Source organism: Bubalus kerabau, chromosome 1 (assembly GCF_029407905.1).
Source record: "Bubalus kerabau isolate K-KA32 ecotype Philippines breed swamp buffalo chromosome 1, PCC_UOA_SB_1v2, whole genome shotgun sequence".
Lineage (NCBI taxonomy): Eukaryota > Metazoa > Chordata > Mammalia > Artiodactyla > Bovidae > Bubalus > Bubalus kerabau.
In genome coordinates, this window is record NC_073624.1 from 238675697 (window position 1) to 238805457 (window position 129761).

The 129761-nt window shown below is 40.1% G+C and overlaps 3 protein-coding genes across 8 annotated transcripts; 2 read left to right on the forward strand and 1 right to left on the reverse strand.

Moving 5' to 3' along the window:
- Positions 1-5407: 5407 nt before the first annotated feature.
- SOX30 (SRY-box transcription factor 30) lies at positions 5408-48676 on the reverse strand. 3 transcript variants are annotated; one of them, XM_055560662.1, is made up of 5 exons: positions 47555-48676; positions 45716-45955; positions 44274-44450; positions 31429-31921; positions 5408-6460 (listed from the first exon to the last, which is right to left on the reverse strand). In XM_055560662.1, the coding sequence occupies exons 1-5, from the start codon at positions 48561-48563 to the stop codon at positions 6079-6081; spliced, it is 2301 nt and encodes a 766-aa protein (XP_055416637.1). In that variant the 5' UTR covers positions 48564-48676; the 3' UTR covers positions 5408-6078. The 3 variants fall into 3 exon arrangements, with proteins under 3 accessions (XP_055416637.1, XP_055416639.1, XP_055416640.1); XM_055560665.1 differs by lacking the exon at positions 31429-31921 and having other exon boundaries at positions 6199-6460; XM_055560664.1 differs by lacking the exons at positions 44274-44450; positions 45716-45955.
- A 22751-nt stretch (positions 48677-71427) lies between these two features.
- On the forward strand, positions 71428-78720 carry THG1L (tRNA-histidine guanylyltransferase 1 like). Of its 4 annotated transcripts, XM_055560669.1 has the most exons (6): positions 71436-71894; positions 72718-72894; positions 73790-73959; positions 74875-74963; positions 76129-76236; positions 77254-78720. In XM_055560669.1, exons 1-6 carry the CDS (start codon positions 71494-71496, stop codon positions 77413-77415), a joined length of 1107 nt encoding a protein of 368 aa, XP_055416644.1. In that variant the 5' UTR covers positions 71436-71493; the 3' UTR covers positions 77416-78720. The 4 variants fall into 4 exon arrangements, with proteins under 4 accessions (XP_055416649.1, XP_055416644.1, XP_055416656.1 ...); XM_055560674.1 differs by lacking the exon at positions 76129-76236 and having other exon boundaries at positions 71428-71894; XM_055560681.1 differs by lacking the exon at positions 71436-71894 and having other exon boundaries at positions 72756-72894; positions 73794-73959.
- Positions 78721-78851: 131 nt separating this feature from the next.
- On the forward strand, positions 78852-91284 carry LSM11 (LSM11, U7 small nuclear RNA associated). The gene is made up of 4 exons (XM_055560683.1): positions 78852-80755; positions 86029-86168; positions 88113-88196; positions 88661-91284. Exons 1-4 carry the CDS (start codon positions 80311-80313, stop codon positions 89069-89071), a joined length of 1080 nt encoding a protein of 359 aa, XP_055416658.1. The 5' UTR covers positions 78852-80310; the 3' UTR covers positions 89072-91284.
- Positions 91285-129761: the final 38477 nt, after the last annotated feature.

The following is a 129761-nucleotide window of genomic DNA, read 5'->3' on the forward strand; positions in this document are numbered from 1 at the left end:
ATACCTTGCAAACTTTACATGGTGTAAATGATAAGACTGCTTAAGAATAACTTGAAGAGCTTATTAAAAATGAATATTCCCAGGTTCCAGCCAGAGAAATTCTGATTCTATAGATATAGGGAATGGCTGTATTTTTAACAAGGATCCCAGATTATTTTGTTGGAAGCAGTGTACTGACCACATCTGTAACATAGCTAGTATCTCAGAGATACTTTAAAAAACTATAGAGTTAGAATATTAGGTGTGCCCAAACAGCGCAGATTTGCATTGTACTAAAGACTCTGGCGGGTGCTTCCCTGGTGGTTTAGATGGTAAAGAATCTGCATGCAATGCAGGAGACACGGCTTCAATCCCTGGGTCGGAAGATCCCCCTGGAGAAAGGAATGGCTACTCACTCCAGTATTCTTGTCTGGAGAATTTCACGGACAGAGGAGCAAAAGGCCCTTATGTTAGGAAAGACTGAAGGCAGGAGGAGAAGGGAACGACAGAGGATGAGACGGTTGGATGGCATCACCGACTCAATGGACATGAGTTTGAGCAAGCTCCAGGAGATGGTGAAGGACACAGAAGCCTGGCGTGCTGCAGTCCATGGGATCACCAAGAGTTATACACAACTGAGCAACTGAACAACAACATAAGACTCTGGCCAATATCCCACCATCATTCTTGCGGAAACGGTAAAAAAGTTTAAAACAAAGACTCCATATTCACAAAAATGCTTTCACTCTGGTTTATAAAGTGAAATATCACTAAAAGGTACAGCTTTGATCATTTTTGTCTTCCAAGTAAGGTTGAAGCGGTCTGATAAAAGCACCCCATACTAATAGCTATGTGTCTCCAGTTCTCTTACAGGCTCTATGCATCCTGGCACTTACCCCATGCCTTTCGAATAGGCCTGACACAAGTTCAGCTATAATCTGCTTTTGTGAGTGAAGTTCAGTGATTTAAAACTCTACAACTGCATAGCACAACATGAGTAAGTATAGATCTACACAGATCCAGATGATCCAATATTAATTTTAATCATTAGAATGATCAGCTTATCTCAATTTGCCCAGGAATTTCCTGGTTTTAGCACTGGTCCTAGATCCTCCCCTCCCCCCCAACCTCGCCCCTCAGTTCTGAGCACACCAGGACCATTGGTCATCCTATACATTTCCACTACTGTGATCCAAGTGATTATGCACAGCTTAAAAGAAAAGATCCTTTCCAGGAGGGGTTATCAGCCTCCACAGACCATGTCCAATATAATACAGGCGAAAACATAGCTTTTGGAAGCTCTTCCTTTGAAAAAGCAATACATATAAAATGCTGTTCATTATTTTTTAGAAACAAAATATTTCCTGAAGTGGTTTCAGAGGAGCCGGAGGTATAAAAGTATACCAAACAGTTCTCCACCTACATCTCCATCTCCCCGCTTTTTCTGCAAGCATTCATCATTTAGTGAAAAGTTAACTAAGATTCCAATGTGTTGCTGCTAAGTCACTTCGGTCGTGTCCGACTCTGTGCGACCCCATAGACGGGAGCCCACCAGGCTTCCCCGTCCCTGGGATTCTCCAGGCAAGAACACCGGAGTGGGTTGCCATTTCCTTCACCAATGCAGGAAAGTGAAAAGTGAAAGTGAAGTCGCTCAGTCGTGTCCAACCCTCAGTGACCCCATGGACTGCAGCCTACCAGGCTCCTCCGTCCAAGGGATTTTCCAGGCAAGAGTACTGGAGTGGAGCGCCATTGCCTTCTCCGTCCTATGTGTTACATATCAGAAAGAAGACATGTAGGGTTAGGTCAGGCAGTTAGAAGGAAGAAGGTAGAGATAAAGGGTAAATCTGTCTAGAGGATGTGGAACTTCTCATCAAGTAGAATTAGAAAATAACTTGCTTACAGAAAAGTAGTTTTATACTTGAAGCCCTTGGAATCTCTCTAAAATCCTAAAAAGATGATTCAGAACGCTGGAAAAGGATGTTCCTCAGTAGAATCTATCGTAACACATAGGCTAGATTTTTTCAGACTAACACTGTTCACCTCAAAATTATATCTCTTTAAGATACTGCAAGTTGTGCATAGAATCCCCAGAACTTTATTTTGACATCAAATGATAAAAGTTCCAAACTAGTACTTTCAAAAGTACTTGCATTTTTGGCTCAGAAATAATCCATCTGACAGCTGGTTTTCACTGTGAAAAATATACTTTTATGGGAATTTAATACATTTGTCCACTTGAAGCTTTGGATGCAGTATCAACTTTCATTAAAAAGCAAGTTTAGTGGACAATCAAAATTTATAACAACTCTAAGTTTCAGCTCTTCAATCTTTTAAGACCATCAGATACATAATGCAGAAAACAGTTTAATGAGCCACCACCTTCTTTCAGTAAAGGATTTAAGGATTTTTCCAGTTAATGCAGAAAACCAAATTGGAAGCCAGCAATTGAAAACTGAAGCAACCAACTATAAGTAGCATTTTCCAGAGTAGATTCTGTTAGTAGACATTATGTTAAAACAAACAAATAGAAAAAAGTATACTCAAGCTAAGGTAGAAAAGCACAAGATAAACTGAGGTCAACATAGTTCTTCATGGCAAGATTTTTGAGAAGCAAGCAGGGGCTACTCTCTAGTTGTGATGCATGGGCTCTCACTGCAGTGGCTTCTCAGTGGCAGAGAATGAGCTCTAGGTGTGCAGGCTTCAGTAGCTTGGTGCATGGGCTTGGTTGCTCCATGGCATGTGGGATCCTCCTGCACCAGGATTGAACCAGTGCCCCTTGCATTGCAAGGTGGATTCTTAACCATTCGAACACCAGAGAAGCGCCTCCAGTTTATAATAGGAATGAACAAGGCATCGAAACCTATTAGAATGCACTTGTGGTTTCCAGCTTGGAGAATTTCACTCTGACAACTTGCAGAGGCAAATGAATTCATTCCTAGGGCAGCACTCTGTTTGTCGATAGAGTCTCTAGTCAGAGCTAACAACGGTTTGAAGAGCTATAAATGAGCAGATATGGGCATTTGTATCTAGGCATGCTTAACTGCTACTGGATATTGTTTCACCTAAGAGATACCCATATTTCCCAGCCCAAATTATACTGTAGATCTATAAACCATCTAACTGACTTCCGTTCCTAGCATTAAGGAAGAGGAGGGAGAAGATTAAAAAAGGGTTGCCCTGACTCAACAGTCATTAAAATGAAGATGGAGGGGTTAGAATTTGCAGTGCAGGACTAGCCTAAAGACAGATAGTTTGGAAATACTGAACCATGCTCTATATTATTCCACTGCCTTACAAAGGCATTCCCCCAACCAATTTGTAAGAACAAATTCTGTTGGAAATACTGTCCCACACCTCTCAGGATGGCTATCACCAAAAAGTCTACAAATAACCAATGTTAGCACAGATGTGCAGAAAAGGAAACCCTAGTCAGGTGGCGCTAGTGGTAAAGAACCCGCCTACCAATGCAGGAGACATAAGCAATGCGGGTTCGATCCCTGGGTCAGGGAGATCCCCTGGAGAAGGAAATGGCAACCTACTCCAGTATTCTTGCCTGGAGAATCCCATGGACAGAGAAGCCTGGTGGGCTACAATCCATGGGGTCAAAAAGAGTCAGATATAACTGAAAGCAGCTTAGCACATACTATACTATTGGTAGAAATGTAAACTGGTAAAGCCACTGTGGAAAACAACATGAAGGTTCCTCAAAAAACTAAATATAGAGGCGCCGTATGACCCAGCAATTCTACTCCTGGGTATGTACCTAAAGAGACTGAAAACATTAATTTGAAAAGAAACATGTACCCCAATGTTCACAGCAACATTATTTACAATAGCCAAGATACGGATGCAACCTAAATGTCAATACATGAATGGATAAGGATACACAAGCACACACATACACACACAAAATAGAATATTATGCAGTCATAAAAAGGAATGAAATTTAGCCATTTGCAACAACATAGATGGAATTGGAGAGTATTATGCTTTTTTTTTTTTTTTTTTGACTGTGCCATGCAGCATGCAGGATCTTAGTTCCCTGATCAGGGATCAAATCCATGCCCCCTGGAGTGGAAGCCCACAGTCCTAACTACTGGACTGTCAAGTAATTCCTTATTATGCTTAATGAAATTAGTCAAATAGAGAAAGACAAATACTGTATGTTTTCACTTACATGAGGAATCTAAAATATAAAACAAATGAATATAGCAAAACAGAAACAAATTCACAGATACTGAGAACAAACTAGTGGTTACCAGTGAGGAGAAGAATTGGCAGAGGGGCAAAATAGGGATGGGGGTTAAGAGGTACAAACTACCATGTATAAAATAAGCTACTGGATATAGTGTGCAGAACAAATATACCCAGTATTTTATAATAACTTTAAATAGAGTATAATCTATAAAAACACTGAATCACTATGTTGTACATCTAATACTAATTAGTATAATATTGTAAATGAGCTATACTTCAGTAAAAAAGAGTAAGTTACTCTAAACCCAGTTTAGTCACTAAGGTGTTATTAAAATGAGATGGGATAAAATGGCTCAAACTCACATACAATGGTGTAGACATGTGTCAGGTGTAGACATTAAATGTGCTGTAGTTCCAACATGAAGTTACATGTTCATTCTCTACCAAGAAATTCAAGTTTTGGTCCTTAACCACATTCACATAACACTGCACAGAGTAATAATATATAAAATATGAAAATAAAAATTTTATTGGGAAAAGGAAATGCTACATACAATAAGTCTATGGTTGATGAAATATATTACATTAACAGCCTTTGCTTAAGGGACAAATACAGGTTTAGCAAAGGAAGAAGTTGGAAGCTTAAAACAGGTATCCATACACAACTTCCAAGCAGTTTTAAGTAAAAAAAAAAAAAATCTCAATTTGCATAAATTATACAGATCATTGAGGGAAAGGTATATTGGTTTGTGGTTACTTCTAATCATCAATTCACTTTGTGTCTTGTATTAATAGATCTCTTCTACCCTGATCCCAGCTCTGGTCATTCTGATCCACTTCTAATATGGCTCTCTCTGTTCATAAGTGGGTATTTACCAAGAGGTCACACTGCAAACAGAATTCTTTCACTCATTGTGAATTAAACAAATCCCACGTGCTCTTAAATAAACTCTATGGTTTTAAAGACAACTGCCTGAACCAAATTTGGAAGAGCTCTTCCACTGAGGCGAGTGCTTAAGTCATAGGTACAATCTGTAAAGAGTTTGGAAATGGCACCAGAATATGTGCATACCATCTTCATTGATACAACTTCAAGTAAGCTAATAGGATCTGTACAATTCAACAGACTATTAAGTAAAAGTAAATTCTGCATGTGGTATGGACACCATTCTCATTTGAAAAATACTCATTTGACTTACTTCTATCCCCTCAACAGAAAACATCCAACAAGAACAATTTTCTCTATGTTTATTTAATTATAACAAAAGTAGAACAATGCACACCAAATGGAAATATATCCAAAAAAGATGATAAAAATGTTTAGGAACAGAAATGACTAATTTAGCTGAAGGAATTACTCAGGTTCCATTAAAACACATTTGCAACTTATAATTGGTTATTAGTGTAAACTAAATTTAGTAACTGAGTCCCAATTTACTACTAAAAGTTATCAAAATATTTTCAAAATGTTACATAAAAACTGAAATATCCATAAGTATTACATAAACACCAAACAAAAAAATCATATAAAGAAAAATAAATGCATCCTGAGATAAAATACAAATCACACTTAAGACAAATTATACACTCCTTTTCCTCTCACATATAATTGTGAGGATTCGGTATTTTGCACATTCCAAGATAAAGTAATGATAATATATGCTGATGCAAATTTCAGCCATAAAAATAAACTACTTCATATCTTAAATATTCCTATGATGAAACATCAGACTCCAGTTTCACTAATCAAAACTTTATGAAGGCATAAATTGCATTTGCTTTTGACTCCTCAAATCATGGCTGAAAACTCTCAGCAAAGCATTCTAGGCTTTTTTTTTTCACACCAAGTGACCCAGAATATATTTAAGAAATGTTTATTTTCTGTGCATATTTGTTTTAAAATTATAAATTCCTGAGCACTTTTTCTTCTTCCTCCTCATCACTGTCAGTGACATTGACTTGCTGGATACTAGAAGGAGTTGATGTCGGGGCTGTGAAGACATTCTCCAAGGCTCCAATGTCCAGCTGAGGCATGGGATTTAAGTATTCTTCCCCACTGTGGCAATGACTGTTATAGTAAGAAGTCCCATCCATGTTCTCACAACTTCGAGAATCATCATTGTGAGCACGTTCATCTGGGTAGTCTCTAAAAGGATAGTCTCTATTTAAAGCTGAAAACATAGCCTCATGTTTTTGGTACCTGTCTTCATAATAACCGAGGCATTCTGGCATTGAACTTGGAAAATTTCCATAGCCAAAAGGCGGCCGACTATAAGGGCACGTGCTGTAGCAGAAAGACAAAAAAGGAATTATATCATACATTGCCCACATGTTGTCTTGTGTGCAGATTAACTGAGCAAGTTTAACTACACCATCTTTGGAGCCTACAGAGCTCCCAAGATAACTTTTTGTAACCACTTCATGTATTCATCCACATGTTGCCTAGTCCTAACAGGAAATAAGTGGCAAAGTAAGCCTGTAACTATTATCTCTCATCAGCCTCAGACTTCGTATCTTTTGGTAGCCTTGATAAAAGAAAAATTATTAAGAGTTATTTGGTCCTTTATCTCACAACGCTTTATGCCATGTAAGGTTTTAGAAATGCAGGCACCTGTTGTGCTTGCTTAAAAACTGACACTTGGTAAGCAGTGTAACAATTGTTCTTACTACTAATGAAACAAACCTTATGGTGCAGGAAATGTGAAACTGGTTGAAACCAAGAATTCTTGGGGGTGGAGGGAGGGCACTCAGAGGATAGCAATTTAACTTTTAAATTCACATTCAGTAATGAATTATATTAAAAACACTCAATACTAGAATGACTTGAACTGATATTCAACTGTAATTTTTCAGACTTTCTCAAAAAAGAAAAAAATTTGGAGAATGGGGATATGAAGAATTGAAAAGATTATTTTGCAGTTTTACAAACCAATGGTTATTCTTTTAAGGCAAATCTAAAGTTCTGCCATTCAAGCTTACTTACTTTACTTACTTTTTACGTAAGTAAAAAATTACTTACATCGATTTTTTTTTTTTTAAGTATTACTCTCCATTTCAAAGGCACGAAACAGGAATCATAGGAAGAGATATACAGAAAACTCTATCCAAAATTTGCCTGGACTCATGGTCTCCATCTAGTGACAGATAAGCATTAGTCGCGCAGTAGTGTCTGACTCTGTGACATCATGGACTATATATATATAGCCCACCAGGCTCCTCTCTCCACGAATGCTCCAGGCAAAGATACTGGAGTGGGCTGCCATTTCCTCCTCCAGGAGTGACAGATAATATAATTACCATGCTCATTAACAAAACCCAAGACAAGCTGGGTGTTTCATTTCATGCTCCCACTTCTCTTTTCAAGGTTAACTTTGTTTCCTTCTCTTAAAAAAAAAAAAAGTACAACTAACAGACTCCAATCTCAAATTCTTTGGAAATGCAGGGTTTCTTCAGTGGTGGTGTTCTAACCCAAATCTTCAGTGCTAGAGACTCGACCCAGGTTCAATACTACAAAGATGAAGCATGGCTTCTGAAACGTTCCAGATTTCCATTCTTACTGCCACAGCCTCATTCAGGCATTTTAATTTAATATATATGTACTGAACGCATAGTACTGGAAGTTACTATGACTTGGCTCCTTAGCTCTTCCACCTTTATGTCTCTTCATCTGTTGGATTCCACAAATAATTCATATTCCACAAATATTCCACAAAGGTCAGTCCCTCAGTTGCATCTGACTCTTTGCAACCCCATGGACTGCAGCATGCCAGGCCTCCCTGTCCATCACTAACTCCCAGAGTTCACTCAAACTCATGTCCATTGAGACAGTGATGCCATCCAACCATCTCATCCTTTGTTGTCCCCTTCTCCTCCCATCTTCATTCTTTCTCAGCATCAGAGTGTTTTCAAATGAGTCAGTTCTTCGCATCAGGTGGCCAAAGTACTGGAGTTTCAGCTTCAGCATCAGTCCTTCCAATGAATATTCAGGACTGATTTCCTTTAGGATGGACTGGTTGGATCTTCTTGCTGTCTAAGAGACTCTCAAGAGTCTTCTCCAACACCACAGTTCAAAAGCATCAATTCTTTGGTGCTCAGCTTTTTTTATAGTCCAAGTCTAACATACATACATGACTACTGGAAAAACCATAGCTTTGACTAGACGGACCTTCGTTGACAAAGTAATCTCTCTGCTTTTTAATATGCTGTCTAGGTTGGTCATAACTTTTCTTCCAAGTAAGTGTCTTTTAATATCATGGCTGCAGTTACCATCTGCAGTGATTTTGGAGCCCAAGGAAATAAAGTCTGTCACTGTTTTCACTGTTTCCCCATCTATTTGCTATGAAGTGATGGGACCGGATGCCATGATCTTAGTTTTCTGAATGCTGAGTTTTAAGCCAACTTTTTCCTCTCTTCTCTTTCCCTTTCTCTTTCCTCTTTAGTTCTTCTTTGCTTTCTTCCATAACGGTGGTATCTGCATATTTGAGGTTATTGATATTTCTCCCGGCAATCCTGATTCCAGCTTGTGCTTCATCCAGTCCAGCATTTCTCATGATGTACTCTGCATATAAGTCAAATGAGCAGGGTGACAATATACAGCCTTGATGTACTCCTTTCCAGATTTGGAACAGTTTGTTGTTTCATGTCCAGTTCTAACTGTTGCTTCTTGACCTGCATACAGATTTCTCAGGAGGCAGGTCAGGTGGTCTGGTATTCCCATCTCTTTCAGAATTTTCCACAGTTTATTGTGATCCACACTGTTAAAGGCTTTGGTGTAGTCAATAAAGCAGAAGTAGATGATTTTCTGGAATTTTCTTGCTTTTTTGATGATCCAACTGATGTTGACAATTTGATCTCTGGTTCCTCTGCCTTTTCTAAATCCAACTTGAACATCTGGAAGTTCACAGTTCACGAACTGTGAAGTCTGGTTTGGAGAATTTCCAGCATTACTTAGCTAGCATGTGAGATGCCTGCAACTGTGTGGTAGTTTGAGCATTCTTTGGCATTGTCGTTCTTTGGGACTGGGATGAAAACTGACCTTTTCCAGTCCTGTGGCCTCTGCTGAGTTCTCCAAATTTGCTGGTATATTGAGTGTAGCACTTTCACAGCATCATCTTTTAAGATTTGAAATGACTCAACTGGAATTCCATCACCTCCACTAGCTTTGTTTGTAGTGATGCTTCCTAAGGCCCACTTGACTTCAAATTTCAGGTGAGTGAGTGATCACAGCATTGTGATTATCTGGGTTATGAAAATCTTTTTTTGTATAGTTCTTCTGTATATTCTTGCCACCTATTCTTAATATATTTTGCTTCTGTTAGGTCCATACCATTTCTGTCCTTTATCAAGCCCATCTTTGCATGAAATGTTCCCTTGGTATCTCTAATTTTCTGGAAGAGATCTCTAGTCTTTTCCATTCTATTGTTTTCCTCTATTTCTTTGCATTGATCACTGAGGAAGGCTTTCTTATCTCTCTTTGCTATTCTTTGGAACTCTGCATTCAAATGGGTCTATCTTTCCTTTTCTCCTTTGCTTTTCGCTTCTCTTCTTTTCATAGCTATTTGTAAGGCTTCCTCAGACAACCATTTTGCCTTTTTGCATTTCTTTTTCTTAGGGATGGTCTTGATAACTGTCTCCTGCACATGTCATGAGCCTCCGGGCTTCCCTGGTTGTGCAGACAGTAAAGAATCTGTCCACAATCCAGGATACCCAGGTTCAATCCCTGGGTCAGGAAGATCCCCTGAAGAAGGAAATGGCAATGCACTCCAGTTTTCTTGCCTGGAGAATTCCATGGACAGAGGAGCTCGACAGGCTACAGTCTATGGGTGTCTCAAAGAATCAGACACAACTGAACAACTAACAAATATTACAAGGGGGGACTCAAATCAACTTCCTCCACAAAGCCTTCTTCTCTTCAGCTAGAAACAATTCACCTACTAACTAGTCTTTCAGGACTCAGTATAGGCAAGACACCAAATCACAAGATTTAGTGGACAATTTAATTTAAAAAAATCTAAAATCCAAGTAGTATATACTTGATATGTGCTAAAGTGTGCTGTAATGCAAACATCACATGGCTATATTGGTGTGGTAAAACAAGTTAGTATTATATCTGGAGAACAAAGACAAGAATAATCCTAAAAGGTTACATAGATGAAAATGAATAACTGCAGATGCATCGTGGTGTAGTGGGGAAAGCACTACCATAGTGATAACTCAGTGTTGTTTAAATTTGCAATTCCCTAATGATACATGATGTGGAGCATCTTATCTATGCTTGTCATCTTTTTATGTTCTCTGCTGAGGTACCTGAGGAGGTCTTTTGTCCATTTTTAATTGGGTTGTTCAGTTTCTTATTATTGAGTTTTCAGAGTTCTTTGTATATGTAGATAACAGTCCTTTATCAGATACATCTTTCAGAAATATTTTCTCCTAGTCTGTGGCTTGTCCCCTCATCCTCTTGATAACACATTTTTTGACACTAAGTATTAAATAGCATTGTGGAATTTGAAGCAAAGAATTGTGAGTCTTCCATCTTTGTTTTCCTTTTTTAAGATTTTTTTTACTATTCCAGATCGCTTACAATTCCATATAAATTTTAGAGTCAGCTTTTCCATTTCTGGAAAAAAGTCATTGGGATTTTGAAAAGGATTGTATTGATTTTGCAAATCCTTTCGGGAAGTATTGTCATCTTAATAATAAGTCTGTCAATGCATAAGCATGAATACCTTCCCATTTACTTCAGTCTAATTTATTTCAGCAGTGTTTTATGGATTTCAGTTTACCAGTTTTGTACTTCCTTGGTGAGATTTATTCCTCTATATTTTACTCTTTTTAATGCTACTATAAAAAGTAATTGCATTCTCAATTTCCTTTTTGGTTTGCTTACTGCTAGTGTACAAAAATACAACTGAATTTTGTAAATTGATCTTACCCCCTGCAACTCTGCCAAATTCATTCTTTCACTCTAATAAATTTTTGTGGATTTTTTAGGACTTTCTATTTATAAGATTATCCATATATAGGATCATGTATGAAAAGAGGTAATTTTGAATTAATGTCTTTAATTTGAATATCTTTTTTTCTTGCCTAATTGCTCTGGCTAGAACTTTCAGTACCATGTTGAATAGCAGTGGTGAAAGCAGACATCCTTATCTTGTTCCCCAAATTACAGAGGGAAAGCTTTTGGGCCTTCATCATTGAGTATAATGCTAATTGTCGGTTTTTTGATAAATGTCTTTTATCATATAGAAGAACTTCTATTCCTATTTTGCTAAGTTTTGAAATCAGGAATTAATTTTTATCATGAAAAGGTGCTGGATTTTATCAGATGTTTTTTCAGCACCAGTTGAGATGATCGGATGGTTTTGCTCATTCATTGTTCTAATGAAGTGTATTGAATATGACACTGATTGATTTTCTGATGTTAAACCACACTTAGAATTCCTGAGGGAAATCCCACTTGGTCGTGGCATATAATCCTTTTAATACACTGCTGGATTCAGCTTACTAGTATTTTGTTGGTCATATGTTTCTATTCAAAAGGCATTTTGACCTGCAATATTCTTTCTTGTGATGTCTTTTTCTGGCTTTGGTAACAGAGTAATGCTGGCCTTAGAATCATTCCCTTTTATATATTTTGGAAGAATATGAGCAGGATTAGTGTTAATTCTCCTTTAAAACTTTAGTAGAATTCACCAGTGAAGATATCTAGTCCAGGGTTTTTCTTTGTTGGGAGGTTTTTAATTACTGATTCAATCTCTTGATATATTTAGTCAAGACTTATTTCTTGATAAGTCTGGTTCAGATTTTCTATTTCTTCTAGAGGCAGTTTTGGTAACTTGTGTGATTGTCCATTTCATCTAGGTCATCTAACTTGGTGTATAATTATTCTATAATTATCATCCTATAATCATTTTTATTTCTATGAGATCAGGATAATATACCTGATTTTATTTCTATAGATTTCATTACTATAGATTTAGTAATTTATGTCTTTTTTCTTGGCTTAGCTATAAAAGTTTGTCAAAGTTGTTATCATTTCAAAAAGGTAATTTTTTTGACTTTTTTTTCTCTATTTCATTAAGCTATTGTTTTTCTACTCTTTACTCCATTTATCTCCAATCTTTATTACATCCTTCCTTCTACTAGCTTTGGGTTTCATTTGCTCTTTTGTTTCTAGTTCCTTAAGGCATAAAACTAGGTTGTTAATTTAAGATCTTCCTTTTTAAATGTAGGCTAGGGCAGCTGTGAATTCCTCTATCAGCACTGCTTCTGTTATATAATTCCTTAAGTTTGGGTATGTTGTGTTTTCATTCATCTCAATGTATTTCCTAATTTTCCTTATGATGTTTTATATGACCAATTGGTTGCTTAAGAGTGTGTTGTTTAATTTCCAATATTTGTGAATTTTTCAGTTTTTATTTCTGTTATTGATGACTAGTTTCATTCCATCATAGCTGGAAAAGAAACTTTGTATGGTTTCAAACTTTAAAAAATTTCTGAGACTCATTTTGTGATCTAACATATGGCATATCCTACAGAATATACCATTTTCACTTGTTAAGAATCTATAGCCTGTTGTTGGGTTCACATATATATATGTCATATATATATATATATATATCTGTTAGATCTAGTTGATTCATAGAGTCTTCTATTTCCTTTTTGCCCTTCATCCATTTTTAGATGAATGATCTTCCACTGTTGTATAAAGTACTCATAGCTAACACCATACTCAATGGTTAATAGTTTATAAAGTTTTTCCTCTAAAATCAGGAACAAAACAAGGATGCCTACTCTTGTTACTTTTATTCAACACAGTACCAAAAGCCCTAGCCAGGGCAGTTAAGTAAGTAAAAGAAATACAAAGAATTCATATTGGAAACAAGGAGGTAAGATTGTCTCTATTTGCAAATGGCATAATATATCTACAAAACCCTAAAAACTCAACCAAAAAAAACCTGTTAGAATTAATTAGTGAACTCAGTAAAGCTGCACAATACAAAATCAATATGCAAAAATCAGTCGCACTCCTATACACTAACAACAAACTGCCAGAAAAAGAAATTAAGAAAATCAAGCCCATTTACAATTGCAACAAAAAGAATAAAATACCTAGAAATAAATTTAACCAAGGGTGTGAAAGACCAATACACTGAAAACTATAAGATACTGATGAAAAAAAATTGAAAAATGCACAAATAAATGAAATTATTCTATGCTCATGAATTAGAAAAAGTAATATTGTTAAAATGTCTGTATTATCCAAAGCAATCTACAGATTCAGTGAAATAACCTATTAAAATCCAGTGGCATTTTTCACAGAAACAGAACATATCATCCCAATTTTTTTGTGGAAACACAAAAGACAGTCAATAGTCAAAACAATCTTGAGAAAGAAGAACAAAGCTAGAAGCATTACAATCTCTGATTTCAAACTCTAGTAACCAAAACAGCATGTATTGGCATAAAAATAATGCATAAGCTCAGTGGAACAGAAAAGAGAGCTATAAATAAACCCATGCCTATGTGGCTAATTAATTCATAGCTATTAATTAACAAAAATAGACAATGGGGAAAAGACAGTAACTTCAATAAATGGTGTTAGAAAAATTAAGATAGCCAAATGCAAATGAATGAAACTGGACCTCTATCTTGTATCATACACAAAACTCAAGTCAAAAACTCCTAGAAGAAAACACAGGCAATAAGCTCCTGATATCCAAGTTGGTGATGTTTTTTTGGATTTAACAGCAAAGGCAACAAAAGCAAAAATTAACAAGTGGGCTACATCAAACTGAAAAGCTTCCATACTAAAAGGAAGCCCATCAACAAAATGAAAAGACAACCTACCAAATGAGAGAAAACATTTACAAACCATACAAAACATTTAATACAAAATTAATATCCAAAATATATGAAGAATTCATATAACTCAATAGCAAAAAAAAACCCAAACAAACCTCATTTAAAAATGGGCAGAGGATCTAAATAGACAATTTTTTTCCACAAAGAAGTCATACAGGTAGCCAACAGGTCCAAGAAAAGGTGCTCAATATCACTATTATCAGGGAAATACAAATTTACACCACAATGCTATCAGGAAATGCTGCCATTTGCCACAAAATGGATGGACCTTGAGGACATTATGTTAAGTGAAGTAAGTCAGAGAAAGACAAAAACCATTTGGGCTCACTTATAAGAGGACTCTAAAAACAAAAACCAAACAAACAAAAAAACCCATCTTATAGATACAGAACAGTTGGGCGGTTGCCAGAGATTGGGAGTGAGAAGTGAGCAAAATGGATAAAGGTGGTCCCAATACGCAAACTTTTTGTTTAAAAAATAAGTAAGCCCTCGGGATGTTATGTAGAGCACAGTGACTACAGTTAATAATACTGAATTGTATTTTTGAAAGTTTCTAAGTGATTAAATCTTAAAATTCTCATCACAAGAAAAAAAAAAAACTTACGTTTTATACCTGAAACTAATGTCAATTATATCTCAATAAAAAATAAAGTAGTAAGTCTTCAACAATTATTACATAACTGGATTTTCCCCTTCAATCCTGTCAATTTTTGCTTCATGTATTTTAGAGTACTGTTATCATATGCTATGCTAAGTCACTTCAGTCGTGTCCGACTCTGTGTGACCCCATAGACAGCAGCCACCAGGCTCCCCCGTCCCTGGGATTCTCCAGGCAAGAACACTGGAGTGGGTTGCCATTTCCTTCTCCAATGCATGAAAGTGAAAAGTGAAAGCGAAGTCGCTAAGTTGTGTCCGACTCTTAGCGATCCCATGGACTGCAGCCTACCAGGCTCCTCCATCCATGGGATTTTCCAGGCAAGAGTACTGGAGTGGGGTGCCATTGCCTTCTCCGACTGTTATCATATATGTATGTAATTATAATTGCTATATCTTTTTAATGTTTTAAAGTAAATATATGGGAGTTCCCTGGTGGCCTAGCGCTTTCCAGGTTTCCAGGTTTTCACTGCTGCAGCCTGGGTTCAATCCCTGGTCAAGGAACTGAGACCTTGCATAGCCAAAATAGAGAGAGATAAACAAAATATGTAATGACTTTGTCTCTTCTAACAATTTTTAACATAAAGTTTATTTTGTTTAATATTATTGTAGCCATCTCAGCTGCGTGGAATATCTGTTTCTGTTTTTTCACTTTCAACCTATTTGTGTCATTGGATCCCAAGTGAGTCTCTTTCTGGGAATTCCCTGGTGGTCCAGTGGTTAGGATTCTGCACATTCACTGCAGGGTGCACAGGCTCAATCTCTGGTCAGGGAACTAAGATTCCACATGCCACATAGCGTGGCCAAAACCAAAAAAAGTTAAAATCTGCTCAGTGAGTACCATGTTTATTTAGTGTATGTGCTGCCAAAGCGAGCACTACCATGTTTATTTAATAAAGTGAGTTTCTTACAGATAAGATTTTTTCCCCCAATTTCTTCTAGGCTTTTTCAGTCTGTCTGCTGCTTGTCCTGTCTGTTGTCCCTTAACCCAGGCAGCTGTGGATAGTATTACACCTTTAAATATTTTCCACAAACACAAGCTGGGAGGCCACCCCAGCCCTAAGGGAGTTCTTAGGAGAGTCAAATTAAGGTTCTCCCCGAGCCAACTCCTCAGGAAGTCACCAGACAGGTCAAAAAGCACAATCAAAATGCTCTCTTTAAGAATAAGGTCTGTGTTGCCTCCTCTAATAGCAACAACTCACACGAGGAACATGAGTCACCATCTCCTTGGCCATCACTGAACAAGATAACCAGGGATGGTTGTGGCAAGAATTCCACAATGCTATCTTATCAAAATTTAGCAGCTTCTTTCTTCATTAAACACCTCTTCAGATGATTCTGACACTGTTTTTGCCAATATAAGTATTGCTTCAGTGGAGAGGTAGATTCTTAGAGATCCCCATCGTGCAACTCTTTGTAACATTCTACCTCAACGGTATTTCACATCTTGCAAAGTTTTGAGATTATGTTGTTAAATTTATTTCAAAAGTTTTTAAACTCTTCATTTTATTGTAAATGGAATTGTTTTCTCAATTTCATTTTCTGTTTATTCATTGCTACTGTATAAAAACACAATTCTTTTATATATATACAGGTCTTATATCCTGAAAACTTGAATTGTGTTACTTGTAATAGCTTTTCTATGGATTCCTCAAGGTTTCCTGAATATAAGATTGTGTGATACATAAATACAATTTTACTTCTTCTTTTACAATCTAGATACCTTCTAAATACCTTTTATACCCTTTCTTTTTCATGTCTAATTGTCCGAGACTAGTGAGAGTGAAAGTCACTCAGTCATGTCTGACTCTGCGAATCCATGGACTATAGAGTCCATGGAATTCTCCAGGCCAGAATACTGGAGTGGGTAGCCTTTCCCTTCACCAGGGGACCTTCCCAACCCAGGGATCGAACACAGGTCTCCTGAATTGCAGGCAGATTCTTTACCATCTGAGCCACAGGGGAAGTCCAATGGTCCTAGACTAAACCTCCCAAGAAATACTGAATAGAAGTGACAAAAATGTACATCTGTATCTTATTCTTGATATTAATTGGATCTTGCTGATCTCCAGTCTCTGCCATTAAGTATAACGTTAGGTGTTTTTTGTTGACTGTGAGGGTTACTCCATTTCTTCTAAGGGATTCTTGCCCACAGTAGTAGATATAATGGTCATTTGAGTTAAATTCACCCATTCCAGTCCATTTTAGTTCACTGCTTCCTAAAATATCAATGTTCACTCTTGCCACCTCTTGTTTGATTACTTCCAATTTGCCTTGATTCATGAACCAGTGCCAGCTTCCTAGGCAATATTGCTCTTCACAGCATTAGACTTTACTTCCATCACCAGTCACATCCACAACCAGGTGCTGTTTTTGCTTTGGCTCCGTCTCTTCATTCTTTCTGGAGTTATTTTTCCACTGCTCTCCTGTAGCACATTGGGCACCTGCCTACCTGAGGAGTTCATCTTTCAGTGTCCTACCTTTTTGCCGTTTCATGCTGTTCATCGGGTTCTCAGGCAAGAATCAGTTCAGTTCAGTTCAGTCACTCAGTCGTGTTCAACTCTTTGCGACGCCAGGCCTTCCTGTTCATCACCAACTCCCAGAGTTTACTCAAACTCATTCCATTGAGTCAGTGATGCCATCCAATCACCTCATCCTCTGTCGTCTCCTTCTCCTCCCACCTTCAATCCTTCCCAGCATCAGGGTCTTTTCCAAGGAGTCAGTTCTTCGCATCAGGTGGCCAAAGTATTGGAGCTTCAGCATCAATCCTTCCAGTGAATATTCAGGACTGATTTCCTTTAGGATGGGCTGGTTGGATCTCCTTGCTGTCCAAGGGACTCTCAAGAGTCTTTGCCAACACCACAGTTCAAAAGCATCAAATCTTTGGTGCTCAGCTTTCTTTATAGTCCAACTCTCACACCCATACAAGACTACTGGAAAAACCATAGCTTTGACTAGACGGACCTTTGTTGGAAAAGTAATGTCTCTACATTTTAATATGCTGTCTAGGTTGGTAATAGCTTTTCTTCCAAAGAGCAAGCAAGAAATTTCTTCTAATTTCATGGCTGCAGTCACCATCTGCAGTGATTATGGAGCCCAAGAAAAAAAAGTCTGTCACTGTTTCCCCATCTATTTGCCATGAAGTGATGGGACCGGATGTCATGATTTTAGTTTTCTGAATGTTGAGTTTTAAGCCAACTTTTTCATTCTCCTCTTTCACTTTTATCAAGAGGGTTTTTAGTTCCTCTTCACTTTCTGCAATAAGGGTGGTGTCATCTGCGTATCTGAGGTTATTGATATTTCTCCCGGCAATCTTGATTCCAGCTTGTGCTTCTTCCAGCCCAGCGTTTCTCATGATGTACTCTGCATAGAAGTTAAATAAGCAGGGAGACAATATATAGCCTTGATATACTCCTTTTCCTATTTGGAACCAGTCTGTTGTTCCATGTCCAGTTCTAACTGTTGCTTCCTGACCTGCATATAGGTTTCTCAAGAGGCAGGTCAGGTGGTCTGGTATTCCCATCTCTTTCAGAATTTTCCACAGTTTATTGTGATTCACACAGTCAAAGGCTTTGGCATAGTCAATAAAGCAGAAATAGATGTTTTTCTGGAACTCTCTTGCTTTTTCCATGATCCAGTGGATGTTGGCAATTTGATCTCTGGTTCCTTTGCCTTTTCTAAAACCAGTTTGAATATCTGGAAGTTCATGGTTCACGTATTGCTGAAGCCTGGCTTGGGAATTTTGAGCATTACTTTACTAGCATGTGAGATGAGTGCAATTGTGCGGTAGTTTGAGCATTCTTTGGCATTGCCTTTCTTTGGGATAATTACTTTTAAAACCAGTCAAAAGAAGATTCATACTGCCTTTATGCTTATAGAATTTTTTGTTAACTTTTATTAGAATATAGTTGATTTACAATGTTATTTGTAAATTATAGCTAGTTTCTGCTATATTGGAAAGTGAAACAGTTATACATATATATATGTGTATATATATATATATCTACTCCATTTTAGGTTTCCTATACTATCTCAACAGTGGAAACAGTGTCAGAATTTATTTTTGAGGGCTCCAAAATCACTGCAGATGGTGACTGCAGCCATGAAATTAAAAGACGCTTACTCCTTGGAAGAAAAGTTATGACCAACCTAGATAGCATATTGAAAAGCAGAGACACTAGTTTGCCAACAAAGGTCTGTCTAGTCAAGGCTATGGTTTTTCCAGTGGTCATGCATGGATGTGAGAGTTGGACTTTGAAGAAGGCTGAGTGCAGAAGAATTGATGCTTTTGAACTGTGGTATTGGAGAAGACTCTTGAGAGTCCCTTGGACTGCAAGGAGGTCCAACCAATCCATTCTGAAGATCAGCCCTGAGATTTCTTTGGAGGGAATGATGCTGAAGCTGAAACTCCAGTACTTTGGCCACCTCATGCAAAGAGTTGACTCATTGGAAAAGACTCTGATGCTGGGAGGGATTGGGGGCAAGAGGAGAAGGGGACGACAGAGGATGAGATGGCTGGATGGCATCACTGACTTGATGGATGTGAGTCTGAGTGAACTCCGGGAGTTGGTGATGGACAGGGAGGCCTGACATGCTGTGATTCATGGGGTTGCAAAGAGTTGGACACGACTGAGCAACTGAACTGAACTGAACTATCTTTTGTAACTGTATTTTTACCTTTACTGGGGCTCTTCGGTATTTTGTTTGTTTTTATCCCAACTACCATTAGAGATCATTTACTTTCAGCCTGAAGAACTCCCTTTGTATTTCTCATAATGCCAATGTGCTAGCAATCTCAGTTTTGGATTATCTGAGAAATGTCTTTACCTTGGCTTAATTTTTTAAAAATGGCTTCACCGAATATAAGATTCTTAGTTGACTGGGGTTTTTCTTCAGTACTTCAAATATATATTCTAGCCTCCATTGCTTCTGATGGAAAGTCAGATGTTAGTTTTATTGGGGTTTCCCTGTACATGATATGAGTGTCTATCTGCCTGACTCTCTCACTTTCTCTTTGGCTTCAGATTTCAGTATTTTACTATGATGTGGCCCTCTGTGGATCTCCTGGCTTTCTTAAATGTATAATATTTTTCATCAAATATGAAAAGTCTTCAGCTATTATATCTTCAAATACTTTGTTTTTCTTCTCCTCCCTTCTGATACTTTTATATATACATTGGTGCACTTAATAATGACAGTTCTGATGCTCTGTTCATTTTTCTTCATTCTTTTTTCTCTTTATTCTTCAGGTTATATAATCACTACCAGTCTACTTTCAAGGTTTCTGATTCATTCTCATGTCAGTTCAAGTTTACTTTTGAGCCCCTCTAGTGAAGTTTTCATTTTGGTTATTGTGCTTTTCAATTCCAGAATTTCCATTTGGTTCTTTTTATAATTTCTATGCCTTTAATGATAGTATTTGTGAAGAGACAACATCATCACAACTTCTTTTACTTCTTTAAAAATGGTTTCCTTTAATTGCTTGAATATAGTTATAAAGTCTTGGAAGCCTATGTTAAATTTGAGATACGAGCCCTACCACAGGTAGCTTCTGTTGCTTATTTTTCTCCTCCATGTATGAATGGCGCTTTCCTTTTCTTTGCATGTCATAATTTTTGGTTGAAAACAGGATATTTTCAGTAACTCAGGAGCAATAACTTTTCAGGAACTCGGGACAACAACTTTTCCAGGTCTAGTTTTTTTTTGCTTTTTTTTTTTTTTGACTTGAAATTTTAGTGAAGTGTATTTCCTCTGCAGTGTAAACCCTGAGTGTCACTTTTTAGAGGGCACAGATTTGGACATGAATACAGTCACCCTAGGATGATAATGGTTTTAGCAGGACTCTATCTCTTTCTTTGATTTTTGCATTTGCCATTACATACAGCTTGAGGATTATACTCATTGCTGGTTGATTGCTCCAAGGTTTCAAAATGTCTTGGGGCAGAGATTGTTCCACAGTCTGACCCAATTAAATTCAGACAGGGGTCAATTGTGAGCAGTCTCTGAGGTTTGTTCTGACTGCAGGAGGGTTCTTAGCGTTTCTTTCCCTAGTTTTTTTGTGTACTAGCTGGCATACAGTTAGATTCTTAGTCTGAGTTCTCAGATCAGGTATCAAACCCTTACCCCTTGCAGTGGAAGCCCAGAATCTTAACCACTGGACCCTCAGGGAAGTCCCTAGCTTCTTAGTTTTGATTAAGTGATGCCTCTTTTATTTGCTTACCACCAGAATCTCCTTGTTTTCAAGAATGTCCTTATGCATGAACTTCCCCACACTGTTTATGAAAAGTCAAATTCCTTTTGGAGAGAGTTTCTGAGCTCTCTGTTCTTATGGCAAAATTTCTGGTCTTCTTCTGCCAGCATAGAACATCTCTTCTAAAAGTGACCTGGATCAAGGATGCTCAGGGTCACAGTACTCTCTGTTTGTCATCCTTAAGAGTTGAACAGTTATCCTGTTAGCAGGTGCTGAACAAAGGAAAGGAACCTCCAACCTCTTGGTCACACTTATCACGAATTTAACCTCTTTAACTAAGAGCTGGAGAGGATGAGAAATGCTACATCTCTAAGATATTGTATCTCTTGATTAGGAGCTGAGGGGAGAGAAAGCTATCTTCTTGGCCACTCAGAGTTGGATTCCATCAAGTTAACTGAGGGTGCTGCTGCTGCTGCTGCTAAGTCACTTCAGTCATGTCCAACTCTGTGCGACCCCAGAGACAGCAGCCCACCAGGCTCCCCAGTCCCTGGGATTCTCCAGGCAAGAACACTGGAGTGGGTTGCCATTTCCTTCTCTAATGCATGAAAGTGAAGTCTCTCAGTTGTGTCCGACTCCCAGCGACCCCATGGACTGCAGCCTACCAGGCTCCTCCATCCATGGGATTTTCCAGGCAAGAGTACTGGAGTGGGTTGCCATTGCCTTCAGTAAGGCATAGTATTTTTCATGGCCCAAGGATCACAGACTCTTGCGCTTCTTACCAGGTTTTAGGGTGTATTCTTGAATAAATGTTTCCTTATCTGCTATATGCCCTTAGGACACTTCCCAGAGAATTTAAGTGGTTGGTCTTTAAAAATAGTTTTTACCAGTTATGCTTCTTTGCTTGGGAGTAGGTTCACAGAACTCCTCATGCTGCCATTTCAGAAAGGAAATTCCCTCTCTCTTATCCTTGTAATCATACTATTTCTATTAATATCCTTAAACTTTGTTTTGGATACAGTTAGTTACTTGAAAATAGTAACTTTGATCACTTCAGGTCTTGATTTTAAGAATTTTTAGATAAAACCATAGCAACATTTAGTCTCAGTTCAGTTCAGTCACTCAGTCGTGTCCGACTCTTTGCGACCCCATGAATCGCAGCACGCCAGGCCTCCCTGTATATCACCATTTCCCAGAGTTCACTCAGACTCATGTCCATCGAGTCAGTGATGCCATCCAGCCATCTCATCCTCTGTTATCCCCTTCTCCTTCTGCTCCCAATCCCTCCCAGTGTCAGAGTCTTTTCCAATGAGTCAACTCTTTGCATGAGGTGGCTAAAGTACTGGAGTTTCAGCTTTAGCATCATTCCTTCCAAAGAAATCCCAGGACTGATCTCCTTCAGAATGGACTGGTTGGACCTCCTTGCAGTCCAAGGGACTCTCAAGAGTCTTCTCCAATACCACAGTTCAAAAGCATCAATTCTTCAGTGCTCAGTCTTCTTCACAGTCCAACTCTCACATCCATACATGACCACTGGAAAAACCATAGCCTTGACTAGATGAACCTTAGTTGGCAAAGTAATGTCTCTGCTTTTGAACATGCTATCTAGGTTGGTCATAACTTTTCTTCCAAGGAGTAAGCGTCTTCTAATTTCATGGCTGCAGTCACCATCTGCAGTGATTTTGGAGCCCCCAAAAATAAAGTCTGACACTGTTTCCCCATCTATTTCCCATGAAGTGATGGGAGCAGATGCCATCCATGATCTTCATTTTCTGAATGATGAGCTTTAAGCCAACATTTAGTCTAGATCTAGCTAAAACAAGACTCTCCAAGTAGTCAATATCCCATCAAGGTTTTCTAATCTGTTTGGTTAGAAAAAGAAATATTCCCAGCCTGGTGTGAGTGCTGGGCACTGCTGTCTCTGATTTGTTGGACAGTTTTTTCACCAATCTTGGGTAATATTCCTCACATGCATCAGCTGATCAGCATTCAGCTGAATACTCAAAAAGGAACCTATGCAGAGATCCAGAATTCTTGCATTGTGCAACCTTCTTCTCTCAAGTACTCTATCCCAAGAATTCTAGCTGACTTGGTTTCACTGGACTCTCGGTTCTATGTCCTCAACTCAGCAAGTCTACAAGGATCTCCTTGTGTTTCTCCTTCCTGTTTCCATGGTTTCCATGTGTTGTGCCTTCCTGTTTCCATGTCTCCTTCCATGGTTTCCAGGCCAGTAAGCAGGGGAGATTTCAAGGCTTACCTCATTTATTTTCTCTCTCTCAGGGATCTTCATATTCATTGCTGATAAACAGTGTCTTGCCTTTTTTTTTTTAAATCATTTCAGATGAGGGTAGATTCAGCCCTAATCTTGGCTGGTACAGAAGTCCTCTTTAATTATTTCAAATATGGTTTTTAGTCTCTTCCTGATATTCAGTTCTGAAATCTGAAATCAGTTCTGAAATTCTGAAAGAGATGGGAATACCAGACCACCTGACCTGCCTCTTGAGAAACCTATATGCAGGTCAGGAAGCAACAGTTAGAACTGGATGTGCAACAACAGACTGGTTACAAATAGGAAAAGGAGTACGCCGAGGCTGTATATTGTCACCCTGCTTATTTAACTTATATGCAGAGTATATCATGAGAAACGCTGGGCTGGAGGAAGCACAAGCTGGAATCAAGATTGCCAGGAGAAATATCAATAACCTCAGATATGCAGATGACATCACTCTTATGGCAGAAAGCGAAGAGAAACTAAAGAGCCTCTTGATGAAAGTGAAAGAGGAGAGTGAAAAAGTTGGCTTAAAGCTCAACATTCTGAAAACTAAGATCATGGCATCCAGTCCCATCACTTCATGGCAAATAGATGGGGAAACAGTGGCTGACTTATTTTTTGGGGCTCCAAAATCACTGCAGATGGTGACTGCAGCCATGAAATTAAAAGACGCTTACTCCTTGGAAGGAAAGTTATGACCAACCTAGACAGCATATTAAAAAGCAGAGACATTACTTTGCCAACAAAGGCCCATCTAGTCAAGGCTATGGTTTTTCCAGTGGTCATGTATGGATGTGAGAGTTGGACTATAAAGAAACCTGAGCGCCGAAGAATTGATGCTTTTGAACTGTGGTGTTGGAGAAGACTCTTGAGGGTCTCTTGGACTACAAGGAGATCCAACCAGTCCATCCTAAAGGAGATCAGTCCTGGGTGTTCATTGGAAGGATCGATGTTGAAGCTGAAACTCCAATATTCTGGCTACCTGATGCGAAGAGCTGACTCATCTGAAAAGACCCTGATGCTGGGGAAGCCTGAGGGCAGGAGGAGAAGGGGACAACAGAGGATAAGATGGTTGGATGGCATCACCGACTAAGTGGACATGGGTTTGAGTGGACTCTGGGAGTTGGTGATGGACAGGGAGGCCTGGCGTGCTGCAGTTCATGGGGTCTCCAAGAGTTGGACACGACTGAGCAATCGAACTGAACTGAACTGATATTCAGTTATTTCAGATTCTTGGGTATTATTCTTACTATTTGTAGCATGTATTGACTCTTGCTCTTAATGAATCCTTTCCTTGTGTTCTATATGCTAAAGCTCACCTTTAATAATAATTCTCTCCCTTTGGAAATTCCTAAGTGGCTTGAATGGTTGAGGTATCTCCTTTAGAATAGTTGTCCCAGGTAAGTCATCCCAGATCTAATTTATGTGTTAGTTTATCAAGTGGATAGGGTGATTTTAGATTCTCAATCAGTGTGCAGTGTAATCTGGAGTTTTTATATCTAACAGAAGACCTTTTTCCATATATAGCCCTGGATAAAAACAAATTTCCTTTGTGCATTGTCTGGATCAGTGATAAAAAAATCTTCTATTCCTTTATCAAGGTTGAGAGGCCTTTCTACGGTCTTAGCTTTATGAAGGGGTTTCCCTGGTGGCTCAGATGATAAAGAATCCACCTGCGATCGAACCTGCGGGAGACCTGGGTTCTATCCCTAGTTTGGGAAGATCCCCTGGAGGAGGCCATGACAACCCACTCCAATATTCTTGCCTGGAGAATCCCCTTGGACAGAGGAGCCTGGCGGGCTACAGTCCATAAGGTCACACAGAGTCAGACATGACTGAAGTGACAAAGTAGCAGCAACAGCAGCTTTATGAAGAGGTTTTAAGTTTCACCTCCTCACCTTGAGAAGAGTCAAAACCTCATTTTCTCTCCTTATGTAGGCATTAAAACCCAAGTTTATAAATGCTAAGACTATTTCTGAATCTGCAAACTATCCCCAGGACCACTGTACAAGTTTTCAGCTTATTGGTCATTTTGACAAAGGGGGATTTATTTTCCTTTTTTGTGATTTCAGCTAGGTATTAAATTGTTCATATTTAAATTCAACATTTATAATAGTTATAGCAGAAAGTATTCCATATTAGCTGAATCTATCTTGTTTTGGAACTATAAATTCTATCCTCTATAAGAATTAGGCAAAATATTGTATATGTATGTAAATGTACATTATAATAGGAAATAGGTCCAAAACCTCAATCAAATTCTTTAATAGGTCTATAAGCGAAACAAGGATTAAGGATAACTGCTTTGTAACTTTTGATCTGCTTGTCCAAAATCTTACAGTTAAGATGCTATATATTCCCACAAATTTAGAATTTTTGGACTTAACTTCCCTAACAGATATATAGATATGTTTGATTGTAGCTTCCCTAACAGATATATAGATATGTTTGATTATAGTTTTATATATTTCAAGCTATGCTATGCTAAGTCACTTCAGTCGTGTCTGACTCTGTGCGACCCCACAGACGGCAGCCCACCAGGCTCCCCCGTCCCTGGGATTCTCCAGGCAAGAACACTGGAGTGGGTTGCCATTTCCTTCTCCAATGCATGAAAGTGACAAGTGAAAGAGAAGTTGCTCAGTCGTGTCCGACTCTTAGCGACCCCAAGGATTGCAGCCTAACAGGCTCCTCTGTCCATGGGATTTTCCAAGCAAGAGTACTGGAGTGGGGTGCCATTACCTTCTCCGATTTCAAGTTAATAAATTCCAATTTATCATTCATATACATTCTATATCCCTAATCGCAACACACTTTTGAACACATATATTTACTCAATGGCCAATAGAATGAAGATTCTAGGTATCTCCTTTGTATGTGAAAGTATAAATACTGCGAGAAGTAGGAAGAATAGAAGAAAAGGTGGGGGTAAAAAGGATAACTAAGAAAGTAACAGATTGATTATATTCTTTGCAGCCAAAGATGGAGAAGCTCTATACAGTCAGCAAAAACAAGACCGGGAGCTGACTGTGGCTCAGATCATGAACTCCTTACTGCCAAATTCAGACTTAAATTGAAGAAAGTGGGGAAAACCACTAGACCATTCAGGTATGACCTAAATCAAATCCCCTATGATTATACAGTGGAAGTGAGAAATAGATTTAAGGGACTAGATCCAATAGATAGATTGCCTGATGAACTATGGACGGAGGTTCATGACATTTTATAGGAGACAGGGATCAAGGCCATCCCCATGGAAAAGAAATGCAAAAAAGCAAAATGGCTGTCTGGGGAGGCCTTACAAATAGCTGTGAAAAGAAGAGAAGCAAAAAACAAAGGAGAAAAGGAAAGATATAAGCATCTGAATGCAGAGTTCCAAAGAATAGCAAGAAGAACTAAGAAAGCCTTCCTCAGCGATCAATGCAAAGAAATAGAGGAAAACAACAGAATGGGAAAGACTAGAGATCTCTTCAAGAAAATTAGAGATACCAAGGGAACATTTCATGCAAAGATGGGCTCGATATAGGACAGAAATGGTATGGCCCTAACAGAAGCAGAAGATATTAAGAAGAGGTGGCAAGAATACACAGAAGAACTGTACAAAAAAAGATCTTCATGACCAAGATAATCACAATGGTGTGGTCACTAACCTAGAGCTAGACATCCTGGAATGTGAAGTCAAGTGGGCCTTAGAAAGCATCACTACGAACAAAGCCAGTGGAGGTGATGGAATTCCAGTTGAGCTATTTCAAATCCTGGAAGATGATGCTGTGAAAGTGCTGCACTCAATATGCCAGCAAATCTTGAAAACTCAGCAGTGGCCACAGGACTGGAAAAGGTCAGTTTTCATTCCAATTCCAAAGAGAGGCAATGTCAAAGAATGCTCAAACTACCGCACAATTGCACTCATCTCACACACTAGTAAAGTAATGCTCAAATTTCTCCAAGCCAGACTTCAGCAATACATGAACTGTGAACTTCCAGATGTTCAAGCTGGTTTTAGAAAAGGCAGAGGAACCAGAGATCAAATTGCCAACATCTGCTGGATCATTTAAAAAGCAAGAGAGTTCCAGAAAATCATCTATTTCTGATTTATTGACTATGCCAAAGCCTTTGACTGTGTGGCTCACAACAAACAAGCTGTGGAAAATTCTGGAAGAGATGGGAAAACCAGACTACCTGACCTGCCTCTTGAGAAACCTATATGCAGGTCAGGAAGTAACAGTTAGAACTGGACATGGAACAACACACTGGTTCCAAATAGGAAAGGGAGTACTTCAAGGCTGTATATTGTCTCCCTGCTTATATAACTTCTATGCAGAGTACATCATGAGAAACGCTGGGCTGGAAGAAGCACAAGCTGGAATCAAGATTGCCGGGAGAAATATCAATAACCTCAGACATGCAGATGACACCACCCTTATGGTAGAAAGTGAAGAGGAACTAAAAAGTCTCTTGATGAAAGTGAAAGAGCAGAGTGAAAAAGTTGGCTTAAAGCTCAACATTCAGAAAACGAAGATCATGGCATCCGGTCCCATCACTTCATGGGAAATAGATGGGGAAACAGTGGAAACAGTGTCAGACTTTATTGTTTTGGGCTCCACAATCACTGCAGATGATGATTGCAGCTATGAAATTAAAAGACGCTTATTCCTTGGAAGGAAAGTAATGACCAACCTAGACAGCATACTCAAAAGCAGACACATTACTTTGCCAACAAAGGTCTGTCTAGTCAAGGCTATGGTTTTTCCAGTAGTCATGTTTGGATATTAGAGTTGGGCTGTGAAGAAAGCTGAGTGCCGAAGAATTGATGCTTTTGAACTGTGCTGGAGAAGACTCTTGAGAGTCCCTTGGACTGCAAGGAGATCCAACCAGTCCATTCTAAAGGAGATCAGTCCTGGGTATTTTTTTTGGAAGGAACGATGCTAAAGCTGCAACTCCAGTACTTTGGCCACCTCATGCAAAGAGCTGACTCATTGGGAAAGACTCTGATGCTGGGAGGGATTGGGGGTAGGAGGAAAAGTGGACGACAGAGGATGAGATGGCTGGATGGCATCACCGACTTGACAGATGTGAGTCTGAGTGAATTCCGGGAGTTGATGATGGACAGGGAGGCCTGGCGTGCTGCAATTCATGGGGTCGCAAAGAGTCAGACACGACTGAGGACTGAACTGAACTGAACATAGTACAGAAAGAGAGTCTTAATAAGCATAGTATGAAGATGGTTACAATATAAAGGCAGGAGGATTTAGCCTCAGACCTAGGGATCAGTATTTCTAAGTGCCTCTCTATCTCATAAAATGATTCCTTGATTAAAATGCCTAAACTCCGTGGTTTTTACTCTAGATACACAGGGCAAAATATCAAATATGTATATTTGGTATACATTTACCAAATATATACATCAAATGTCATTATTATTATGGTATTGGAATGGCTGAATAATTCCATATGTAATTTGATTAGATTAGGGAAGAAATATCTTTATAGGAGATTCTGTTATTAGTGGGAGAAGAGCCAATTGAAAAATTGAGAAAGAATCAATTAATTCTGTTATTTAGCTAGACTGGATTTTACTGAAGTATATTATCTAAACAAACATAAATAAGATTACCCATATCCTTGGGGAAATTACCATTGCACAGATTACAGGCAGAAGTTATAAAGGAAATTAGACAATACTATAATTTATAAGGCTGGTCTTGTTTTGGAAAACTATATTCGGCTTAATGATTTACAGCTGACATAGTTCTTTGACATTCTTACATGAAATAAAATTCAGTATAATACTGCTGACTCACTTCATTTGGTTCATCTAATAGCATTATTATTAATTAGCAATAATACCATTCAAGATGGAGATATATTTTCTGTCTCCTAATGACATATTTTCCAGAGTTTGTTTCCAAAATGTTCTTTAAGCTATCAATGGTTTGTAAATTAACAGCCAAATCCTGTAAGTCTTGTCATGAGTAAGGAAGATAAATTTCCTATGATTTTATTTATTTATTGTATAAAAAAAAAATTTCCTGCCCAAAAGTCTACTTGACTACACTACTTTTCCATTCAAAAATACAGCATGCATTTTCCATGGGATTCTCTTCTAGCAACTAACATCTCCCAAGCAAGAGAAGCCATTATATTGAGAAGCCTTAGTGATATAGTGAAAAAAACAAACACAGAATTAAAAATCAGACAGCAAATCTAAGTTTGACTACTGGCTCTGCCGTTTACCAGTTGTATGACCTTGCTGCTGCTGCTAAGTCACTTCAGTCGTGTCCGACTCTATGAGACCCCACAGACAGCAGCCCACCAGGCTCCCCCATCCCTGGGATTCTCCAGGCAAGAATACTGGAGTGGGTTGCCATTTCCTTCTCCAATGCATGAAAGTGAAAAGTGTGACCTTAACAAAGCTATTTATCTAACAGTTGATCAGTTTCTTTATCTGAAAAAGTAAAGGGATAATTATGCCAAAAACAAAGGATTACTGTGAGAATTTTAGATAAAAATACCAAGTTCTCAAAATGCTAAAAAGAAAAAACAACAACTGGAGTAAGATTGTGCTATACACCTATTCTAGATGCCTCTTCTTCAACTTTAATATAAGTACTGTTCAAGTCTTTCTTGTACTACAAAATGAATTATGTAACAAAGATAAAATTTCACCAATTTTAAGTTTGTGAACCTCAAGGTTCTAACTAAGAATGATCTTTCAAACCTACTCATTTATTAAATTCCAGCTATGTCCTTAGCACTCTTCTCATATGTTAAAAAAAAAAAAAACACTGTTAAAATTCTCTAAAATTCCTATAAAATCTCAGACCCTAACAGATAGCAATGAGAAGAGATCCTAGCCTTGCTGCTGCTGCTGCTAAGTTGCGTCAGTCATGTATCCGACTCTGTGTGACCCCATAGACGGCAGCCCACCAGGCTCCCCTGTCCCTGGATTCTCCAAGCAAGAACACTGGAATGGGTTGCCATTTCCTTCTCCAATGCATGAAAGTGAAAAGTGAAAGTGAAGTCGCCCAGTTGTGTCCGACTCTAGCAATCCCATGGACTACAGCCTACCAGGCTCCTCTGTCCATGGGATTTTCCAGGCAAAAGTACTGGAGTGGGGTGCCATTGCCTTCTCCGGATCCTAGCCTTAGGAGTCTCTTAAAGTTTGATTTCTTGAACTAAAAGGCTCCTGAAAGCTGTTAAAGAAGAGCCCATTGGAAAAACAAAACAAACCACAAACAGCAGTATCTCCCTTTCTCCTAATCTGATCCTCTATTTTCACTTTCTTTTAGTTCTGTACTAAAGACTTGAAAGCAAGCAATTCCACTATGAATTGAAGTAACATAATATATGCTGAAAAACTTCTTTGAGGCTTTGGTACACCCAAGTAGGGAGTAGTTTTACTTTCTAAATAAGTAACAATAAAAGATGGGTATTAAACATTCTCAACAGAAACCATCTCTGTTTATACATTTAACAGCAACTGAAAAGTAGAGGTTAGTGCCACTCTATCAAAATGCTTTCAAATTTAAATTCTATCACTCCAAAATGAAAAGTTACAAATCTGTTTTCCTTAGATACATCCCTGTGAAAATAATTTCTCTTACTGATAATTTACCTAAGAAACTTTTTGGTTTATTAACAAGGGTCCTGAGAGGGTAAATAACTTTGGACAAGTCATTCAACCTCTTAGGCCAGTGCTCTCTATAGTCTTGCTATTCAAAGTATTCCACAAACCACAGAATTGACATCATTTGGGAGCTTGTTAGAAATGCAGAATATCCGGTTTACTGTAACCCTGTATAGGAACCTACTGTAACCCACACCTACTGACTCAGAGTCTGCATTTTATTAAGATCACATGTGATTTATATACATATAAGAGTTTAAGAATCATGCTTACTATTCAGTAAGGGGGTTGGACTAAATGATCTTAAGGTCACTTACAACTGATGATTTTTTTCCAGAGAGAAATCAGATCTGACAACACTGGAGCCTGTATTCTCATGTGGCAACAGTAGGCTGGAACTCAGTAGCAACTGCCCCATAAGATGGGGCATGCACTCTCCTTGGCTCCTATCCAGCCCCTCCATATACTCATGCCAACTGGTTGGCCCCGTCTAGCCACTAAACTAAATTAGATACAAAACAGGATTGAGGAAGTTCCTTTTTCAGTAAATAAGAGGCTTTCAGGGGTAAAAATTCATTAACTATGAATGAAGTTTTAGGTGAAAGGTGAAAGCACTTTCAGGTGAAAGGAAATAAACTATTCATTTACCTTGATGGGAAGTAGTGAGGTCCAGGTAGGAAGTAAGGGTGATGAAAAGAGAATCTTGGTGGTGTCCCAAACAATGCAGCTGGATGGCCAAGGGGAGGGGGCTGGAAGACGTGTGAGTGTGGAATAGGAGGAGCCTGGGAAATTGGAGTATTTCTGGGACAAGTAGAAACGCTGGGATACTCCTTGGGAGGTTGGATGGTTGAGGTTGCAAATCTGGAATGGGCAGGACTTGCACTAGTCGGAATCCTGTTGGTGTTCTCCAGAGAAACAGGAGTGGGTCTCTTCACAGAGCGATTGACTCCAGAATGCAGCTGATGAGTGTCCGCTTGGGAGGGCCCAGCAAAGCGCTGGGGTGGGAGTGCTGGACGGAGGGGCAGACTTGGAGCCTGGACAGCCACCTGGGCAGTACTGGAGACGGTGGGCTGGAAAAGTGTGATGGGGCTTGGACGCTGGACTGCAGGTGTGGGCAGCTGGATGGTCGGTGGAGATTCACCTTCAGAAATAAAAACAGCCTACGTCAGGCATGAATTGAGTCACTATTTTTTCTTTTTTCAGAACTTAATGTACTGTATAACCTGAAGCCTCCACTAACCTTCTGACCTAAGAACATCATCACTCTATTTCTTTCATAGCATCCTGACAAACTGAAGCCATCTTGTTCATTTATTTTACATTCTTGTCTCTCTTTCCCACCTAGATTCTAAATGCCCTAAGAGGAGAGACCTTTTCTGTTTTGTTCATTGCTGGATCCCCAGGGTTCAAAATTCTGCCTGACACAGAATAGGTCCTTAAAAAAATATTTTTGGATGAATAAATAAATGAATAAAATGTCTGAGTGAAAGACAAATACAAATGCTGGTATATATAAATATTTCTAAAAGAAATAATATGAAACTATTGATAGTGGTTCCTTTTAAAAGACAGTCATCTGGAAGAGGAGACTGGGCCATGGGAAGCCAGACTTTCATTTTATACCTACTGGGACCATTTGAATTTTCTGTTCTCTAAATATATCAATTTTATGTATTAATAGAGGTTTCATCATAACAGTATGGGTCATTTTTTTAATTTTGTATACTCTATGATAAACTAAATTATGAATGACATTTTTTAATTGAAAAAAACTAAAGAAACCATCAGTAAAATTATTTTGCTTTATTGCATCCAGTGTGAATACATAAGGAAATTCCCAAAAGAGACTATGACTTGCCATCGGTCAGCAATTTGTGAGATAGGAAAGAATATTATTGCAGCATGGCAAGATGGAGATAGCAGAATTTTTAGAGGCAACTAAAATAATCATGTATTTTATCTTTTTGATCCTGAAGAAGAAGGACTGCTGACTGAGTTACTAAGTTACTCAAAATACACATTTAGCCTAAATTTAACTAACCTTCTCCAAAGAAATACAGAGAGAAGCCAAAGTAATAGATTCATGATCGAGTTTACTTCAGTGCAGTTACGTCTCTATTAATATAGAAGATGCAGTCCAAGAACAGACTCTATGGTTAGAAATGTTTCTGTCAGAGGCCAAAAGGATTGTCAATCTTCTCTCAGTCTTGGCCAGGTAACACATTCCTCTCCTTCCTTCTCTCCAGGTAAGTCAAATAACTATCACCCTTAAACCTGGAGGTAGGGAATGAAGAGATATATCCATCTGCTTCAAGATGGCCTCTGACCCAGTGAAATAGAGGCAACACAGAGCAGTGTACAGATGAAGCTGTCATGATTCTCAGTTAATGGGGTTAAATGGACTAGCCTTCTCATATGTGAGGCACAGGCTTTAGGCCTTCCTGATTAATCAAGCATAAAGTAATCTCCCTTTTCATGTTCCTTCAGAAACTATAAATCACATATTATAAAAATAGTGTAAATTTGCAGGTCTGCCACCCTTACCACAAAACTGGGAGCCCAAGTGCAGGAACAGTTTAATTCATAGTAGTAGCCCCATTATCTTTTGCACAGAACCTGGTTAATAAGTAAAGAAAGGTATGTATGACTGCTGCTGCTGCTAAGTCGCTTCAGTCATGTCCGACTCTGTGCGACCCCATAGATGGCAGCCCAGCAGGCTCCCTCGTCCCTGGGATTCTCCAGGCAAGAACACTTGAGTGGGTTGCCATTTCCTTCTCCAATGCATGAAAGTGAAAAGTGAAAGTGAAGTCGCTCAGTCGTGTCCGACTATTAGCGACCCCATGGACTGCAGCCTACCAGGCTCCTCTGTCCATGGGATTTTCCAGGCAAGAGTACTGGAATGGGGTGCCATTGCCTTCTCCCTATGTATGACTAGATGAAAGAAAAAACAAACAAGCTTACAGCTGACAGAACCTCTCTGATCTTGTACAAAAAAACTCCTCTAAATACATATTACGCCAGGCTGACTTGTAAAATCTCTCAAAGTTTTATTCACTGAATTATCACTGCACTCAAGACATCTGCTCCTAAAATCTACCTCTGATGCAGATTTTCTTTTCCTGCACAGTATGAAGTTAAGTAAGAAGAAGTGTTGTGTACCGCTTCTGAGACTGGCCCATAAAAAACTCTCATGCACAATCCTCCAGGCTGTTAGTCCTCAAAAAAGAAATATACTCTTTTTAGGCAAAGGAAACAAAAAATTATAGGAGCTGTAATTACTTCAGTTACTGAAGAAGAAAGGGACTCAGTCTTTTAGCTGATACCAAATGTTCTTTCCTACCAAAGATATTTTTTATAAAATAAGGGGAACCAGTGAAGCATGAGGTGATAAAACCATGCACTCATTTACTTAAACAAACATTTACCAAGTAACTAACATTTTGACCTGAGGTATAAAATCAGATGCATAGAGAGTTATATGGAAGTATAATAAAGATGTCCTAAATGTCAAAATTCAGGTTGTTACACCGAGAGTTTAATGCCTCCAACACCTAATCATCACTGATAAACTCAGTGAATAGGGAAGACTTGTGGAAAGGGCAGAGATCTAATATATCGCACTGCAGATAAGGTATGGAAAAGACTATCCAGTCACTTGGTTTCTCTCTTACTAGCTCACAGCTAGGTTACATTTTCCAGCCTGCCTTGCAGTTAGGAGCGGTCATGTGGTTCAATGTATACCCTTTCTGAGACTGGACCAGAAAAAACTCTCATGTACAATCCTCCATGCTCTTTTCCCTTCTGCAAGTTCATGCACACTTGGATACTACATATCAAAGATGGAAGAGCCATAGGGTAGAAGAAACCTGTGTCTATATCCCTTGGAAGAAATCCAGAGATATTTATTTTGGACTTTACATGGGTGAAAATGTAAACCATGATTCTGTTTAAACCATTATGTTTAGGAGACAGTTCAAGCAGCTAGCATTATCTAATTGTAACATGAAGTAAAGAGCAGAATCTTAGATCTATACTACACTATGATAAGAAAAGGAAAAATTAGTTATTAATAGCTGTCCATAGTTTCGACAAATCCCTCTCACCCATTCCTAACGAAGAAGACTCTACTACCTGTGCTGAATGGATGAAGGATGTAACCAGGCTTTTGCCTGACTGGGATGAACAGAAAGGAGTAGAGAATGGCAGAAACTGAGGACAGACCAAATTTCTGTACAAGAAAAAGCTGTAAAGAAGTAGAAAGAAGGACAGGAAGACCAGCATATGGCTAAGAAGAGAGAAACAGAGGCGGAAAAAGGGGGAGAGGAGAGAGAGAGAAATAGGGTAAGAGTCAGAGACACAGAGACAGAGATGGAAAATAGAGGCTTGGGAAGAACAGTTACATAACTGCTAAGGATGGTGGGGCTTTGGGGAGAGAAATGGTAAAGAGGAGTCCTAAGAAGACTTGGTATAGTTTGAGCCATATGATTCCTCCTCCTTTGCTCCACAAGAAAACCCACAATAATGAGCTACATCACTTTTCAAGGAATTTTCAAGCCATATCTTTGTTTCTTCTGAACATAAAACTTGGCAAGAACTGATCTTTAGACAAGGACAAGATAAGATTGTTTTTGGATTACAAATATATTAGAATGTTGGAGGTTTTTTGTGTTATTTCTGTTAAAAAAGAAGAGATGGATAAACCAAAATGATATTATATGTCTACTACCAAAATATTAAAATAGTAGTAAACATTTTTAAAGTCAAAATTTAGAGAAAATGTATGAATTCAGAAGAGTAAAAGATATCAATTGAGTTTAGATGTAATAAGGAAAATTCATTTCAGGTTTCAGTAATAAATTGTAAAGAATGAAATAATCTCACCAGAAAATTCATAAATATATAAAACTGACATCTGAAAGCCAGGCTAAAATAAATATTGCTTCTACCAGATTTCTAGAAACCTTTAAAAAAATAACGTGATCAATTTAATAGATTTATACAAGAAAGATCTTACTGAAGCCTTCCTCAGTGATCAATGCAAAGAAATAGAGGAAAACAACAGAATGGGAAAGACTAGAGATCTCTTCAAGAAAATTAGAGATACCAAGGGAACATTTCATACAAGGATGGGCTCGATAAAGGACAGAAATGGTATGGACCTAACGGAAGCAGAAGATATTAAGAAGAGGTGACAAGAATACACAGAAGAACTGTACAAAAAAGAGCTTCATGACCCAGATAATCACGATGGTGTGATCACTCACCTAGAGCCAGATACCCTGGAATGTGAAGTCAAGTGGGCCTTAGAAAGCATCACTACGAACAAAGCTAGTGGAGGTGATGGAATTCCAGTTGAGCTATTTCAAATCCTGAAAGGTGATGCTGTGAAAGTGCCGCACTCAATATGCCAGCAAATTTGGAAAACTCAGCAGTGGCCACAGGACTGGAAAAGGTCAGTTTTCATTCCAATCCCAAAGAAAGGCAATGCCAAAGAATGCTCAAACTACCACACAATTGCACTGATCTCACACGCTAGTAAAGTAATGCTCAAAATTCTCCAAGCCAGGCTTCAGCAATACATGAACTGTGAACTTCCAGATGTTCAAGCTGGTTTTAGAAAAGGCAGAGGAACCAGAGATCAAATTGCCAACATCTGCTGGATCATGGAAAAAGCAAGAGAGTTCCAGAAAAACACCTATTTCTGATTTATTGACTATGCCAAAGCCTTTGACTGTGTGAGTCACAATAAACTGTGGAAAATTCTGAAAGAGATGGGAATACCAGACCACCTGACCTGCCTCTTGAGAAACCTATATGCAGGTCAGGAAGCAACAGTTAGAACTGGACATGGAACAACAGACTGGTTCCAAATAGGGAAGGGAGTACGTCAAGGCTATATATTGTCTCCCTGCTTATTTAACTTCTATGCAGAGTACATCATGAGAAACGCTGGGCTGGAAGAAGCACAAGCTGGAATCAAGACTGCCGGGAGAAATATCAATAATCTCAGATATGCAGATGATACCACCCTTATGGCAGAAAGTGAAGAGGAACTAAAAAGCCTCTTGATGAAAGTGAAAGAGGAGAGTGAAAAAGTTGGCTTAAAACACAACATTCAAGAAAACTATAAAACACTGGTGAAAGAAATCAAAGAGGACACTAACAGATGGAGAAATATACCATGTTCATGGATTGGAAGAATCAATATGGTGAAAATGAGTATACTACCCAAAGCAGTTTATAGATTCAATGCAATCCCTATCAAGCTACCAACAGTATTCTTCACAGATCTAGAACAAATAATATCACAATTTGTATGGAAATACAAAAAACCTCGAATAGCCAAAGCAATCTTGAGAAAGAAGAATGGAACTGGAGGAATCAACCTACCTGACTTCAGGCTCTACTACAAAGCCACAGTCATCAAGACAGTATGGTACTGGCACAAAGACAGAAATATAGACCAATGGAACAAAATAGAAAGCCCAGAGATAAATCCACGCACATATGGACACCTTATCTTTGACAAAGGAGGCAAGAATATACAATGGATTAAAGACAATCTCTTTAACAAGTGGTGCTGGGAAATCTGGTCAACCACTTGTAAAAGAATGAAACTAGAACACTTTCTAACACCATACACAAAAATAAACTCAAAATGGATTAAAGATCTAAACGTAAGACCAGAAACTATAAAACTCCTAGAGGAGAACATAGGCAAAACACTCTCCGACATACATCACAGCAGCATCCTCTATGACCCACCTCCCAGAATACTGGAAATAAAAGCAAAAATAAACAAATGGGACCTAATTAAAATTAAAAGCTTCTGCACATCAAAGGAAACTATTAGCAAGGTGAAAAGACAGCCTTCAGAATGGGAGAAAATAATAGCAAATGAAGCAACTGACAAACAACTAATCTCGAGAATATACAAGCAACTCCTACAGCTCAACTCCAGAAAAATAAATGACCCAATCAAAAAATGGGCCAAAGAACTAAACAGACATTTCTCCAAAGAAGACATACAGATGGCTAACAAACACATGAAAAGTTGCTCAACATCACTCATTATCAGAGAAATGCAAATCAAAACCATTATGAGGTACCATTTCGCACCAGTCAGAATGGCTGCGATCCAAAAGTCTACAAGTAATAAATGCTGGAGAGGGTGTGGAGAAAAGGGAACCCTCTTACACTGTCGGTGGGAATGCAAACTAGTACAGCCACTATGGAGAACAGTGTGGAGATTCCTTAAAAAACTGGAAATAGAACTGCCTAATGACCCAACAATCCCACTGCTGGGCATACACACCGAGGAAACCAGAAGGGAAAGAGACACGATTACCCCAATGTTCATCGCAGCACTGTTTATAATAGCCAGGACATGGAAGCAACATAGATGTCCATCAGCAGATGAATGGATAAGAAAGCTGTGGTACATATACACAATGGAGTATTACTCAGCCATTAAAAAGAATACATTTGAATCAGTTCTAATGAGGTGGATGAAAACTGGAGCCTATTATACAGAGTGAAGTAAGCCAGAAAGAAAAACACCAATCCACTATACTAACGCATATATATGGAATTTAGAAAGATGGTAACAATAACCCTGTGTACGAGACAGCAAAAGAGACACTGATGTATAGAACAGTCTTATGGACTCTGTGGGAGAGGGAGAGGGTGGGAAGATTTGGGAGAATGGCATTGAAACATGTAAAATATCATGTATGAAACGAGTTGCCAGTCCAGGTTCGATGCACGATACTGGATGCTTGGGGCTGGTGCACTGGGATGACCCAGAGGGATGGTATGGGGAGGGAGGAGGGAGGAGGGTTCAGGATGGGGAACACATGTATACCTGTGGCGGATTCATTTTGATATGTGGCAAAACTAATACAATTATGTAAAGTTTAAAAATAAAAAAAAAATAAAAAAAACACAACATTCAGAAAACAAAGATCATGGCATCTGGTCCCATTACTTCATGGGAAATAGATGGGGAAATAGTGGAAACAGTGTCAGACTTTATTGTTTTGGGCTCCAAAATCACTGCAGATGGTGACTGCAGCCATGAAATTAAAAGATGCTTACTCCTTGGAAGAAAAGTTATGACCAACCTAGATAGCATATTAAAAAGCAGAGACATTACTTTGCCAACAAAGGTCTGTCTAGTCAAGGCTATGGTTTTTTCAGTGGTCATGTATGGATGTGAGAACTGGACTGTGAAGAAGGCTGAGCGCTGAAGAATTGATGCTTTTGAACTGTGATGTTGGAGAAGACTCTTGAGAGAGTCCCTTGGACTGCAAGGAGATCCAACCAATCCATTCTGAAGGAGATTAGTCCTGGGTGCTCTTTGGAAGGAATGATGCTAAAGCTGAAACTCCAGTACTTTGGCCACCTCATGCGAAGAGTTGACTCATTGGAAAAGACTCTGACACTGGGAGGGATTGGGGGCAGGAGGAGAAGGGGATAACAGAGGATGAGATGGCTGGATGGCATCACTGACTCGATGGACGTGAGTCTCAGTGAACTCCGGGAGTTGGTGATGGACAGGGAGGCCTGGAGTGCTGCGATTCATGGGGTCGCAAAGAGTCCGACACGATTAAGTGACTGAACTGATCTTACTGACCCAGATAACCATGATGGTGTGATCACTCACCTAGAGCCAGACATCCTGGAATGCAAAGTCAAGTGGGCCTCAGGAAGCATCACTACAAAGCTAGTGGAGGTGATGGAATTCCAATTGAGATATTTCAAATCCTAAAAGATGATGCTGTTAAAGTGCTGCACTCAACATGCCAGCAAATCTTGAAAACTCAGCAGTGGCCACAGGACTGGAAAAGGTCAGTTTTCAATCCAATCCCAAAGAAAGGCAATCCCAAAGAATGTTCAAACTACCGCACAAATGCACTCATATCACATGCTAGTAAAGCAATGCTCAAAATTCTCCAAGCCAGGCTTCAACAGTATATAAGCCAAGAACTTCAAGATGTTCAAGCTGGATTTAGAAAAGGCAAAGGAACCAGAGATCAAATTGCCAACATCTGTTGGATTATAAAAAAGCAAGAGAGTTCCAGAAAAACGTCTACTTCTGCTTTAGTGACTACGCCAAAGCCTTTGACTGTGGATCACAACAGTGGAAAATTCTTAAAGTGATGGGAATACCAGACCACCTTACCTGCCTCCTGCAAAACCTGTATGCAGGTCAAGAAGCAACAGTCAGAACCAGACATGGAGCAATGGACTGGTTCCAAACTGGGAAAGAAATATGTAAAGGCTGTATATTATATATATATATATATATATATATATATATATATATATATATATATCTTAATTATTTAACTTATATGCAGAGAACATCATGCAAAATGCCAGGCTGGATGAAGCACAAGCTGGAATCAAGATTGCTGGGAGAAATATCATTAACCTCATCTATGCAGATGATACCACCCTTATGGCAGAAAGTGAAGAGGAACTAAAAAGAGTCTGCTGATCAAAGTGAAAGAGGAGTGAAAAAATTGGCTTAAAAGTCAACATTCAAAAAACTAAAATCAAGGCATCTGATCCCATCACTTTATGGCAAATAGATGGGTAAACTATAAAAACAGTGAGAGGCTTTATTTTCTTGGCTCCATAATCACTGCAGATGGTGACTGCAGCCATGAAATTAAAAGATGGCTTGCTCGTTGCTTCCATCTAGTCAAAGGTATGGTTTTTCCAGTATTCATGTTATGGATATGCGAGTTGGACCATAAAGAAAGCTGAGCACCAAAGAATAGATGCTTTTGAACGTGGTGTTGGAGAAGATTCTTGAGAGTCCCTTGGACTGCAAAGGGATCAAACCAGTCAATCTGAAAGGAAATCAGTCCTGAACATTCATTGGAAGGACTGATGCTGAAGCTGAAGCTCCAATACTTTGGCCACCTCATGCGAAGAGCTGACTCATTTCAAAAGACGCTGATGCTGGAAATGATTGAAGGCGGGAGGTGAAGGGGACGACAGAGGATGAGATGGCTGGATGGCATCACTGGCTCGATGGACATGAATTTAAGCAAGCTCCGGGAGTTGCTGATAGGCAGGGAATACTGGCATGCTGCAGTCCATGGGGTCACAAAGAGCTGGACACGACTGAGCGACTGAACCAAACTGAATTTAATATAAAATTAAAATGTTGGCGTAACTGGCATCAAAGACATTTGATAAAGGGAAGTATCTAAAAAGTATTCTGGACTATTAAGCTGTAAGTACTTTCAGAAACTGGAAACAGGAGACAGGCTCAATATGTGGGATTAAACGTGAGAGACAAAATTAGATTTTTGGAACTACAAATACGGGTTAGGAAAATAAGGCTGATAGGGATAACTAAAATAAAAAGTTTATAAAAGAATGAAGGTTATTTTATATGATAATGCTAAAAACCCAGAAGGAAAAAAATGTGCCTTAAAAATCAAAAAGCTGTTGTGGCTAACTGACCAAATCAAAGTGGAAGTGAAGTCATTCAGTCGCGTCTGACTCTTTGTGGCCCCATGGGTGGTAGCCTGCCAGGCTCCTGTCCATGGGATTTTCCAGGCAAGAATACTGGAGTGGTTTGCCATTTCCTTCTCCAGGGGATCTTCCTGACCCAGGGTTTGAACCCAGGTCTCCCGTACTGCAGGCAGACTCTTTACCGTCTGAGCCACCAGGAAAGCTTGATCAAATTAAAGAGTACCCACAGAAAGGAAAGATGTCTTTAAAATGAAGAGTTCGTCCAAATCTGTAAAAGAGAAGCCAAAGTGTGTAAGTGAGATGCAAGTAAAAATTAGACAGTTTAAAAGAAAACTGAAGAAATTACATCTGTGGGACCTTAAAATCAATAGTAAGTGACTTTTTAAATACTTTTACAGAAAGAAGAGACTTAATGGAATCAATGGGATAGTCATTACGGTGTAAAAGTCAACTGAAAGAATGGAGAGACTCAAAACCCACTTCCTACTAAAGATCTTAAGAAGATATCTGAACCTACTTCATTTTCACAGCAGATAGTTTAAAAATATTACATCAAATGCAGTATAATGGCAAGTTCACAGAATGTTCTAATCCAAATTGATAAAATGAATATATGAGATCTTAGGTGGCATTAACCTAAAAGCTTTAAAGAAACTCAAAAGTTAGAAATGAGAAAATATTGGATGAAGTAGATACAAATGGTCTCTCTGCCAAAAATGTCAATCCAGAGCATTTTTGGAAAGTCAACATAATACCAGGTTGTCAGAAGTAGTGAACTTGTTTTTGGAAGTAGTAAGTTTACTTGAGAGCCATAGTTTGGTGAGTCAATTTTCTACACTTGAAAAGCTGGTGAAATCTATACAATATATTTGTATACAAATCTTTCTAGAAAAAGAGCAAATTGTTTCTGACTCATTGGAAAAGACTCTGATGCTGGGAGGGATTGGGGGCAGGAGGAGAAGGGGACAACAGAGGATGAGATGGCTGGATGGCATCACTGATTCGATGGGTGAACTCCGGTAGTTGGTGATGGACAGGGAGGCCTGACGTGCTGCGATTCATGGGGTCCCAAAGAGTTGGACACGACTGAGCGACTGAACTGAACTGAACTGATACCTCACTAATTTGGTATCTTTCTTCCATGGAAATAAACAAGTTTGAAAAACACAATTACCATGATTTCATATTTAGAATATAAACTTGGTTGAACAACAACAAAAAAAGGAATGGTATAAACATTTGTATCCGTAGATAATGAGCATTTAAAGGTAGATTTTAAAAGTAGATTTTCTGAGGTATTTGTGCTATAATTTTTTCTTATTTAAGAGTTATATAAATGATTTAGAATGTAAAATATACAGTGACATTTCCAAATCTGCAACTGATACCAACTCCTCAAAGTACTATACGCCAAGCTGATGAGTAAAACTAAAAGAACATATTTCAAAAGCTGTATGATTGGGCAGCAGAACAGCCAATAAGTCTCATCATAACTGCTGTATAACAATTATATATATGTAACTATATATATACCTGGGGAAAGAATTCCAAAATTTTATATTTAAAAGATAATGATTTTTATAATTTGAGGTCCAAGAAACAAAACCTTACTGATACTACCTAAGAAGAAATAAGAGAAATTTAAAAAGAAAAAAGCCAATCAAAAAAATACCTAGATTTGATTACTTTGTATATGGTTCGAAAAGGCTTCCTATAATTTTATTTTTCATACTTATATAAAACATCATGAATGTAACAGCTCTACCACTTTCTATTTCCCCAAACCTTTGCTCAGAATTGCATAAAGTTAATATATTGTATTAAAATGTCAGCTGCCTTAAGTAAGAACATTGATAAGTATGTTTCTGAGAAGAGAAAACATACAGCATTTAACTGTGGATAGAATTACATGAAAGAAAAGCTTTAGAAAAAGGTGTAAAAAGAAGAAACACAGATGATAAAAGCGTAAATCTTAAATAACATAACATTACACAAGGTAAGTTTTTTAAAAAAAAAAAAAAAAGCATAATTAAGTCCAGTTTGAATACAGAATTAAAAAAGATACTACAAAATAGCAAAAGTACTGGGAGAAGAACAGGGTGATAGGATCAGCTTTCTTTGCCTTGAGTCTGGATACCCTTGATGTGGCCTTGTTGGTATTTATTACTATAATAATATACAGGGGAAAAACCAAAAATGCCTAAGTTCCTAATAAGTCAATTTTAAAACTGGAAAGAACAGCAGTTTTAGGACAAGTGATAGTAAGCAGGGAATGTACAAAGCTCTGCCTAAGAGATGACTAAAATAGGCTCTGGAAGAACAAACTAATGATGGATCAGATCAGATCAGATCAGATCAGTCGCTCAGTCGTGTCCGACTCTGCGACCCCATGAATCGCAGCACGCCAGGCCTCCCTGTTCCTCACCAAAGTTCTTAAGATATTAAATTCTCAATTTGGGGTTCTTAAATGCAAAAGACAGGAATGTTGTAAAGAACTGATAACAGAGGAGAAATTTTAGGGAAAGACAATATAATGAACCAAATATCTGGTAGTAGATAGATTACTTCCATTGCTTTTTCTAGAGCAGCAAAAAAAAAAAAAAAGGTCTTAACAGGTCAGTCACCATTATTAAATTCCAGAACAGGATGCCTCATACCTCATCAGCAAGGCATTCTTTTATGCTAACACTAAAAACACATTCCTATTTCCCACTGAATCACCTCAGTCATTTTCTGCATTATCTGCATAATCTATGGACTCATCCTGATTTGCTTAAAAGGTCTGACATGGAATATTTGCTGGTCTAGCAAACCAAGGACTTTGATGTCTACTGAAAATTTTCCTTCTCTGATTTAATGTTTTCACTTTCTCACTTTTGATTTTTTTCTTAATATTGTTGTTTAAACTCTTAAACTATCAGAAGCAAAATTTCAAGTTGAGAGGTAAAATGATGACATAAGCCATTACAAAATTATAATCTACAATAAAACCAACTCACCAACTGGATGAGTGATGGCGTTCTGTAGGCTGGGAATTACCACAGAGTAGGTAGGTGAGCGATAAGGATAAATTGTTGGATTTGTAGAGATGATATTCTGTGTGGTACCAGAAAATACACTAGAAACGCTTAGAGGGAAGCGTTTTCGCTTCCCTGGACGAGGTTGATAAACCCAACCTAGAGAAGAAGATTAACCATTTTTAATTTGAACCTACATATCCTATTTAGCCTTTAAATAGTTCTTTTCACATTAAAAGTACAAAACACTTCTAAGTCTTAGTTGTCTAAAGTATCTTTTCCACTTCTATACTATTTTTGTGCATTTCAGCATATCTATCCATATGGCTCCTAGCTAGTGGCCAATGTTGTAACTAATAATTCAAAGGAAGACCGAGAGTAAATGTCTTTTCTCCAAAGACACATAATGAATTTACAGTAAAATCAACATTAAAGGCACTGAGTCTGAATTCCAAAGTTTTTCCTCTACCCATTAAAAAAAAAAAAAAATGCCCCAGTAAGACGCTATTTGTCTCCTCCCATTTTTTTTACTTTCTGTAAGATACAATTATCTATGTCTTACAATGAAGCAGTTATTAATGACCAGTCACTATTTTTATGCCTTATTTGGGAAAAGTCACCCTCTTAGACTTGGCAGTCTCCAAATCTACAAACCACCCAATTTCCTTCTAAACTCAGAAAAATGGAGTTATGGCAGTTTTTGCCAACCAAGAGTATCACTGGTTCTCCTTAACCACTACTCTGACCATTCCCAGCCTGAATCTCTCTGCTATTACTTTAGGAAAAAAATTCTTTTCCCTCCACGCACAATGTGTTGGTCATACCAACATATATGAAGCTTTTACCAAGCTTAATAACAATGTCCTCACTGCTGGGGAGAAAGTCAGAATTTATTTCAAACTATATCATGATGAGGATAAATTTATCAGGCAGGAGGCAGGACTAGATTCTGATAACCATATAATATTAAAATGGAGCTTGGTGCTAATGCCTGCAGTGTGCACTGCATATTTTTTCTGTTGCTATGAGCTGAACACTTCATTTGCTAATATATTTGAAATATCATAGCATAGAACTCTGGAGCTTCACCATCATTAAATTTATATTTTTATATTAAATCAAAACCACTGTAAAACTGTATATCCCCAGGTTTGCATTAGTAGGCAAATATAAGACCAGATCAGGTTTGCGTTGGTTGGCAAATATGAGACCAGATATCGTTCTACTTTGTTCTGTTTAAGAAAACTTATGTCCAGTATCAATTCAATCATTACTATAATATTAACCACAATTTTCTCTATTGTACGTATCAGACCAGAAAAAAATTACATTTTGTCTTTCAATCTCATCCTAACCTATTCTTTACCTAAATAAATAAATTTAAAAGAAATTAGAAAGAGGCTTTGTTCATTTCATTTGATTACCAGGAAATTCCTCTCTGTGCTTTTCTTTAATCTTTTGTGCTTCATCATAATAGGGTTTCTTTTGTTCTTCACTAAGTTTGTTCCACTCTAACCCGAGCTGGACACTGATTTCTGCATTGTTGGCTGCTGGGTTAGCTTTGGCTAGTGCTGGCCGGTGGATCCTTGCCCAAACCATAAATGCATTCATGGGTCGCTTCACATGACCATTTCTGTCCTTACTGAAGGGAGTATCTGGTATTCCTACATGACAAAAATTAAAAGACTAAATTAATGTGCCACACACACACACAATTTTAAAGTGAAGTGCACCTCCAACTATATTTACTTTTTAAATATATGGAGAAAATATTCACTTCAATATAGCCAAAGAACTGCCAGTATTCCAGAATTCCTCATAACCCTTGAACTCAGCATTCTAAACTGTGGTTTAGAATGATTGTTCTTTTCCTCAGAAAGAATATTATTATTGAAGACACTGTAAAATGCTGTCTTATTACTTCCTTGAGTTATATTAATGCTTCTAACAACAATTAACATTTGGCTTATTTCCCACTAAACATATTCTATTAATGGGGAACAGGAACTATAACTTATTCATGACTATAATCCTAGCACTAGGTGGGTGTACCCTAAAAGTTTAAAGGAATTCACCTACATGCCGCTGGAGTGCCCATTCAAGCAAAAATACTTATAATATTATAGTGTTAGTTATATTTCATTATTAAAGTGAAGCACCTGCCAAGGTGGGTCATTAATACTAGTCCCATGGAAAAAAGAGGAAAATAATAAAGGTGACTTTTTGAAAGTTACAGGGGCAACTGAAATTACAATAAAGGAAGCTGTTTAAAGTCACATTTCTTATATAATTCATCAAAAGCCACTGTCTATAAAGTTCATATATTCTCTTTATCTTAAGGTTACTTGACATATAAAATTTTTAAATGCACAAAGGATGAAACAAGTATTATAAAGAAAGTTTTCCCTTTCTCTCCTTTAGAAAATGAAAACAAAGTTTAAAAATTACTAAACGTGAAAAGCAAGGGGGGAGGTGGAAAGCAAGTGGGGGGGAGGGAAGGAAGACTCAATAAAGAAAATAAGAATACATTAATACATTAATATAAAATTAATGAAAATATAAAGTGAAGATTAATGTGAATTTCCACATTTACGGGCATAATAGTCTGTCTGAATTAAATCTTAAAATAAGAATTTTCTAGCTATGTATTTGGAAATAATGGATAGAAATAAGATGTCTACTTTTAATTGTTACTACTATAATTATGGTCCTTTATTTGAAAACTTTTATTCTACTTTCATTTTCTGTATTTCTGTAAGTCCTTAGCTTTTAGAATACTGTTACAATTAATTATGTAGTCTTTTCTCCTAGAAAATGCTTACTCTTCGTTTTTAAAAAAGATAAATCATTTATAAATCCAGTATAAACTTTCCTTTTTCTTAAAACTTTTTTTATTAATACACGTAAAAACACTGAGCTACTATCATACAACATTTTAAAATGTTGATTATCTGCAGCAATATAAACTGATAATGTTGTATTTACCTAGAAAGACTATTTCCATTTTTGTGTATAAGCATTAGTCACACCTAAATCTCATTTAATGGACCTTTAAAAACATAGGTTATTTTTAATGTTTGGGAATCTTGAACGTGTTAGTGTATTTTACTGGTATATGTACAAGTCAGAAGTGATACCTGTGCAGACTTTGCCCTGAATCCATGATTTTATTTTTCTAGTTTAGGCTTCTCAACAGCTGATATGTCAGCTATGGGCAATAGACGAAGTCTGAAAACCAGATTGATTCCCCTGCTGTCTAATACCTGCATCTGAGGGAAGCACCGTGAGCGGGACATCTTTGGTTTCAATTTTTACAGAAGGCTCCAGTAAGGACTGCATTTTAATAGGCACTGGTGTCAACGGGACCTTGGTCAATCGTATCAGCTCTGAAGGTGGAGGTCCCTGAAACTGGATCCGGGCCCCAGGGGGTACGGTGTGAAGAGTTAAAGGGATCCTGAGGTCTTGCTGATGTGGCCCAAAGGCACTGGACGGCTGGGTCAGGATGACATCCTTGCTGCCATGGGCCAGGCCATTGGACGCGGGCTCTGTACTGAGCCTGCAGTCCTCTCGAAGTCTCTCAGGCGCCTCCGTTTTGATGACTCCTTCTCTGAGGACTGCCAGGCTTTTGCCTTCTTCGCCTTTTGCTGCGTAGCTTACTATCTCCTCTGCCTCCAACTTGCCCTTCTTCTCCTCCCCTCGGCGGCTGTTGAGGGGCCCAGAGCCTTCTGCCTTCACCCTCCTGGAGGTTTTAGGGCACGCCTCGACGGCCCTCCGAGGCCCAGCCAACAGATCCAAGCCGGGTCCCGGCTCCTGCTTCTCCGCCTTAACGTGCAGCGCTCGGGGCTGCAACGGGTGCAACTCAGGCCTGCAGGGGATGCCCTCAGATGCGGGGGGCGGCGGCGGCAGCAGGAGCAGCTCGGACCTCAGCTGCAGCAGCCGCGCCTGCGCGGGAGAGGTGGCGGCGCCTTCCTCCCGGGCCTGAGGCAGTGGTGGCCCGGGTGGCAGCAGTAACACCTGCTCCGGCTTCACCTGCAGCAGCCGTCGTGCCGCTGGCTGTACGCCCGACGCAGAGGGTTCCCCACACGACGAGGCGACGGTCGCAATGGCGGCCGCCCACGGGGTGGGCGGCGACGGAGAGGGCTCCGTGACCGCTGCCCGGAAGGAGGCGCCCTCGACGGGCAGCGGGGGCGCAGCAGGGTGCAGCGGGCGCGACGGGGTCGCCCGCGGCAGTTGGCGCTGCTGAGGCGGCTGCTCCGGCCTGGCTCTCTCCATGGGGGGAGGGGGACGCCCCGGCCTGGTCCCAGGACGGATTGTGAGCTCAGCCGTTTGTTGGCGACCTTCCCCCTACCCCTTTCAGTTAAGACGCTTCCAAGGTCTTTGCTACCCAGAACCCTACGCGGTTCAAAAAGCAGTCCTTGGTCTTGGCCTCGCCCAATCACAAGCGTTCTGGTACCCCGGCCCGCCAATCATAGGGGCGTTCTCCGGCCCCGCCTGACCTCCGCGCTCCTCTTGTGCGGAGCCCTCGAATCACTCTTGATGGCCTGGGCCGTGACACGTGCTGCCTATTTTCCCCGTCTGACTCTCCCTCTCTTCCGGAGTTCTCTTCCGGCCGTTGTCCTTAGTTACCCCTCCCCCGCCCAGAGCGCCCGACAATGGCGTTGCCCGGAAACAGAGCTGTTCGAAGCCATGACCTCCAAGGGGTAAAGTCTCGTGAGTTATTTACTAGAGCTGGAGATCCTGGCCTTGTATACGCAGTTTGTGCTTCTGGAATAACCCATGGACCCCGACCCTCAAGGGGGACTTTGGATTTATGCCACGGGAAAGGGCAAATTTTGCAACGTCTCAATAACCTCATTACTTAATTTTGCAGGGAAGAGTGTTGGACTTAACCATTAGTGCTAGACTTTAATCACCACTCCTGTGGGCAGAAATACACCACTCGTACTTCCAAAACACATCCCAAATTCTTCCACCTCTTTCGGTTTTTCCCATTACTCCTTTCTGATCTTACATCATCTTTTCACCTGGATACTGCTATAGCTGTATATTAGTAAATAGTTTTCTTGCTTTTCATTTTGGTACCACTACACTCCAGTTGCCAAGAATCTGAAAAATACAACTCTAGTCTTCTCATAACCTTCGCCGCTCCGGCCCCCAAAAATCTTCTCAGGACATTCCACAGGTCAGACATTAAGGGTTTAGTATTCTTGGCAGAATCCATAAGGCCTCAAATGGCTTGGGCTCTAGTTCTCCTACTTAATCACTAGCTCCAGCTTCAACTACTGCTACCTCTCATCATTTCTACTGCTTCAGAGATGTTTGAATATGCCCTCAGTTGTATTTTTCCCTTGTGTCTCCTTAACATCTCCTTCTGGCATTTCAAATAGTTCAACTAGCACTTCCTCAAAGACATGTTCTCTGACTCGGAAAATAAGGTCAAATCTCCTTTATGGCCTCGTATCTCTATCACTTCTTTTAAAGCTCTTACCACAATTTGTAATTATGTATCTCTTTGTCATTATTCTCCTGCCTTCCTGACTTTGCTTTACAGCAAGCCCAGTGCATAGGAATGTTCCCAGAGCACCTTTATAAATTGAATTTGTAAGTCCAGCAGACGTACCCAGCAGAGGTATCCTAGGTACCCAACTATACATAAAACAAAAATAAAACATTTTTAATCTTATAGTAGTGTACCTTGAAAAGTATGGTAGAACAGTGTGAAGACTGGCATACAGGGGCAGGCATCAAGGGAATAAACAAGAAAAGTGGGAAGTTGTAGAACTGCAGTGTTGTCAGCAATAGGAGACAAAGAGTAAGCTGCAGTTTCACTTGTGACTTCCGTGATTGGACATGCAAAAACACGTTTGCATCTTTAAAATTTTGCAACTTGAAGGTTGGTGTGTAGGGGACTTGTATTCTCCTTGAGGACAGACTGCGTTTTGTTCATTTCTGAATTGCCAACGCCAGTCATGGAGCCTGGTGTATAGTAGACATTCCATAAATACTTGCTGAATGAATGAAGACTGCCATAGTCTAATAATCGGAGAAGGCAATGGCACCCCACTCCAGTACTCTTGCCTGGAAGGCTGCAGTCCATGGGATCCCGAAGAGTCGGACTGAGCAACTTCACTTTCCCTTTTCACTTTCATGCATTGGAGAAGGAAACGGCAACCCACTCCAGTGTTCTTGCCTGGAGAATCCCAGGAACAGGGGAGCCTGGTGGGCTGCCGTCTATGGGGTCGCACAGAGTCAGACACGACTGAAGCGACTTAGCAGCAGCAGCATAGTCTATAATAATCACTAGCTATATTAGGGGCTTACTTTTATCTAGGCATTGGTTCAAGTTCTTTGCATTCTTTTTGCCTCTTCTTTATCTAGAACTGTGTTTGTTTCCCTTAAATATCACCAAGAAAAAGAAAGAAATCTTGTATTAACATTTGTTACATTTCTAAGTAATGTCCTGACCAAAAGCTATAGATTTATCTTGAAGCAGATAATTATTTTGTCACCAGGACAAGTTAGCTCTCAAAGAAGACCTGAACCCAGCTCTCTTTCTAATACCCTGTCGTCAAATGTGGCAAAGAGGAGTTCTTACAACTGGAAGGTAGATAAGAGCAGTGGTTCTCAAAACTTTTATCTCAGGAATCCTTTATATCCACAAAAATGAAGGTTCCAAAGAGCTTTTATTTATGTGGTTTTATTTATCAATATTTGCCATATTATAAATAAAAACTGGAGGACTTAAAAATAGTTATCAATTCAAGTATCAATAATAAACCCATTACATATTAACATAACACATTTTCATGATAAAACTATGTTCCCCCCCAAATTAGAAGAGTGGAATTGTGAATCTAATGTCTAACTTAGGGTTTTTTTTAGATTCTCATGGCTGCTTCTGCATTCAGTTTGTTGTGATTCAGGTCATACAGGCTCTAGATAGCTTCATTATACACTCATGAGTGTATGACGTAAAAAAGGCAAATATTGTCTAAGACTTATTCTAAAAGTAGTGTTAACCTAGCAGGAACTCTGAAAGAGTCCGTCCCTAAATCACACTTTGACCAAGCTAGTTGCACAGTCATGTCAGGCTCTTTATGTTCCCATGGACTGTTGCCTGTCCAGCTCCTCTGTCCATGGGATTCTCCAGGCAAGAATACTGGAGTGGGTTGCCATTTCCTTTGATGGGGTATCTTGCCGACCCAGGGATTGAACCCATATCTCCTGCACTGCAGGCAGACTCTTTACCAGCTGAACCACTAGGGCAGCTTTGCACTTTGAGAACCACTGACAAAACAAAGGCTAATGAAAGAGGCAGAGAAATAAATCATGTTAGATTTTGTGCAAGACTAGTTCATATACTCCAGTCTGAATTAGTAATTTAAAGCAAGTGATCTGACAGTCCTCTGTGACAGCAGTGCAAACGGTATCTGCTCCCATCTTCAACCCCAGACAACCACATATATGCTTGCTGTCTCTATAATTTTGCATTTTCTAGAAATTTCATATTAATGGAATCACATAATATGTAGGCATATACGTCTGGCTTCTTAGCATAATGTTTTTGAGGTTCATCTAATGTATCAATAATTCTTTATTTTATTACAGCATGGTATTCCATAGTATGGAAATACCAAATTATTACAGGGATGTTTTGTTTAAGATGTTTCCCATTCATTTTGCTTATCCATTGACTGGTTGATGAGCATTTGGAGTATTTCTAGGTTTTGGCCTCCATGAATATGATGTTTATTCAAGTACAAATATTTGTGGGGACATAGATTTGCATCTCACGTGGGTAGGCACCCAGAAGCAGAATTGCTAGGTTATGTGGTAAGTTTATGCATAACATTTTACAAAACTTCCAAACTACTTTGCAAAATGTGTCATTTTAAATTCCTACCCATAACATATGAGGGTCCTGGTTTCTTTACCTCTTCTTCAATATTTGGTATTGAGAGGGTAACAGACAGGAAGGCCAGGGGTCTCCAAACGGAGAAAATAGGCTGCAAGTGTCTCTTAAAATTCTGATTTGCTATGAAGGCACCTGGTTCCACCTGAACTTAACTTTTCTCAAACCTTGAGCTAACCTAAGCTGAAACTCCCAATACTTTGGCCACCTCATGTGAAGAGTTGACTCATTGGAAAAGACTCTGATGATGGGAGGGATTGGGGGCAGGAGGAGAAGGGGACGACAGAGGATGAGATGGCTGGATGGCATCACCAACTCAATGGACATGAGTTTGGGTGAACTCCGGGAGTTGGTGATGGATAGGGAGGCCTGGCGTGCTGCAATTCATGGGGTCGCAAAGAGTCGGACACGACTGAGTGACTGAATTGACTTAACTAATTGACTGACTGAGCTAACCAATGCATTTTTCTTATGGAAATATTTGTCTTAAGCTATGTTAATGAAACTATGTATTTGCTTTGGAATTTGCCTTTCTTCAAAATGGTTTCACCTAAGCCTAACTTTTTTCCTTTTCTCAAACCTTGGGCTGATAATAGCTCAACAAACCAGTATTCATATCAATTGTTTTATGGCTTGGGGATGATACACCTCGTGCCATCCTATCTCAAAAATGCATGTTGTGGGAGAGGGGCCTGTTGAAACTTCCCTCAGCCTTGAGGTGTCTCTCATATCTGATTAATAACTTTATAACAGACATAAAACAGCTTGCTACAACTAGCGGGGGTTGGGGGTGGGGGGCGGGGCGGGGACCTCTCCAACCTCCTGATGTCTATGTCAGAAGCTTTCTCTTTCCCTTTTTCACTTTAATACAACTCTGTTATACAAAAGCTCTTGAGTGATCAAGCCTGGTCCCTGGTCCCGAAGCTGGATCTTCTTCAGAGATCACGAATCCCACACTGTTCACCATAAGCTATTAGTATCAAAAGCCTTTTAAATTTTATCCATTCTATATAGAATATATTATAGTAGTAGAATATAATAGTAAACAATTGTATTTTAAAACTGTATTTCCACACTGAATAATACTGTTGAGCATCTCCTTATATCCTTAGTTGCTATTCATATATCTTCATCACCTAGTTCTGTTAAAGTTTCTTTTGCCAGTTACTTAGATTGTGTTGGTTTTCTTTTTTATTTCTAAGGATTCTTAATATATTCTGAATATAAATTCTTTATTAGATATGGGTTTTGCAAATATTTTCTTCCAGTCTGTAGCTTGTCTTTTCATTCTTAGTAATCTTTCCAAGAGCAACATTTTTACCTTTAATGAAGTCTAATTTATCAATATGCCATTACTCATATTTAAGAAATCTTTGCCTAGCCTAAGGTTACAAAGATTTTTCTCTTGTGATTTTTCTCTAGAAGAGTTTTAGTTTCAGCTCTTATATTTAGCACTGTGATCCGTTTCAAGTTACTTTTTCTGTGAAGAAAGAATCTAGATCCTTACCTAACACCATACAGTTGTTTCAGTACCATTTATTGAAAAGTCTATCCTTTTCCCATTGAATTACTTTAGTACTTTTGTTGAAATTTAATTGACAGGATATGCATGGCTTTATCTCTGAACTCTGTTTTATTCCTCTGACCAATGTCTGTCTTTAGGCTAATATTACATTATCCTGATTACAAATCTTTATGGTAAATGTGGGGATTAGGTCATATCAGTTCTTAAACTCAGTTCTTTTTCAAAATCATATTGGCTAGTCTTGGTTCTTTGGGTTTTCATATAAATTTTAGAATCAGCTTATCAATTTTTACCAAAAACAAGCATGGTAATGCATGTAGCCTGCACTGGATCTATAGATGAATTTTGGAAAAATGGACATCTAAGCAATATAGGGAGATAGTGAAGGTCAGGGAATCCTGGCATGGGGTTGCAGAGAGTTGGACATGACTTGGCGACTGAACAACACCACAGCAATATTGAATCTTCAATTTGCAGGTGTGGGATATATGTCTGTTTGTTTCAGTCTTTACTTTTTCTTGACAGTGTTGTATAATATTCAAGTGTTGTATAATATTCAGTGTACAGTTCTGCCCTTATTTTGTTAAATTCGTTTTTCAGTTCAGTTCAGTTCAGTCACTCAGTCGTGTCTGACTCTTTGTGACCCCCATGGACTGCAGCATGCCAGGCTTCTCTGTCCATCACCAACTCCCAGAGCCTACTCAAACTCATGTCCATTGAATCGGTGATGCCATCCAACCATCTCATCCTCTGTCGTCCCCTTCTCCCACCTTCAATCTTTCCCAGCATCAGAGGCTTTTCCAATGGGTCAAGTCTTAGCATTAGGTGGCCAAAGTATTAAATACTTTAATTTTGATGCTGTTATGAATGTAATTGTTTTCTTAATTTCATTTCTAGTTGGTTATATACTGATTGTATATTTGTTGCGTTATTGCACTGGCTAGACGCTCCGGTGCAGCATGGAATACAAGTAGACATCCTTGCTTTGTACCCAGTGTCAGGGGGAAAGCAGTGTCTCTTATCTTTAAGCATGATGTTAGTTGTAGATTTTATGTAGCTGTTATCAAAGTAAAGAAGTTTCTTTCTCCCCCTGGTTTATTGAGAGCTTTTTCATGAATATTTTCTTCATTTTATCAAATGCTTTTTCTTATTATAATCACATCTAAAAATGATTTGACTTCTGGTGTATTATAAATATTAATATTTTATCAACAGCTTTTTCTACATCTTTTGAGATTATCCTATTCCCCTTTAATCCAAGAGTCAGCAACATTTTCCAGAAAGGCCTATATAGTAAATATCTTTGGTTTTGTGAGCAATATGATCTTTGTTGCAGCCAATCAACTCTGCTGTTGTAAAATGAAAGCAATTATAGACCACGTGTAGATGAGTGGGCATGATTGTTTTCCAATAAAACTTTATTAACAAAAACAAAAGCCATGCTGGATTTGGTCTATGAGCTGTGGTATGCAGACTTCTGCTTTATTCTGTTACTACTATATGTATTACATTAGTTGATATTCAGATGTTAAACTAGCCTGCATTACTGATACCCTTACTTGGTCATAATGTATAATCTTTTTTTATACATTATTGGATACAATTGCTATTCTTCATTACTTTGCCAACAAAGGTCCCTCTAGTCAAAGCTATGGTTTTTCCAGTAGTCATGTAAGGATATGAGAGTTGGACTATAAAGAAATTGAAGTGAAGTGAAAGTTGCTCACTTGTGTCTGACTCTTTGCAACTCCATGGACCATATAGTCCATGGAATTCTCCAGGCCAGAATACTGGAGTGGGTTGCCTTTCCCTTCTCCAGGGGATCTTCCCAACCCAGGGATCGAACCCAGGTCTCCCACATTGCAAGTGGATTCTTTACCAATTGAGCCACCAGGGAAGCCCGAGTGCCAAGAAAGCTGAGTGCCAAAGAATTGATGCTTAGAGGTTAAAGCATCTGCCTGCAATGTGGAAGACCCAGGTTCGATCTCTGGGTCAGGAAGATCCCTTGGAGAAGGAAATGGCAACCCACTCCAGTATTCTCACCTGGAGAATCCCATGAAGAGCCTGGTAGGCTATAGTCCACGTGGTTGCAAAGAGTCGGACATGACTGAGAGACTTTACTTCACTTTCATTGATGCTTTTAAACTGTGGTGTTGGAGAAGACTCTTGAGAGTCCCTTGGACTGCAAGGAGATCCAACCAGCCCATCCTAAAGGAGATCAGTCCTGGGTGTTCATTAGAAGGACTCATGTTGAAGCTGAAACTCCAATACTTTGGTCACCTGATGCGAAGAGCTGACTCATTTGAAAAGACCCTGATTCTGGGAAAGATTAAAGGCGGGAGGAGAAGGGGATGACAGAGGATGATATGGTTGGATGGCATCACAGACTCAATGGATATGAGTTTGAGTAAACTCTGGGAGTTGGTGATGGACAGGGAGGCCTGGCGTGCTGCAGTCCATGGGGTTGCAAAGAGTCAGACACGACTTGAGTGACTGAACTGAACTGAACTAAGAATTTTAACATTTATATTCATAATGTATTGGTTCATAATTTTCTTGTGATAACTTTGAAGTTTTGGTATCTGGGTAAAATGAGCTGGAAAGTGTTCCATTCACTTCTAGTTTTGAAAGAGGTCATGTTGGATTGGTATTATCATTTCCTTAAGTGTTGTTAGAATTCATCAGTGAAGCCATTTGGGCCTGGATTTTTTCTTTGTAGGAAGATATTTTAGTAACCCAATTAAATAATTTAATGTCTTTTCTTGACTTAGGTCTTTTCAGATTTTATATTTTTTCTTGAGTCAATTTGGTAATTTCTATCTGTGAATTTGTCCATTTCAGCTCAATTGTCAAATCATTGACATAATATTTCTTTATAATATTTAAATTTCTGTAGGGTTCAGGATGTTTCCTTTCTCATTCCTAATTTTGATAACCTGTATATCTTTCCTCTTTTTTATTGGTCAGTTTACTAAAATTTTGTCAATTCCATAGATCTTTTTGAAGAACCATCAGTTTCACTGATTTTTCTCTATTGTTTTGCTGAGTTTTTTTTTTTTCTTTTAATTTCTGCTATAGTCTCTATTACTTCACTCAACTTACTTTGAGTTTGATTTGCTTTTATTTTTCTAATTTCTTAAGGTGAAAGCTTAGCTAATTGATTATTTTTAATTTGTTGATTTTAAATCTAATTTCCTTTTTAATAGAAGCTTTTAAAGCTATAAGTTTCCGTCTATGCACTGCTCTACCTGCTTTCCAGTTAAAGATATTTTCTAATATGATTTCTTCTTTGCCCTATGATTGATTTAGAAGCCTAATGTTTAATTTCCAAACATATGGAGATGTTCAGATTTCCTTCTGCTGTTTATTTCTAATTAATTCTACTGTGGTCAAAGAACATTCTTTATATGGTTTCAATCCTTAAATTATGATTTCAATCTTTATATTGTGACTTGTTCTATCACCTGGCATATGGTCTATTATATAGACTGTTTCATGTGTGCTTGAGAAGAATGTTCTCAAGAATATTCTACTGTTGTTAAGTGAAGCGTTCTAGCTGTTTAATAGTATTCATGTATTCTATATGCTTTCTGGTTTGCTTCTTGTCATACCTATTAGTACTATCAATTATTGAGAGAGAAATACTGAAAATATTCAACTTTAGTTACTGAATGATCTTTTTCTCCTTTAATTTTGTCAAATTTAGCTTCACATATTTTGGGGCTCTCTTGTTAGTTTCCAGTATATTTGTATCTTTTTGATGAATTGACACTTTTGTCACTATGAAATGTCCCTCTCTGTCTCTAGTGATATTTTTGGAATTAAAATTCATTTTAGTATAAACTCTCCAGCTTTCTGTTTGCTTGGTATACCTTTTCCCATCCTATTACAATTGATGTATTTTAAGCCAAGTATTTCTCCTGTAAACAGAATATGCTTTTTAATCCCATCTGATTGTTCTGCCTATTAATTAGAGTTTTTAGTCCAGTACAATTTAATGTAATTATTGATATGCTTAGAGTTGTGTTTGTCATTTTGGAATTTGTTTTTTACGTGCTTTTGTTATTTGGCTTCTCCTATACTGCTTTTCTTTGGTTATACAAATATTTTTTAGTTTACCATTTTAACAACTCTGAGGTTTAGTGTGTTTCTATAAGAGTATATATGTGCATACACACATGCATGCTCTTTGGATTACAGTATTCACCTTTAACCTATCACAGTCTTCTAGAGTCTTCCTATACTGACCTAATTCTGATAAAAATATCACATTTCACTAGTAGAGCTCCATCTCCTCCTTCCTTTACGATATTACTACTATATATATATTAAGACTATATATGTTATAAACCAAATGATAGAGTAATATATTTATTGCCTTAAACAAGCTTGTATTTTTCAAAGAAAATAAGAGAAGAGAAAAATTACATAGTATTTTATATTTACCCACACATTTACTATTTCCCATGTTCTTCTTTCCTTCCCACAGGTACAAGTTATTGTCAAGAATCCTCTCCTTTAGTATTTTTTGGAAGACAGATCTGCTCACAACAACTTCTATCATTTTTGTTTATCTGCAAATATCTTTATTTCACCTTTATCTTTGAAGGCTTGTTTAATTGGATGTAGAACTCATGGCTGACTTTTCTTTTTTCTTTCATCACTTTGAGTATGTCATTCCACTACCCTTTTGTTTCTGAGAAATCAGCCAGTAATTAAACTTTTGTTCTCTCTTTACATAATGAGTCATTTTTCTTTTGTAGCTGTCACAATTTTCCCTTTGATTTTGGATTTCAGGAGTTTGACTATAATAAACATAGATGTGCTTCTCTTTATTTTTATCCTCCTTGGAATTTGTTGAGATTCTTGGATCATCTGTTTTGTTTTATCTTAAATCATATTTGGAAAAGTTTTAGCCATTATTTCTTCATGTATATTTTTCTACCCATTCATTTTGTCTTCTCCTTTGGGGACTCCCATTAACACGTGCTGGAACCCTTATCGTTATCCTGTAAGTCTCTGATACTCTGTTCGTTTTTATTCAGTACTTTTTATCTGTAAACTTTGGATTGGATCATTTCTGTTGATCCAGTCTAATCTTCAAGCTCATTGATTCTTTCTTTGACGTCTCAATTCCACTATTGAGCTATCTAGTGAAATTTTAATTGAAGTACATTTTAACTCTAGAATTTCACATTTTAATAACTTCTGTTTACTGATTTCCTCCTTGTTTGTTATATTTTCTTTAACTCTTTGAACATATTCTTAATAGCTTCTTTGCAGTTTTTCCTGCTAAATCCAATATCTGAACCCATTTACAGTAAGTTTCTATTCACAGAAAGCTGTCTTTTGATTTGCTAATGGGTCCAATAGACTCTTGTTCTCTTCTCTCATCTCTCATGCAAGGGTATCAATAATAATTGTCAAATAACATAAGATATTAATTTCAGTAGTTTGTTCCTTGACAGTTTATATAAGGCATAGTAGAAAGTGTTGTTTATGTACTTAATGATGTAAATCTATCTGCCAGTAATTTCCATCAGATTCCTTATAGTGTGCAGAACTTCACAATGTGACCTTATTTGGAAAAAGGGTCTTTGGAGATGTAATTATGTAAGAAATGAGATGAAATCATACTGAATTTGTATGAACCTTAAATCCAATAACTAGTGTCATAAGAAGAGGAGAGGATACAGAGAAGATGATGTAAAGATGGAGGCAGAGATTGGAGGGATGCATTTACGAGCCAAGAAATGCCAAGGATTGTTGAGAGCCATCAGTAGCTAGGAAGAGGCATTGAACAAATTTTCCTTCAGAGCTTCCAGAAGGAATCAGTCCTGATTTTAAAGTGCTAGTCTCCAGAACTGTGAAAGAATAAATATCTTGTTTTTTAGCCACTTCGTTTATGATATTTTGTTACAATAGTCTTTGGAACTAACATATTCCCTTTTCTTAGTAGAGGATTTGTAACTGGGAGTTCTGGGATTATTTCTTTTCTTTACTGCTAACATCCATTGATTAAGGCCTAGAGGAGAAATTCGGTTCACTGATTGATTTATTCATTTAACAAATATTTGCTGAACCCCCTAGAATGTGCTACATTGTCTACTGAAGCCCTACCCCACAGTGTGCCTATGTTTAAGGATCTCTGAGGAAGTAATTAAGGTTTAATGAGGTCATAATGGGAGAAGGCAATGGCACCCCACTCCAGTACTCTTGCCTGGAAAATCCCATGGGCGGAGGAGCCTGGTAGGCTGCAGTCCATGAAGTCGCTAAGAGTCAGACACAACTGAGCTACTTCACTTTGACTTTTCACTTTCATGCATTGGAGAAGGAAATGGCAACCCACTCCAGTATTCTTGTCTGGAGAATCCCAGGGACGGGGGAGCCTGGTGGGCTGCCGTCTATGGGGTCACACAGAGTCGGACACGACTGAAGCGACTTAGCAGCAGCAGCAGCAGAGGTCATAATGGTGGGGTCCTAAACTGACAGGATCAGTATCTTTATGAGAAGAGGTACTGAGAGCTCTCTCCATTTCCCACTCACCTCAAGAACACACTGAGGAAAGATCTTATGTGGACATAGTGGGATAACCATCTGCAAGGTAGAAGAGAGCTCTCAACCAGGAACCAACTCTAGTGGACCTTGTTCTGGGACTTTCAGCCTCCATAACTGTGAGAAAATAAATGTCTGTTGTTTAAGCAACCCAGCTTGTGATATTTTGTTAGCCACAGCCCAAGCAGATTAATACAAACAGGAATCAAATATCCATGGTAATTAGTGGAACGAGGTATTTTTATCCTTAAAAAATTATGAAATGAGTTTGATTAAAGTTACCTTTTGGAAATTTTAAATTATAGGTGCCACTACATGCTTATTCTTAGAACAAAGAGAATGAACGAAGTGCTGTTTATGGGGCAAGATAGATTTTTGGGGGGTGGAGGCTTTCATTCAATGCAGAAAGTTGAGTTAATTATTCTCCACAGATCCAGCAGATTATTATTTTTGGTTTGTGCAAGACCTTGTATTAGTTTCCTATTGCTGTTGCAGCAAATCAATCACCATTATCTTACTCCAGAATATTTTCATCATCTCAAAAGTAAACCTCAAACCCATTAGTACTTACTCCCCATTCCCTTTTTCCCAGGCCCTAAAAACCACTGATCTACTTTCTGACCCTATGAAGTACAATTTTAAAAAGATCTTACCCTTGTCATTATAGGTAAGTCTGGTCTGGTTCTGAACTCCTGAGTTCTGCATACTGTGAATTAAGCACTTTTTTACTTCTCCATTCCTCTAATGATGGACTCCTAGGGTGCCTCCACTGAGCTCCCTCCATAAGCAGCATTGTTGTGGATACGCCCCCATAAACCTGTACAGCAGAGTCTCTGCAGATATACCCAGAAGTGGCGTTGCTGTATTCTAGGTATGCACATACAACTCCTCACTAACTAACTGTTGCTTTCCAAGGTGGCTATTTCATTCCACTTCAGACTCCTGACAGCAGTACAAAAGGATTTCCTTTTTACAACTTCCCTACAAACACTTGGTTTTGTTCAATAAAATTTGCCCATCTTATCGGTGTATAGAAATATCCAACTGTTCTTTTAATTTGCACTTCTCTGATCTTTAGATAGGTTGATCATCTCTTCATAAACTTTTTAGTCTTTCAACTTTCCCCATTAAAGATGTGCAGTTAAAATCCTCTGCCACTTTATTATTGTGTTTTCCACTTTTTCCTTGTTGATGTGCAGGAGTTGCTTATTTATTACAGATATTCAAACATTGCAAATACCTTCTTCTTATCTGTGACTCATCTCATCTGTTCATTTGTCTCTGACATCCTCTGTTGAACAGAAATCCTTAATTTAACACAGTTGCATCCATTATTTTTTACCTTATATTTTATGCTTTTAGGTCTTGTTTAAGAAATACTTTTCCAGCTCAAATTTCTCAAAGACATTTTCTTATATTTTCTTCCAGTAGTTATATAATTTTACCTTTTATATTTAAGCCTATGTTTATAGCATTTTATGTGATATAAAAATAGGTATCCAAGTTAATTTCATATAGTAATCTAGTTATACTGATACCATCTATTGGTTCATGTTTTCCCTGCTACTTTACCCTGTATCAAGTAGCCCTATGAAGAGATGACATGGAGAGGTCTAAAGCTTCTTGCCAACAGTCATGTAAGTGAATCTACTTGAAGTAGATCCTCTAGCCCCAAACAGTACTTCAGATGACTATACATCCTGCTCACATCTTAATTACAACCTCATGAAAGACTGTGAGCTGAAAGATTCAGCGAATCTACTGAATTCCTGACTTCAGAAACTATTTGAGGTAATATATATTATAGTTTTAGGCCACTAAGTTTTGGGATAGTTTGTAACACAGCAAAGAATAACTGCTGCTGTTGCTGCTAAGTCGCTTCAGTCGTGTCCTACTCTGCGACCCCATAGACGACAGCCCACCAGGCTCCTCCATCCTTGGGATTCTCCAGGCAAGAATACTGGAGTGGGTTGCCATGTCCTTCTCCAATGTATGCATGTGTGCTAAGTCGCTTCAGTCGTGTCCAACTCCATGCAACCCTATGGACAGCAGCCCACCAGGCTCCTCTGTCCACAGGAGTCTCTAGGCAAGAATACTGGAGTGGGTTGCCATTTCCTTCTCCAAAAGAATAACGAATACAGTTTCAATACTGAATAAAGAGTAAGTAGAGCTCTTTGGTCCCTATCATACAGTGCCCTGCAGTTTTTGTTTAATTGCTATCAGCAGAATCTAAGTGATGGCTTTTCAGTTTCAATGTTCCTAAAATAAAAATGTAAGATAGTTAATAAATGGAAAAGATGGGAAAAGAAAGAAGCTGAGGAAGGAACAAATATTTAAGACCCCTTACAGTGCCTACTCAGAGAAGGCAATGGCACCCCACTCCAGTACTCTTGCCTAGAAAATCCCATGGACAGAGGAGCCTGGTAGGCTGCAGTCCATGGGGTCGCTAGGAGTCGGACATGACTGAGCGACTTCACTTTCACGCATTGGAGAAGGAAATGGCAACCCACTCAAGTGTTCTTGCCTGGAGAATACCAGGGACGGGGGAGCCTCGTTGGCTGCCGTCTACGGGGTCACACGGAGTCGGACAAGACTGAAGCGACTTAGCAGCAGCAGCAGCAGAGTGCCTACTATGTATTTTATTATCTTGTTTTAATCAAAAGAGCATTTAGTCAGCTGGCAAAAATGTGGTTGTTGCATTTATATTATCTTCAGCCTCCTACCACATATACTCGCTGTTGGCCAAAATGAGGAGACCAGAACACTGTTGGCTTTGATTTGGCTGAAGCCATAGGTCACAAAAAGTAATGAAGCAGATTTGGAAAATACTGTGAAGGAAATGCATGTGTTGACAGAAATGGAAGTAAAAATAATATTTATTAAACACTTGTAATATGTTTTACTTTTTTGTTAAAGGAACACCAAAGTTTCCTTTCCTTTTTTATTTTAGGAACATCAAAACTGAAAATCTATCACGTACTTTGATTCTTCTGATAGCAATGAAACAGAAACTGCAGGGCACCATATCATAGAGATGCTAACCCTAAACTGTTAGGGTAGGGACTTTGTCTTAATCAGTTCCTAGCACCTTCTATACTCTCTGATTTAGAATGGTTGCTTAAGAAGTATGCAGTGAAGAAATAATAAATAAATGAATGGATAAATCTGCAAATCAATGCGATGATGTTATTAGGAGACAGTGTAGAAAATGGTTAAGAGCATAATCTCAGGTATTACATTTCTGGCTTCCAATCCTAGCTGTACCACTTATAGCTATGTGACCTTGGGCAAGTCACTTAATCTCTTTAAGGCTGTTTCCTCAGCTATTAAATGTGTATAATAACAGTATATACCTAAAAGAACTGTTGTGGGGATGTTAAATATTCTGTAAAAAAGAGCTCAATATATAATTTCACAGCTAACAAATACTAAGTTGTTAGCCATTATTATTAGAGAAAAATAGGAAAGATCCAGCAATGATTCCAAATTTTTAAGCCTGGTTAACTGGGAAAATAACTGTGCCAAAATTCACTGTGAAAATGGAAAAGATGATGCTCATTTTCAGACATGGGTAAAACAAAGCCTAAATATAGTTAGAGAGTAAAGGTATTTTGGATATAGAGAGAATTACTCTGTTTCGACTCTGATTTAATTGCAGTTATTCATCCTGAAATTCTATAATCACAGAATTGTACTTTTAAATATAGTAATTTAAATAGGATATCTACCAGATTGCATCTATGATGAGTCAAATCTAAGGAGGTAGTAGTTTCTGAGATTCTGCCTGAAAATGTGTTCTCAAGTATTATCTTCAAAAACAAAATATTACAGACAGAAAAGATTTCCTTAAATGTAAATTCATGCAGTGTCAGTATATGATGTGGTTCAGTCTCTAAAATCCCTTGAATCCTCTTCCCAAGTTGATTATTTCTTCACAGAAACAGAAGAATACTATGCTGGAAATATTTAGAGGGAAAATTATGTGTATTAGTGTTCAACCACTTTTGTTCCCCAACTAGTCAGAACCAGTAATGAAAGTTAAGCATGGGGTGGTGTATGGCTAAGATCAAAGTAGGAAGACCCTGAGCTCGCCTCCTGCTATGGACACACTAAAGTTACAACTATCTATGAGAGCGAATATCTATGAGAATGACATGAAGGCTAGCAGAAAATGTTTGCCATAACTAAAAATATGAAGAAGGAACCACAGTGAGATGGGTAGGAGGGGTGGAGTTGCAGTACAGTGAAAACCCATAACCGTGGGATGGGCAATCCACAAATGGGAGGAAATAAGTATTACAGAATTCTCCCCAAGGATCAAGGAATCTGAGGCCCACATCAGTCTCTCCAACACTGAGGTTTTGCACCAGGAAGATGAGAACCCAGAGTGTCTCACTTTGAAGGCCAGTAGGGCTTGCATATTAAAGCAAGTTAAAAAGCAGAGACATTACTTTGCCAACAAAAGTCTGTCTAGTCAAAGCTATGGTTTTTTCAGTAGTCATGTAAGGATGTGAGAGTTGGACTATAAAGAAAGCTGAGAGCTGAAGAATTGATGCTTTTGAACTGTGGTGTTGGAGAAGACTCTTGAGAGTCCCTTGGACAGTTAGGAGATCCAACCAATCCATCCTAAAGGAAATCAGTCCTGAATATTCATTGGAAGGACTGATGCTGAAACTCCAATACTTTGGCCACCTGATGCGAAGAACTGACTCTTTAACCTGAGTTAATGAAAAGACCCTGATGCTGGGAAAGATTGAAGGCTGGAGGAGAAGGGGATGACAGAGGATGAGATGGTTGGATGGAATCACTGACTCAGTGGACACGAGTTTGAGTAAACTCTGAGAGTTGGTGATGGACAGGGAGGCCTGGCGTGCTGCTGTCCATGGGATCACAAAGAGTCAGACACAACTGAGTGACTGAACTGAACTGAACTGAAGGGCTTGCATATAGGAGAGCCAGATGGCTGTAGGAAATAGATATTCTGCTCTTAAAGAGTGCACACAAAATTTCTCATGCTCAGAATCCCATTACATAGACAGCAGTTTTAAAAGGAGCCTTGGTCAAACCCACTTGCTGATCTTGGCAAATCTCGCAAAGGGACAAAAGGCAGCTAGGACTCCCCCTGCAGACATAGTTACTGCTGCTGCTGCTGCTAAGTCACATCAGTCATGTCCAACTCTGTGCGACCCCACCAATTTTGGGAATTTGTTCCACCATAAGGACACTGGTGCTGGAAAGCACCATTTTGGAACTTCATGCTAGTCTATTAGCACCAGGAATTATCTGCCCACAAGCAGGCCAGCACCAGCTCGGTGCCCCAGGGTCCCACAGCTGACCACTTTGGGGCCTGACCCTGCCCACCAATAAATCGCAGCCACCTCATGAAGCAGGACCTGAGAGCCAGCCAGGATCGGGGCCACTCCCACTACAAAAAGGACCCATGCAGCCCACATATGGGGCACCCCCAGAGCATATAGCTCTGATGATCAGAGGGGAATGTACTCAGGCCCTCCAGGACATCTATTGCATAGGGTCACTTTTCCAAGATCAGGAAACATAACCAGCTTACCTAATACATGGAAATAAACAGAGAATTGGGCAAAATGAGTATACCCTTAATGAATTAAGACATCTAGAAACCTAATTTCATAAATAAAAAAAGGAACTTATTGGCTCAATCTCTCAACAAATATTTATTGATTGCTTCCCATGTGCCACTGTTCTAGGCAAGGAGGATACAGCTTTGAAAAATATTAAACAAGGTTTATGATTTTCTGGAACTTAAAAGAGTCTAGGAGTATCACTATCTCCAGGCATGATGCTCAATGTCATCAGAAATTTTTTTCTCCATCTCTTGGATTTTTTCACTTTGTGTTGGCTAATTTGGAAGGAGGAGGGGCTCTTCCTACTTGAAGCTACACGGCCACCAGTGCAGCAACTCTAAAAGGAGAGTCTCATTTTCACAGTCATTCTAACACAGTGCTAGTCTGTCTCATTGACCTGACTTGGTCTAGGTGCATATCTCTGAGCCTGATTAGCCAGATCTCAGTTATTAGTGGGGCCACCACAAGCGTTTGTGCTCATTGTTATTTACTGCAAAGAAAACAAGCAGAAGCTGAGGTTGTAGGGCATACTTAGCATAGTTTTGCCTGGTACACAGCTATATCTCCTGGAAAAGAGTGCATTTTTCTAATTCACATTGTGACAGTACAGTGGTTTTAGTCAAGTGCTCACCCAGGAGCAAAAGTGGAATAGGGTCATCCCCATGCAAGCCAAATGGTCTGAGGGTGGGGAAAGGAGAGTTGGGGTGCCTTTGCCAAAAGAGAGTAACAGGGATGCTGAGTATGCAAAAACAGCAGCTATCCACTTCATTCCTTTAAAACATAGAAAGGCAGGGTGGTAGAGTGGAGAAGACCTGGACTTGGCATCAAAAGGACTGGGTTCTAATTCTGGCTTTGGAAGCCATGGGATATTGGGCATATCATTTAACCAATTCCCGTAGAATTTGTTTCCTTTCTTATGAAATGGTGAAGTGAAGTGAAAGTCACTCAGTCGTGTCCATCTGTTTGGGATCCCATGAACTATACAGTCCATGGAATTCTCCAGGTCAGAATACTGGATTGGGTAACCTTTCCTTTCTCCAAGGGGATCTACTCAACCCAGGGATCGAACCCAGTTCTCCCACATTGCAGGCAGATTCTTTACAAGCTGAGCCACCAGGGAAGCCCAAGAATACTGGAGTGGGTAGACTATCTGTTCCCCAGTAGATCTTCCCGACCCAGGAATCGAAACAGGGTCTCTGTGTTGCAAGTGGATTCTTTACCAACTAAGCTACCAGGGAAGCCCTTATGAAATGGAGAGGATTATTTTTCCCCCTCAGACTCATTAAAAGGAAAAATGAGATAATAAATGAGAGTGTGGTTTGGGAATTATAAGTTTTTTACACCTGGAAGGTATTTTTTTTTTTTTCCCCAGTCAGTACCTTGCGCAGTGCCCTTACACATCGAAGGTTCCCATTAAGTATTAATTGGCTGATCCATGATGTGGAAACTCACATCACTCCACGTACTTTTCTAAAACTTTATACAAGCAAAATGTTTTGGTGAACCATTCATTCAACAACTCTAGAAACATACAGAGCAAGTGGTCTTTTGACCTCATTATTCAGACCTCAGTTTAAGGGCTACTTCCTCAGGGAAAACTTCATGGTTCATCCCCAGTCCCCCAATCAGGGCAGGGCCCCCAACCTGTTTCACAACACTTAATACAATTCTAGTTTAACAGTTATTGTGAAACTCGTGTTTAATATCTGTCTCCATCATTGGCTGTGAACTCCATCATGCAGGTTGTTGTTCTGTTGTTTAGTCACTAAGTTGTGTCCGACTATTTTGCAACCCCAAGGACTGTAGCCTGCCAGGCTCCTTTGTCCATGGGGATTACCTGGGCAAAAATAGTGGAGTGGGTTGCCATTTCCTTCTCCAGGGGATCTTCCCAACCCAGGGATCAAACTCATGTCTCTTGCATTGGCAGGTAGAGTCTTTACCACTGAGCTAACCAGGGAAGCCTCCATTGTGCAGGTAACATGGCTATATTGTTTGCTGTTACATCCTGTTGTACATGGTACATAGTAGGAAATTAAGAAATATTTGTTCAATGAATGAGTAAATTTGTGAGAGTGAGTGGAACAAGATCAAATGAACTATGAAACATACATCTAATTTCCCCTTTCTGTTGTAATATTTTTTCCAAGCCCTCCAGTGACCACACTGTGGAATCCCTACTAAGAAGAGAAAGAATGAGTGGTTGACTAAACCTATCTCTTTAAGGACACACAGTCAATGACTATTCAGAAATGAAATCCATTCATTCTGACTTATGCAAGCTGCATCTCAAAAATTCAGAATAAATGTATTACAGCAATTATAAGACCTGTAATCATTAATTTACTCTAGAGTAATAGTTCTAAATCTTAGAACTGTGTATATCTTGATATGTCCTAATGCTTCTCTCTGCATCCAAACTACGTCAGAACCAAAGAGTTCATTCCTGGATGAATACACGTAACTCCCAGCCAGAAATTTGATTAGAGTGTTTCAGAGCAGGGAAGGAGACTTTAGAGCCAAATTATTCCTTCTTAGCCAGCTCTACCCTAAATTTCATTTACATAATACAGCTCTTAGTAAAAATGAAATAAGTCAGCATTGGGGAAGACAAACTGAAATATGGCTTCCATACCAAAGGCAACTTTTCTTCTGTCAGTCTCAGTGAGTAAGTGATCTTCTAAATAATAGAATGTTTTAAAAAATAGACATCAGTGTCCAGTTAGGTCACAAATATCTGTTATGTGCAGAATTTTTTTAACTTTTAATTTTGTAAAATACACATAAAAAATTTACCATTTTAACCATTTCAGTACAATTCAGTAGTGTTAAGTACATTCACATTGTTGTGAACCCAATCCCCAGAACTCTTTGTCTTACAAAACAGAAATTCTATACCCAGTAAACAACTCCCTTCCCCCACTGCCCCTGTCCCCTAGCAACCATCATTCTGTGTTCTGTCTCTATGAATTTGCCTTCTCTAAGTACTTCATTGAGTTTCCAGAATCATACAGTATTTGTCTTTTTGTGAAAAGTGTTCCCTTCCTCGAAGCCCCAGCACAGGCCAGGCCTCTTAGTTGAAAGGGCTTGGAATGGGAGGCCCGGGGTTTGCTCTTTCACTCTGCTCGCTCTCCAACAACCTGAAGTCAAGGTGGGAGACACAGTCTGGTTCTGAGATTCTCTGCATCACTCCCCTGTTTTCAAGGTTTGATTCCCATCGAGGGCTGGACTGGGGTATGGACACAACAGGTGCATTCTATGTAATTGGCCTGGTGGTGGAAAGTCCTCTCTTCCTGGGTTGGCTAAAATGGTGCGTGGGGCATTTTAGCACCAGCCAGATCCTCCAAGGATTCCTTGAAGAGGAGCAGCCATAGCTCCCTTTGGCCCTTCTTGCTCTGTCTCCAAGTCTTCTCCAGGAGGGGTGACTTTACTTGCCCAGGGCCCTCAGAGGCAACTACTGGCTCCTGCCTCCCACCAACCTCTGAGAGCCTTCTGATGGGACTGACAATGAATGACCTTTTCCAGGCCCCAAAGGCTGAAGGGGACCATAGTGAGGCATCCCCATCCTTTCCTCAGGTACCCCACATTACCGCTCCTTCTCGTCTTGTGGGCTAGGCTGCTCCAGAAACCTCCAAGTGGTTTGATATGATTTCAGATCCACTTGTTTATCACTAAAGTGAAGTTGTTGAAATCCACTTGTTTATGGCAAAGACAAAATACCAAGTTTTTTTTTTTAAGAAATAAAGCAGTTTTTCTATAAGAATGAAGTAAAGTTGTATCAGGATGTCATTATCTCATCTGTTGTGATCAAGAAGCAGTCAATAGCTCAGCTGCTGAGGGGCCCCACTTGGGACTTACTAATAAAAATAGACTAAAAAGCAACTATGGTGAGGAAAAATATAGACAGTAAGTACCTAGAGTTTGTGAGGATTGTCCAAGAGTTTCCACCTGGGCATGGTGACTCTTTACTGACCTAAATAACTCTCTGAAGACCCCAGGGCATTATGCTCCTGCTGGGGTAAAAGTGACTCTTTTACCACAGTGGTGAAAGCTGTGCGGCAACCTCACAAAGATCACTTTGCCCCTCAACACGGCTTCATTCCCTAACAACATGCTCTATCATCAGGGGACTTCTTACTTTCCTTTAGCTACCAGCTAGACATCAGCTCGGAGAAGGCAATGGCACCCCACTCCAGTTACTCTTGCCTGGAAAATCCCATGGACGGAGGAGCCTGTTAGGCTGCAGTCCATGGGGTCGCTAAGAGTCGGACATGACTGAGCGACTTCACTTTCACTTTTCACTTTCATGCATTGGAGAAGGAAATGGCAACCCACTCCAGTGTTCTTGCCTAGAGAATCCCAGGGACGGGGGAGCCTGGTGGGGTGCCGTCTATGGGGTCACACAGAGTCGGACATGACTGAAGTGACTTAGCAGCAGACATCAGCTTGTGGTTAGCTAAGCCAGCTCTCCTGAGGACCAACCTCATAGGAAAGATACACTTCAACTGAATTTGGACTTTATTTCTCCTATCTCCCCTTGCCTGGAACAACAGTGAAATCAATCTGTCATTTACAGTAGGTTATTTCTTTATTGGCTTATTAAGAGACACATCCTGTATGCTATTGGCTTGTGAAATTATAATTCTCAGTGAACCTGTAGTAGATAAAAATTAGCAACAATTTCAGTCTCGAGCATAATCTGCCTCAAAAGACATCTCTATCTCTGTGTCCATCTCTATCTCAATATCTCTTCCTCAATGGGTACACAAGAAACTGGTAACAGTAATTGCTTAAAGTACGGAGTTAGGGGTCAGTGAGAGATTTACTTTTCACTATTTTTATCTTCTTATATTGTTTGAATAGTATTTTCTTAGGGGATATATATGCAATGAATTCCAAAACGCTTTATAAATCATACAGCATTCTACAGTTATTAGGGTTTTATTGTTACTAGTATTTACTAAAGCTTCCCAGGTGACACTAATGGTAAAGAACCCGCCTGCCAACGTAGGAGACATAAGAGACCCAAGGGTTCATTCCATCCCTGGGTTGGGAAGATTCCCCCAGAAGAGGGCGTGGCAACCTACTCCAGTATTCTTGCCTGGAGCATCCCATGGACAGAGGAGCCTGGTAGGCTATAGTCCATAGGGTCACAAGGAGTTGGACAGGACTGAAGCAACTTGGCACACTGGCAAGCACCAGCAACAACATCTCAAACATTTAGCCTTTGTGAAAATTTGAATGAGTTAACTTAGTACTACATATGTTAGAATATGAGGCCGTTTTTTCTTTTTAAAGTCACCCTTTGGCATATTTAATGACGTTGGAAAACTACTCAAGGTGAAAAATATAAAAATTGTAGTACAAGTGTCTGATTCCAATTTTGTGTGTTCCCTGTGTAAACATAATATATAAAAAGAGACCTGAAAGAACCATCCACAATGCTCTGGCGGGGAGAAGGGAGACATCGTGTTAATTTTCTTAAATTATATTTTCCGATATATACCACGTTTTTTACAGCAAATTAACAAATGCTATTTGGAAAGAAAAAATCACCATTAAACCTTAAAACTTGGCCAGAAATGAATTTTTTTTTTAAATTTCGTGAGAATGAGTTGTAGCAGACCGACAGGACATATGGTAGCAATCAGGAATAGTGCTAAAGGAAGACTGGAACCCTCCTTCCAGGCCCGGAAGTACATTACGAACTACAAGGAGAGGCAAGCGAGATGCTGGCCTCCACAATGGCTAGAGCGACCACGAGAAAACACAGGAACTTCCGGGGCGGAGCTCTCTGTTCTTTTCCCTACCTTGGGGGAAATGTGGGTTGCTGGCACATTGAAAGTTCGCGATTGCTTGGCTGCTACTTCCGTCACTCTGAGACGGTGCTTGAAATTGGGAGCGACCATGGCAAAGAGCAAATTCGAGTACGTGCGGGACTTCGAGGCTGACGACACATGCCTGCCCCACTGCTGGGTGGTGGTACGGCTGGACGGCAGGAATTTCCATCGGTGAGCGAGCTCGGCCCGGGGTGCGTGCTTCGCAGGCGTTTCCGTTGAACGCGGCCCCTGCGCAGCAGCCCGTGGTTACCGTGGTAACGCGGCAGCCAATGCCTGCGCGGCCTTAAGCATCACACTATGTGCTGGCTACAACTGGCTTGAACGCGAGTAGTCTGGATAGTTAAAAATGAGACAGGGTGCTCCACTGGTGAGGAGCTGGCCTGAGGTGTCCATTAGCAAGGCTTTGGCGGAAGAAGTCACTCTTGGGCGCATTATTTCAGCTCTTCAACCGATGGCCAAACTGGTTGTTAGGTGTCTTTGAGGTCTTGCTGTTCAGCGGCCTGTTTAGGGCTTGCTGTGGACAACGCTATACAGAGCATATTCTTGTTTCATTATAAGTAACAGGGCACATGGACTGGATTCAGGAGAGGAAAAGTCAAAAAACAAAGTAACAGAAAGATGGGAATTTCTTAAAAATGGTACTTTGGTAATGATTACTGTAGTTAAAATTTATTGAGCAGTCCAAGGAGGCAGGCGTAGTTATGTTTGTTACCTCCCTCTAACCTGCAGGACAATCCTATGAAGTAAATTTATCCCCATTTCACAGAAAAGGGAATGGAGGATTAGTATATATGTTCCTTTTTCTTAGTTGGTCAGAGCTAAAAAGAAAAAACTGGAGTTCTTAACGAAATGGATTGGGTTGTGGCTCCTGGAATGTTTGGACTCACAGCACTATTACAATGTTTTCCTTTATGAACAGCCTGTTTAATCTGTGTATTAATGACAAGGTCTCTTGCAGCCATGCCCTTTTCCCTTTTCTTTTTCCCATTTGAAGGTTTGCTGAGAAACACAGCTTTATAAAACCTAATGACAGCCGTGCTCTTCATCTAATGACCAAATGTGCCCAAACTGTAATGAATGAACTGGAGGATATTGTGATTGCATATGGACAGAGTGATGAATACAGCTTTGTGTTCAAGCGAAAAAGCAATTGGTTTAAAAGAAGAGCCAGGTAATTCTGTGGCCTAGCTCCTTCAGAAAATTTCCTACCAGCATCTGGCTTCTGCTTGGGCTTCGCTGGTGGCTCAGCTGGTAAAGAATCTGCCTGCAATGCGCGAGACCTAGGTTCAATACCTGGGTTGGGAAGATCCCCTGGAGAAGGGAAAGGCTACCACTCCAGTATTCTGGCCTGGAGAATTCCTTGTACTATATAGTCCATGAGGTCGCAAAGAATTGAACAGGACTGAATGACTTTCACTATCTTAATCATAAACTTGCAGACTATAGTATTGGCAACTGCAGAATGTGTGTGTGTGTGTATGTATGTCTATATATGTATATATACACACACACACACATTGATACACTGATAATATGTATAGAAGTTGACTGTTGTACTTCCATCTGTTATTTGGGCATTCTGTATACTTCTTCCATTTCACATCACCTTAGCTTCTAAGCTGAACATGAAAATAGAAACAGAAACTAAACGTTTAAGTAAGGAGGATCTCAGTACAAATTAGACAAATCTCAAATTTAATTTGGCGGTATGTTGAAACTTGCACAGAAAGCAGGTCATGTAATGAATTGGTGTGTTTTAAAACAGTGGTGTCCCTCCTCCCAAGACTCTTAAGAAAATCCTCTTGAACCATCAATTCACATCACATCCTATAGAAAAACATTTGATAATAGTAAACTACGTTATAAGACTAGAAAGAGAGGCAGGCTGCATTTTAAATATAAAACTGAAATACTAAAATAGTTTTTCTTGACTCAATTTATATTATCTCTTGGCTCTCCAGACAGTTTGTGTTATCACTGTGTTGCACCCACAGACCCTGTCATGGCGTTGAATTAATACCATGTATTTTCTTTTTTCTTGCTCCACCCAACCTGCCTTCTGCAAGTAAGTTTATGACTCACGTGGTTTCCCAGTTCGCCTCCAGCTATGTGTTTTATTGGCGGGATTACTTTGAGGACCAGCCCCTTCTGTATCCCCCAGGCTTTGATGGAAGAGTCATAGTGTATCCTAGCAACCAGACTCTAAAGGACTATCTCAGCTGGCGGCAAGCAGATTGTAAGTGAAACCAAATAAACAAATGTATTGATAGTTACATCACTAATTCGTTATATTAGAGGTGATGCTCGGAAATAGTTTTGGCTCATGTGTATTTCGGAGAAGGCAATGGCACCCCACTCCAGTGTTCTTGCCTGGAGAATCCCAGGGACGGAGGAGTCTGGTGGGCTGCCGTCTTTGGGGTCGCACGGAGTCGGACACGACTGAAGCAACTTAGCAGCAGCAGCATGTGTATTTTGTTTGGAATGCAGTGTTTCAGGTTTTTAAAATTAGTTGAAAATACTTGAAAAATTGGGTATTTTTATGGAAATATTCCTTATTTTTAGCTTTTTTTTTTTTTTTAAATCAGACTATCTGGCAATACTAAGTCTGTATTTCCACTTAGTATTGGTCAGACCCTGTATAGTGACTTCTGTCTTTATACACACACACACACATGCATACACATGTGCATGTACACAGGCGCCAGCGTGCCTCTACTTCTCTGTTGTTCCTCTGGGGAACTTAGGTTCATGCTGGCTTTATTGGGTATTTGAGTTGTGACCCTGCCTTACATGATGAAATATTTGTGAGACTTTTACTCATTTGATGTGTCTTGATTTTTCCAGAAGAATTGGAAAAGAGGTGGGAATAATACAAATCAAATAACTTTGAAAGTATTCCTTAGCCTAATGCACAAGTTAACAGACTTGTGTGAAGCACAGCTGAAACGACAGGATAAAACTGTTAGAAAATTTTTCTGCTTCACTGCTTCCCTCTATGTTCCCTGTGTGTGACTTTTGGCAGGTAACTTAAATGTTTCTGAGGTTTCTCTACTTTAAAGAGGAGAGAAATTGGGCTCCAGTACTCTTTGAAGGGTGAATATTAAAAAAAGATTCTACATCCCTACACAGTGTTACTCTGTTTTCCTTACAGGTCACATCAATAATCTTTATAATACCGTGTTCTGGGCACTTGTGCAGCAGGCTGGCTTAACACCATTACAAGCCCAAGAGAGATTACAGGTATATAGATCTTACTGCATTAAGACTTCAGGGGGGACAGTTTATGATCTCTCATGACATTTTGCCTTCTTTTTAAGCTCTTAAGTTTTTACAGCTTTGTTTTGAAAAGTTACAAAGATCACACTAGTAGCAGGTCTGCTGCTTGCTTGCTTTGTGACTGTGGGTAAGCTGTTAACCACTCCCTGAACCTCAGTGTCCTCTGCTGGAAAATGGAATTAGTGGCTCTACACTCCCACATGGTAATGCTTGGCTGGAGCTGCATATTGGCTGCCCTCTATACGGGGCACATGCTCGTCTTTTCTGTCAGCTCCACCTGGTTGCCGGGGACCTGGAGTTTGGGGTTAGGACTCTTGTATATCATTAAGACCTCAGACTCTGGGGAGTCAAATAACTGTACTCAGATGTTTTTGTTTAATTTTACCTCTCTGCCTTAGTTTTTCATAGGTAAAATGTGGAAAATAATAGTTCCTACCTTACAGGTTTATAGTGAGAATTTTAAGTGGCATGATGCATGTAAAACACACATAGACTAGTACAAAGCACGCTGTAAGTAACTAATAAATACTTTTATTATTAGATGCTACTTGCAGGTAAACTGTGAAATGAGATGTGTTGTAATAACTCCTAATACAATGCCTGGTACATTATAATGACTCAGTAAACGGTTGTCATTATTAACAACAGTGATAAAGATGGGTAGCAATAATAGGAAGACTGGTAGATGTAGCCAGAGTTTGGAAGCACTGAATTTGGATTTTGATTCTTATTCTTAAGTGTAAGAGCACCGTTGGCCTTGGAAAATTTATATAATCTTTCTAAGCTTCTGAGCGCTCATCTCTAAAATGGAGATGGTTATGAGGGTCTAATAAAACATACAAACTATCCAGTACAGAATCAGTACTCTTAACTATTAGTGCCTCTCACTCCATCACAGTAGTGATTGGTGAAGCCAGTTACTTGCTACAGAAGAGAACTTCATGGACTTTTGTATTTAAATAAGATTTGAACTGCTCTTAAAATTCATTAATACCTATACGATGTTTGAGGAAATGCTTCCACTTCTTGATTTGTTGCTAGAAGTTTAGATAGAGAGTGGAATGGATAGGTGGGGCTAGGGGAGAGAAAAGACCTACAAAGCTTTTTATATTTGTTTTTATTTCTTCAGGGAACTCTTGCAGCAGACAAGAATGAGATTTTATTTTCTGAATTCAACATCAACTACAATAATGAGCCACTGATGTATAGGAAGGGGACTGTGTTGATATGGCAGAAGGTAATGCTGTTATGTCTAAGGGAAAACGAAGGTCAGAAAGAAAGCCTGTGCCCAACCCACGCTTTGTCTTGCCTGCTGCCTGCGTGCTTATGTGACTCCAGTCATTAGCACAGATTAGCCCCTTTCCAAAACGAGATGCTATAGATTATTACTATGGATGCTTGCTTTGTCAGTTCATCATTCAAGTTTGTGATCTGGACTCCCCCCTTCTATAAGGAGAATTGCAGAATTTTAGAATTTATTTTTGTGTGTCATAAGCTCTCCCCAAATCGAATCAAACCCCTTTAACAGGTATAGTGCCGATTAGAGAATTTTTGCATTCAAAGAACATTTAAAAAAATCCCACACTGGACCATTAAATGGCCCACCCATCCCATGAGAACTATAATTTGAGGAACTGATGTTGTATGTGAAGGTTCTGTCCCTTACAGAATGTTGGAGAGATTCTCTAGACAGTCATAGTTAACTTAATATTTTGTCTCCTTTCATCTAAATCCTTAATTCTACCAATATTTTCTCTCTGATCCAGCTCCTGGGCATAATGATGTCTCTAAATTTATTTCCTTCCATCTAAAGTATTTTTTTCTGAAATGAATGTTTTTAAGTATTAAGGGAGTAAGTATTCTAAGAGCTCAGGATCTCACTGGCAACTTTTATTAGTATTTTTTAAGTATTTGTTCTTTGGACCAGCAGGTGGGAAAGCAGAAATATCTTTAATTCTATGGTTATTGCTAACAAGGAACAAAGAGTCCCTTCTGTGTTCCTAAGATCTCCTCTCAGAATAGAGCAGCATAACTGTTTAAAAAGTGTGTTTTTAGTTGTAAAGAAATTCAGGTATAGTAAGATATGTATCTGTCTGAAAATATATATTTGTCTGGGTTGGCTAAAAGTTTATTTGGGTTGTTCGAAAAACCCAAATGGATGTTTTGTCCAACCAAATATATAGCCCACTTCTCCGTCTTCTGTCCCAAAGCCACTCTCTAGTTAACAATGTCAATATTTTAACTTTACCTATAGGTGGAGGAAATCACAACAAAAGAAGTTAAGCTGCCAGCAGAAATGGAAGGAAAAAAGATGGCGGTGACCCGGACCAGGACTGTGGTGGTGCCCTTGCACTGCAATATCATTGGGGATGCTTTCTGGAAGGAACATCCAGAGATCCTGGATGAAGACAGCTGACCCTTTGCTTTTCAGTCCTGGCGTGCTTAACCATCTCGGCCCCCAAGTCTCCTGGCCTTTGCTGGCCCTAGCCTCTGTGCCATGCAGAAGTCTCCTGGGAGTGACATGCCTCTGGTTGGGAGGGGAGCGGAGAGAAAAGGGGTGGATGTGGGTGGTGTATCTTGTTCTGCTTTAAGTGGAACACCTTTTTTGCAGTGTTCAAACGTGGTTCCTTTGGTAGAAGTATATTTAAAAAAAAAATTGTGGTACTCTTTTTATGAAGCAAGAACTATGTTATGCCTTGTAGATGAATCATTTTTAGATTGTGGCATGGGTCTTAAAAAAACCTGTCAAGCTTTTTTCACCTCTGCTGGAAGATGAGCCCAAACTTTACTATCGCCTGCTCTTTCTTTACCACAGAATCCAGTGACCCCGGTCACCTCACCTTTCCCACCCACCTAATTGCATTCGTCTTTGGCAGACCTGGAACTAGTATAGGTTGATGCCTTCCCAGTGCCTCTGAATGCAGGAATTCCAGGGCAAACTCAGGGCTTTGTGCCATTGTCCAAGTTGGCAACCTGCGCTGAACTAACGAGTTGTAGCTTGGGTGTCCTTCATAAATATTGCGTGCACTGATTTTGTGGAGTTGTCAGCATGACCCTCATCTCACCAGGGGCGGTGATCACAAGGCTGCTTACTCTTTCTCAGGAGAAAGAGAGTTACATGTCTATATGGGAGAAGGAAAAGGTGAGATTGAATGAGCCAGGAGGAAGATACTGTTGTCTTGGCACTTCAGTTTTGAAAGTCACCTTCCTGTTGGACTTCCTGAAAAAGATTCTCAGGTAGCCTCTGTATAATAAAACAATGGCATTTGACTTGGAGAGCAGAGGGACCAACACTCATCTTTGGGTCACAGGTAGTAGAGGAGCCCTAATTGTTCTACCTGCTGACGTGGAGTTGGGCGAGGAACCACAGGAACTGCATGTTGCTCGTGGCCTCCGAAGGGGAGGTGGTAGAGAACTCACATTTCCTTTTATGTTCATTTCATATTTTAGAGGGAAAAGATTAATTTGGCTCTATAAAGAATTAATTAAAAGCCCACATCACAGTGCCTGGTCTTAAACTGTAGAATTTACAGCCAAGAAAATGTATTTTTGAAAGAGCGATGGCTGGTCTCATCTCACTAATTGACACCCCATCTGTTGACGCCTTTTTTTCCCTCCCTGTTCTCACTCCATGGGAATAGGAGACATGGCTTACAGTTGGTAATTGATAAAATTTCTTTGAAAAGAAAAAAAATAAAGGTTTCAACTCCCTTGGCCTAATTTTTCTTTTTTCTTTTTTTTCATACAAATTCAGTATATGAGTCCAACTTTCATGTGTGAACGTCCTTACATAAGCCAGGCTCACATCCCTTCATCACAGTGGTGGTTCACAGACTTCTGGATACAAAAATTTACTTGAAATGCTCTTTTAAAATGCCAGTTCCAAGCTCTCTCCCCATGAAGAGTTTGAGATTCAAAGACTTTTGATGGGTGTAGTCAATATACCACACTTTGGGTAACTAGTCTATACCAAAACCTAGACTTGTACATCTAGATAGGCCAAGTAAGGCAGTAAGAATGTAGCTCTTGATTGGCAAACATAATGGTAAACAAATTAAAGCATTCTATATCAAAACAAGGAAGTAGGTGTTTGTACAAATTTTTAAGACAGCCACCCAAGAAAGTTGTTTTCTCTGGGTGTTATGTGATACTACAAAGGTATCACTTGATTTTGTTATAAGATAGGACATGTGCTTGCTGGTTGAATTGCCAGCAGTTGGCAGGAGTGAGGTTTGTCTTGGGGAGGGTGGTTTTGAGCAGAGGAATATCCTGGGTTTAATATTTATGCTTTAATACCTATTGAATTAAGTAATGCTGTCAGAAGCGGGAGTATCTGGACCTTTGATGTAGACTATTATTTTAACATCAAGAAACAAAAAAGGTTCTGCTAAACAGAGGCTCTAAAGTACAGCCAGATTTTATAAATATGCCATCCCAGCTGGATCCTCCTTTCCTCCAGGTGCTTAGCAATACTTAGAAGATCAGTGATGGTGAATTTTCTTTAATACTAGCATCTTTCTGGTGTTCGTGTAAATTTCTTTTTGCCTAGGTGTAAGAAATGCAGTAGGGTCCACTCATCATCCTTCACTTTCATTGTTCACTTAATATTCCTAGAGCATTTATTACGCCCCATATGCATATCTTTAGTTCTTCAGACAGTTCCTTGAAACAGTTTCTAGCAAAGAGTCAGGCATGACTAAGTGACTGAACTGAACTGTTCGTATCTCAAAAGAGAATGTAAAGCTCAGAGAAGCTAAATAGTTGGAGCCCAGGCGTGTGAACTCCAGTGATGCTCAGCATAAGAGCAAATTGGGACATTCCTTGCCCTCTTCCTCGGCTTCCCTGATAGCTCAGTTGGTAAAGAATCCGCCTACAATGCAGGAGACCCCGTTGGATTCCTGGGTTGGGAAGATCCGCTGGAGAAGGGATAGGCTTCCCGCCAGCTCAAGCTACTAGTAGAACACAATTCCAGAGAATCGAGAAATACCTGGGGAGCTTATCAAGCTGACGGGCCCAGCCTCCATCCCCAGGGAATCTGGACTATCAGCAAACACCTAAAGTGATAATGATATTGATGGGAAAACGCTGCGTTAACACAAATGAACCTCTTCCCCCGCACGCTGATGCGCTCCGAGCCCCGGGCTAGTAGCTGCCGCGCACCACACCCCTGGCGGCGCAGAGCGCAGGCAGACGCTGCTCCCTGGCGGCCGCCCGGGCGCAGTGAGACATCCCGCGCCGCGGCTGCGCAGTGACGCCCTCTGGCGGCCCCGCGCCTTCTTCCCATCGGCCTCGGCTTGCGGGCCTTTCAAACATGGAGGAGCGGGAGCGGGGGGCGAGGTCGGCTGGCGCTGGGAGCCCCGCGCGCCCGCCCAGCCCGCGGCTGGATGTCAGCTCTGACAGCTTCGACCCGCTGCTGGCCCTGTATGCGCCCCGCCTGCCTCCCATTCCCTACCCCAACGCGCCCTGCTTCAACAACGTGGCCGAGTACGAGAGCTTCCTCAGGACCGGGTTACGGAGCGGCGGGCGCGGACGGGCGCGGGGCGCGGCCGCTGGCTCAGGGGGCCCCGCTGCGGCCGCCGGGCCCTCGGGCAGGACCCGCCGCCGCCCGGACGCCCCCGCCCCGGACCCCGAGCGCATCCAGCGCCTCCGCCGCCTCATGGTGGCCAAAGAGGAAGGGGACGAGGCCGCCGACGCGCGGCGGCGGGGTCCGGGTCGGAGCAGGAAGGCGCCGCGCAACGTGCTCACGAGAATGCCCTGTGAGTCCCGCGGGCGGGCGGGGACCGGGCCGGCTGTCCGGAAGGCGGCGGCCCTGCAGGCGTGTCCCTGGTGACAGCCGCTTGGCGCGGACCTGTGTGTGTATCAGGGGGAAGGTCTTGGTGAAGGCTGAAGAGATAACCAGCGACCGTGGGGAGGGTCAGCTTGAGGAATTCAGGGTCTGTATGGGCAGTGAGGGAAGAGTGGCAAGGCTGTGGAGGGAATAAGTAGCCCTGGGTAGGGTCTGCTTGGATAACATGCGTAAAGGTGATGGGGGCCACAGAAGTGACCACAGAGGTGATGAGGAACCTGCTGAAATCGATCTGCAGGAGTGATTGGGGGCTGGGGGGTGGCCGGGGGATTCTGGAGAGGTGGTGAGCCTGGAAACGGGACAACATGGGGAAGGTTTGCAGAGGGTGATGAAGTCTTGGGGCCATGCATGGTGAGAGGAGGGAGGGCACAGCCAGTATTAGGGGAGGGAGAGTGGTTCGGTCAGTGAGATTTGTGGGTGATGGGACGCAGTATGAGGAAATTGTTCAGATAGCACAGGGGACATAATCTCATGACCTCTGCACATTAAGTGACAGCTCGTTCTCAGTGCTGTAAGCAGAAAGGGCTGCAGGGTCTTGACATACATGTGTTCACTGGAATGCAGCAGGCACAGAAGGTCACTAAAGGGCAGACACTTTTACAGCCTTGCTGCAGGGCTGAGCGCAGGGACTCTTGTCTGTCAGGCTCCTATTACCATATGCACAGGTTATTTTGAGTTCTGAAGGTGTAAATGGCACGATGGGATTTCTTGCAGCCTCCTAATAGTTCCTTAGAGTAAAGCTGTAAATAGCAGAGATTGCTAAATGTGAGTTAGGTCTTGTATAAACGGAATAGAAACAGCCCAGGGTCATATCTTTGTCATCTGGCAAGCAGTTCTGACATCTGCCCCATGAACACAATGACCTACTTAGCCATTCAGAGCATCTGTATCCTGATAACTAAATTGTGGCATTATTAAATCACTGCCTTTGGAATGGAGGGTTTTGCTACGTAAAGGAATATTTTGTTTATTTCCTAGAAGTGTGTTAAGAGAGCAACATCCTAAAAAACTGAGTGCTGTTAGGGGTGCCTTTGTGATTCCAGTGCCAGAGCATCACCGCCTAAGCTAGGGTTTACTCCAGTTTGCTTGCCCAGCAGTGACACAGATTATGCGTGTGCCTAAATTAAGAGCAGTTTGGGGGAGCTTATTTTGCCCGTAGTTTTTGCCACTGTCAGATCTTTGAAATGCCCTCCAAGTCTCAGATTGTAACATTTATTTCCATTTTGCCAAGTATTGCTTTGCTGCCAAGATTTTCAAGACAAAAGAAGTATTTCTATGTGGTGAGTGGTTTTGGCTTTACTGGTGGAGAACTTTGCCATATTTTTAGGATGAAAGAGTGTGAAGGCCAGCTTTATCAACTTTCCACAATTAAATGTATGCCTGGACTCAAAGTCTCAAAATGTGCTCTAGGCATTGAAAAGTTTAATCCTACCACTGGAAACAGTTGGATGTACATGGTAGAGATGAGTAGATATCACAAAAAATTGATGACCTTCAGGAAGCAAAAAAAAGTATAGAAGCAGGGATGAGGATTAGGTTTTTTCCAAAAAAGAATTGATACAGAAGTCAGCTTTAGGTCTTGAGGTTAAGAAAGGGCATGCTTGACGATAACAGTAATTATTTAAAAATAAGGCTGTTGAGCATGTAATATGTGCTAAATAAGCATATAATATATGCTAAATTACATATAGCAAAATTCACTCCTCAGGTGAGTAAAAAGGTTGTGAATTCATCACCACATTCAAGATACAAATCAAGGAGTTCCCCAGTGATCTAGTGGTTAAGATGCTGTACTTCCAATGCAGGGGATGCAGGTTCAAACCCTGATCAGGAACTAAGGTCCCACATGCTGTGTGGCAAAAAAAAAAATAAAATAACATGTAAAGTTAAACTTATCATAGGGCCTGGCCCATACTGAGGGCTCAGTAATTGGGGATAATATTGGTGACAGTGATGCTGCTGCTGCTGCTGATGTGAAGGAGAGGAGCTTGGAGACTCTTGAAGTGAACCAATAGTATGATGAGGCTCTACACTGTATTGTTGGTTGTGGAAACAGAAAAGAAAGGTCAGGTCTTAGTTATTGAGAATCTCTTTTCTGGACTTAGTATTGGCTATTCTGCTGCTGCTAAGTCGCTTCAGTCGTGTCCAACTCTGCAACCCCATAGATGGCAGCCCACCAGGCTCCACCGTCCCTGGGATTCTCCAGGCAAGAATACTGGAGTTGGTTGCCATTTCCTTCTCCAATGCATGAAAGTGAAAGTGAAGTCACTCAGTCGTGTTTGACTCTTCACGACCTCATGGACTGCAGTCTACCAGGCTCCTCCGTCCATGGGATTTTCCAGGCAAGAGTACTGGAGTGGGTTGCTGTTGCCTTCTCCAAAGGGAAAAATAAAAGAGTGGGGTTAAAAATGCCCACTGCTGGGCATACACACTGAGGAAACCAGAAGGGAAAGAGACACGAGTACCCCAATGTTCATTGCAGCACTGTTTATAATAGCCAGGACATGGAAGCAACGTAGATGTCCATCAGCAGATGAATGGATAAGAAAGCTGTGGTACATATACACAATGGAGTATTATTCAGCCATTAAAAAGAATACATTTGAATCAGTTCTAATGAGGTGGATGAAACTGGAGCCTATTATACAGAGTGAAGTAAGCCAGAAAGAAAAACACCAATCCACTATACTAACGCATATATATGGAATTTAGAAAGATGGTAACAATAACCCTGTGTACGAGACAGCAAAAGAGACACTGATGTATAGAACAGTCTTATGGACTCTGTGGGAGAGGGAGAGGGTGGGAAGATTTGGGAGAATGGCATTGAAACATGTAAAATATCATGTATGAAACGAGTTGCCAGTCCAGGTTCGATGCACGATACTGGATGCTTGGGGCTGGTGCACTGGGACGACCCAGAGGGATGGAATGGGGAGGGATGAGGGAGGAGGGTTCAGGATGGGGAACACATGTATACCTGTGGCGGATTCATTTTGATATTTGGCAAAACTAATACAGTTATGTAAAGTTTAAAAATAAAATAAAATTAAAAAAAAAAAATGACCTGAATTTGGAAGGATGTGGCCCAAGGGTAATGGCAGTGGAGAGTGGGATTTGGAAGAATAACTTTGCTTCAAAGATAAGGCATAGATATAGTTTTAGAAGCCTGGCTCATATCCATTTGGAGTTTGTCACAAATACTGCTGAGAAGAGATTCAAAATGTGCCTTGTGATTCTGAATGTGGAACTTTTTTTATCTCTTGGGATTTTGCTCTGATAGGTGGTGTGCCAGTGTTGTATTTTTGATCACATGAGAGAAATATTCCCTGGAATTATACCTTGTTAAATCTTTGGAAGAAAAAAAAAATCAAAGGTACAGATATGAAGGTTGAAAACCTGAGTTTACCATTTGTTTAATTAGAATAAGAGATTTTTGTTAAGGTACATGCTTGTCCTTTCTCCCTGATTTGGGGGTGCGTGGGGAGTAATGCCCCTGTTTTCTTCCAAGTTAGAAAAAGAGTGGCCTTTCCAGCCTTTGTGGAACATATGTGTATGGTGGGAAAGAGGAGTGAATGTGGAAGGCAAGTAGAGTAATCTAGGCATTGTGACCAGTTTCTAAGAAATTTAATTATTGGAACTTATTCATTACATGAAACTAGAAGTTACGTAGTCTAACCTCATCTTATGAATGGGGAAACTTGGACTTGTAGAGAAAAAGTTGCTCACCAAGTTCACACAACTAGTTATAATGACCTAAATGTTTACAGTGCTTGATTTGACACCATCTGTAACACATATCCGGATATGTGTATATACACATACCTTAGTATGTCAGAGGTTCAGAGAATTTTAAAATATGGCTAGAGGAGGGATGGATGGTGAAGGTCAGGCCAAGGTTCTCGTGTTCCTTTCTAAGGTCACTGTTTCTGACAGTCTACCTTCTTGTTGAATCTTCAATCTGACAACCTCCTATTTCTCATCTACAAAGTCACTTAATCCAAGAGTATCTTCTTTTATTAACTTATCCCTGCCATCATTTATAAGCCAGTTCATGAGTGAGGGGTAAGGAGGTTAAGAGTAACCACCTTAGGTATCCAAATTGAAGTGCAAGACACTTGTTCTATTTTATGCTTATACTAAAAATAAGACATATATTTTTGTTTGTTTACTATCAATGACAATAACTTCCAAAGAACTGTGCCTTTCAGACTTGAGGGGAAGAGTGAGATTGTGTAAATGTGAGAGTGTGTGTGTGTGTGTGTGTGTGTGTGTGTGTGTGCATGCATGTGCAGTTTTCTTTAGGGAGGTTTTATGTAGTACAGTCACCATACTGTGATGGCTAAATTAACATGAAATAATAAAAATAAAACTCAGCCTTGCTTTCAAGCTCTGAAAAAAAAAAAAGAATCCATCATAATAAAGGCTGCAGATTATAGTCCCAACATTCTTTACATGAACTGTCATACTCCTCTTTTCATATGATGCTTATCGGCAATTTCACTGGAGTCAGGTACTCAGCAGGTGCCTTTACATCAGTGAGGCCTGGAATACAACCAGGCCTCCTCTTCCTCATGTGAAAATAATGTTCACTGAAACGCTAGTGGCCTCAGAGCACGGGCTTCTGCATGATGTAGCTTAGACCGAGAGGGCCAAAAAGCCATTCTCTCTCAGACGAGATTGCATGTGTTTCAGGGTGGACGAGTCACACGGTTCATTTCCTTTAAACCTATGACCAAAGTTCTTGGTTCTTTGGAAGGCTCAAGCTGGATATGCAGTTCATGAGATTTATCCTGAAAAAGGTTGTTATACAAGGCAGAGAACTGAGAAGAATCTAGCTGCTGATGTGCACATTTAGTATAGTGTTTTTTTGCCCCCAAAAGTTTTTAAATGATGCTGCCTCTTAGAATCAGAGACATCATAGAAATAGCATATGGAGGTAGTGAAACATTTGGATGGTAGCCCCGCAGGGGGTTTATCCATGTTCCGGGGAATCTTGTCTCATCTCAGTGTACTGTGCCTCCACTTGCCGTGCTGCCCGCTGGGCCTTCTGCTCCTGTGGTGTGGTCGCCAGTGCCATACCATGTTGCCTTGTGTTGCTGGAGATGGCTGGGTGGTCTTGGTTGTTAATTCTGGGAATGAGAGCAAGTATTCATTCTGTGCTGATGGTTCTTCTTGTTTCAGTGCACGAAGGCAGCCCTCTGGGTGAACTCCATCGTTGTATCCGGGAGGGGGTGAAGGTGAATGTTCACATCCGCACTTTCAAGGGACTTCGGGGCGTCTGTACAGGCTTCCTCGTTGCATTTGACAAGTTCTGGAATATGGTAATTAAGCCTTCCTCAACGAACTGGAGCACCTCCTAAGGATTAAATCTTTTATATATCTCAAGGACTTTATTCAGCAAAACCTCCAGAATAACTTCCCGGAAGCCCTAGAATCTTTGAACTCTCTTGGACAACAACAGAAAAGTTCATTTTATTGTTTTCCCTAAAGGCAGTGGCTTTTACCTGGGATGATTTTACCTATGCCTCCTTCCCAGGAGCATTTGGCAATGTCATTTTTTGATTGTCACGACTGTGGGACAGAGTACCACTGGCACCTAGTCGGTAGAGGCCAGGGCTGCTGCTGCGCACCCTACAATCCACAGAATATCCTGCCAACAACAGAGAATAATCTAGTCCAGAATGTTACTAGTGCCAGGGTTGAGAAATCTAGCCTTAAGGGATAATTACTTATTTCTTCTTTTAGTAATTTTATATTGATTTCTTACTGGTTATTTTTCATTTGTTTAAAAATATTTATTGACTTCCTACTTTGGCTGGGCATATTGCTAGGTACAGAAATTTCAGGAAGGAATTTAAACTGCAACTTTTGGAAAGAGAGATGAGGATAAAGGGGAAGCAGCCATATTAATAAGCCAGACACTTTGCATGGTGTTTGCTTATGAAGGAGTGTACCATGCGCCCTCAGTCTTCTAAAGGCTTACTGTCTATTTACTAGACAGACATTTGGAAGAGAAAAAGGACACACAGCACAACTACGATACGAGACCGTTAGAGTAGGAGCCACCGGGCCTTTCTAGTGTTTCTTTCCATATGATCTGCCATCGCCAGTTTTTCTTCTCTTTGTGCTTTATCTTCCTCTGTGCATGCTCCTTGATTATAGTAGTAGTTGCTAATACTTATTAAGCACTTGCTATATGCCAGATCCTGTACAAAGGACTTTATATATAATAACTCAGTAAATGAGTTGTAAGTCTATCACTGTTTTATTTCACAAATGAAGTAACTGAGGCTGGAAGGTTGGTCCCAAAAATCACACTCTTAGTAAGTGAAAGGGACTGTAACTTTATCTTTTCTGGCTTCTGAGACTATGTTTTAAACTGTATGGAGTCATAAAACTTGGATTCAAATCCTAGCTTAACATTTGGTAGCTGTGTAACTCGAGGCAAAGTAATTTCTCTGAGCCTCAGTTTTCTCATTTCTAAAATGTAGGGGGAAAATGTTTTATTATTGTAAGTTTACCTTTGAAGGGAGAGATTTAAGAGAATATACTTGACAGTGGTGGCAATAACAATACTGTCAGCTTATGTTTGTAAGATGATTCACACTTTTCAAAGTCATTTCTCATCCATGATCTCATTTGATCCTAATGGCTGTCCTGTAAGGTTGATCTCTCATCAACAAGAATTCAGCGGCATTTCTGTGTATTACCCTGGCTAGTCTCTTCATTGCTGTCATAAAGCAGAGAGACTGAAAAGGGAAAATCAGCAGTAGTGTTCTTAAAGTGTGGTCTGAGGCTGTCCTGCATTCTAATCATGGTGTTTCTGGTTAAAACAGAAAGTTCCTGGGCTTCATCCCAGATGTACAGAATCAGAATAGCCTTAGATTTTTATTTTGCCACATTATTGACCAGAGGATTTTTGCAGAAACTAATGCCTGTGGTGTTAATGCATCTCTGGTCAGTAATGTGTTAATAAGCTTCCTGGATTATTCATCCTCCCTGAAATTTAAGAGCCTCCACCCTACATTTGCAGTGGCCCCTTACCATAGGAGAACCCCATCTTACATGGTCGTAACAGCTTGGCGTTCCTATTCAGAGGGGACCATGTATTACCATTTGTTCCTGCCCAAGAGCTGAGTCACCTGTTAAGTTTAGACTGGTATAATTAGATAGTATTCTGCCATTTAAATTTTGTCCTGAAAGCTATAAAAATAATATTTTGAATGATACCATGTTTTTCCTTCCTTTGGTCTCTTTTTCTCCAGGCACTTACTGATGTGGATGAGACCTACCGAAAACCTGTTCTAGGCAAAGCATATGAACGGGATTCTTCGTTGACTCTCACCAGGGTAAGCCATTTCCCCTGACTTTGAGTACCCAGTGTGCTTTCAAGCTTAGGAATTAAGATCACTGAGCCTAGGGACCAGGATTTCCCAGCAGTAGAGCCTTATTGCTGTCAACCAGGCATGCTTGGACCAAGATCTTCATTAGTCTCTTCTCATGCATCCAGTGAGTAAAAACTGAATCCGTATTTCTTACTTGCACATTGTTTGAGCAACAAGTTACCTCATCGGGTCTGAATGTCTTTCAGTTTTATACCACAGAAAAAATGGGTACTTTTTCTCTTGACATACTTACTGTTTTATCTGAGTTATGACTAGAAATAGAAAATTTGTTACTAACTTTTTTAAAATTGCAAAGCAGACAGTCTACAGAGCATGATTAAGGAATCTAGTCTGTCCTTTGTATATCGAAAAAAAGAGATGTTGAAAACTGAAGAGAAGGCTAATACTTGTCATTGCTTTCCTTGCAGCTCTTTGATCGACTAAAACTGCAAGATTCCTCCAAGAAGGAAACAGATTCTAAGTCTGCAGTTGAAGACTCCACTCTCTCCAGATACTCCCAGACATCCACATGGAAGGTGGCTTCCGTGTGGGGAAGAGGAGACACCGACCGGAGTTCACGCAGGCGTTCCCGCTCCGTCCCTTCTTCCTTGCAGGCGTCTGCAAGGGAGGAGTCCAGGTCAGAGCTGTCAGGGAGGACTACACGGACAGAAGGGTCCAGTGCAGGGGGTACCTTTTCCAGGGCTACCACCCTTTCCAGGGGCCCGTCCCATAAGAAAAAGAGAAAGCCCAAAGTGGATTACCAGCAGGTTTTCACTCGCCATATAAATCAGATTTTCATTCGAGGTGAGAATGTCCTGCTGGTTCATCTTGCACAGTGACTGGCTCAGCCTCACTTGAGCTTTGGTTTTAGAAATACAATGCATGAGTTGCTGCTATGCTTATCCTAGTGTCCCAGTGTAACTCTAAATTGGAGTGATCCCTCTGGTCCAGCATGTGCAGGGCATAGAACCAGGCTCGGGCCCTCTGGGAGAAGAGGTCCTGAAGGGAAAACAGGGCTTGAGAGGGTGGTGGGTATTTGCATTAATATCACAGCAAAAGTTGTACAGAGCATGGTCCATGCATCTAATTTGGTATCACGGTCTACTGCATACACTCAAACCAAATATAAGATCTTGAATTGGGGAGCATGGTATGAATTGAATTGACTCCACAGACACTATAGCATGGTGAAGGAGAAAGCCTCCTCAGGAAGAATGATCTCATTTCTAGAACCTAGTGCCCTGAGTACTCATGAACTTGTATCTAAGAGTAGCAGTATAAATTGCCTCGAGCCCTTCATCCGCACCTTGTAACTGACCTTTAAGTTTCACTCTACACCACTCTCTCTTGATCGAGGAATGTACTTTGCTGTCTCTTAATATCTGTAGGATATAAGAAGGCTGCACATTTATGTAAGAGTGAAATCCGGGTGGGTGGCATGCTCCAGTGAATGCTGTGTCTTCACCCCTCTCCATGTTATGGGAAGAAATAGGGGACCTTGTTGTTGGTTTTCCTCTTGCCAGAGGGAGTTTCTGCAGATGGTGTACCAGGTGGGACTGTAAGATGCGCTTGTCCTCTTCTTTCACTTTTGTGGCATGGTGCTAGTGCATGTGCCTGCGTATTGCCCCCTGTGTATAGTGTGACCTGTCCTGTGAGCTTTATAGCAGGAGGCTGTCACCTTCATGACTGGCTGCAAAGAGTTCTGCATGAACTCAAGAATACACACACATCATGTGGCTGAGAGTACCCTTTCCGGGCAGGGCTGGCCCTGTCTCGAGTGTCTTTCAAGATGGTTTTCCATGAAACCCGGGTGGAGTTTTATTCCCTTGTGTCAGGCCAAAGAGGTTCTTACAAAGTACAACAATGGTGTCTGTAAGGGACACGTTACTCAGCCCGGCTTGAGTAACCAAACACCAGACCACCTGCTACTATTTCTACTTGAATCATATGCTTTTTCAATCACCAGTGCAAAATAGGCTGTACCTCGACACAGACTGTTAGGCAATATTGACCTTTTGTTTTGTTAGTTTATATTAGGTTTTATTTTAGATCTCTTACATTCAAAGTGAGAATGAGAAATAGCTCACTAGTTAAAATGTTTGAAAAGAAAAACTTCCTCTGCTGTATTTGTTGTGTAACTTAAATGAGCCTTCTGAGAAGCAGGTGAGTCACGCTCAGAGAGCTGAGCCGGGACTCCTGGTCCTTCGGCTGGCTGGGCCTCTGGAGTGAGAGGAGAGCAGACTAACCCCTCTGTGCCTCAGGTTTTCCCCATCAGACACCTACCTCACAGGGGCACTGAGGAACAGAATCTGGGGAAGGCATTTTAAAGTCTTTTAACATACATAAGTGCCATGAGTAATTTTTACTCACTCTGTTTCATAGCTTGCTTAGAAGTTCACTGTCTCATGAGCAAAGTAGGTGCTATATAATACAAGAACGTAATCTCTGTAGGTGTTAGCAGTTATGATCTTCTTGTCATCAGAAGGCAGTGATAGCTTCAGGAACTACTTTCCATTTTCCATTCCTTTCTCCTAAGGGACAATGGAAGTTCTCAGAAGAATATCTTTAGTGAAAGAAAAGTAACAATATTTTTGCTGCTCTCCCATATCCCAGCCCCCACCCTTTTCTGGTCGTGATGAGAGGGAATTCCGCTGCGCTTTTTGGGGGGTTTATATGCCAGCACTGAAGGAAGGATGTGACTCTAAAAACAGCACATCCCTGAAAGGGAATCTGTGGAAGTTGTTTTATTTGATTTTGTTTCAAAATGGGTTTTAAGTATACTCTTTAGAACCAGATGAGATGCACTAAACATTTAGAGAGGTTCTAGGTTACACATGCAAGTGAACAATTATCTTTGGACACTGCCAGTCTGAGTCTTTTTAAATAGTATGTTCTAAAATCAGTCGTCTTGTTAATCATCGGGCACCCCACCTTTACCCCTTTACCCATCTCCCCTGTTTGGTTGTCCCCATCTGTCTGTCTGTCTTGTCCCTCATCTGGAAGCTGTAATAGTTATTAAATTTTCACAATAAAGGAGAAATTTGGAATTAAATGGAATATAATCAATTTCTATTCATCGTAGCGCCTGATTAAATCTAACCTGACTTATTTTAAACACATGCTCATTTCCTTGTTTGCATATAATTTTCATGTGTCCATATAACGATTGATTTACTGCTTTTCTGCCCAACTTAACAATTCTGGCTCTAAAAATTATTTTAAAACTGTGTGTGATCTGTCTTATGTGCCCATATTCCCCATTTATTGGTTTGGACAGTGATTCTGGGATGATTACTGTCTAGTAAATGTGATGTTTTGTACAAAGCATGATAATCATTATTTTATAGAAGTAAATTTTTAAAATTATTGCCCTTTCTTTATTATTGGAGAAATTTTTCAAAATGAAGGAAAAATATATTCTAAAAATGTATATGCTGCTCAAAAATGTGATCATCTAAGACATTTTAACAAATTGCTATGGAAATAACTGAAGTCTTCCTCAAGAGAAGGCAAGGAAAGAAAAAGGGGAAGTAACAGCCAGAACGGTAGATTTCTGGAGGCCCCCCATCAGCTCGCCAAGGGGGCCCTAAACAGCTGATATACACCACAGCTGGCTTCTAGTATTTCCCAGGGATTTGAGATTGAGACTCTAGTTCTTATTTTTTTAACATTGAATTGAAGTTCTTCAGAGTAATCTCTAGACAAGGGAGCGTGTTTTCAGGGCAGACCTATGAACTTGTTGAGGTCTTCTCAGGGGTATCCAGGTTTGTTAGAAAGTAACAAGGGACTGAGAGATGGAAGGTGTGGCTTCACCCACAGGACGATTTCATGGGCCAATATTGTACACAGAGGTTGTTCTACTGCTTCACCACTAGGAGAGGCTGCACTTTAGGTTGTTTGTGCTGGTATTTAGGAAGTATTTCTGCTTTCTTTCAGAGACCAGTTATGATAGAGGTGGGCAGTTTGCAAGATGGTTACCTAGAGTTGTCAGTGGCAGGTGGCCCTGGACCAGTTGGTTTCTTCCTCTCTCTGCATGTTGCATGTCAAGTCAGAAAGCCTAGAAACTGTTAGCATTAAAGTCAAGGTGCATAGGAACCCTTGCCAGTGTCGTTAGTGAATGAAGAAGGGCTTTATCTATCTTCATGGTGAAAAGGTCCAGGAGTACCTTTAGGGATTATCAGCTCCAGCCTCAGAAGCCTTACACAAACCGAGGTGTACTGCCTGTACCCCTTGAGAAAGAACCTAACTTGATGCAGAGTGGATATTTGTATTTCTGTTTGTACTATTTTCATAGCAGCAGACATAGGCAAAATCATGAAATAGAATCTGTTCTGTAAATTACTTTTAAAAATTTTCTTTTATTTTTGCCTTTAGGAACAAATTTAAATTATTCAAAGACAGCTAGCTCTCACTGGTGCTGCCCCAACGCTTTCTAATCCTTTATGTATTTTTATGAATGAAATGGTTGCTATGGGAAGACCAAGATTCATCTAAGAGTGTCATGGTATAAACAGAATGGTTTGTAGTTGTTTGAATTTTTCTTTTCCTGTGCCAGATATAGGATGCAGTCGACCCCTTTTCAGTAGCTTCTGCTCATCAGCTTGTGTGTTTCTGGGTAGCAACTCCCAGAAGGCTTTTCTTAGTGTTTGTGAAGAAAGAAAGTCTCATCTAGGCCTATGTTACAAAGGTGGGTGGTCTGTCATTACTTCCTGGCAAATTGAGTTGATGGATTTAAGATAAGCCTTTGGGGTTCCTCCATCGTTTTCCTGGGCTTTGAGGAAGGGTTGGGCCTCCTTTACTCCTGGTGTTTTGAGTATGTTTCAAATGTTTGTAAGTTCTCTTGCACTCCTCTAATAAAAATGAAAGCTGTCTGTCAAGACATGGCTTTGGATGGTTTGGAGATCTATCAGGAAAAAAAGAAGTACACCTGAGACCTTCAGTTGGTCTTTTATTTATTTAGAATAAAAAGTAGTTTGATAAGCTACCAGAGCCAGTGCTTCTTTAAAAACATTCTCTGAAGAGATAGGAACTGTCCCACAGGAAAGCTATAAAAGCTATTCCCAGTACATTGCAATTGCTTTTGATTTTTAATCCTTTGGAGCAAATGTCTGAAGTTGTGTTTTTAGAGCTGTGGGGGTAAAGTGTATTTTTAAAAAATTTAGGGGTGTTACTGAAACAATGACTGGCTGAATTTTGTGTGAGCTAAGCTCTAGGGCAGCTGTCCAGTTCTTTTTTTGTTGTCCTGACAGTAAAGCAGATAGTAAGTGATGTCTTGAAAAGTGATTTGCTTATTCCATCCTGACATCTAAAGGCATTAGGCTCCTATTTGGCAGCCCTGGGGAAACCCCTCCGCACCGTGACTGATTACCTTGTTTTTTAGACAAGGCTAAACCTGGATGACTCTGTGTATTAATAGTTTCACTCTTCATATACCAGCTGCTACAAGAAAAACCATGACTTTTAATCTTGTCTTGAAATTACTCCTCATTGTTAAATTCACCTAAACCCTTCCTGTATATGGAGGGTTGCTGCTAGTAACATCAGTTTGCAATGTTCTGCTTTCAGTATTTGTCATACAGGAGTCTGGAAACTGTAATAAATATGATTGTCTTAATAAACTGGCTGCTTTGTCTCTGCTAATTGAGGAGGGATGGGCGGAAAGGAGGTGGCAGGGGAATCTGTTACCCATGAAGACACCCATCTAGAAAGTTAACACATCACAAGCCTTCTGCAGTCTCATTGTTGTAACCTTGTGCCTTTTCTTTAGCAAAGCACATGTATCTAGATCATTATCCAAGTTTATTTGAAGTTCACACTTAGAAAAGGAACTTGGCCCACGTTGGTGAATTCTCTTCTCTAAGCCCCAAGCAATGGTCATTGCCCTGTGAATTTATCCTACCTAGTAGCTCACTAGTGTTAATCCACTCTCTTCACGACCTGCTGAGATCACCATTGACTCACTCCCCTTGGAGGATTTTACCACATCTCGCTGATTGACACACTTCCAGGAATATCTGAATTTGCCACTGGCTCCTCTGTGCACATACAGGAAGTTGATCTGCCCAGAGATTTGCCACATTGATTACTTGACATCCTCTGTGTGCTTCTAGCCCTGAGTCACCCAAATAAGGTAGACAAACAAAAATGGCATTGATTCTTAGAGGGGGGAACCTCAAGTTAACTGTAAAGACCCAATTCCCTACTTTCAAAGGATACATTAAGTTTGGCACAGTTGAATACAAGAAGTTTGTAGCCATCACAGTGGAAAAGAGAGGCAAGACCCACATGTTCCAGTTCTGGCTCTTGCTTGTTCGTTTTATATCTCAAAGACTTGTGATTAAATAAAAATGTCCTCATTAATCAAAATAAAGTCAGAAGAGTCTCCTAGCTTGACATACAAAATGTTCAGTGATGGTTAAATATTGGCAGGGAGTGGAGGCCAGTGGAATGAAATTTATCATCTGTTACTCTCCTTTTGCTTTCTGGATAGGAGTGGCAAAGAGAAAACAAGTGCTTTGTCCAGCCCTGTTTTCTCCTTGGATAGACGTGAAGGGTATTTCAGTCTGCTCAGTTACCACTAGATGGCAGTAGCTTAAAGAGAACTGCTTAAGTGTAGAATCCCAGAAGGACCTGAGGCTCCAGATCTCCAGTTACTGCTACCATTTATTGCTAAACACTCGCCAGTCTGAACCTAAATAATCAAGGAAAAGCAAACTGTAATCAACCCAAGTGGCAATATAACTGTCTCTTACCACTGCTGAATTTCCATAATGTGAAAGGAAGCCTGATGGCAGCCATCAGCCAGTGAAAGTGCCTAAGGAAGAGAGAAACGGCAGAGTGTCCACTATTTTAGGGATATTCTCTCATGGTGGAGTTCCTCATTTCTTCTCAGAACGCTGTCAACTCCACCTGTCCCCTTCCCGCCTGCTGGCGGGAGATTACATCAGAAAAACTGACTTGATTCCCCTATTTCTCAGCTGCTATCTTGCTTTTGGAAACAATTCACTTTCTCCCAGTGTTAATGCCTGATGCTCCTTTATGAGAGAGGTTGCATTTCTCTTGTGATTCCACAACCAGAATAAAACCTCCAGTCCAAGGCTGCAAGCAAGGAAAATTTCTAATAGACACAGAAAAGTGGTGTTTTAGGCTGTGCTCTGGGAGCAGGAGAAATAGGTGGGAAGTGCTGGTAAGTTTCCCAGCACTTCACATCAAGGCCTTCAAAAGACCTTCTTTTCTCTCCATCAAGGAATAATTTTCCAGCAGCCTCTGGTGAAGAGGAATATACAAGTGCCAAACCTATTGCATGCATTACCTTATTCAGATAAAACCACAGCAAGGGGGAGATTTTATCCCTAATATGTGTGTGAGGAAACTGGAACAGATTAAATAAGTTACCAACATCTCACCTGGTAATAAATGGTAAATTTGGGGTCTGTTTCTCTGACTCTTAAGTTTGTTGCTAGCCAGTTGTACCTTAAACATATCAAATTTCTCATAGGAATTTGAATAGGAAGCTTTGAGGACAAGTGGAGTTAATCCCCTTAGATTAATCAGAAACCAGAGAGCTGAGTTAAACTAGAGCTTTTGGTTTTTCACATGTCTAGTTCCTTTTGCCCAGTTCTTTGACTGAAAGTGGACATGTACACAGGGCTTCATGGCTCCCAGGAAGGACTGTGGCAGTGGGCACCCCCAGGGCAGTGGTCCAGCTGTGGTAAGAGTGGCTGCCAAGTGAGGACCATGTGGTATTTCACTTCACCCACTGGTTGGTTTGGCCCTGGAAGGGATATCAACCTAATAGTCTTGTTAAAAAGCAGGTGGGACAGCTAGTAATCTTTCCCAAGTCTTCAGAACGCATGTAGAAAGCCCTGCCAGCCCTTTCTTTCCAGTGTTCTCCAAAACCTGGTAAGAATGCTTTCTGCAAGTCTTGACTTATTCATCTTATTAAAACAACAAAACTTTTCTCAATGCTAAACTCTGGATGTGCTAAAGCAGGACAAAAGGATTAGCTGAAGGCCTGTAGTCTTCCTAGAAAGATTGGCAAGCTGTCTTGTAAAATTTCCCTTCAACTTGATGATGTGTTAGTTTCCAGAATATGACAATCCTAGAAGGAGCCCTTATCTTAGATGCTTACTAGTGGTTTCTAAACCTCAGTTTCCTCATCTCTAAAATAGGGATAATACCACCTATCTTATAGGGTTGGTGACAAAGTGCTCAGCCCAGACAGCAAGTTTTAATGTCGTTTATGCAATGATGAGCTTGCTATGCGATGCTTAGCTGCTTTCTTCACTTCCCTGTGCTTGTGTTTCACGTCCTGATACCAGGCAAACAAGTGGACGCAGCACAATGCTGTCATCCTTTTTTCTAGCACACAGACCTTGAAAGATTGTTCCCAGGCTTCCTGAGTTCTCGGCACCTCCTCAGTTGTTTCTCCCTAGGTTAAAACTTGAGCATATCATCAACTTCTTCACCGCTGGGAGAGTGTTGTGCTCCCCCAGGAATGACATTAGGCTCCACGGGACATTCATTAGTTGGGGTTACAAGAGGACCACAGGGCACTGGAATGGTAATTTCCTACATGTGACCCCAGTGACCCAGAGGGAGCTAGCTCAGCTGGTCTGAGCATGTGGTTAATGAGGGAAGGGTCATGGTTTCACTCCTGTGTGGGCCAATTAGTGTCACATGGAAAAGCATGCTCCTGGAGCCCCAGGCAGCAGCTTTACACTGTGGCACTGGTCTCTGGGATGACTGTATGGCCATCATCGCTATCAGAATCCCAACCCAAAACGTACATCTTCCTTATTATTACATAGCCCATGGTTTCCAAGACTTGGGTCATTTGCAGAGCATCTCCATGATTTTTCCATTATCCCAAGCAGACCACTGTATTTTTATTTATTTGATGTTTTTCTACACATTGCCTCACTTTTTTAGCTAATACGTAAAAGGAAGCCATGCGTTACTACCATCAATACAAATTAGGGAAATTTGCCTTAAATTGAAAGTACACATAAAAATAAATAGGCAGTAATTGAAATTAAACTGTTTATCTTCAGATTATAGGCAAAGACCTCCTGAGCCACAAGTGATCGATATCCTCCCATGTGTTAATAAATGCATGGATATAAACTGCATGTCTTACATAATAAACATACTGTTCTGTAATAAAATGACCAAGTCAGCAAAAACAATATTCTAAAGCAATTGCTTCCATGGGAAAAGTTGGGATCAGTGACTAGGGAGTTTCACACTTGAAGTGATGAAATTATTCTTGCAGAAATTTCAGCACCAAAAGTCTTTCTAATAGTCTTTCTAATAGCCATAAATGTATAACTATAAAACCTATAGTCTGAACCAATCTGGGGTTTAATTTATATCCAGCTCTTGCTCAAAGTCATGGCTTTTGTTCACACTCTCCCCTGGCACTATCATTAACACTGTGCTTCTTACACATCCTTATCATTATCACCCATTTTATGATAAGCAAAGCACTAACATGCAAAGCGGATGTGTTGACTGCACAACATCGTTCTTCCCCTCCAGTCATGAGCCAGTGCACGCTTATCTCCCCAGTCAGCCAGTTCCTTATGGAGATCAAGATGTAACCAGCAGTGGTGCTGGTAATAAAAATGTATTCCTTAATTAATTGAGCATGTTACATCCAATCCAGTTATGAAAATGTGCACTGGAGGACAAATACACATAAAAAGACACATAGCAACACGCATGGGCCTCTTCAGGGTTGAGAGGGAGCCTGGCCACTTCTGTTATTTGAGGCTCCTAATGCATTTAAAAAGCAAAGAAATATCAAAGAGTTGTAAATGTGTACATTTGTAAACTTTGGGTTGAATGATGGACAGCTTCCAGTCCTCTCTGGACCTGTGAGAGGGCGCATAGCCTCATTGGGAGAGAATCCCAGTCTGTGTGTGAGTTCTTTGAGTGTGAAGTCCCAAGTCCTTGCCCCAAGGTCCAGATATGAGCCCCACATCTCATATAGAGATCTGGATTCAAATATACCATAAGGCAGAGCATAAAATTTTAGCCACGTGGAAACATGAAGTTACCAGGGACACAGAAGGGTTGGAAAGTGAATAGCTTTTTCTTTCTTGTGTCTTCATTACTTTGTGGATTCTTGCTGCGACCACTCCTGTTACTTCAGTGCCATTTGGGTCTTCCCACTTGGGTAGCTTTCTCATCATTCTTAGAAAGCCTTGAATTAGTAGCAAAAGGGCCAGACCATTTTATAAGTGCCAGAAGACTTACTTAGATTTTGTTGTTTAGTCACTCAGTCGTGTCTGACTCTTTTTACCCCCATGGTCTGCAGCACGCCAGGCTTTCCTGTCCTTCACCATCTCCCAGAGTTTACTCAAACTCTTGTCCGTTAAGTTGGTGATGCCATCCAACCATCTCATCCTTGTTGTCCCCTTCTCCTTCTGCCTTCAATCTTTCTCTGCATCAGGGTCTTTTCTAATGAGTCGGCTCTTTGCATTGGTGGCCAAAGGATTGGATCTTCAGCTTCAGCATCAGTCCTTCCAGTGAATATTCATGACTGATTTCCTTTAGGATTGACTGGTTTGATCTCCTTGCAGTCCAAGGGACTCTCAAGAGTGTTCTCCAACACCACAGTTCAAAAGCATCAATTCTTTTGCAGTCAGCCTTCTTAATGGCCCAACTCTCACATCCATACATGACTACTGGAAAAACTTAGATTAGAAAATCAAAATACAAGAAGTGGGAACACAGTATATCAGCTTTTTTCCACTGTATGTGGACCCACTGACTACTTTAACCACAAGAACTACTTTAAATGACTGCATGTGCACACACACACACACACACACAGACCCACAGTAAAGAGAAAGCAGACGCCTCCATGCCAGGAACATCTATAAAGTTCTCATTGCATGATTTTTTGCTGGATCAGTAAGATTGTGTGACTGGGGAGTGTTATATGAAATAGTGTGAAAATAGTATTTCCTTAAGACTGATCTATTAGGATCCCGTTTGTATGGCCTTGTTCTAAGACTGATGCTTACTTTGTGCTCATTGTTTCTGAGGGCAGAAAGCAATTAGTTCATTTGAAACTCCATGTGATGCATCTGAGGCCTATGGTCTCTTCCCTGCCCTCACCCGGTCCAGTTGTCTCAGCAAGGCATTTCACTCTTCCTCCCCATCCCCAGAGTTTATCTGAACATATCTGTTGCTCCATGAAAAGTATTTTGGCAGAAGCTGCTCTGCCCTGGGCTGACTAAGAGTCATCTGTCCTGAATGGCTCACAACTATTTTAACTTAATTTATTTTTAGAAAATTATATATAGAGAGATAGTCACATTAATATACCCTTAAATATTAATATATATGTGTCATTTTAATAGAGACCAACATTATGACACCAAACCAAGAGTCAAATGGGGATTCCAACTCCGAAATGGTTGGGAGAAGCTGTTTTAAACCCTCTCATGGCAAAGGAAGCACAGAGAGGGATTCTGAATGTTTCCTTCTAGATCTACCATCCATATTATTCCTTCCAGAATATGACCCTCAGTGATCACACTTCAAATCTAGGCTCTCTTGCACTAAGTGAGTATTCAAAACTGAATACTAACTCTTCATTTTGAAAAAATTTCAGCAAGGACCTGGAGGACCTATCTCAGGTCACAGATCTTACCAGGAAGTAACATGCCTGGGGACTTTCTGCACAGGACTGCCCAGATGGTAAGCTGTGGCATCTTGACTCATATAATTTGAGCCTTCTCAGTTCTTGGAACCTGTGGGCCAGTCACTTCCAGCCACAAGCATCAGTGGCTCCATCAGGGTGGCTGAATGGAAAAAGGTACAGAGGTGTGGCCCATGGCTATATGAACATCAAATCTGACAGGCCCAGTGACATCTGGATTGTTATGCTCCCAGTTGAGCTGAATGCAGCAGCTCGGAAGTGGCTTCACATCTCAAAAGCCAGTGGTATTCGTTTGCCACTGCCCATCATGAGGACAAAGGCATGGGTTAGCTACTGAAAGAGTTAGTGTTCCAGGGGTCCCAGAGGCCAGCACCAGCTACATTACTTGAAGGGCTCCGTGAACAATGAACAAACATGTGGGGCTCCAGATTCAAAGTTCCTTTCAAGATGGTGACCACAGAGCATTCAGCCAAGCACGAGGTCCTTCTAAGTGTGGGTCCCCGTGCAAGGGCATAGGTTGCACATGACGCGGGCCCTGACAGAAGTGTGGCACCAGCCTAGGTGGAGACAGCTGGGAGTTCAGCAGGAGTGAGGAGGGGGCAGGGCATCCTTGGCAGGACAGCGCTGACTCTGTCTTCATACACGTTGGATTCTTTCTTCTGTTGGGAACTGACGTGCCCTTTCAGTGGTATCTAACCTAGCTGTGCTTAGTAACTATTCTAACTTTGTATGACTGGTGTACAAATTAAAGCATTATCATTATTTTAAAATACTTTGAGAAAGTTTCCAAAGATTTTAAATTCATTCACACAATCTCGGAATTTCGACAGCACAATTGTCAATGTAAGGAAAAAAACTGTTAGATTCTTTAAATATGACTCAAATGTTGTAAAAAAATTTTGGAAGGGTTTCAAAAAGTTTTTTACTTTCATTTATATCATCTGTGTGAACAGAGTTTATTGTTAGTGATGGCTATCAAGAATTTGAAGAGACCGTGATTAGAAAGTCTTGATTGAATTAAAGTCTTCCTCAGGAATTGCTATTTCAAGCATAAAATCTGATATTAAAAAACTATATTCATAAAAAGCAAATGCAAATTTTTCATTAAAAATTAAAGAGATTATTTTTTAGAAATTTTATATAGATTCAGTATTTAATATCTTCCCTAAATTTTGAATTTTATTTTCTTATAATTATATAATAAAAAGAGTAATGAAGGCTTTTGCCAAGCCCCATAAAGATGCCCAAGTCCCTCCGCATTTACCATAGGGTGTGCTTTAAAATATTACCATTTCTCTATGTGTGCTATGAAGCAAAAAATGGGAGAAGGCACAATCTAGCCAGCAGCTCTCCCAAGGAGTCTGAAGCAAGTCATTTGCTTTGCCCACTGGTGGTAATAGAGGCTATGGGGATTGACTTGAAAAGTCAAGGCATAAAACAGGATCCACGCATAGTGACAACTAACAGTAATTCATAGAGCTGTTGAAATGAAGACATGAGACACTGCATGTCAAGTGCTCAGAATAGAGCCTGGAACGTAGGAAATAGTGAATGGCATTTACTGTTACCTGGCACCTTAGATAACTAGTAAGTTGACAAATTCTGTTGATTTGTATCTACAATGCCTTAGCTCTGTTCTTTGTTGTTATTGTACAGTTGCTAAGTCACGTCTGACTCTGTGACCTCATGGACTGCAGCATACCAGGCTTCCCTGCCTTTTACTATCTCTCAGAGTTTGCTCAAACTCATGTCCATTGAATCGGTGATGCCATCCAACCATCTCATCCTCTGTCTCGACTTTCCCCTCCTACCCTCAATCTTCCCCATAATCAGGGTCTTTTCCAGTGAATCAGCTCTTCACATCAAAGTGGCCAAAGTATTGGAGCTTCAGCATCAGTCCTTCCAATGAATATTCAAGGTTGATTTCCTTTAGGATTGACTGGTTTGATCTCCTTGCTATCCAAGGGACTCTCAGAAATCTTCTCTAGCACCACAGTTTGAAAGCATCAGTTCTTCTGTGGCTCAGCCTTCCTTATAGTCCAACTGTCATATCCATACATGGCTATTGAAAAACCAAAGCTTTTACTAGATGGACCTTTGTTGGCAAAGTGATGTCTCTGCTTTTGAATATACTGTCTAGATTTGTCATAGTTTTTCTATCAAGGAGCAAGCCTCTTTTAATTGTATGGGTACAGTCACCGTCTGCAGTGATTTTGCAGCCCAAGAAAATAAAATCTGTCACTGTTTCCATTTTTTCCCCTTCTATTTGCCATGAAGTGATGGGACCAGATGCCATGATCTTCATTTTTTGAATGTGGAGTTTTAAGTTAGCCTTTTCACTTTCTTGTTTCACCTTCATCAAGAGGTTCTTTAGTTCCTCTTCGCTTTCTGTCATTAGGGTGGTATCACCTGCATATCTGAGGTTGTTGATATTTCACATGGCAATCTTGATTCCAGCTTGTGAGTCATCCAGCCTGGCATTTCTCATGATATATTCTGCATCTAGGTTAAATGAGCAAGGTGACAATATATAGCCTTGATGTACTCCTTTCCCAATTCTGAACCAGTCTGTTCCATGTCCAGTTCTAACTGTTACTTCTTGACCTGCATACACATTTCTCAGGAGGCAGGTAAGGTGGTCTGGTATGCCCATCTCTTGAAGAATTTTCCACAGTTTGTTGTGATCCACACAGTTGAAGGCTTTAATGTAGTCAATGAAGCAGCAGTAGATGTTTTTATGGAATTCTTTTGCTTTTTCTGTGATCCTACAGATGTGGCAATTTGATCTCTGGTTCCTCTGCTTTTTCTAAATCCAGCTTGTAGATCTGGAAGTTCTTGGTTCATGTACTGTTGAAGCCTAGCTTGAAGGATTTTGAGCATTGCCTTGCTAGCATGTGAAATGAGCTAAATAATTGTATGGTAGTTTGAACATTCTTTGGCATTGCCCTTTTTGGAGGTTGGAATGAAAACTGACCTTTTCCAATACTCCAAAACCTTCCAATACTTCCAAAACTCCAATTGTTGAGTTTTCCAAATTTGCTGGCATATTGAGTACATCACTTTAACAGCATCATTTTTTAGGATTTGAAATAGCTCAGCTGGAATTCCGTCACCTCCACTAGCTTTGTTTGTAGTAGTGCTTCCTAAGGTCCATTTGACTTCACACTCCAGGATATCTGGCCTGGGTGACTTTACTTTCCATTTCTCTTGTTCCGCAGTACCATGTTCAGCATTTTATCACTGCTCATCTGACAGTTTTATTTGCCTCTTAATTTGTCTTTTAGCTTCTGTCATCTTCATTTTTGAACCCTCTGGTTCAGTTAAGACGCTTTAAGCAGCAAGTAACAGAATATCCAACTCAAGTGTGTTCTTCCATATATTAAGACGTCCAAAGTTTCCAGAGTCGGTTCAGCAATTCGACAATATTAGGCCTCAGGTTTAGGGAATGTGTTCATGTGTGTGTGGCTTTGTTTGTTTTGTCTTTCCCCTCATGGTCTCAGTTTGGCTGCAATGGCTCCAAGTAGCACCTCTACTCATGCTAACATCCAAAAGCATAGAGAAAAGGCGTGTTCTCATTGTGTACCTCCTTATCCACGGTGGAAATTTCTTCCAGAAAGTCTCTTCAAGTTCCTCAGAACACATCTACCTTAAACCAATCATAGGCAAAGGGCAATGGGATTGCAACAATTGGTTTAGATTTCTCATCATTTATCCCTAGGCCTTGGCCTGCTTTCCTTGAGCATAGTACTAGTCCTATACTCAAACAGAACTGGGATTCCGATAGCCAGGAAGGAATGACAGCTGTTGAGTAAATAACCAGCATTTTCAGCCAGTCCTTCCTACATGCCTCTGGCAGATTCATCAGGGATTTCCTGCTTGAACAAGAGCTCCCAGCAGGCCCTTTGCCTGGAATTAAGTCTTTTGTCCTTAATCTAGCTGGTGAGGTCAGATGTCACCAGCAAAATGCCCTTAGAGTATCCTATATACTTTTTATAACTCCTTATCACCTATTGTAATTAAACATGAATTTAGGGAAGTTTTTGACTAGTATCTCCACCCAACTAACTCTAGAATATAAATGTCATTAGGACCAGATGTGTTTTGCTTACCTTTATACTCAACACCTAGCAATTCTTGGACGATTCATTTTTGAGTGAATGAATGCCTATACCTGTCAAAAGGGAGCAAGCAATTTCAACAGCTAGATATTTAGACTAGCAAAAACAGGTTTCTACCTAGCTATCAAAAGAGGTTGAAAGAATTTGGTACCTCAGCATCACCAACATTTTGTTAAAGGACTAATTGCCAAGCCCCTTGTGCACATGGGACCATTAGTAATTCCGTAGCTATGCAAATTAAAACAGTGATGTATGATTTATAGCTTTAATAACATTCTGAAGGCTCTTAAATTTTAATCACTTGCAACATCCTTTTTAATATTCAATTACTTTATTAACTAATTAGGTCACTTGCTGAAAAAGCACATAAGGCTTGTGCTATTTTAATATCAGCTGAGCCTCACAAAATACCTTTGAAATGGTGCAAATGGTTTATTTATTTTAAACAGATCATTAAGATGCTATAATTAATAAACCAATTATGAAAAAAGGCCCAATAGTGATAGATGCACAAGTACAATAGCACTGTCCAATGGATTAGTCATTTTTATCCACATACATCAAGGGGCTAAACTTAAATGAAAACCCACTGTAAAAAGTGCCTTCCTAAATAATTAACGTGTGCAATGACTGATAACCATATCACGGCAAACCTGACTTGAGGCTTGTTCATTACACAAACCTGTAATGTGTACTTTGGTTTCATCTAATGACACTCAGGATGGAAAATCCACAGCACACTAAGCTCAGTGTTTCTTGATTACTTACAAGGGCTTAATTTGCAGACGGAGCTGGGCACTTCACGTCTTATCAGTGCTTTGGAGTTAGCCGAGCCTCCCAGAGGAGAATCAGGAGACACATGCAGGTTTGGCGGCATCCCTGGATATTGATTTCTCAGCACTGTGTTAAGGTCTTCAAAGCAAACAGTGTGAACAAAGAAAGCTGAGGCCATGCCTGTGGGGGTTCTTCACCCAATATTCTCAAAGGAGACCATGGATCATAGTACTAAGTCTGCTTGTCAAAGGCACAGAGATGTTGGGGCTATGGCTGAGGATAAGTAGGAAGCAGCTTGGAATCAAGTTTTATTTCTACGATCAGGGTGAGGCAAGAAGAACCAGTTCCTTTGACTGGTCTGGGAAAGAATACTGGCACTTAGAGACTAGGTGATCTTTCTTGCTTCTTGTTGTTTAGTCACTAAGTTGTATCCGACTCCTTGTGACCCCATGGACTGCAGCATACCAGGCTCCTCTGTCCTCCACTATTTCCCAAAGTTTGTCCAAATTCATGTCCATTGAGTTGGTGATGCCGTCTAGCCATCTCATCCTCTGCCACCTCCTTCTCTTTTTGCCTTCAATCTTTCCCAGCATCAGGGTTTTTTTTTCCAGCTAACAACAATATAATAATAAAACCATAATAACCATTGTGTACTGAGTCCTTTCTATCTACTTTATAAACACTGTTGATTGCCTCTATCATCTGTTGGATATTTCAGGGTATTTGTTGAATCAACATTTATTTACTGAGCACGTCCTGGGACCAGGCGCTGTTCTTGGCACTGGAGATCTTGGGATGAACGGGATAGACAAGTCCCTTGCTCTCATGGTGCTCACATTCTATTAGGGAAGAGAAACAAAAATCATACAGCACAAGGGAACAAAGTATAAACAGCCACTTTAGCCAATGCAAAGTGCTAGGGAAAAGGCCCACCAGAAGATGGGAGATAGTAATGGCAGTGACTGAGGCAGGTTCTTGTGACTGATTCGTCAGGTAAGGCCTCTCTGGCAAATGGACAAGGGGGTGGGGGGCGGTGTTGGCCAACTCAAAGTTTGTTTCCTCCCCTCCCCCACCAACTCCCACTCCCGGTTTCACCAGTTGTTAAGGACAATGGAACATGGCATTATTATGCTGCCGTCATTAGCATTGCCATTCTTTTTGCAGGTTTAGGCTTGTTTTTGCAGTCAGACCCCAATATGAACTTGTGTGCATTTTATTGTTAGTGTGTATGTTGGTAGGTGAAAACTACACAGAGAGATATTTCTCTTCCCTTATGTCTTCCTGCCACTGTCATGCTCTGCAAATGGTTACAGCTATGTTTATATATTTCCAGCCTGTTTTAGCACCTACATGATGTGTTGTTGAATCTTTAAAATATTCATAAATTTCCAGATTGTCCCATGGATGCTAAATTCTTTGGGAAGAGCAACATAGCCCAAACAATGACATGAGTGCAGCTCAAATACATGGAGGAAGTATCATCCCACCTGGGGCCCTAAGGGAAGACCTCAAAAAGAACCCCTATAATCTCTGTCCATTATAAACTTAAACAGTGTTCTAGCAAAGTGGGATCTTAGCTTGTGAACCACTGGGCCTTTTTAAAATATATATATATATATATATATATATATATATATATCCATGAGGACCAGTATGTACCTGACTCCCAGCACCAGCTCAATTTATCTCTTAGAGGTATGTTGAGAACATAATTTTTGAGTAAGATAAGAAAAAGTTTAACATAAGCAGACCCCTATATTACTGAATAATCACTTTTGTGGGTGAAGTTCTGTTGGAGTCAAATGAGACTTTGTTCTTTCCTTCTTTTCCAACCCACAAATGGATGCTAATCATGAATGTAAGTGAAAGGAGTACACTATTGATACTCTGTATCAAGGAAGAGAAGCGCTGTGAATTTTGCAGTGAACTTGGACAAGAAAAAGCCAGTTCTGTATCTCTTTCTTGTCCTTGAAGGAGACTAGAAGGTCTTTTCAGAAGTCTTCACAAAAGTTTCTATTTTACATTCTCATTGCTTTCTCTACCTATCACATGGTTCAAAATAATTTTTTAAATTTTTGTTCCATTAATCACTAGTATTATAACAGCACTATAATCTGTATGTCATTGCAAATGTCTATTTCTTCCACACTGAGTATTAATAGATCTTTCCTAAGAAAGTGGATTACTATAAACTGTTTTATAGAAAGATTAACTCTGAGTTATAGATGAATACTAGGAAAATTTGGGAACCCAGTCCATTTGTGGCTTAGGTCTTCTTTCTTTTTTGAAATTTGGAGCTGGAGCACAATGGTTGGGTTTTGAGATCTCCAAAGGACTGTATCAGGGCTTCCCTGATAACTCGATAAAGAATCTGCCTGCAATGCAGGATACCCCGGTTCAATTCCTGGGTCAGGAAAGATCCCCTGGAGACGGAATAGGCTACCCACTCCAGTATTCTTGGGTTTCCCTTGTGGCTCAGCTGGTAAAAAAAATCCGCCTGCAGTGTGGGAGACCTGGGTTTTATCCCTGGGTTGGGAAGATCCCCTGGAGAAGGGAAAGGCTACCCACTCCAGTATTCTGGCCTGGAGAATTTCATGGACTGTATATAGTCCATGGGGTGGCAAAAAGTCAGACATGACTGAGTGACTTTCACTTTCACTTTTCAAGGACTGTAAGAAACAGCCTATGATCCTTCCCATGTGAGGGCTGCCTCTTGGACACACATCTTTATTTAAGAGTGGTGTCTTCAGGGTTTTCTACCCTCTTGCACTCAGGGATAGATAGAAGAGAGAGCAAGTGTGCCTAGAGAAAACAGTTCACAAACATACCAGTAGTGCAAATCCTAGTCTTAACAACCCCTTTATCACATTTGGTAGTAATCACACTTTTTTGATTGAACATCCTATTCATAAATGGTGTTTAGTGTCCCACCCCACAATATGTACAATTATAAAATAGACATCTGCTCTATTGTCAGTCTACATATTAGTCATTAGTAAAGTCCAAAATCACTGCAGATGGTGATTGCAGCCATGAAATTAAAAGATGCTTACTCCTTGGAAGGTATGACCAACCTAGATAACATATTCAAAAGCAGAGACATTACTTTGCCAACAAAGGTCCATCTAGTCAAGGCTATGGTTTTTCCAGTGGTCACCTATTGATGTGAGAGTTGGACTGTGAAGAAAGCTGAGCGCCGAAGAATTGATGCTTTTGAACTGTGGTGTTGGAGAAGACTCTTGAGAGTCCCTTGGACTGCAAGGAGATCCAACCAGTCCATTCTGAAGGAGATCAGCCCTGGATGGTCTTTGGAAGGAATGATGCTAAAGCTGAAACTCCAGTACTTTGGCCACCTCATGCGAAGAGTTGACTCATTGGAAAAGACCCTGATACTGGGAGGGATTCGGGGCAGGAGGAGAAGGGGATGACAGAAGATGAGATGGCTGGATGGCATCACTAACTCAATAGACATGAGCTTGAGTAAACTCCGGGAGTTGGTGATGGATGGACAGGGAGGCCTGGCGTGCTGCAATTCATGGGGTCGCAAAGAGTCGGACATGACTGAACGACTGAACTGAACTGAAAGTTATTTTTCTATATTTTAGACATGATAAATACAAATAGATACTCCATTTTTGTCATGCCTCATAGGTCTTCTGGCCTTAATCTGGGCCTGTGTGAGCCTACCTTTGAAGATCACTGCTCTGAACAATTGAGGTAATTTGAGGTAAATGAATAAGTGTTCTTGAAGAAATGTGCCTTATGTTGATGGGGAAGAGATCCACCTCTAGGAACACTTTAAGAGCATTTTTGGGCTTTTCTTGCATAAGAATCTGGATGGAAAATGCATTAAATAGAACACTCTGGCCTTTGACCTTCCCTGGAGTTTCTCTTGGGATCAGTGATCAAAGCTTTGAAAAGAGATCTGCATTTATCCATATGCCAATGTCTCCTCAAGTTCTGCCCCATTCATATTACCATCACAATTTTTACCTTCTCAAAGTACCATGGTATTGTTATTTTAGGAATAGTTGTGTTTAAATTTTCTCATTTTCACTTAAATTAAAAAAGATCTTTTATATCACTATCATAAATGTAAAGTCAACTTTGCTTGCCATAAATAGTGAGAAATTAAAAAAAGAAAAAAAAAGCATGTAATTATTAAACTTTTCAAAACCACAATGAGATACCACCTCACACCTATGAGAATGGCTATTACCAAAAAGACATGAGACAACAAGTATTGTCGAGGATATGGAGAAAAGGGAAACTTCGTGCACCATTGGTGGACATGTAAATTGGTATAGCCACTATGGACAAGAGTATGGAGGTTCCTCAGAAAATTAAGAATAGAACTACTGTACAGAATTCTACTTCTGGTTTATATCCAAAGGAAATGAAAACAGGATATAAAAGAGATATCTGCACTCCCAAGTACACTGCAATATCATTTACAATAGCCAGGATATGGGGACAACCTAAGTGTCTATCAATGAATGAGTGGACAACGCTATGAAATATATGTACAACAGAATATTATTCAGCTGTAAGAAAGATGGAAATCTTGCCATTTGTGAAAGCATGGATGGAGTGTAAGGGCATTATGCTAAGTGAAATAAGTCAGACAGAGGAAGACAAATACTGCACGTTATCACTTGTAGTAGAATAAAAAAAAGTCAAACTCATACAAACAAAAAGTAGAAAAGTGGCTGAGAGGTGAGAGAAATAGGGAAAGATTGGTAAAAGAGTACAAACTTTTGCCTATAAGATAAATAAGTTCTGAGGATCTGATGTAAAACATGGTGACTGCAGTTTATAACATTGTATCGTATAACTGAAGTTCAGCTCAGCTCAGTTGAGTTCAGTTCAGTGGCTCAGTCATGTCTGACTCTTTGTGACCCCATGAATTGCAGCATGCCAGGCCTCGCTGTCCATCACCAACTCCTGGAGTTCACTCAGACTCACGTCCATCAAGTCGGTGATGCCATCCAGCCATCTCATCCTCTGTTGTCCCCTTCTCCTCCTGCCCCCAATCCCTCCCAGCATCAGAGTCTTTTCCAATGAGTCAACTCTTCGCATGAGGTGGCCAAAGTACTGGAGTTTCAGCCTTAGCATCATTCCTTCCAAAGAAATCCCAGGGCTTATCTCCTTCAGAATGGACTGGTTGGATCTCCTTGCAGTCCAAGGGACTCTCAAGAGTCTTCTCCAACACTATGGTTCAAAAGCATCAATTCTTCGGCGCTCAGCTTTCTTCACAGTCCAACTCTCACATCAATAGGTGACCACTGGAAAAACCATAGCCTTGACTAGACGAACCTTTGTGGGCAAAGTAATATCTCTGCTTTTGAATATGCTATCTAGGTTGGTCATACCTTCCAAGGAGTAAGCGTCTTTTAATATCATGGCTGCAATCACCATCTGCAGTGATTTTGGAGCCCAAAAAAATAAAGTCTGACACTGTTTCCACTATTTCCCCATCTATTTGCCATGAAGTGACGGGACCAGATGCCATGATCTTAGTTTTCTAAATGTTGAGTTTTAAGCCAACTTTTTCACTCTTCTCTTTCACTTTCATCAAGAGACTTTTTAGTTCCTCTTCACTTTCTGCCATAAGGGTGGTGTCATCTCCATATCTGACATTTTTGACATTTCTCCCAGCAATCTTGATTGCAGCTTGTGCTTCTTCCAGCCCAGCGTTTCTCATGATGTACTCTGCTGCTGCTGCTAACTCTGCATATAAGTTAAATAAGCAGGGTGACAATATACAGCTGCTTAGATAGTAAAACTTAAATGATCTCATCAAAAAAATGTATATGAGGTGATGGATGTGTTAATGAAGTAAGTGGGAGAATCCTTTCACAATGTAAATGTGTATCAATCAAATCGTTACAATGAATGTGTTAAATATCATACAGTTTTGTCAATTATACCTCAATAAACCTCTGTTACCTTTTATTACCTCAATAAAGCTGGGGGGGAAAGCCTTTTAAAATGTCCCTTCCCCCCAAAGAAGAAAGAATTTTCACATGCTACCCAAAATCACCAAACCAACCCAAACAGAAAATCCAAAGCACCACGTGTTGGGAAGTATTGCCTTAAGCTATTTAAAAATTAACTTTGAGGGCTTCCCTGGTGGTACAGAGTGCCTGAAGAACTGTGGATGGAATTTCATAACATTGTACAGGAGGCAGTGATCAAAACCATCCCTAAAAAAAAGAAATGCAAAAAAGGCAAAATGGGTTAGCTAAGGAGGCCTTACAAATAGCTGAGAAAAGAAGACAAGCAAGAGGCAAAGAAGAAAAGGAAAGATATACCCATCTGAATGCAGAGATCCAAAGAATAGCAAGGAGAGATAAGAAAGCCTTCCTCAGTGAACAATGCAAAGAAATAGAGGAAAACAATAGAATGGGAAAGACTAGAGATCTCAAGAAAATTAGAGATACCAAGGGAACATTTCATGCAAAGATGGGAACAATAAAGGACAGAAATGGTATGGACCTAACAGAAGCAGAATATATTGAAAAGAGGTGGCAAGAATATACAGAAGAACTATACAAAAAAGATCTTAAAGACCTAGATAACCACGATGGTGTGATCACTCACCTGGAGCCAGACATCTTGGAGTGAGAAATCAAGTGGGCCTTAGGAAGCATCACTATGAACAAAGCTAATGGAGGTAATGGAATTCCAGTTGAGCTATTTCAAATCCTAAAAGATAATGCTGTTACAGTGCTGCACTTAATATGTCAGCAAATTTTGAAAACTCAGCAGTGGCCACAGGACTAGAAAAGGTCAATTTTCATTCCAATCCTAAAGAAGGGTAATGCCAAGGAATGCTCAAACTGCCACACAATTGCACGCATTTCACATGCTAGCAAAGTAATGCTCAAAATTCTCCAAGTGAGGATTCAACGTACGTAAACTGAGAATGTCGAGATGTTCCAGCTGGATTTAGAAAAGGCAGAGGAACCAGAGATCAAATTGCCAACATCTGTTGAATCATAGAAAAAGCAAGAGAATTCCAGAAAAACATCTGCTTCATTGACTATCCTAAAGCCTTTGACTGTGTGGATCACAACAAACTGTTGAAAATTCTTCAAGAGATGGGAATACCAGACCATGCTGGGGTCCAGCCCCGGCTGATCCAGGGTATTCGAAGGAGAGATGGCATCGGCAACCTATTTATTTAAATATTCATCAAAGATATAAAGAGTAATAGAATGAGGATAGCTCAGTGAGGAAATTCAGTGGAGAAAAGCGGCTGAAATAAGGATAGCTCAGTAGGAAAATTCAGTGAAGAAAAGAGGCTGAATAAAATTCCAAAGCAAGGAATTTACGTCACCTACGAAGACCGCAGGCATCCTCCCGTTCTCCCGAAGGAGAGGAGACACTAAGGCCTCCCCAGTCAGATCTTAGAAGCCCAGGCAAAATTAGTAGGCTTGACGAGCTTCCCCGCCTCAGAGGAAAAATTCAGCCAGAAGGTGAAAGAAAGAACAACATAGGGAGACCAAGTTTCGGTGAACAAGGCCCGCACTTTATTTTCCAAAATAGTTTTTATACCTTAAGTTATGCATAGAGGATAATGGGGGAAGGGGTAGAGTCATGCAAGGACAGCAGTTCCTGATCCTAATCGAAGCCAGGCTTTCAAACTTATCATATGCAAAAGTTTAGGTGATTTACATCATCTTCTGGCCAGGAGGCCTGTTAACATTTTAAGAAACTTATTTTTCTCTAAAGGTGATTATTCTAAAGTCAGGCGCCAGCCTCCAAAAAGCATTGGATAAAGTTGCATTCATATAAGGCAAAGGTGAGGTGGGCTCAGTCAAGAAAAGAATTAACTCAAGGGTCCAAGGTTACAAACATTGAGGCTACTACTTACATTTCTATACACCCATTATATCAATCAATACACTGCCAAGGACACAGTAGGTAAGGGATATGGAAACTTAACAGCAAACATTGGCCCAACAAGTGAAAAACCCTTCACCAATACAATTTCTAATCAACCTTTTAACTGCTCAAAGGAATCTGTATTTAGACAGTTTAGAACATCTCTAGAACATCTCATGCCTCTCACAGTTGGGGGGCTCTGAGCAATCACATGTGGCCGGAAAAACCTATTCAGGCAGGCTAGAGGATTTCCAAAGGAGTTTGTAGGTTGAAACACTGTCACACCCAGAAATTATTAACTGGAGCTGTAAGCTAACTCTTTTTTCAGAGAGAGGTAGTGGGGGACAGCCCCCCGTAAAGTCAGAGGTGTAGGTGAAAGCACAAAGCAGAAAGTAGGCAGACTCTGGTTTTGGGGGTAGATGCTCGAGAATTTCCAGGGGGGCTCCTGAGGCTCCATCCCGCCTTTGTGTATGCCAAGCCTCCTTCCTCATGACCTTTGCCATGGGTGGAGCTTGCTCCCAGCAAGACCACCTTACCTGCCTCCTGTGAAACCTATATGCAGGTCAAGAAGCAACAGTTAGAACCGGACATGGAACAATAGACTGGTTCAAAATTGGGAAAGGAGTTCAGAATTACATCAAGGCTGCATATTTTCACCCTGTTTATTTTACTTATATGCATCATGTGAAATTCTGGACTGGATGAAGCACAAGCTGGAATCAAGGTTTCTGGGAGAAATATCAATAACCTCAGATATGCAGATGACATCACCCTTATGACAGAAAGCAAAGAGGAACTAAAGAGCCTCTTGATGAAAGTGAAAGAGGAGAGTTAAAAACTGGTTTAAAATTAACATTGAAAAAACTAAGATCATGGCATCTGGTTCTATCACTTCATGGCAGATGGGTAAAAAATGGAAACAGTGACAGACTTTTTTTCTTGGGCTCCAGAATCACTGCAGATAATGAGTGCAGCCATGCAATTAAAAAATGCTTGTTCCTTGGAAAGAAAGCTATGACCAACCTAGACAGTATATTAAAGAGCAGAGACATTGCTTTGCTGACAAAGGTCCATTTAGTCAAAGCTATGGTTTTTCCAGTAGTCATGTATGGATATGACAGTTGGACCATAAAGAAGGCTGACTGCCAAGGAATTGATGCTTTTGAACTGTGGCATTGGACAAAATCCTTGAGAGTCCCTTGGACTGGAAGGAGATCAAACCAGTCAATCCTAAAGGAAATCAACCCTGACTATTCATTGGAATGACTGTTGCCGAAGCTTCAATACTTTGGCCACCTGATGTGAAGAGCCAACTCTAGAAAAGACCCTGATGCTGGGAAAGATTGAAGGCAGGAGGAGAAAGGGATGACAGAGGATGAGATGATTGGATGGCATCACTGACTTAATGGACATGAGTTTGAGCAAGCTCCAGGAGATGGTGAAGGACAGGGAATCCTGGCATACTGCAGTCCATGGGGTTGCAAAGAGTCAGACACAACTGAGCAGCTGAACAACAACAACAGTGGATAAGAATCTGCCTGCCAATGCAGCAGACACAGGTTCCATCCCTGATCTGGGAAGATCCCACATACCACAGGGCATCTAAATCCCGTGAGCCACAACTGCTGAAGCCTGTGTGCCTGGAGCCTGTGCTCCACAGCAAGAGAAGGCCATGCACCTCAGTGAAGAGTAGTCCCCACTCATTGCAACTAGAGAAAGCCTGCACAGCAATGGAAACCCAGTGCAACTAAGAATAAATAAATAATTTAAAAAAAAATTAATATATTTTGTAGAGTTTCCTTTAATTGGTTTTGCTGGTTCTCTTGACACGTGTAATCATGCAACAGATTATATCCTGAGCTCCGTGAGATGTTTTCTTCTTCCGTTTGGAAGCTGTAGACTGTGCAGGGTGTAGCACTGTGTGTGCTAGGGTTATCAGGCGCCTTCTAGCTCTGCCACTGATTGCCGTGCTGTGTGCCACAGGACCTCGTTTCCCCAGTCACCCACTGACCTGGATCACTGAGAAGTCTATATTCTCAGCTCTGTCAATGTCAGTGGTTCTCCTCCCATATCATAGGTTTCTGGTTTTTTTTTGTTTTGTTTTGTTTTTTAAAGATCTCATCTGGTGTTAGTGGTGCTAACAATTTGAGAATCAACTTGTATGTTCTCTGGAAATATTTAGTCTCAGTTATTTTCCTAGCTCTATCAAGAAAGTTATAGGACCTCACTTTCTCCTTCTGGAAAAGGAAGCTAGCCTAGTGTAACTGAAATATGATGGGCAGAAGAGTCCTTTGTTTTCTGGGGGAAAAAAAAGTATGCTGCACAGAGAAGGAAGAACCAATCTGTATAACAACCAACACCCAGATGGGCGTGAGTTCTGGCAGCCTAGCTGTGACATTTCCTCAGGGCTGTGTCCTTAGTGCCCTGGGCAGTGAGTCAGCAGGGCCTGAACGTTCAACCCTTCCACTGTTGTGCAGGAAAGACAGCGGATCAAGCACAAGCCAAGGCAGCATGTGGGAAGCAACTTTAAGTGCAGCTCTAAGGGGCCACATGCCACACCTCCAGCAGCCTGGGTAACAGCACAGGCTTGGGAGTTAGAAGAGCTGCCAAGACCGTGGGCCATTTTCTTCAATTCTGCTGAGCCCCTGTTTGCTCCTAATCTGGAAAATGAGGTCTACACTGTGGATTTGTGTGTTATTTCAGTAGCACTTGATAAAGAGTATAGGCTCTTCTCTGCCCCTTTCTTCTTTGAGCATGTTTGGCCTGGAAGAGATGGTGAGAGGCCCAAGTCTGCTGTTTCCTCAGCTGGGTTCAGTTTCCATCTGACTCTTCGAGTGTGTCCTAGTGTTTAAAGACTCAGGTCCATATAATTACACTCCACTTTACATATATTTTATTATGTGCTGTATGTAACTCTGTATGTTTATGCATATATAGTTGTGTAGGCTTATATATACAAATCCATGACAACTTAAGGGATTTTCAAGGGCAATTCTGACACTACCCGATATCTGTCATATTCCTGCTTCTACAATCAAACCCAACACAAGCTGTAACTTCATTGTATAATAATTTCAACTGACAGGACATCATGAGAATTCAATGGGAGAATGCCCAAAAACTTTTTAGCATAATGCCTGGTACATAGATGATCATAAAGGTTAATAGAACCTTGATTATAATATTATTATTATTTTTTCACCCAGAGAGGGAACTATCAGTTGTAAGTGCCTACTCTGTTGTTATTATTGATATCATTATCCAAGGAAAGAGAGAGTGATCACTTCCCCTATGTTCCTCAGCCTTCACAGAGAAGTATGGGTATTTCAACAGACAGGCCATGAGTCCAGGTGAAGGCCTCCAGGATCCCAGTTCAGTGATGGGAGAACACTGGGGGGCGGTCTCCCTTGGTTGGTGAATGTGAGCAGAGCCAGTGGATAAACTCTGGAGAGGTAGCCTGTAGTTAGATGGCCTTGAATATCTAGACTTGATTCAGTTGGGAATGTTATGAGTGGAGAAAGATGCATAAGATTTCTGAAATGAAGGGAAGATTAGAAACATGGAAACCAGTTAGGAAGCTGTTACAAGGTGATTGTGAAAGTCTTTCTGAAATCAAATGAGAATGGTGCAGAGGGAATGGAAAAGATGTTAGTTGATTCAGAGCCATGTTAATCCCATGTATTTCCTGAACAGATCTTGTCTATTTTTTTGTTCTTTTTAGCTACAAAGAGTTATACAGTCTCATCTTTTCAAAGTTTTTGATGTTTTTGCCCATCCAATAACAAATTTTGAAAATTCCTTTTAAAGTATAAAAATATGTAATTTTGAAAGCTACAATAGGAATTTAAATAATGACTTAGAATTACTGAAGAATTTGATGAACCACAACACTGATGGCTGATTCCTGAGAATGCACCTGGGAAGCCCATAGAAAAATCCTCAGCATGGGGCCCATACTTGCCATATAACATTAAAAATATTTTTCTCTGCCTTGGCAGAGAAAAATACCATCCTCTCAGATTGCTCCTAACTGAAACCAACTGAACCTATTATCTGCCACCAAACAGTTTTGGAACATGGTGTGGTAAAGGGGGAAACAAGAATAATAAAAGGAGGTTGCTTCACACATATGTTACAAGGGGTGAATGAATATTATTACTTACATGTTCCGAGTTTAAGCTATTTGTTAGTGTTTAAGATATGCAGTTGTACATACGAGATGCATGATAATTTCTTAGGAAAATTTTTCTTTAAAAACAAAAATTATTTTTGTCATTTTTGTGTTGAAAATGCTACAAGTATAATTACATCTGCTTGATAGTATGGCATTAGAATTCCTTCAAATAAATGTCTCCCCTCCCATTCAGAGTTAGAGATTATTATTGCATATCCAAATATATGATTTCCTACTAGTTTGTGACATAGAATATTATCATAGTTACATGAGCAATACAACCTGTTCTTCCCTTCTAAACCACTTCCCTTTATCACTGAGTCCATCATTTGAAGTTTTTGGTATTTGACTTTGCATCTGTAATATGAGCATATTAAAGGGGGTGGTAGATGTGGTGTCAATTTTATATAGTTTTTTGGGGAAATGGATCTTACATTCCTACAAATAATGTAATAATTTCTGTGTAAGAATTCAAGGTAATGTTTTATTTAACAAAGGAGTTGCTTGCACAACTGAGAGATTACAGAATTTTTCATTTGTATTTGATACTACGGGTTCTTTCAAAGACAACCAAAATTCTCGATTTGTAACAGAATACCTCATTTGTAGTAAAACACTTTTCCTGGCATAGGGAATGGGTGGGTCTTAATTCCCATTTTAAAACGTATTCCCATGGTATGCATTTTCACTTATTTTCCAGCCATGAAATGAGAAAAAAATCAAAACAAACAGAATAAAGTCTAAGAGCTTTCTTCTTGAAAAGACCAAGGGGAGAAAATGGAACCCAATCAAGGGCCCCATATCAAGGTAAGATGAACCAAAATCCAAAATAAGCCAAATGACACTTCCTAAAAATTAAACACAGAATTATTACATGATCCAATAATTTCACATCTGAGTATATACCTAAAAGAATTGAAAGCAGGAACTTGAACAGATATTTGTGCACCCATGTTCATAGCAGCATTATTCACAACAACCAGTAAGTGGAAACAGTGTACGTTTAAGTAACAGGCAGAATTTCATTCCTCTTAAGGCTGACTAATATTCTATTGTGTATACATACTTTTACAACAACAACAACCGAAAGTATGTACACAAAGTAGAATACTGTTCAGCCTTGAAAGGAATGAAATTCTGACATACTTTAAATGAACTTTAAGACATACTAAGTGAAATAAGTCAGACACAAAAGGACACATACTATATGAATCCATTTATATCGGGTCTCTGCTGCTGCTGCTGCTTCTAAGTCTCCCCAGTCGTGTCCGACTCCGTGCGACCCCACAGACGGCAGCCCACCAGGCTCCCCCGTCCCTGGGATTCTCCAGGCAAGAACACTGGAGTGGGCTGCCATTTCCTTCTCCAATGCATGAAAGTGAAAAGTGAAAGTGAAGTCGCTCAGTCGTGTCCGACTCTTAGCGACCCCATGGACTGCAGCCTACCAGGCTCCTCCATCCATGGGGTTTTCCAGGCAAGAGTACTGTAGTGGGTTGCCATTGTCTTCTCCGTATCAGGTCTCTAGAGTAGTCAAATTCAGACAGAAAGTAGAATGGTGGTTTCCAGGGGCTGAGGTGAGGAGCAAGTGGGGAGTTAGAGTTTAAAGAATACACAGTTTCAGTTGGGGAAGATGGAAAAGTTCCAGAGATGGATGGTGATGATGGCTGCATGATAATGTGAATGTACCTAGGCCATAAAACTGTACACTTTAAAATGATGAAAATGGCAAATTTGATGTTATTTTACCCCATTTATACACATAAGTTCACCACATTATACACATAAAATATATTATGTATTTTTTTACCACAGTTTAAAAAGATAAGCCAAATAAAATAGAGAAGACAGTTGAATTGAATTTATGAGAACTTCCAATTTTCCAAATTGCCCTTAATATTCTCCCAAATATATATGTAAGCAAGTACTTCAGTGAAAACAGAGTGATGGGTAGACATTTAGTTGTAAAAATGCAAGTTCTCTTAGGTCTAATATCCCCTCATCTAGGATATAATCTCAAACAAGTTTTTCATGCATATATCCCTCAAGAAATCTCATCAATAAACTAGGGAACTATTAGATGGGTGCACCACTTACTTGAGGGCCTCATTTAGATTGGTTATCAATACCTGACTCCTACCTGCATGGGGAGTGAGGGATGCCTTTGAGTGATCCACAGTTCCCAAGTTACCTGCAGACACATAGCATTTCCATTCTAAATAGTCTCTAATTCACTTCAAGTCCATTTTGTATCAACTTGAGCCTGATATTTCCTGCCTTTCCCATCTGGAAAAGCAAAGGCTTTCCCTGCCTTTCCTTTTGTCATTGTTGTTTAATTTTATTTGCTTTTGGCTGCGCTGGGTCTTCGTTGCTGTGTGGGCCTTTCTCTAGTTGTAGTGAGCAGGGGCTACTCTCTAGTTGTTTCTTGTTGCAGAACACGGGCATGCGGGCTTCAGTAGTTGCTGGCACGTAGGCTCAGTAGTCATGGTTCCTGGGCTTTAGGGAACAGGCTCAATAGTTGTGGGGCAGGGGCTTAGTTGGGCATGTGAGATCTTCCTGGAAGGTCCATGTGGATCTTCCAGGGATCAAACCTGTGTCTCCTGTACAGGCAGGTGGATTCTTCACCACTGAGCCACAGGGAAAGCCCAAGACTCCTTTGCTTTAAGAGTCTTGGCAAATATGTGGTTTAGTAGAACACAATGGAAGACATTTTTGAAGCATAGACATTGTAAGCCTCAAATCAGGCACTCAGGAGAAAGAAGTAATACATAAGGAGTATGGCCACCAGTTTGGGGAGAGTGTTAGCACAAGTACAGAGCTACAAAGACATGAGTAGCTAACAGTGGATTGTTAACCTCCCAAACTCGATTCAATGTGACAGTGACACTTCACAGCACATTGCATCCAATCTCATTTGAAGCTGACAAAGATTGTTTCTGCTTTACATCTATTGGTTTATTAATGGTCTACAGCCTCTTAAGCAGATGCATATTCATTAGGTAGCCAGCTGTTAGGAGGTTCCCAGATGTCGAATGTAACTGTGTCTTGGAACATTTTTTTTTTCCTTATCATGAAACAAAGTAATTGAGGCCTTATTAAAGAACTAGTTAATTACTAAAGCGATACCTTATGGCACCCTTTTTATCATTCAAATTTGAGAGCTCTTGGGATATCTAAAAATTTGGAGAAGAGACAGCATTTAAGAGCCAATCTTTATTATATAATAGTAAATATATATAGACAGATATTTTACATGTGGAGATAATACATACATACTTTTCCATGTGGGAGAAGTTAAAAGTAAGTGAAACGTTCCTAACAACTGAAAAATTTCAAGGTATCCTTTCCTTTGTTCAATTAGGTCCAAAGGACAACACTGATAAGCCTACTAAATTTATTAAAGTTACTTTAATATTTCTTTTATCTAACTTTATCACTTTCCTATAAAAGATGACTTGAAAAATGGGTCTTTGTGAAGCATGCCTCACTTACGCTTTCATTAAAGCTCCTATTTTTTCTGTCAAAAATAAGATAGTTCAATAACTAGCAAGCAAACTAGGATTTTCAAATTGCCAAGTATTTCTAAATGCCCTTTATAGCAGTCTGTATACATAGGGAGAGAGACTGTGCCATATATATATATATGTATATATTTACATATATATATGTATATGTGTATATATATATATATATATGATTGTGTTGTTGATCTCTTAATTTCAAATGCATTGAAAAACCCTCCATTTGTACTCTCCTCCTTTCACGTTTACTGTTTTTGATGTCCTATTTTACATCTAATTGTTTTATATATCCCTTAGCTGTTTATTGTGGATATAGATAATTTTACTGCTTTCATCTCATAACCTCCCTACTTAGCTTTGTGTATGGATGATTTCCTACCTTTACTGTATGTTCACCTGTACCAGTGAGCTTTTTCATTTTGTAATTTTCTTATTTCTAGTTGTGGCATTTTCTTTTTTGCCTAGAGAAGTTTCTTTAACATTTGTTGTAAAGCTGGTTTGGTGGTGCTGAACTCTTTTAGCTTTTGCTTATCTGTAAATCTTTTGATTTCTCCATCAATTCTGAAAGAGAACATTGCTGGGTAAAGCATTCTTGGTTCTCAGCTTTTCATCTTTCATCACTTTAAACATTATACCACTCCAGCTGGACTGAATTTCTGTTGAAAAATCAGCTGATAGCCTTATGGTAGTTCCTTTGTATGCTATTTACTGCTTCTCCCTTGCTACTTTTAATATCTAATTTTTGTCATTTTGATTACAATGTGTCATGATGTGTTCCATTTTGGATTAATTCTATGTGGGACTCTTCGCTTCCTGGACTTGGGTGACTATTTCCTTTCCCAAGTTACGGATGTTTTTAGCTATTATGTCTTCAAATATCTTCTTAGACCCTTTATCTCCCTCTTCTCCTTTTGGGACTTATGAATGGAGAAGGCAATGGCAACCCACTACAGTGCTCTTGCCTGGAAAAATCCCATGGACAGAAGAGCCTGGTAGGCTGCAGTCCATGGGGTCGCTAGGAGTCAGACACGACTGAGTGACTTCACTTTCACTTTTCACTTTGATGCATTGGAGAAGGAAATGGCAACCCACTCCAGTGTTCTTGCCTGGAGAATCCCAGGGACAGGGGAGACTGGTGGGCTGCCGTCTATGTGGTCGGACAGAGTCGGACACGACTGAAGCGACTTAGCAGCAGCAGTAGCAGCATGATATGAAGATCAGTGTACTTGATGTTGTTCCAGAGGTTTCTTAAACTGTTCTCATTTCTTTATATTTTTACTTTTTTCTGATCAGCAGCAGTGATTTCCATTACTCTGTCTTCCAGCTTGTTGATTCATTTCTCTGTATCATTTACTCTACTGTTACATCTTTCTAGTGTATTTTTCCTTTCAGTTATTGTATTCTTCATCTCTGGGCTTTTAAAAAATATTTTCTAACTCTTTGTTAAAAACTTCTTTGTGCATCCATTCTTCTTCTGAATTCTTTGATCATCTTTAGATCATTACTCTGAACTCTCAGGTAGATTGCCTATCTCCACTTCACTTAGTTCTTCTGGGGTTTTTTCTTGTTCTTGCACATGGAACATATTCCTCTGTCACCTCATTTTGTCTGAGTTGCTATTTGTTTTATTTATGTCTGTGGTTAGTTATGTTTCTTGACCTTGGAGAAGTGGTCCCCTGTAGGAAGTGTCTTATGCATCCCAGCAGTGCACTCCCCTCTGGTCACCCAAGCTAAATGCTCTAGCGGTTCTGCCTAACAGAGATGTGTGGGACCTTCTGATGTGGCAACTGACCATGTGGGTGATCTGGTAGGCTTGGCTGGCCCCTCACTTGGTTGATTGCCAGGCCCTGCTTTGTGTGGTTGCTGCTGGCCAGAAGGGTCCGGTCACTAGGTGGCTGACTTTTAAACCCTAAAAGGCCCTGGGGCTAGTGCTAACTCACTGGTGGGTGAAGACAGGGTTCTGAAGAAGATTCTGGGGCTGTTGCTCACCCACAGGTAAGCTAGTGCCAGACTACTGTTGGCAGGCAGAGCTGGGTCCTTGAGTCTGGCTGCAGGGCTCAGGGATCCTAGAGCTAGTATCAGATCACTGAGGGTGGGATAAAGAGGAGGGGGCTGGTTCCTGGCACACATTTGGGTATGAGGCCTGGGGTATCCTGAAGCTTTTTGTTGGCCTGCTAGTGGGAAGGGCCAGGGCCCAGCTGGTCCCAGGGCAGGATCTGGCCTGCTCTGGGTGGACTGGGTCTGCAGGCTGTGGGATTGTGGTTTTCTTGTGCCTGGTGTCTGCCCCCTGGTGAGTGAGGCTGATCCAGAGGCTAGTTTAGGCTTCCTGGAGGGCAGGGCTGGTATCTGGCCACTGCTGGGTGGAACTGAGTCTCAGCCCTCTAGTGGGCAGCAGTGTGTCAAATGAGTGGGTCTGGAGGTGGCTGTGGGCTTGAAAAGTCTTTAGACAGACTGTCTGCCGATGGGTGGAGCTGTGTCAGGTCTTGTCCCGCTCACTCTCTTCTTATTTTTCCCTTCCTTCCTTCATCTTACTAAGTTTTGCCTGGATCTATATATTCCTTTCCGGTGGTCAAGGACTCCTGCCACTACTCGGCTGGTGCTCTGCAAGATCTTCTGCATCTGAAGATATATTCCTGATGCATCTGTGTAAAGAGATGTGCTCCACATCCACTTACTCCTTGGCCATCTTGTCTTCCCCCTCCAGGGTCTTTCTACTCTGGCATCTTGACCCCTGAATTTCTCCAAATGCCTTATAAAAATCCTGTTCTATACCTGTGAATTCAGATAGTCCCTTAAGAGCACCTTAAATCTAGAAAATCCATTTCAACTTTTATTTGGTGACTGAGCATGTCAATTCTATTTCTCAAATGCAAGGATCACAGGAGCTAATTAAAAATTGCCAAGAGCACATAATCTTTAGAAAATATTGCAGTGCTCTTTTTGGAAATGGATTCCCTAAACAAGTAATCCAAGGCCATCCAACTGTACTGTGGCTTGTTTTTATATGTCTTCCCATCCCTTGAGGAGCCTTTGTGTTATGCTACTCCAAATCTATTGGGATTTCCTGCCTTTGAAATTTGGTTAATGTCCTACACAAGTTATATCACTATTTCTACAAAAGAAGTAAAAGGTTTTGTTCTTCAGAAGAGATTAGTTTTTATTTGCTCTGTGGCTCATATCCTGCTGGTAACCTTTAGAAAATGTAAATAGATTTCAGTGCTTACTTAAAAAACATAGTAGTTAACAGCCATTTACTAGCTGTCTACTACGTATGGCATCTGGCCCAATGTGGTCAGAGATCAGGGATATGCAAGGAAAACCGACAGTATCTCTGTAGGACATGACAATCTTCAGATTAAAAGCTCTGAAATATTAATAGAGGAGTAATGTGGGATAGTAGAATAAAATTGGATTTGGATTCCAAAAACCTATCCTAGGAGATGTGGTTTCAGTCACAGCTTTGCTCTCCTGGAGCCTGTTTTCTCATCTTTAACAAGGAGATAATAACTGTTCTACCTTCTTCAGTTCAGTTCAGTCGCTCAGTCGTGTCCGACTCTTCACGACCCCATGAATCGCGGCATGCCAGGCCTCCCTGTCCATCACCAGCTCCTGGAGTTCACCCAGACTCACATCCATCGAGTCAGTGAAGCCATCCAGCCATCTCATCCTCTGTCGCCCCCTTCTCCTCCTGCCGCCAATCCCTTTCCAGCATCAGAGTCTTTTCCAATGAGTCAACTCTTCGCATGAGGTGGCCAAAGTACTGGAGTTTCAGCTTTAGCATCATTCCTTCCAAAGAAATCCCAGGGCTTATCTCCTTCAGAATGGACTGGTTGGATCTCCTTGTAGTCCAAGGGACTCTCAAGAGTCTTCTCCAACACCACAGTTCAAAAGCATCAATTCTTCGGCGCTCAGCCTTCTTCACAGTCCAACTCTCACATCCATACATGACCACAGGAAAAACCATAGCCTTACCTTCTTAGCTTAGGACTGTTATGAGTATCAAGGAGGAAATGACTGTGAAGCCATTCTGTAAACTAATATGCAAATGCAGGTTATGACTATTTGAAATACTCAGCTGGTCTTTCTTTATGAATGCCCCTGAGGTACCAAAATTCATATCTTCCACATATAAATGCACTATTAATGTATTTCTGATTCAACAATAAGTATCAAACTATTGCCATACAGTTTGCCACTCAAGTTTTTCAAGTGAGCCCTATGATACTCTGTAATGACTTATATGGGAAAAGAATCTAAAAAAGAATAGATATATGTATAACTGATTGACTTTGCTGTACAGCAGAAGCTAACACAACATTGTAAAACAACTATACTCCAATGAAAATTTTAAAAATAAAAAAAGTGAGCCCTGTGACAACCATGGCAATGAAAACAGGCTAGGGCTTCAGAATACACTGTCTCTGGTGGTCCAAGTTCCCTCTGAGGAACTTTTGAGGAAAGTAAAGTAATTACTTACTTCAGCCCTCAAAGCACCAATTATTTTTTTAAAACTTTTAAATGCTTTAGCATAAATTATTAAAAGATTATAAAGTGTACATTTTTAAAGGAAGGGATTTGTGACTTTTTAAAATTGAGGTATAGTTGATTTACTGCTGTACAGCAAAGTGATTCAGTTATATGGACATGACTGAGTGATTGAATTGAACTGAACATTTAAAATATATATATATATTCTTTTCCATTATGGTTTATGATAGAATAGCGGGAGACCAGGGATCGATCCCTGAGTCCAGAAGATCCTGTGGAGAAAGGAATGGCACTCCAGTTTTCCTGCCTGGAGAATCCCATGGACAGAGGAACCTGGCAGGCTACAGTCCATGGAGTTGCAAAGAGTCGGACACGACTGAGCGACTAATACCAGAGCAGACTATTGAATATAGTTTTCTGTGCTAGGACCTTGTTGTTTATCCATTGTACACATGAAAGTTTACATCTGATGACTCCAACCTCCCACTCTACCCCACCCCCTCCCTCTTGGCAACCACCATTTTGTTCTGTCTGTGATTCTGTTTCTGCTTCATAGAAAGGTTCATTTGTGTCATATTTTAGATTCCACATATCATGTGGTATTTGTCTTTCTCTAACTTCACTTAGTATGATAATCTTTAGTTGCATCCATGTTGCTGCAAATTATTTCATTCTTTTTATGGCTGAGTGGTATTCCATTATATATGTGTGTGTGTGTGTGTGTGTGTGTGTGTGTGTGTGTGTGTGTATATATACACACACACACATATATTTATATATACCACATCTTCTTTATCCATTCATCTGTTGATGGCCATCCATATCTTGGCTGTTGTGAATAGTGCTGTTATGAACATAAGGGTGTGTATATCTTTTTGAATTATATATTTGTCCAGATATATGCCCAGGAGTGGGATTGCTGGATCAACAGGAAATTCTTAGTTTTCTGAGGAACCTCCATACTGTTTTTCACAGTGACTGCACCAACTTACCTTCCCACCAACAGTGTAGGAGGGTTCCCTTTTCTTCATACCCTTGCCAGCATTTGTTATTTGTAGAGTTTTTAATGGCAGCCATTCTGATCAGTGTGAGGTGTTACCTCATCATAGTTTTGGTTTGCATTTCTCTAATAATTAGCCATGTTGAGCATCTTTTCATGAGTCTCTTGGCCATCTATATTTCTTCTTTGGAGAAATGTCTATTTAGGTCTTCTGCCCATGTTTATATTGGTTGTTTTCCTTGTTGTTGAGTTGTATGAGCTGTTTGTATATTTTGAAAATTAAGCCCTTGTCTGTCACATCATTTGCAAATATTTCCTCCCATTCTGTAGGTTCTCTTTTCATTTTGTTTATGGTTTCCTTTGCTGCTGAAAAGCTTGCAAGTTTGATTAGGTCCCATTTTTGTTTTTCTGTTGCCTTGCCTTGGGAGATTGACTGAAGAAAATGTTGGTGCCATTGATGTCAGAGAATATTTTGCCTGTGTTCTCTTTTTATGTTTAAGTCTTTAAGCCATTTTGAGTTTGTTTTTGTGTATGGTCAGAGGGTGTGCCCTAACTTCATTGATTTACATGTGGCTGTCCAGCTTTTCCAACACCACTTGCCAAAGAGACTTCTTCCTATTGCCTCGTTTGTTGACGATTAATTGACTGTAGGTATGTAGGTTTATTTGTGGGCCCTCTAGTCTGTTCCATTGATCCATATGTCTATTTTCCTGCCAATATCATGTTTTGATTACTGTAGTTTTGAGTAGTCTGAAGTCTGGGAAGATTATGCCTCCTGCTTTGTTCTTTTTCTTCAGGATTGCTTTGGCAATTCTGGGTCTTTTGTGGTTCCATATGAATTTTAGGATTATTTTTTCTAGTTCTGTGAAAAATGTCATGGGTAACTTGATAGGTAGATTGCCCAAAGCACCTACTGTCACCATGTCCTTGCTATCTCCCCAATCCCTTTCCTTTCATATGGAGCTCTAGATACACCCTTCTAAACTTCTGATGTTACTTATCCATTTGGAGTTTTCACATGCGTAGTTCATAGGGCTGGCTCCTTCTCATTATTCTTCAGATCTCTGCACAAATAAACACATGGAAGAAAATGTGGGTAGTCGTTCTCTGGTTAAGTGGCTTATTACCATATCGCAGTCTTGTTTCCCAGCTGGGTGGGTTTGGACTTGCTACAATTCTATCATGACTGTTTTGGGACTGTTTTCTTTGATTTAATTTTTAATGATTAAGTGAAATATCATGAAAAAAAAAACTAGGAATACTTGAACACAGTCTACTACCTAATACTTTAGCTACATTTTAGAAAATACAGTCCAATAAAACTGGTTTATAAATTACCAGACACTAAAGATCAACTCAGAGACCTTCAGCTTTGACCCATTTACTCTTTCTTCTCAAAGGATGGTTGAACCTTGAAAGGAGGCTCAAAAGTTTCATAATTCACTAAGCACTCAACACCCAGTCTCTCATTCTAAGCTTTCCCAAAAAATATAGAGCGGGTAAGAAACTTCATAATTATAAGAAGCTAGTAAATATACACTATGTATCAGAAGAAATAATCTCAAAATCTGAGCAAAAGCTCTGGTGTCACTGTCCAGAGAGCAATTTCATGACAGGCATTTTACTTGTGACTAAAGTGAAAGGCAAAACTAAATTCTTTGTACCTCAAGCAAATCACCTTATAATCAGAATAAATCAAGTAAATGGATACATAGTTACCAGGAAATACTTATCTATTAATTCTCAACAGATAGCAGCAGTTCCCCAAGTGTGGCCAGAGGACCACTAGAAAGCCCTGAGACCCATTCAGGGACTTATGAGGTTCCACCTTTTCCAACCAGTTATTTCTGAGGCCGGATTTTTTTCATGTATTTCCACCAAAACAACATGGTGTAGCAGATTGAATGCAGAAGCAGGTAAGAGAATCCAGCTGTGTTTCATTAAGCCAGGTAATAAAGAGAAATGTGAAACAATGCCACTCTTCCCACAAATTTATTTTGAAAAACATATTTTTTAATAAAAGTGTAATTTGGGAGATAATGGACTTGTTACAGTAAAACCAATTGATATTTTTAAAGACTTCTCAGTTTTTAAAAATGTTAAATATTTTATTTGTACTTATTTTTGGCTCAGCTGGGTCAGGTCTTCATGGCTGCGTATGGGCTTTCTCTAGTTTTGGTGCCTGGGGACTACTCTTTGTTGAGGTGCGCAGACTTCTCCTTGTTGGCTTCTCTTGTTGCAGACCACGGGCTCTAGGCACGTGGGCACAGTAGTTGCATCACATGGGCTTGGTAGTTGCCGCGTGTGGGCTCTAGGGCATGCGGGCTTCCATGGTTGTGGCTCGTGGGCTCTAGAGCGCAGTCTCAGTAGTTATGACTCAGGGGCTTAGTTGCTCCACATCATGTGGGATCTTCCCAGACCAGGGATGGAACACATGCCCCCTGCATTGGCAGGTGGATTCTTACTTACTGTGCCATCAGCAAAGTCCCTAAAGTTTCTCACTTTTTATTTCAAATACAGTTAATATCATTAGATATGACCCACATAAACAAAAGCTCTTTGGGGTGCTCATTAATTAATGGCATTAAAGGGATCCTGAGGTCAAGCTACTCTATACACCAACTATAAGCACTTTTATCTCAAAAACAATGTGTTTGGAGCATATAAAGAATACAGATGCAAGATGGACAGTTAAGAAAAATCAAATGGAAATGTAAGGTTCCATAGTCCAGGACTCCATTATTTAATGTAATGACACTTTATTGTTTTTATCTATTTTTTTGGCTGAGCCGTATGGCTTGTAGGATTGTAGTTCCCTGACCAATAGTTAAACCCAGGTCACTACTACAGTGAAGTGCTGAGTCCTAACCACTGGACTGCCAGGGAATTCCTGACATTTAAAGAGTAACAAATTATGTTTGCCCATCAGAACTTTCAAATCCATCCCAAATTCCTGGGAAACTAAACATTGAATTGGCTGTACGCTGATTCCCCACCTACTGGGGTAAGCCAGGGCAGTGTGACAGGGTGCCAGGAGTACAAGGCTGCCTCTATCACAGAAGGAAGACACTTAAGAATTAAGGTTATAATGAGGTAAAAGTACACATAAAATTCTTTTTTAAAAAAAAGTCTTTATATCAGACTGCTTCTCTGGATGTTAGAATAGTAAGATCTTAGTCAACAAAACTGCAAGAAGTCGGTAGAAAAGTTGAGATCTCTACTGCTTCTAAAAGCTGTGAACATTTAATGAGGGTTATTTGTGTGGCAAATCAAGAGCTCACTTTCATAGTTCTCCCCCTTACATCTGCACTAATGCAGTAAGTAGGAGTCAATACATTAACAAAACAGCTCATTTACAACTGTGTTAAAAAGAATTAAATGCAGGCAAATAGGAAAATCCTCAATTAGAAATCAACTTCTTCTCTCAGGTTTTAATTTTTATTTTTGGTTGTACTGGATCTTCGTTGTTCTATGTGGGCTTTTCATTGAGGTGGCTTCTCGTCAAGCACAGGCTCGAGCGCGGGTTTCCGTAGCTGCAGCACACAGGCTCAGTAGCTGAAGCTTCCGTGCTCGAGAGCAGGCTCAGGAGCTGTGTGGTACCAATCTAGTCGCTCCCTGGCATGTGGAATCGTCCCAGGTCAGGGATTGAACTGTTGTCCCCTGCATTGGCAGGCAGATTCTCATTCACTGTGCCACCAGGGGAAGTCCTTCTCATGCTTTCTTGAAAAGTGAAAGTGTTAGTTGCTCAGTCATGTCCGACTCTTTGCAACCCCATCGACTGTAACCCACCAGGCTCCTCTGTCCATGGCATTCTCAAGGCAAGAATACTGGAGTGGGATGCCGTTTCTTTAACTACACTCATATTCTAGGAATATGAGGTTTTGGGGTTTGAC

Bases quoted from the DNA above. Each gene is read 5' to 3' on its own strand.
- SOX30 (XM_055560662.1), bottom strand. From the start codon at position 48,563: ATGGAGAGAGCCAGGCCGGAGCAGCCGCCTCAGCAGCGCCAACTGCCG. The intron at 45,956-47,554 runs GTATTAGACAGC...TTTGTCATGTAG, and splicing joins GGTGCTTCCCTCAGATGCAG to GAATACCAGATACTCCCTTC. The intron at 31,922-44,273 runs GTGAGTTGGTTT...TTATTTCTGAAG, and splicing joins CGCCATCACTCATCCAGTTG to GTGAATCTCCACCGACCATC.
- THG1L (XM_055560669.1), top strand. From the start codon at position 71,494: ATGAGTTGTAGCAGACCGACAGGACATATGGTAGCAATCAGGAATAGT. The intron at 72,895-73,789 runs GTAATTCTGTGG...GCCTTCTGCAAG, and splicing joins TGGTTTAAAAGAAGAGCCAG to TAAGTTTATGACTCACGTGG. The intron at 73,960-74,874 runs GTAAGTGAAACC...TTTTCCTTACAG, and splicing joins CAGCTGGCGGCAAGCAGATT to GTCACATCAATAATCTTTAT.
- LSM11 (XM_055560683.1), top strand. From the start codon at position 80,311: ATGGAGGAGCGGGAGCGGGGGGCGAGGTCGGCTGGCGCTGGGAGCCCC. The intron at 80,756-86,028 runs GTGAGTCCCGCG...TTCTTGTTTCAG, and splicing joins CGTGCTCACGAGAATGCCCT to TGCACGAAGGCAGCCCTCTG. The intron at 86,169-88,112 runs GTAATTAAGCCT...CTTTTTCTCCAG, and splicing joins TTGACAAGTTCTGGAATATG to GCACTTACTGATGTGGATGA.